Below are 144179 nucleotides of genomic sequence, written 5' to 3' on the forward strand. Positions count from 1 at the left end.
GACTGATGGTAGCGCTCACCTTTTCTTCTCCGGACAAGCCTTTTTCCAGATGCCCCAAACAATCGGAAAGAGGCTTCATCGGAGAATATGACTTTGCCCCAGTCCTCAGCAGTCCATTCACCATACTTTCTGCAGAAGATCAAATCTGTCCCTGATGTTTTTTTTGGAGAGAAGTGGCTTCTTTGCTGGCCTTCTTGACACCAGGTTATCTTCCAAAAGTCTTCGCCTCACTGTGCGTGCAGATGCGCTCACACCTGCCTGCTGCCATTCCTGAGCAAGCTCTGCACTGGTGGCACTCCGATCCCGCAGCTGAATCCTCTTTAGGAGACGATCCTGTCGCTTGCTGGACTTTCTTGGACGCCCGGAAGCCTTCTTAACAAGAATTTAACCTCTTTCCTTGAAGTTCTTGATGATCCTATAAATTGTTGATTGAGGTGCAATCTTAGTAGCCACAATATCCTTGCCTGTGAAGCCATTTTTATGCAACGCAATGATGGCTGCACGCGTTTCTTTGCAGGTCACCATGGTTAACAATGGAAGAACAATGATTTCAAGCATCACCCTCCTTTTTAACATGTCAAGTCTGCCATTTTAACCTAATCAGCCTGACATAATGATCTCCAGCCTTGTGCTCGTCAACATTCTCACCTGAGTTGATTACAAGATGATTACTGAAATGATCTCAGCAGGTCCTTTAATGACAGCAATGAAATGCAGTGGAAAGTTTTTTTTGGGATTAAGTTAATTTTCATGGTAAAGAAGGACTATGCAATTCATCTGATCACTTTTCATAACATTCTGGAGTATATGCAAATTGCTATTATAAAAACTTAAGCAGCAACTTTTCCAATATTTATGTAATTCTCAAAACTTTTGGCCACGACTGTAGTAATCAAATATTCTACCAATTTTAATAGAGTACTCTAATAAGAAAAATCTAATTAAAAACATTTTCTATAAAAACTCATCAGACCTCCATACCATCAGCCCCCCCCTCCCCTGCATGCCATCAGTTCCTCCCCCATTGCCATCAGCTCCCAGCAGTGCCATGAACTCCCTCTCTCTTGTGCCATTAGTTCCTCCACCAGTGCCATCATCTCCCCCTAGTGTCATGAACTCCCCCCACTCCTCCTCCTAGCCATTAGTGCCCAGCCGCAGCACCAGTGAAATCAAATACATACCTTTAGGGTCACCACCGACACTCCACAGCTCTTCCATCCTCTTCTTCCCGCAATGCACTGGGACTAAAAGGGAACCTGTCACCGGGATTTGATGTATACAGCTGAGGACATGGGTTGCTAGATGGTCACTAGCACATCCGCAATACCCAGTCCCCATAGCTCTGTGTGCTTTTATTGTGGAAAAAAAACGATTTTATCCATATGCAAATTACCCTGAGATGTGTCCTGTACGTGAGATGAGTCCAGTGTGAAGGAGCGCAGCACCGCCCCGCATTCTCATAATCTCCTCCTTGCTCCCCAACTTCAGACAGCCAGAGCGCCGTAATCTCGCGATGCGCAGGCTATCGCATGCGCAGTGTCCTCATAGTGTTCCTTCCCTGTGCTGGCATCAGCCTCAGGGAAGGAACAGCGCATGTGCTAGCTCATGCATCGCGAGATTACGGCTGTCTGACGTCGGGGAGCAAGGAGGAGATTCTGAGGAATGCGGGGCGGTGCTGCGCTCCTTCACGCTGGACTCATCTCACGTACAGGACACATCTCGGGGTAATTTGCATATGGATCAAATCGTTTTTTCCCCCACAATAAAAGTACACAGAGCTATGGGGACTGGGTATTGCGGATGATCTAGCAACCCATGTCCTCAGCTCTATACATCAAATCCCGGTGACAGGTTCCCTTTAACATCACACGTCATCAGGTCATAGTGCGCTTTTACGTGCACTACATCCTGACGATGTGTGTATGTCAGGAGGACAGCGTGGTGCCGGCCGGCGGGAGACCACGGAGTGGTGAGTAATAGCAAGCACTTCACTAACGATCCATGGTCACATGGTACAAACAAAAAAATTTAATGGAGGATTTTTTGTGTCGAGTTACTCAACTGATTCAAGTCATTTCAGCCCTACTTTCCGGTATTCAGATCCATTATAGGATCTCCAAACCGGAGGAAAATGCTTCAGTTTTGTCCCCATTTATTGTCGGTGGGGACAAAACTGAACGGAATGGAGTGCACCAGAATGCATTCTGTTCCGTTGCGTTCCTGTGACTAACACAAATGCTCTTCAAGCAGCGTTTTTTAAGTGCGTCATGGGATACGGAGCTCGATGGATCCGGTGCGAAATACATTGTAAGTCAATGGTGCCGAATCTGTTTTCTCGGACACAGAAGAAAACTGATCCAGCTCCCATTGACTTACAATGGTTTTAGTGCAGGATCTGTCTTGGTCATTTTAGAGATAATACAACTGGATCCGTTCATAATGGATGCAGCTGGTTGTATTATCTTAACGGAAGCGTTTTTGCTGGTCCATGACTGATCGAGAAAAAACACAGATGTGAAAGTAGCCTAAGTCGCCACTCTTCGCTGTCTCTCCTACAACTAGTAGCAGAAGCTGCAGCAGGCAGTTGTTTGCTACTTGATGGAACAGTCTTCCACTGCCACGCCCCCTGATGCACATCAGGAAATGCACCGCCTGAACAACTAAGTTCAGTTATACCTCGACTGTGCCTTTTCCCCAGCACATATCCTGTTCCCTGCCCCCACTGACTTCGGGGCAGGCAGATTGGTACAGTGTCTGGAACTGGCCAAGTTTGTTCTCGCTGTACTGTCATCTTAGAAAGAGTTTTCAGCCTGGCAGGTAGCGTCACATAGAAATGGATTGTCCTCCCCAAGTGTTCAAAATATCACTTGTCAAAATGAATGAGGCATGGATCCGTGAGGACTTTTACACACTTCTGGCTTAGGCTGATGAATAGGTCTGCCATTGCTTATGGTGTCTATTTATCACAGCACCATAATGCTATTGTCTATCTACTATCATTTTCCGTACTGTATGGCTGCCATTGCAACTGTTACCCCTCCTACTGCCACTACTATTACACCTACATAGCCACCACAACTAATACCCCTACACAGCCACACAAACATCACTGCCTTGTCCGTTTCATGCTGTGCATCTCCTGCTGCCATATGCCACTGGTACCCTTGCACACCTTACCCGTTCTACATTAACACTATACTGCTGCTGCTCCTAAATAAAAGGAATATTTTCCAGGCTTGTTCAGAACAAGCCACGGTTTCTTCTTACATTAAAGGAAATGTGTCACCAAAATGTTTATCTTTTAGATGTGTCTGGACGGTGGACAAAGAAACCATGAAAGTTGCTCATGCTTGGCGGATCAAACAATCATTTCTACTGGTGGTATGTCTGTGGCCACACAACCACTGCTCCCAATACCGCCTAGCAGCTAACAGATCTGAGAAGCCTAACAGCTAGGTCAGAACGGCCTAGATGGCTGGCAGTTCATTGAAACGACCATTCTGCTCCTCTTAGTATAGTAATGTGCCGTTCTCAAAGTCCATCAGCTAGGCAAAATGTCTTTGCATGCGTCATAGAGGCATGTCTAGCAGTCAAAGATCTCTTACCAAAAGTAGCCTGGGAAGCACTTTTACGCCCTCTTGTGGCAAGACCTAGTGTCTGATCATACCACACCTGTCTGTAGTCATGTCTTCCAGAGGCATAACTACATGCCGAGTTTTGCAGAAATCAATGTTTCTAACTGGGTGTGACTTTTTTATTTATTTTTTGTAAATGAGTGTATATTGCAAAAAGGCTTCATCTGAAGTGCCCTATTTCTTGTATAGTAATACTTTTTGTAGGATAAGCCCTTTAAAGAAACACTCCACGCAAAACTGATGCCTAATGCAGGACCTAAGAGGGCGGTGCATGACACAAGGTTTCAGAGAAGATGAAATCTCTGCATTTTATATACACTGCTCTTTCCAACCCTGCACTGAGCATAACAGGACGCATACATTTTGGCCAGAGTGATCCTTTAATGCTAACTTCAGATTTCTATGTAAAAGACCACCACCGTGGGGATAAAACTATTGTGCTTTATTACAGATTAGAATTTTGTCTTCTGTAAATGTCCATATTTTTTTCTTTAATTCTTCCATTGCAAAAGAAGAAAAGGGAATATTTTTTTTTTTTTAAAACCCATTAAATCATTCACATATTAAATGTTGATATTCGAATCACTGGTCTTCAACAAAAAGCCAGGTTTGTTCCATGCCAATGGAAATTGTTCCTTTCGGCACGCTGCTTGTTTGATGTGTGCATGTACATATGCATAGCTATACGTACACACATAAACAAGCCTACATCCCCCAAAGACAAGTGGAAGTACCCTCCTTTATAAGCAGATTGATTTTCAGATCATATACATAGTCTTAGTGTAATAATCCAATCTAGTTCTAGGAAATAGACATAAACACATCAAGGCACTTCCACCAGGGTAATGCTCGTCTTTGAATATATACTAATTACCGTTGTAAAAATACAACTACTATATATACTATATCGTTTAAAAATGTTTCCATTTTTTTTTTTTCTTATTTGGAAAATATTACTAAAATTGATCACTAGCTGCAACAGGCGTGGCGATGAGCCGTCAGCCGGAGACAATGTAACATAGTCCATATTAAAATATGCCTGAGTAGAATTTTCAGGTGAACATCATGGTAGCTCTAAACTCCCTGCCAGGTGTAGTACCCATTTTTTCTGTTTGCTTTTAAATAAATAAAAATGACAATAAAAATTATAATAATAATAATAATAAAAAAAAACAACACAAAACTAAGACTCGACAGTGTTTTCCGATAAGGTCTGAAGAAGGTTTTTGTAGATTACAGAGTTCATAAAACGTGGGTAGGAGTCTCTGTGCATTAAGGTGTAGATCTGGAGTTGAGCATCATCAAATGTGTGTTGTGAGGGCTCCAACATGTTCCTGTTGATGACTTCTCTCACTCTGGAATCCAGGCTGACCTGAAAAAAAGAAAAAAAGAGAGAGGATTTCTTTAATTCCTTGTTGTTGCAACCTTTGCACAAAGATGGAGACCCCTAACTGATCCCCCCTCGCTGCGAGCTGAGTAGTGGCAGCGCATGCTGTGTTATAATAAGCCACAGTCTCTATATAGAAAAATCATCGCTGGTGATTGACAGCTCTGTCTTCTTACCTCGATGGCTGCTAATCATTCTATCTTATATTGTCTGAGAATATAATACCTGAAAGGTCAGACTGTTTTGAAAATAATTATTCTTTCTCACCAGGCCTTAACAATTGCCCCCTGGGGATCTCACATGGTGATCGTCTTAAATGTCTTGTCATTGTTTATACCCACAGAACGGACTCTCTACACGGCACGTCCTCACAATTTAATAGCATTAAAATCTTTTTTTTGTCTTACTGCTGTAGCTGAAATATTGGAATGCTAATATTAGTGTTCAGCTTGGTCCCAAGAGTTTTGATGAGACTGTTCCATATGTCATGGCCGATGTGATCACATTTTCTGCTATGGCCTGTTTATCCATCAGTATGAGATACATCTGTCTGCATCATCAGAGATTACACCCATATGTTTGGATGTTATAAAATATTCCCCATGATGAAATAGCTCACTGTTTCTAGACCTCAACCTTTCTGTATAAATCCGCTGAGCACTAGGCATCATACACAGGGCACAGAGCCCGCATTGTAGTGCACGGAAGCCGTATGGTTCTGCTGGGCCACATACCGTATGTACGGAGGTATTCTGCCCTCAAAGCAAGAGAACACCTCCATACATACAGCATCTGATGGAGCACGCCAGGGTGTTAGAATACATATGGAAAGACTATGTATGGAGGCATTCTCCTCTCCTTATGAAATCTGAGGCATAAGAGGTACAGTTAGGCCTCGTATGCTCATGTAGACACTGCATTACCAAGGTTGTACGGAGCAGTGATATAGCCACATTAATAAGGTACTGGATGGTGATGTGCTACAATATATTTATGCTGAAAGATCAAATCAAAGAAATAACCATTAGGGCATGTTCACATGGTGGAAATCTGATGTGTATTTTTGCTGCAGTACACCAAACATCCCAATGGATGGTTCATTACTATAACAGTTTGTTATTGGGGGATTATTGGTCTATTATAGACTTAAGATGGCCATACACATTAGGTTAATAGAAGTCAATTTCTGCAACACTGGCAAATGATCTAGTGCAGTGGTGGAAAACCTATGGCACTCAGAGCCCTCACTATGGGCACACACGCCCTGGAAAAAGGCTAAGGCTTACCAATACACCTTAGAATTTTCCTGCCATTAATTGTACGCGCTGTGAACGGCACAGGCAGCGCAGCAATGCTGCTGCCTGATACAACCAATAACAAAGCTCCTTACAGAAAGGAGCTTTGTTATTGGTCACTTTCAGCGGGCTGCTGAAGCATTCGGCACACCGCTTTCAGGATGTGGAGGGGGGAGGCTCCTGCAGGGGTGCCCGATCTTCACCCAGAGGCGCCCGCCAGGGTAAGCAGTCTTACTGGGCAGTGGGGTCCATAGTGTCACAGTGTTGGGCAGTGGGTTTTAGCAGGGGTCCCTGCTCTGAGACCCCCTGATCTATATAACGAGCAGTCTGAAGTGCTCAGCAGAGCTTTGCTTCTCCTCGCGTCTGAGCGCTGTACTGAAGACAGTCTAAGTATAAAGTCTATTGGACGTCTCCACAATCCTGCTCAGCATATCAACTGTGTAAAAAAAAAAAAGTGTAGTAAATGTAAAGTGTTGGACAGGTGGCCTGCCTGTGGGTTCTGAGCCCCTGAGGGTGGTGGTGGTGGTCTGGATTGAATGTAGGCAGGCTATTATAGCTAAATTATAAAGTACATGGAAGATATACTATATTGGACTGTAGTATTCAGGTTATAAGTTGGCACTTTGGGATAAATAAGTGGGTTTTGGGCACTGGTTCTCTAAAAGGTTCGCCCGTTATTGATCTAGTGTATGGGGCCTATGCCCAGAGGGATAGGATCTGGCTATTTGATTTCAACATGCCAGATCCTTTTGATCTCGGGAAGATAAGCCATCACCAGTGGAGTCCGGCAGAGATTTATTCCCCTCTCCACTTTCAGAACTTCTGTGGCCTATTCGAATGTGCATCTGCATGGGGGTGTCAGGACAGGCAGTTGTAAGCTGAAAGGTATCTCATGTGTGTGACCACCTGTAAGGAATTGGGGCAAGTATATAACAATGTCCTTAGAGTGCAGACTATGAGGAATAAAGCAATGAAGACACCTGGAAGCAGAATTTACCTCTTTTGGAGATAAAATGGAGATGTAGTCCTCATATATTAGCCGGGCTTTCTCTTCTATCACATTTTTGTTGGCCTCCTTTTTCAGATCCTCACAAGCCATCCAGAAAAGCATGTTCTCCTCACTAAATTCCGTTCTGAGAAATTCCCGGAAAGCATTTCTTCCCGCAGGAGTAGTCATAAGTTTGTCGAAAGACTGGCCCCAAGAGAAGACATCTTCAAGAGTAGGGGAAGGACTAAAGAGAACATAAAGTCAAGATTTACTGTCAGACCAGCACCTATTATACAAAGTAAGCCAAATACAACCCCAGAAATGTGTGTGGCATTCAAGGGATTGGGTGACATAAAAAATGTGCAGCTGCAATACCACACACAACCCATGGACAAGAGTGCTGCGGGTACTGAAGCCAGACAGTATGGACTGCAGCCTAATGCAAATAGATTAAAGGGTTCGCGCTGTGGCTTATGGCTGTACTGTCTGCCAGATGATCGCTAACAAGCGTTCGTAGTAACGCTTGTTAGCAATGATCTGGCAGTGTTATACTGCTACTAATTACCCGATGACCAGCACGAGCAATCCAAATCTTTCGCCAGGTTTAAAAATCATCGGTTGCAGGCAGCAGATGGTGGTGTCTAATCACAATCTGCTGAGGATGGGTCATTAGGTAAAATATCTTGGAATACCCCTTTAAGGGAAGGTCAACTTACTGATAGCTCATGTGAAGCATTAGTCTGACTGACCCTGGCAGTTCGATTTTTTAGCATAGCAGCTGTCTTGATGGACCAGACTAACTCTAGTAGGGCTGATCAAGTACTTTACTGTTGGCATAAATGTACCAGGACGGCTTAGCTACTGTAGATAGAGGATGGGCCTCCTTGTCCTGTATAGTACAGTTTGGCAACTGTGCGCTAATGAGCCAGGGGCAGGAGAAAAAACGAAAGCCTTTCACTGACTGGTCAAGTAGGGGTGGGTGACAGACGATATGCGATATAAACGATATAAATCTGGCCAACGATAGAGATTTTGTTTATATCGCCATATCGACGATCGCAGTAGAACATGGCATGCAACGCTCTCGGCACTCACCATGTTCTCCAGTCCTGAGCCGGCACAGTGGAGAAGGAGAGAGTCCCTCCCTCCCCACTGTGTGCGGCTGCCGCTGACCACCACTGAGAACAGACTAGGAGGAGGAGGGGAGGGACTGTGGCCACTGCGCCACCAATGAGAACAGAGAGGAGGAGGGGAGGGACTGAATACAAACGTAGCTGCCGGCCATATCCCATACCCAGCCTCTATTACTGCGCACCGTGATCTGCCGCAATTAACCCCTCAGGTCCTGAAGGGTTAATTGCGGAGGAGTAATAAAGGCCAGGTATGGGATATGACCGGCATATGCAGGTAGCTATGTTTGTATTCGGGCATATTAACTATATTCATTGGTGGCGCAGTGGCCACAGCCCCTCCCTTCTACTCCCCCTCTTCGAAGTATTATATTAATTGCGCCCCTCCTCCACACGATTAAATAATTGGTGGCGGTGGCCCCAGGGTGGCAGCTTCTGATCGGAGCCCCAGCAGTGTAATCGCGGGGCTCCGATCCGTTACCATGGCAGCCAGGACGCTACCGAAGCCCTGGCTGCCATAGTCGGCTGCCTGCTGCTGTGTGCACTATGCACAGGGCGGCAGGGAGAGTGTGAAGTCCTATTCACCCTGATAGAGCTCTATTAGGGTGAATAGGACAAGGGTTCTAGCCCCTAAGGAGGCTAATCGTTATTAAATAAAAAGTAAAAAAAAAGAAAAGAAAAGTTTAACCCCCCCAAATATAGAATATATCGCACATGCTTAAAATTATATCGCAATATAGATTTTAGGCCATATCGCCCACCCCTATGGTCAAGGCTTGGCTGACCAGCCCTATGCTGGATTTCTTCATCCTTTCCCTCAGCTCCTCAACACTCAGTGCACTCTCTGAAGTATCTGGCACCAGGACCCATTGGTTGCTCCAAAGTTAAACACACATTATGCGCAAGAATTCTCAGCCGAGGAACAGCTGACATTTGGCGCAGGCAGGCTGCTCCTAGGTGTAGTCCATGGGAGGGGTGAATTGCTCAGTGGGCGACAGCTCATATAAGCACACTCATGCAGAGATAGCTGTCACTCATATACGTTATGGCGAACCTTCTCTCATGTTCAAATGGCAGCCGTCACTGTACTGCTCAACACACACAGCTACTACAGTACTTACCTTTCTTCACAGTTTGGTATGCCGGCACCTCTGATTTCATTAGAAGACCTTGTCCTCTCATCTTCTTGATTTCTGACTGTGAGGCTGTAAAAGAGGATTATTATTCATAAAGCATGAATCACAAACTTTACAGATCAATTACAATCTGATATAAAACCGTTTAGGGGCAATATGCAATAAAATGCTTCATGCAGTCCATCACCTTCAAAGTTCTCAAAGTAAGCATACCACCATCTGGCAGGGGTGGATTGGCCATAGACCTTATAGGGAAATTTCCCGGTGAGCCGATGCCCAGGAGGCCACCTGGGCCCTCCTCACGGCTGGCCGGGCAGTGGGAGTTTTTAGGGATGTTTTTTGTACTGCTGGCAGTATTTTGTGATGGACTGTGGTCAGTGGCAACTCTAGGAACAATATATAGGGGGGCACATACGATACCATGGGGGGGGGGGGGACACATAATTTTAACCACTTAATCATACTACTGAAAAAAACAAAATAAGTATATATAAATAAGATTACAAAATACGAGAGTATTGCGGTATACAGATAATGTAGTAGATGTCACTTGCATTTCTATGTAACACCACAGATAATACACTGATAACTCTCTGAGTACAGATAAAGTAGTAGATGGGTGTGAGGCTCCAGAATTCAGAACACACACAGTATGACCTGAAGTCTGGGGCCAGGCTGAGGCAGAGTGGGCCAAATTCTATATACCCCCTCCCCCCTTCCGTGAAACAGATATTTGGATGGACATTACATACATTGCTACGAAATATACAGGAGAATACAGCAGCACATACCTCCTACATCCAGTGACATCTCCTGTCATGTAGACTTTCCTCTTCATTTGGAGATTAGACCGCCATGACATCTTCTTTCAGCCATGTCTCGTCTCTTCAGAGTTTCACATATTTTTTTTTTTTTTTTTAGATTCCTTCCCTTCCTGGTACCTAAACACTGTCATCCTGCTGCTACCTCCAATACTGAGCTAGTTCCATTCAAATAGTCCCCCATAATAACATGCTTCCAAACTGTCCTTAATGGTAATAGTGTTCCCTACAGCAGGATTCCTCAACTCCAGTCCTCAGGGACCACCTGCCGGTCATGTGCTCAGGATTTCCTTAGTAATGAGCAGATGATACAATTAGTGTCAGTGCATCAGGACTTACCACAGGTATTCATTCTGTGGGATACTCTCAAATCATGACCGGCAGGTGGGCCCTGAGGACTGGAGTTGAGGAACACTGCCCCACAGTACCTCCAATAGTATCCCCATTAATATGTGCTCAATAATAATGCCCCCAGCAGTAACAAGACCCCTGTATATGATACCCCTATAAGAGCATGCAGTAAAAATAAAGTCCCTTATACTGTCTGCAGTAGTTATAATACGTCCTATAGTGGTTCAAGTATTTATAAAGACCCGCTGCAGTGCCCCATGGTAGTTACAATGACCCTCTGTAGTGCCACTAGATAAAAGACCCAACCTCCCGCCGTAGTGCCCATATGTATAATGCCCTCTGTATTATTTTAACATATAATGGCCCCTCTGTATTATTGTAATAAATATGGCCCCGTCTGTATTATTATTGTAATAATGGCCCACATCCTTTCCATATATGATTGCCCCCTTTTATAAAGCCCCCACCCCCATATTGCCCCCAGTCCATGGCCCCCATCCATTCCATATATGATTGCCTCCTTTTATAATGTGCCCCACACCCATAGTACCCCCAGTCCATGGCCGCCCCCATCCTTTCTATATACAGGTGAAACTCGAAAAAATTTGAATATCGTGCAAAGTTAATTTATTTCAGTAATGCAACTTAAAAGGTGAAACTAATATATGAGATAGACTCATTACATGCAAAGTGAGATATTCCAAGCCTTTATTTGTTATAACTTGGATGATTATGGCTTACAGCTTATGAAACCCCAAAGTCCCAATCTCAGGTACCCTTTGCTCAGGGGGTATGGATTAATTAGCTGACTAGAGTGTGATACTTTGAGCCTAGAATATTGAACCTTTTCACAAAATTCTAATTTTAAGCTGCATTAATGCAATTCCTTAATTTGCATTACTGAAATAAATGGACTTTTGCACGATATTCTAATTTTTCGAGTTTCACCTGTATGATTGCCTCCTTTTATAATGTCCCACACCCCCATAGTGCCCCCAGTCCATAGCTCCCATCCTTTCCATATATGATTGCCTCCTTTTATAATGTCCCACACCCCCATAGTGCCCCCAGTCCATAGCTCCCATCCTTTCCATGTATGATTGCCTCCTTTTATAATGTCCCCCACCCCCATAGTGTCCCCAGTCCATGGCCTGCATATTAAAACAAAAAATAAACACTTACCTCTCTTTCTTACTCAGTCACCTCTTTTGGCCTGTCTTCAAGCGTCCCGGCGCAGGCGGTCACGAACACATCACCGTGACCTCCTGCACCGCTCTACTGCCTCATAGGCTTCAGGTTACTAGCCTGAAGCCTATGAGCCTGAACGGAGAGGACGGGAGACATAAGCTCCCATGGCCCACATTGAAATTCCTGCTGCCTTGCCCCCCTGTAGCGACGCCTATGACTGTGTTGGGGTGGTATAATGTGCCACGGTATAGTATTGCTGGCCCTGTCTTCCATCATTTTGGATCCCAACTACAAAACTTAAGTTCCCAATCCGCCCCTGCCATCTAGGGTAGGTGCCCCTGAAACATAACCACACCTTTCTTGTGAGAATACAGTCTTACAATCCTGATGAATACTTTTTTTCTGCAAATAAGGTTTTTGGTAAAGGGTGGGCGGGGCCACTCCATTTGCTGCACCACCACTCTGCCATAATGGCGCCCAGTGCCTCCCCCTCTTGTTTACTTAAATGTCTCGAGATTTCAGAGTCAGTGGGGATGATGCAGGGGACGCTAGGGTGCACCGAATGGAGCAGCCCCAGCCATGGTGCACCATTTGAATAAGGCTACTTTCACACTAGCGTTCTGAGCTAGACGCATCCGCTCCTATAATGCAGACGTTTGTATCCGTTCAGAACGGATCCATCTGCATTATAACTTAGAAAAATTTCTAAGTGTGAAAGTAGCCTGAGCGGATCCGTCCGGACTTTACATTGAAAGTCAATGGGGGACGGATCCGCTTGAAGATTGAGCCATATGGTGTCATCTTCAAGCGGATCCGTCCCCATTGACTTCCATTATAAGTCTGGACGGATCCGCTCGCCTCCGCACGGCCAGGCGGACACCCGAACGCTGCAAGCAGCGTTCAGGTGTCCGCTCACTGAGCGGAGCGGAGGCTGAACACTGGCAGACTGATGCATTCTGAGCGGATCCGCCTCCACTGAGAATGCATTAGGGCCAAACGGATGCGTTCGGGGCCGCTTGTGAGCCCCTTCAAACGGAGCTCACGAGCGGACACCCGAACGCTAGTGTGAAAGTAGCCTAAGAACAGAAAGAAGCATTTCTCAGGATTAGGCTACATGCACACGACAGTTGTGTGTTTTGCGGTCCGCAAATCACGGATGGCGTCCGTGTGCGTTCTGCAATTTGTGGATCGCCACGGACAGCCTTCAATATAACTGCCTATTCTTGTCCGCAAAGCGTGGACAAGAATAGGGACAGGTTATTATTTTTTTTTGCGGGGCCACGGAACGGAGCAACGGATGCAGACCGCACACGGAGCTTATGTCTCCCGCATCTTTTGCGTCCCCATTGAAGTGAATGGGTCCGCATCCGAGCTGCCAAAACGGCGGCTCGGATGTGGACCAAAACAACGGCCGTGTGCATGAGGCCTTAGAGGACCAAATTTTCACAAATTTTACAGTGGTGTCTCGGGGCATTTACCCTACATGACCGTATGCCTACTTTGAAACTGATTTTAGTGCAAATAGTGGTATGTATATAGCAGTAGTATGGCCTGCTTTAGTCTGTCTGCAGATAATTACAATGGTGCATGCCCTCTCCCCCAAAATAAGAGATGGAAATGTGTATGGACAGACGGTACAACTTTCTATTTGCTTCGTACTCTGCAGTCATGGTGGTGAACTTCTCACATTGCCTCATGGATGGAAATGATAGCTAAGTCATAAGGATATGATTTCTGTATTGATATGAAACATATTTCTACACACCAGGCACAGCATCTGCTGAATACAGTGGAGTAACTATACAGCAGATTAAAGTGTGAGGCCTTTGCCATGAAGTCATTTCTTTACAAAGATATTTATATAGCCATAGTGGTGCATGTTCCGCTATACTGCATTGTTTCTTAAATCTCCCCCCCCCCCCCCCCCCCCACCCAATACCTGCTTTCTATGATGTGCCTGCTTGTAGAGCTGCAACTGCAGAGCTCAGTGGGCATTCCCAATGAACTATGCTCTCTCTTTCCCTGCATGCAACGTTTTTTGTCAGTCCGAAACCCGGCATTTATGCTGGAAAGTGCCCGGATCACTGCCGGCGCCCATTACAGTCAATAGGGATCAGGCTGTGAATTGTAGAATCCAGCAAAGTCCGGCAGGCTCCTCACTAGCGGAACAGCCTGCCGGATCTGCTGCCGCGGATGCAAAAGTACCATTCGGATGTTCACACCATGTTTTTAACAATTCTACAATAAAGATACTTTGAGTTTAAATTACCGGATACCACTTCATGGGTTAAGGATGCTCAGAGTCAATAACCTTGTGTAGTCTTTATCTAGAGCTACAGACATCTTCCATTTCCAGTTTCGGGACAGCCACCCCGGAGACAGACTTCTTCCCTCTCGCTGTACATAGGTATGCTGTTCGTATGGACCCATGCCCACCGCCATTTTACTGTTCCATGTTATACAGATTCGTAATATGACATCCAAATAAATCTACAGGTCCATATTGTGCCTCTGTTTTTTGCATAGAATTAGTATGAAACAAAAAAATTCCAGATTGCAACAAATGCTGGCTTTCAGGCCTCATTCACACAAGAGAGTCTGTATTCCACAAACCACGAATCAGCAAAATTCGGATACCTTCTGTGTGCATTCAGAATTTTTCTGACTCCCATTAACAGAAATGGCTATTCTGTGGACAAGAATAGGATATATTCTACAATTTGCAAAATGGTCACATGGATCCGCAAAAGAGGTAGGCAGCACATGGATGAAAAATATAGTTGTGTGCATGCGGCCTTATTGGTCTTGGGGGGAATTTATCAAGGCTTCTAAACTTCTTCTGGTGTAGAACGTTGCATATTTTTTTTGCAAACCCCCTTTTGTGCAAACATTTGGTGGCTTAAGCTGCGGTTGTCAATTTTCTGAGCCTATGTGGCCTGACATTTAAGGACTGGCAGCACCATGTCAAATTACCATTTGGTGGCATGTGGAGTCTATTTGGCTCAGTAATATGGAACTATGGGGGCTTGGTGTGCTACTCATAAATGCTTTGTGCATACAGCCTGCCATGTGCACGAGACTTAAAGGGGTTTTGCCACTTCAGCAAATAGCATTTATTATGCAGAGAAAGTATCCATGGTTATGACCATCCTGCAGTCCAGCAGTGGTGGCTGTGCTTGTACACTATAGAAAAAAGTACCAGCCTATGTGAGCTCCCACGGTCCGCCACGAGAGAGGCTGGAATTTTTTCTTATAGTGTGCAAGCACGACCACCACTGATGGATTGCAGGGTGGTCCAGGGTTGGGGCGATATACCGCAGTATTAAGAAACGGCGATATGGCAGTAACCGCGGTATTTTGTGACATCATAGAAGCGGTCACGTGCGCTGACCACTTCAAAATCTGTGTCCGCGGCTGCCCGCCCCTGAATGTTTGCATACCACCAGTACAATTACTGCCTGCAGCGGCCGCCCCGGCTTCTCCTCGCTCCCATAAATAAGTCTCCGCCCACCAACGTCTGACGTCGGAATCAGAACGAGTGGCAGGAAAGTCTCTCAAGTTACTCCGCACAGAGTTCACAACTTCACCTGCGAGTGGAGAGAGAGACCCTAATGTATACTACAGCCGCCCCGACCCGAGTGAATAAAGGTGTAATGTCTGCCTATAACGGTGACCATGTATGTGCTCTACTGTGGGCTGCGGCCCTGTCTGACTCTGGCCTACTCCTTCCTGCCTGCAAGCTGCACCACACTAGTGCACATTGAAATAGCAGGCATTAGGGAATAAGTCATCATGAGTCCCTCCCCACCCCCCCATACATGACATGACCAACAAGAAGACATTACTGTATGGTGGCCACAAGACATTGTGTTATTGGGGGCCACCATATGTCAGTATTGTGCCTACCCCCATACAGTAATGTTTCCTTGTGGCTGCCCCAGACAGTGCCCACTTACAGTATAATGTCTCCTTGTGGCTCCCATACAGTATAATGTCTCCTTGTGGCTCCCATACAGTATAATGTCTCCTTGTGGCCAAGTGTTTTATTCTTTTAAAATGGGTATTTATCGCAATATATATAGTTATCGCAATACATTTCCTAATATCGTTATTGTGGGAATATTTTTTGATAACGCCCAGTGTATAATGTGATGGAAAAATGGATCAAGACAATAAAAGGAGGCAATATGGAGAATCACAATACATTAGTAAGTGCCTTGTATTAACTTTTTCCCTTACGTCCAAACAGCAGCACAACTGGGGTATTACTGCCCCTGTGGACAATCAAGACAATTAAATAAAAATAAAGTGGTAATTAACCAGATAGGCCCCTATAAAGCCCTTCTCTCTCTCGGTGGCATGGTCGGGGGCAGGACCGGAAGTATTGCTGTAGAATTACAGTTATAGATTTTTCCTGATAGAAAACCCTGTTTTCTGTACTTCCACTCCATTTTGCAACCTGAGAGTCTCATCCCCTCTGGGCTATTTAAGAAGCGCTTTTCCTTCAGCTGTCGCTCTGTTCACTCTGTGTTCTGAGAGTTGCTGATACCTTACTGCTAACACGGTTGTGCGCTCGCAGGATTCTGAGCTGTCGCTACCGGCGGTTTCTTTAGCTGCCGCGGCTACTGCTGCTAACCACTTTAGCCTGAAATGGATTCTCTGGGCTCCGGGGAGGTGCACTCTTCCGCTTCCAAGCGCAGGCACTTGTCATGTTGGGGCCGTGGCACCTTGCTGCCTGACGACTATCTTTATAGTAAATGTCAGAGTTGTCACCCCCCTCCAGATTCTGAGCCCCAGTCTATGGAGATGATAACCTGGGTAAAGGAATTTGTGAGCAAATCCATAGCGGATGCATTAGCCCAGAAAAGGCATACATAAAGTTCTCCTAGGAGATCTTCGTCTTTTGGCCTCATGCACACGGACGTTTTTTGGTCCGCATCTGAGCTGCAGTTCTGGCGGCTCGGATGCGGACCCATTCACTTCAATGGGGCCGCAAAAGATGCGGACAGCACTCCGTGTGCTGTACGCATCCGTTGCTCCGTTCCCTGGTCCGCAAAAAAAATATAACCTGTCCTATTCTTGTCCGCGCTTTGTGGACAAGAATAGGCAGTTATATTAAAGGCTGTCTGTGCCGTTACGCAAATTACGGAACGCACACGGACCCCATCCGTGTTTTGCGGATCCGCGATTTGTAGACCGTAGTGTGCATGTAGCCTTAGGAGAAGATCTGATGATTATTGATGAAGCCCATTCCTCGGCTTCAGATAGTGAAGATGAGAACACTGCCACCCAGATATTCCCGGTGAAAAGGGTTCAGCGACTATTGAGATCCATCAGGTCAAGGGACCAGGATGTTGATCAAGGGGAAGATTCTGTATCCACCTCTAGGGGGCCTAGGGCCTTTAAAGTGGAAGAGTCGCTCAAAAGTTTGATGACAACTGAATGGAAGCATTCAGAAAAGGGACCAGTAATATCTAAGGGTCCATTCACACGTCCGCAATTCTGTTCTGCAAAACTGAATTGCGGACCCATTCATTTCTATGAGGCCGCACAATGTGCTGCCCAGGTCCGCAATTCCGTTTCCGAAAAAAAAAATAGAACATGTTCTATTCTTGTCCGCAATTGCCGAGATTAGCCATTTTTTATTATAGTGCCGGCGATGTGTGGTCCGCAAAATGTGCAGAACGCACATTGTCGATGTCTGTGTTTTGCGGATCCGCAAAACACACAATGATGTGTGAATGGACCCTAACAGGTTCAAAACCTTATACCCCCTAGTCCAAAGCCAACTGGAACAATGGGGTCCTCCTCCCAAGGAGAATTTAGCCATATCCAAGCTGTCAATACGCACTGTGGTTCCCTCTGAGGATGGTTCTAATCTCCAGGATCCACCAGATAAAAGAATTGAATGCACTTTAAGAAGAGGCTATTCTGCCGCAGCCGCGTCCGCCTCAGTTGCAGTGGCGTCCTCGGAGGTTGCTATATTTCTCAGGAAGAAGCTCCTGGAAATCCAGACGGATTTAAACTCTGGCGTAGCTAGAGCAGATATCAATTCCCAATTCAAGTCTGCCCTCTTTGGTGCGGATTTTTTGAGTGAGGCAGCATCTCAACAGCTTAGGTTGGCTTCCAAGTCTATGGCTCTTACTGTGGCCAGTAGGAGGCCCCTCTGGTTCAGACCCTGGAAGGCAGACAATGCCTCTAAGTACAATCTCTGTGGCCTCCCTTGTGAACCAGGGAGACTATTTGGGTCTGAACTAGATAAGATTATGGAGGGACTCTCTGACAAAAAAAGGAATGTGTCTCCCTCAACAATCCTCTAGGGGGAGAGTTAGGCAATTTAGGCGATCCAGATCCCAATCCTACCAGAGATCCCGCAGAGGTCAAGGCTCTCGCGGGAGAGGAAATCCTCGCACCCAGTCGAGCCTTTGACGCCATCTCTACTCCTCTGGCAGATCTTGAGGTAGACCCGCTTATTTCACCCGGCTTGCTCACTCCTGTAGGCGGATGTCTCCGCTATTTCCCCCAAAAATTGGCAACACAGAGTTTTGGACCAGTGGGTCCTTCAAGTAATAAGAGAGGGGTACAGAATACGTTTTTCAGCAACTCCTCCTTCGAGATTCGTGAAGACCTCACTCCTTTCTCCTGTAAAACAGATGTGCTTAGAACAGGCTATCCTTCTTTACCTACAAAAACAGGCGCTGAAAGAAGTACCCTCTGCAGACAAAGGATCCGGAGTGTATTCCCTAGTGTTTCTTGTCCCCAAGCCGGACGGAAGTTGGCGGATGATAATAGATCTCCATTATCTAAACAGTTTTTTAACTCAAAGGCGGTTCAGAATAGACACTATTCACTCGGTCATACAAGTTCTACAACCAGGGGACCTCATGGTCACCATAGACCTCAAAGATGCTTATCTGCATGTACCCGTTCATCCAGATCACAGAAAATACCTAGGGATTGCTGTCTCTCTCAGGGGCACTGTCAGACACTTTCAGTTTGCTGTCCTTCCCTTTGGAATCTCTTCTGCCCCCCACACCTTCACAAAGGTTGCGGTTGCTATAGTGGCAGCCTTGAGGCTAAACGGTTTAGAAATTATTCCTTGCCTAGATGATTGGCTACTAAAAGCCACAACTCTAGAGGGGTGCAGAACCATCTTCATCGGGCTCTTACTTTTCTCCAGCATTTATGCTGGATAATAAATTGGGAGAAATCCGAGATCGTACCGGCAACATCAAGAACATTATTGGGGTTCATAATAGACTTCTCTTGGATGACTCTCTCCCTCACTCCGCAGAGATGCCAGAAGGTAATAAGAGCCGTAGAGTTTCTAATAGTCCCTCGTGTGATTTCCATCAGAACCTTGATGAAGATGTTGGGCCACATGTCAGCAACTGCAAAGGCAGTCCCTTGGGCCCTAGCACACTTGCGCTCTCTTCAGTCAGAAGTGTTGGGAACCGCAACCTAACTGGGATAGACAAGAAATGCTCCCTGTCTCCTCGGGTACGCCGCTCCCTCAGGTGGTGGAGGCAGCTGAAAGATGGGAGGTCCTTGATTCCACCCCATTGGATCATGTTGACCACAGATGCATCCCTTCTAGGTTGGGGAGCCCATCTGGAAGAAGTGCCAGTACGGGGTACTTGGACTCCTCAGGAGAACCAAATGTCGTCAAATGTAAGGGAATTAAGAGCGGTCCAGTTGGCGCTCCTACACTTTTCGCCTCAAGTGCAAGGCAAAGCAGTGAGTTCGCTCGGACAATAGGACGACTGTATTCTACATAAACAGAAAACGAGGAACGAGATCTCAACCTCTCCTCCAGGAAGTGGGATGGATCCTGTCTTGGGCAGAATTGAACCTTACCCACCTGACCGCAGTTCACATCAGAGGATCTCTCAATGTGGTGGCAGATCGCCTAAATCGAGATCTTCCGGTGCCAGGCGAGTGGTCCCTAAGCCAGTAAGTCTTCCATCAGATTACCCAACAGTGGGGAACGCCAGGCGACAAGTTCAACGCCAAGGTGGAAAAGTTCTGCTCCCTATACAGGGAGGACAATCCTTGGGCGGTGGATGCTCTGTCCATTCCGTGGAGGTTCAGGCTGGCCTACATATTCCCTCCAATTTCCATGATGCCAACAGTATTGATGTAACTCAGGCAAGACCAGACCTCAGTGATCGCCATAATACCTTTCTGGCCGAAGAGGTCTTGGTTCACCCAGCTGATGCAGATGAGCCAGGGACAATATTGGAAGCTTCCCCTGAGGCAGAACCTAGTACATCTGGCAGGGTCCTGCCTAGACTTGAAGAGTCTCAACTGGACAGCCTGGAGGTTGATCGCCCCCTTCTAGAATCTAGAGGGTTTTCTGCGAGGGCCCTGAAGACTTTATCCCATTCCAGATCGATATCTACCAACAAAGCTTACTCCAGGATCGGAAAGACTTTTCGGCAGTGGTGTGCCCTAAATGTGGTGTCCTTGTGGATCCTCCTATTTCTTCCATTCTTGCCCTATACCTCAGTGGGATCTCTCAGTCGTGCTCAAGGGATTATGAGACCCTCTTTGAGCCTCTTCAGAGTGTGGATTTAAAGTTCTTGTCTTGGAAGACCTGTTTTTTCCTGGCCATTACTTCAGCAAAGAGAATCGAAGAATTGCAGGCCTTGGCAGATGTGGAGTCTTACACTCTATTTTTACTGGATAGAGTCCTTCTGCGGGTTTCTCCCTACCTTCGTGCCTAAGGTACCTTCTTTCCACAAAATTTAAACCAGGTCATTTCTTTACCTGTTTTTTATCCATCTCCACTGTCGGAAGAAGAGCAGGTCCTTCAGACCCTAGATGTTGCCAGAAGTAGGAAAATCTACCTAGAAACAACTAAGGACTTTTGAAGGTCTGAGAATGTTTTCATTCTTTTTGCTGGAAGAAACAAGGGTCTTAAAGCTTCTAAACCAACATTAAGCCGTATGATCAAAGAGGCCATCAGAGTAGCTTTTGACTCCCAGGGTTTGGTGCCCCCTGCTTTTGTTCACGCTCATTCAACCGGAGCGGTAGCTGAGAGGAGCCTAGTGCCTTTGGAGCACATTTGTGCTGCTGCTTAATGGAATTCCCACTCTACATTTGTAATGCTACTTTCACACCCGAACGTGAGCTCCGTTTGAAGGGGCTCACAAGCGGCCCCGAACGCATCCGTCCAGCCCTTATGCATTCTAAGTGGATGCGGATCCGCTCAGAATGCATCAGTCTGGCGGCGTTCAGCCTCCGCTCCGCTCAGCAAGCGGACACCTGAACGCTGCTTGCAGCGTTCAGGTGTCCGCCTGGCCGTGCGGAGGCAAGCGGATCCGTCCAGACTTACAATGTAAGTCAATGGGGACGGATCCGTTCGAAGATGACACTATATGGCTCAATCTTCAAACGGATCCGTCCCCCATTGACTTTCAATGTAAAGTCTGGACGGATCCGTTCAGGCTACTTTCACACTTAGAAATTTTTCTAAGTTATAATGCAGACGGATCCGTTCTGAACGGATACAAACGTCTGCATTATAGGAGCGGATCCGTCTGAGGAAACATCAGACGGACCCGCTCTTAACGGCAGTGTGAAAGTAGCCTAAGCCATTATAGGCTTGACTTAAGGAATTTAGAACACACCGCCTTTGGCAGGTCTGTCTTGAATTCAGTTCAGCTGGGAGACCCTCCCTCATAGGTTATCTTCTTGCTAAGTCCCCAGTTGTGCTGCTGTTTGGACGTAATGGAATCGTTAATTTCTAACAATAATTTGTTTTCCCTTAGTCCTAACAGCAGCACACGTATTTCCCTCCATCCAGTGTTTTGTTGTGTAGTACTTTATAGTTCGCATGGGATGTGTGTTGGAGGAGGGCTTTATAGGGGCCTATCTAGGTAATTAGTACTTTATTTGATTTAATTAAAAAAAATTCCACCTGTCCCGATTGTCCACAGGGGCAGTAATACCCCAGTTGTGCTGCTGTTAGGACTAAGGGAAAACAAATTATCGTTAGAAATTAACGAATCTACATGATAGATGCCACTTGCTGAAGTGAGACAAGCCCTTTAATTCCGTCCCCGGTCAACTATCAGTTATGTACATATGTATACACACTTAGGCCTCATGCACACAAATGTATTTTCGGTTTGCATTTTGTACAGATCAAATGCAGACCCTCTCATTTCTATGGGGCCGCAAAAAAAATTGGACAGCATCCATTTATCATGTAGAGAAAGTTAATACAAGGCACTTAATAATACATTGTTATTATCCATATTGTTTCCTTTGCTGGCTTGGCATTTTCCCATCACATTATACACTGACACGTGACATTCTTATTTAGTCACTATTAGATTATTTATAAAGTAACCACTACGTTTATGAAATATCAGTTCAGCAAATATGTTTTGTGTCATCTTAAAAAAGAGCAAATAATCTTCATCAAGAATCTATATTAACACCCATTGACCGCTGCTTTCTACGTGTGCACAGGTTGCTTCATATGTATTGTACAAGAGTGTGTGGGACAGGGGGGGGTTGCCACCATTTTTTGCACACAGAATACCACTAGTGTTTTCTTCATGGCATTTTTCCTCCATCGTGAAGGTGTTGTGAAAAACGCCCGGAAAAACTGCAAGAGTTACAGCAAGCTGCCCCTAGAAACGCAAAATGCAGAAAAACACCACAAAAAATAAATAAATATATGTCTCAGGGTCCACTTTGTATATATAAAATAAAATAAAATAAAATAAAAATCTTTGCCAGCTGTTTATGTGGCATGGTTGATATTAAATAAATGGATGATCAACATGTACAGGAAAAAGGAGAGTGCATTGTCATATACATGAAATCACATACATTAAATACAGCCGTCTCGCGCTAAGGGACACATTATCAGTAATACAAAGGACATTAAAAGGAACATGCTGACGTATGTAGGAAAATTGCCTACAGCAACGTGATGTCACTCCGCGCTATGTACTTAATTTGTGACAGACCATGTGATGAGCGCAGTAACGCCACCAAAGGTCCTTTTCCTCCCAGGTCATCAAAGAAGAAGAAAGAAGAGAAGCCGGGCTGCGCAAACAAGTGGATGAGGGGAGTTAAATTATTATAATTTTTTTTTTTAACCGCTCCATCGCTATTTTACTAAGCATTCTGTATTAAGAATGCCATTATTTTCCCTTATAACCATGGTATAAGGGAAAATAAAGATCGGGTCCCCATCCCGATCGTCACCTAGCAACCATGCTTGCGATTTTCACGCAGCCCCATTCACTTCTATGGGGCCTGCGTTGCGTGAAAAAAAACGCACAATATAGAGCATGCTGCGATTTTCACGCAACGCACAAGTGATGCGTGAAAATCACCGCTCATGTGCACAGCCCCATAGAAATGAATGGGTCCGAATTCAGTGCAATGCATTCACCTCACGCATTGCATCCGCGCGGAAAACTCGCCCGTGTGAAAGAGGCCTAAGAGTCAGGTAAGCTATTGTGACATCACAGCTGTATTTCCATCATCTAATTCTCTGTGCTATCAAAAGTGATGTGTAGTCAGGTAAGCTATGACATCACATAAGGATTTTACGTGATCTGCTGTAACATCACATTTGTGCTAACAGTCAGAAGAGCTACTGTGACATCACAACTTTATTTCCATCAGCTAAACTGCTGTGTCATCACAAGTGAGTTCCAGCCAAGTAAGCTGCTGTGACATCACAACTAGAGGCAGACATATCATACGTACCAATTAATTGGCGAGTTAAACAGTGCTGTATAGTTGCACCATTTCTTATGCCCATGAGCTTTTAGCATGTTTTGTGTACCAGTAATGAATCCCATGTAATCAGTGAGGGGTTGGCCCATAGCTGGCTGAGCAGTGTAATAAGGCCTCCTGCACACGAATGTGTGCGCCCCGTGGCTGTGTGCAATGCACGAACACCAACCGTGGGTCAGCCGCAGCAGATTGCGGTCCCATTCACTTTAATGGGTACGCAATCCGCCAGTTACGCAAAAAGATAGGACATGTTCTATCTTTTTGCGGAACGGAAGTAAGGGACGAAACCCCTCGGAAGCACTCCGTAGTGCTTCCGTTCCGCATCTCCGGATTTGCGGACCCATTGAAGTGACTGGGTCCGTATCCGTGATGCGGAATGAACACAAAACGTTGCCCATGTATTGCGGATCCGCAAATGCGGTCCGCAATATGGCAACGGGACACCTACGGTAGTGTGCAGGAGGCCTAAGAGTAACATCAATACTAATAAAAGCCCTATGTGAGTGCTCAGGGCTGGTGTCCGTGTGTGTGTGTGCCGATTATTGAAGTGCGCATGCACGGTGCACCAGCCAATCAACACACGGCGCACCACACACAGCCCGCAGCGGGAAGTTGGGTGCAGGGAGCTGATGTCCCGTCACTCACCGATCAGCTCCCCGAGCTCCTCCCGTTCTTTAAGCCTGTGGCGCTCTGAATGGTGAAGCAGGAAGACTTCTCCCCAATCCACCATTTAGCCTGCAGGCACGGATCGCGCTGCCAGCAAGTGTCTGCGTCTGCAGGGAAGAGTAATCTGTGTCTGCAGGGAAGAAAGGTATGTGAGCTACAGGAACGGGACAAGGTGAGTTAGTGTGTGTTTTTTTTTTTTTTATACAGAAGGGGCACAGAGGACTTTATCAGTGTGGAGGGGGCAACAGAGGACTTTATAACTATGGAGAGGGCACAGAGGCAGAGGGCATTACTACAATGAAGTGGGCATTATTACTGTGAAGGGGCACTATGGAGATTTCTACTATGGAGGGGGCACAGAGGGCATTACTACTATTAAGGGGGCACAAAGAGGGCATTACAACTGTGAAAGGGGCACAGAGAGGGCATAACTACTGTGAGGGGGCACACATCTGTACAAAACTACTGTGAGGGGGTACAATTTTTTTAAAGTAGGGGGGTGCCAGAGAAAGGACCCGCCCCGGGTGCCAGACACCCTAGGCACGCCACTGGCGCTACAGCCCGACGAAAATAACCTGACAAAGTATTCATAAAGGGTGCAAACAAGACAGTAAAACATGATAATATACCACTAGATGTCAGTATCCTTTGTAATTAAAGCCCTGTGTGCGTGCTCAGGGCTGCGTGTGTGCCGATAATTGAACTGCGCATGCGCGGCGCGTTTATCAATCATCACACGACGTTCCACTTGCAACCGTGCTGCCCACAACAGTACCTGCAGTCTCAGCCATCAGTCAGTGCCACCAGCCACAGTGCCAGCAGTATCAGCGACCAGTCAGTGCCAGCCGTCTCAGCCATGAGTCGCAGCCAGCAGTCTCAGCCACAGTCAACGCTCAGTGCCAGCAGTCTCAGCCACCAGTCAGTGCCAGCAGTCTCAGCTACAGCAAGCACTCAGTGCCAGCAGTCTCCGCTGCAGTCAGCACTCTTAGCCACCAGTCACAGCCACAAGTCAGTGCCAGCAGTCTCAGCCACAGCCACCAGTCAGTGCCAGCAGTCTCAGCTACAGCAAGCGCACTCAGTGCCAGCAGTCTCCGCTGCAGTCAGCACTCTTAGCCACCAGTCACAGCCACAAGTCAGTGCCAGCAGTCTCAGCCACAGCCACCAGTCAGTGCCAGCAGTCTCAGCTACAGCAAGCACTCAGTGCCAGCAGTCTCAGCCACAGCCACCAGTCAGTTCCCTTGCCATTTAATATAGACTGTTCCTACTAATGTTTATGCACTACTGTTCTAGCGCCCGTTATTGTAATGGGCTTAATGTCTAGTTATTATATAAAGGGTACATTAGACTTACCAAGAGCAGCTGCAGCAACAGCACCAACAGAAGCAACAGGCATTTGATCCCCTATTCCCAACTCCCTGCTGCGCTTGAGAGGAGCTCACTGTCTCCTGGTGCACTGACATCTGCCGCTTGCGCATCTCCATCCGCTCTGATCCCATGGGCTGCAACCAAAACAAACAACCGTGTCAGATCAATGCAGAAAAGAGACATGAGTGTTGTTGTGTAGGCAACTTCTACGCTTTCTTTTATTTAGATTGGTGAAAACGACAAAATGTACGTGATCTGTCCATAGACACTTTTGTAAAGGTGGAGGTGGCCGCCATATTGCAGGAGGATCATAGACCCCCTTCTTGCACTGTCAATGTATTTATTGTGAGCAACTCAATTCCCTACAAGACTAAATCAGGAATGCCCTAGAGATATCAACCAAACCTCCTCATTCCTTCCAGTAATGGCTTACCTGTGGTCTGGTGGACCATCTGCCTTCATGATGTGTGAATGTATCTAAGTACAGATACTTACAGTACAGTTGCCTTTGTGCATGTAAGGTCTCATGCACACGACTGTGTCCGTTTTGAGGTTCTCAAATTGCATATCGGCAAAATACGGATGCGGTCGGTGTTCCGTCCGCATTTTATTTTGCGGACCCACTGACTTTAATGGGTCCGTGGTCCACATTTTGCAGACACATTCTATCTTTTTGCGGAGTGGACATACGGATGCGGAAAGCACATCGCTGATCCAGGTGTTCTCCACATCCGCATGTCTGTTCCACAAAAGGATAGAACATGTCTTATACTTGTCTTCAAAATGCAGACCACGGACCCACTGAAGTCAATGGGTCCGCAAAAAATGCAGATGCAACATGGACAGTATCTGTATTTTGAGGATTGCAAAATACATATGGTTGTGTCCATGGGGCCTAATTGTACTAGTTTCCATTGACAATAGCCTGAAATCTCCTAAACTTTACTTGTTTAGTGTGTTTGCTTAGAAGAAAACCCTTGTCTATATGCCCTATGAGGAAAGGAGAGGTGCTTCGTACAAGAGGCTCCCAAGTTCTGGGGGACTTCAGACTTCCATGTAAAGGATATGTAACTTTGGTGAATGGCCAGTAATTTGTGCTGCTCCCAAAGACCAGAGGTTTTAAAGGAGTTGGCCAATACATCTGGCAACCAGAAATTCACAGTTAAATCAGGCACAATGACTTGTAGGTCTAGCTCAGATGAAAATAATGATACCTTTCACATTGCAATTCGTTGTTTTATTCTGGAGAAAAAAATCCTTATAAGGCTCCATTCACACGTCTGCAATTCTGTTCCGCATTTTGCGGAAAGGAATTGCGGACCCATTCATTTCTATGGGGCCGCACGATGTGCTGCCCGGATCAGGAAATGCGAACCCGCACTTCCGGGTCCGCAATTCCAATCCCGAAAAAAATAGAACACGTCCTATTCTTGTCCGCAATTGCGGACAAGATTAGGCATTTTCTATTAAGTGCCGGCGATGTGCGGTCCGCAAAATGCGGAACGCACATTGCCAGTGTCAGTGTTTTGCGGATCCGCAAAACATACACGGATGTGTGAATGGACTCTAATCCATATACAAATCAGTAGTAAAGTGCTCCGAGGGTGGGCCCAAGCCATTGTGTGCACCCTTACTCCTCCTGCTTCCTCTGTCAGACCCTGCCTCTCCTCCAGATTGACAGAGACAGGTTTCTGCATATTCATCCCATCTGAAATGCAGATATGGCCAATAGTGAACCCACTCCTCTGGACTTCAGGGGAGGAACATCACTATTGACCATACAGGTTTGGACATTTTAACTGAGATAATTAGTCTAATGACCCTTACACACGCTGATGATCAGGAATGAATATTCCTACAAATGTTAATTCACCTGATCATTGCCCCAAAAAATATGCCGCCAATCACCCGACAAATGAGTAAGCACTAGTTTGTCAGGTGATTGCACCCTTTATGCAGCATTAAAAATGCTCTCCGATGGCAGCACACACTGTAGACAAATCAGAACAACATGTTCATTAGCCCCTGTTACTTGCATTCCTAGTCAGATAATATCTTTTGTATGGGGACAAACTATTGGTAACATGATAGCTTGTCCGCATACAATTTTCATTTGTCAGCAGCAAATCCATTGATTACATGGGGGGGATGTGATGCCAACACACAGGTCTGACATACGAGTGCCCATGGCAGCTGGAGTGAACCACGTTTTATATGAATGTTTGTTGCGATCATTGTGTAATGCAGGCCTAAGAGTGCGCACAAAGTCGAGATGATAATCAATTTCTATTACCTCTAGAGAAGATCTTAGATATCACTGCAGGGTCCTTAGACTGATAGAAAAATGTAACATATGATAAAAATGTCTAAACTTTCCTAAGTTCCTGTGCATATAATAAATGAATTATAATAGCATTGAAAGGGTTGTACCAAGTATGAAAGTTATCCCCTATCCACAGGATAGGGACAAATAGAAGGGGTTGGAAACTTTCTGGCTACTGTTGACCAATTTGTAGGTAATTTGACTATAGGTCACTTACCAATATAGCCTTTGGTGATATTCTGCCGTTTTCTATACTTCAAAAGTTTTGTCCCCTTGTTCGGCAAATCTACTCTGTTGTCTACATAGAGGTCCTGTCCATAAGATGGCCGCTGATAGAGGGTCATGTGACCAGAAACATCACTGAGCCTCCTCCATTCAATGACACTGCACGGTATTTGAAAGGAGAAGACCCTCCATCAGAAGCCATTTTATGGACAAGACCTGTGTGTGGCCAGAACAAATAAATTTGCAAACGAGGGGGCATACCTTATGAAATACGGAAAATGGCAAAGAATTGCAACAAAGGCTATATTTGTAGGTGCTATATAGTCATCTTACAAAACAAATTGGTCAAAAGTAAGCAGAAAGTGGCCAACTGATGGCTGGGAACTCCATCAATCCCAAGTACAGGGGTCGCATGTTCCTGATCTGATGCCGTTGCCCCTCCATTCATACTCTATGCGATTGCCACAAATAGACAGGTGACTCCTACCCCACAGTCCGATATGTTCACATCGGTGTTGTGGATTCCTTTCAGAATGGAAGGCACAGCAGTATGGTGTATCTGCCGTACAATGAAAGACAACAGCTCCAATGGCTCATAATGCGGCTTCCATTTTGATGACATGAATGGGGCTACACGACGCACCTTTTTGGCCATCAAATGTGATGGATCTGCCGATGGATCCTTATATGGCCATGTGGACAGAACCTAAGGTTTTAAGACAATAAAAAGTCTTGAAAATTACTGGCAGAGTCACCTCAATATTGCAGCACATGTGAAACAACCGATCCTATGAAGGTGATTTTACTTTGGTTAAAGAACACAGAACATCTATGCAAATATGTGGTCTTTCCATATACTTGTCACACAAAAATGAGCATAAAGCAAACAGGCATTGGAAGACTCCAGAATGGAGGATGAGTCTCCCCATCAATGAGAAGATGCAGGGGTATTTAGAGTGCAAATAAAAAGACAGAGAGTAATGAAGATGAACGACAGCCAATGGTGTCAGGAAAATGAAGCATTGTTCACATGGTGCATTAGACAAATGTTGATCCGTAAGATAAAACAATTTGCATGCTGCTGCCAGGTGCAGAGGCTGGAAATAGCTAAAGGCGAGTTCAGTCCTCCGGGGAGCAAAGTCCTGTAAGTGCAATCATTTCTAATACAATCACCTTCTGCAAGCCTGGTAAAAAATAACAAGATACCATGGCATGATACAGTCAGCTGTCATAGCATCCATCCCTGCGTGTGACTACTGACGGCTCCGTCTCCGGTACGTTATATTAGAGCTCAGCACAGGAGGACCCATTTTCACAGGCAGCACAAACAAGCACCGATTCGTGAAATAGCATACCGATCGCTGCTCATTTACTACACTTAAAGGAGTTGTTTCACTTCAGCCAATGGCATTTAGCATGTATGCCACTAATGTATTGTGAATGTCCGTATTGCCTCTGTTGCTGGCTTGATTCATTTTTCCATCACATTATACACTGCTCATTTCCAGGGATTAAGACCACCTCTCTAACATCACTTGGTCTAGGGAAAGCTGAGAGAAAGCTGCGGCGCTACTGCGATTGCTGGCGCCTTCTCAAACAGCCGATCGGCGGGAGTCCAGGGTGTCGGACCTCCACCGATCAGATACTGATGATCTATCCACAGGACAGGTCATCAGTATATAAAAGTCTTGGAAAACAAAAGGCACCTGATAAAAAAAGAATACCTTACTACGTTCTATTATTTCTGTTTTTGGAATTAAAGGGAATGTGTCATCAGAAAATGACCTATTGTTTAAATTACGTTTTCATGTTAAACATATTTTTGTTAGAATTTTTGCAGATTTTTTAAATTTTCCATGTTACTATTTATAGTTAAAGAAAATATATAAAACTGCAACTTTCACACTGGTTACTAGGCCTAATAATAGGTCTTCCTGTTTTGTATAGGTTACTTCTATCTTGTTATCATCACATGCACAATGACAAGTAACACCTCTATATAGATAACACAGAATCCAATAGATGATATCAAAGCTTATATACTCCCTCCCTCCTGACCCCTGCACAGGTCACAGAGCAAGCCTAAAGAACTCAGCTCCTGTCCATTGTGTCTATGGCTTATGTAGATGCTCCCAAATGACAAGAAGTCTTAGCATATTTTTGGCTTAGTATGCAGTGTGAAATTTGCAGGATTACATTTTTTTACTATAGTGACATTAAAAAAAATTTAAAAGCAGCTCACCAAAAATTCTAAAAAAAAATGTTTAAAAGCAGGATTTAAACAATAGATTTTTTTTCTGATTACATATTCCCTTTAGGGCTCATGCACACGAACGTATTTTCTTTCCGTGTCCGTTTCATTTCTTTTGCAGACCGTATGCGGAACTATTCATTTCAATGGGTCCGCAAAAAAAACGGAAGGTACTCTGTGTGCATTCCGTTTCCGTATTTCCGTTCTGCAAAAAAATAGAACATGTCCTATTATTGTCCGCATTACGGACAAGGATAGGACTGTTCTATTAGGGGCCAGCTGTTCCGTTCTGCAAAATACAGAATGCACACTGACTTTTTTGCATACGGTCGTGTGCATGAGGCCTTAAGTGAGCCCACACTGGGTTTGGCATGGATGCAATTTGACTTTTGAAGGGCTACACTGTTATAATTAGTCATTGGTATGATGCTTTTATTACAGATTCTGTGAAGTTCAAAAACACCACTAAATTTTATTTACAAATTAGACCCCCCCCCCCAACATATTTATGAATGGACAGGAAAATATGGTGGCCCTCTTTTTTTTGTAGACAATTCACTTAAATGTGGTGGGAAGAAATAAAAAAAAATAAAAACAGCATTTTTTCCAAATATATGAATTGAGGTGACTTCTGGCGCATGCCACTGGGGAAATCCACTGAACATATATTCGGCAACTTATACCATCTTCAGGGATAGCAAATATTACGTGGATGTCTTACATCTTGGGCCTAAGGGAAAGCTTGTAATGAATGTGCAAACTGGCTTTTGGAGAACAAATTTTCCATAGCAGGTTTGCTGACACCATGGTATGGTTACAGGTGTTGTGCCAAAACAGCAGGAACATCCTCAAAATGACTTTATTTATCAAATTAGGCCCTCTATCCTCACCCTTTTTCATTTTGTGTTAAAAGTTATAATTCTGTGGAACGATTAAAATTAAGTCACAATCAAAATACTTCTATATTTATATATGTAAAAGATACAGGTTCAACATGAAATATACTTTCTTTAACCCCTTAGTGACCACCCATATGCCTTCTTACAGCAGTCACTGAGGGGCCTTATGCTAGGGCACCACCTTTTTATGGTGGCACTTTAGCCAAAGTTAGCGCTAAAAGAAAGCGATAAAGCTCCACGCAAGTGGCTGAGGACTCAGAACAACGATCAGAGACTCTAACGAGGGATCTCTGATCGCGTGACTGCCGTAATACACTGTAAAAAAAAAAAAAAGGCAGACATAGGAGCATCTGGTGCCCCGGATAGGTCACCCAGTATTCCAATCGGGAATAGCTGGGTACTGACCCCCCACCCCCCCTGTTGTGGCCCCCCTCCTGAAGAACAAAATGGCCCATGTATTCACAGTAAGTTACTGTGCTCAGGCTCTGCCTGCAGCATAGTAATGATCAGGGACCATTACTATTGGTCCCTGATTATGTGATCTCCATGATAACCCTATCACGGAGATCACATCTAATATATAAAGCTAAGTGTGTGTGTGTGTGCGTATGTATGTATGTCCGCTAAAGGAATATGCATTTACAATCACAAAAATTGGCACACAGGTACATAAGGTGTCCGGGAAGGTTTTAGACCAGGTCTCAGCTCTCTAGGATGTACCATTCCTGAGATATTTCTAAAAAATGCGTTAGCCAATAGAAGCTTGGTCACATGACCCTTATCAGCCAATAGAAGCTCGCAGGTCCTCCAGTCTCCACATACACAGTTTTACTCCAGGTTTCCATAACAACCCAGCCATTTTTCTTCACTGCTGTAGGAGAGCTTTAACCCCTTAAGGACATAGGACGTACCGGTACGCCCTATTTCCCGAGTCCTTAAGGACACAGGACGTACCGGTACGTCCTGACTTAAAATCTGTATTCCGGCGCCCGAGGGGTTAAACGGAACGGGATTTCGGCTGAAATCCTTCAGCCGGCATCCTGTGACAACGCCAGGGGGGGTCATGTGACCCCCCCGTGTCGGCGATCGCAGCAAACCGCAGGTCAATTCAGACCTGCGGTTTGCTGCGCTTTTTGCAGTTTCTGATCCCCGCGGTCCCTGACCGCGGCGATCAGAAACTTTAGAGTGGCTAAAATCAATATTTTTCACCCCCCCCTGCACCCCTGCATGATTTGATGCCGGCGGGTGGTGCGGGGGGGGGTGTCGCATGCAGTGGGGGCGTTGCGGGAGGCGGGCGGTGCGGCAGGCGGGATCGCGATCCCCCGCCCGCCTCCCCATGAATGATCGTTGGCTTCTAGTGGGTATACCAGGGTGCCAGCACATTGCTGGCACCCTGGTATAAACGGCTGACATCTGTGCAGATGTCAGCCGTTTAACCCTTTCCATACCGCGGTCCGTACGGACCGCTGTATGGAAAAAGTTAACTGTCATCGGTCAGGGAGCTCCCTCCCTCTCCATCGGGGGGCTGCTGTGCCTTTGCAGCCCCCCGATGGAGAGGGAGAGAGCCCCCAGAGAGCCCCCCTCAGCCCTGTGCTTACCCTTCCCCGTATGCGAAGTTCTGAGCAGACGGGGAGGGTTCCCATGGCAACAGGACGCCTGCTCAGGCGTCCTGCTGTCCATGGTGCTGAACAGATCTATGCTGAAAGCATAGATCTGTTCAGTGTAAGTAAAATACAGTACAGAACAATATATATTGTACTGTACTGTATTATACAGACATCAGACCCACTGGATCTTCAAGAACCAAGCGGGTCTGGGTCAAAAAAATGTAAAAAAAAGTGAAAAAAGTTAAGATAAAAAAAAATAACATTTATCACTGAATAAAAATTAAAAAAATAAAATAAACTACACATATTAGGTATCGCCGCGTCCGTAACGACCTGATCTATAAAATGGTCATGTTACTTTCCCCGCACGGTGAACGCCATAAAAATAAAAAAATAAAAACTATGAGAAAATTGAAATTTTGCCCACCTTACTTCCCAAAAAAGGTAATAAAAGTGATCAAAAAAGTCGCATGTACGCCAAAATAGTACCAATCAAACCGTCATCTCATCCCGCAAAAAATGAGACCCTACTCAAGATAATCGCCCAAAAGCTGAAAAAACTATGGCTCTTAGACTATGGAAACACTAAAACATGATTTTTTTGTTTCAAAAATGAAATCATTGTGTAAAACTTACATAAATAAAAAAAAAGTATACATATTAGATATCGCCGCGTCCGTATCGACCGGCTCTATAAAAATATCACATGACCTAACCCCTCAGATGACCACCGTAAAAAAATAAAAATAAAAACAGTGTAAAAAAAAGCCATTTTTTGCCATCTTATGTCACAAAAAGTGTAATAGCAAGCGATCAAAAAGTCATATGCACCCCAAAATAGTGCCAATCAAACCGTCATCTCATCCCGCAAAAAATGAGACCCTACTCAAGATAATCGCCCAAAAACTGAAAAAACTATGGCTCTTAGACTATGGAGACACTAAAACATTTTTTTGGTTTTAAAAATGAAGTTATTGTATAAAACTTACATAAATAAAAAAAATGTATACATATTAGGTACCGCCGCATCCGTGACAACCTGCTCTATAAAATTACCACATGATCTAACCTGTCAGATGAATGTTGTAAATAACAAAAAAAAAAAAACGTGCCAAAAAAGCTATTTCTTGTTACCTTGCTGCACAAAAAGTGTAATATAGAGCAACCAAAAATCATATGTACCCTAAACTAGTACCAACAAAACTGCCACCCTATCCCGTAGTTTCTAAAATGGAGTCACTTTTTTGGAGTTTCCACTCTAGGGGTGCATCAGGGGGGCTTCAAATGGGACATGGTGTCAAAAAAACAGTCCAGCAAAACCTGCCTTCCAAAAACCGTATGGCATTCCTTTCCTTCTGCGCCCTGCCGTGTGCCCGTACAGCGGTTTACGAACACATATGGGGTGTTTCTGTAAACTACAGAATCAGGGCCATAAATAATGAGTTTTGTTTGGCTGTTAACCCTTGCTTTGTAACTGGAAAAAAAATATTAAAATGGAAAATCTGCCAAAAATTTGAAATTTTTAAATTGTGTCTCTATTTTCCATTAAATCTTGTGCAACACCTAAAGGGTTAACAACGTTTGTAAAATCAGTTTTGAATACCTTGAAGGGTGTAGTTTCTTAGATGGGGTCACTTTTATGGAGTTTCTACTCTAGGGGTGCATCAGGGGGGCTTCAAATGGGACATGGTGTCAAAAAAACAGTCCAGCAAAATCAGCCTTCCAAAAACCAAACGGCGCACCTTTCACTCTGCGCCCCGCTGTGTGGCCGTACAGTAGTTTACGGCCACATATGGGGTGTTTATGTAAACAGCAGAGTCAGGGCAATAAAGATACAGTCTTGTTTGGCTGTTAACCCTTGCTTTGTTAGTGGAAAAAATGGGTTAAAATTGAAAATTAGGCAAAAAAATGAAATTCTCAAATTTCATCCCCATTTGCCAATAACTCTTGTGCAACACCTAAAGGGTTAACGACGTATGTAAAATCAGTTTTGAATACCTTGAGGGGTGTAGTTTCTTAGATGGGGTCACTTTTAGGGAGTTTCTCCTCTAGGGGTGCATCAGGGGGCTTCAAATGGGACATGGTGTCAAAAAACCAGTCCATAAAAATCAGCCCTCCAAAAACAAAACGGCGCACCTTTCACTCTACGCCCCGCTGTGTGCCCGTACAGTAGTTTACGGCCACATATGGGGTGTTTCTGTAAATGGCAGAGTCAGGGCAATAAAGATACAATCTTGTTTGGCTGTTAACCCTTGCTTTGTTAGTGGAAAAAATGTGTTAAAATGAAAAATTTGACAAAAAAATTAAATTCTCAAATTTCCTCCCCATTTGCCAATAACTCTTGTGCAACACCTAAAGGGTTAATAATGTATGCAAAATCAGTTTTGAATACCTTGAGGGGTGTAGTTTCTTAGATGGGGTCATTTTTGGGTGGTTTCTATTATGTAAGCCTCGCAAATCGACTTCAGACCTGAACTGGTCCCTAAAAATTGAGTTTTTGTAAATTTCTGAAAAATTTCAAGATTTGCTTCTAAACTTCTAAGCCTTATAACATCCCCAAAAAATAAAATATCATTCCCAAAACAATTCAAACATGAAGTAGACATATGGGGAATGTAAAGTCATCACAATTTTTTGGGGTATTACTATGTATTACAGAAGTAGAGAAACTGAAACTTTGAAATTTGCAAATTTTTCCAAATTTTTGGTAAATTAGGTATTTTTTTGTGCAAAAAAAAATAATTTTTTTGACTTCATTTTACCAGTGTCATGAAGTACAATATGTGACGAAAAAACAATCTCAGAACGGCCTGGATAAGTCAAAGCGTTTTAAAGTTATTAGCACTTAAAGTGACAATGGTCAGATTTCCAAAAAATGGCCTGGTCCTTAAGGTGAAAATGAGCCCGGTCCTTAAGGGGTTAAAGGAAATCTGTCACCAGAATAATCACTATTGAAGTAAAGCCATAGCCTAATAGCACTTAGTACCTAATTTAAAGCTGTGCCTTTGTTCCAGCAATAGATGTTTTTATCCTCTGAAAATCCAGTTTATTTGGTATGCAAATGAGCCAGTAAGGTGCCCAGAGGGTCGTCACTCTTGCAGGAAGGAGCCCAGACACGCCCCCTGCCACAATGTGTCCACCCTCAAAAGATGAACTTAAAACCCCAAAAATCAGTTCATAAACTGTCCGCCCATAACTGTCAGTGGGCGTCCATTACTAGGCTTCCATTAGTGTCTGTCCGTTACTTCTGGTCAATGGGCACCCCATTCTAGGCGTACATTCTAGGTGTCTGTTAGTGTCCAACTGTTACTGTAGATCAGTGGGGTCCGTTACTAGGGGTCCATCACTGGGCGATGGTACATTGTACACCCCTTTGCTAAAAAAAATGAAAACATTTATTACTTAGGCCTCTTTTACATAAACGTAAGGGCTCCGTGCCCATGCTGTGGGCCACATACGGCGGTTCCGCAATACACGGATCACCAGCCACGTGCATTCACAGATGCGGACCCATTCACTTGAATGTGTCCGCAAATGCGGAGATGCGACGCGGAATGGAACCCCACGGAAGCACTACAGAGTGCTTTTGTGGTGTTCCGTTCTGCAAAAAGATAGAACTTGTTCTATCTTTTTGCGGAACGGACGGATCGCGGACCCCATTCGAGTGAATGGGTCTGCGATCCGCATGCAGCTGCCCCACGGTCAGTGCCCGTGCATTGTGGACCGCAATTTGCGGTCCGCAGCGCGGGCACGGAGCCCTTATGTTCGTGTGAAAGACGCCTTAGGGTGGGATAATTCTTTTTTTTTTTTACCTGCTGGGCTTGGTAACAAAAAATGGCTCAAAGGGTGTGTAGAGCAGAGAGGGGATATGTATTTTTAAAGGGGTTCTCTAGTCTTTTAATATTGATGACCTATCCTCAGGATAGGTCATCAATATCAGATCGGTGGAGGTCCGACACTCGGCACCCCTGCCGATCAGCTGTGTGCATGTGCTGTCTCCCTTCTGTTCACTGCTGTTTTGCAATAGACATAGCAGCAGGAAGAGAGACGGCACATGCACACTGCACACGCCTTCTTTTCATACAACGGATTGGCGGGGGTGCCGGGTGTGAAACCCCTGCCAATCTTACAGTCAGGTCCATAAATATTGGGACATCGACACAATTCTAAAATGTTTGGCTCTATACACCACCACAATGGATTTGAAATGAAACAAACAAGATGTGCTTTAACTGCAGACTGTCAGCTTTAATTTGAGGTATTTACATCCAAATCAGGTGAACGGTGTAGGACTTACAACAGTTTGCATATGTGCCTTCCCACTTGTTAAGGGACCAAAAGTAATGGGACAGAATAATAATCATAAATGAAAATTTCACTTTTTAATACTTGGTTGAAAATCCTATGCAGTCAATTACAGCCTGAAGTCTGGAACGCATAGACATCACCAGACGCTGGGTTTCATCCTTTCCTTCTCCATACTCTTCTCTTCCCATCACTCTGGTACAAGTTGATCTTGGTCTCATCTGTCCTTAGGATGTTGTTCCAGAATTGTGAAGGCTTTTTTAGATGACGTTTGGCAAACTCTAATCAGGCCTTCCTGTTTTTCAGGCTGACCAATGGTTTACATCTTGCGGTGAACCCTCTGTATTCACTCTGATGAAGTTTTCTATTGATTGTTGACTTTGACACACATACACCTACCTCCTGGAGAGTGTTCTTGGTCTGGCCAACTGTTGCGAAGGGTGTTTTCTTCACCAGGGAAAGAATTCTTTGGTCATACACCACAGTTGGTTTCCGTGGTCTTCTGGGTCTTTTGGTGTTGCTGAGCTCACAGGTGCGTTCCTTCTTTTTTAAGAATGTTCCAAACAGTTGTTTTGGCCACGCCTAATGTTTTTGCTATCTCTCTAATGGGTTTGTTGTGTTTTTTCAGCCTAATGATGGCTTGCTTCACTGATAGTGACAGCTCTTTGGATATCATCTTGAGAGTTGACAGCAACAGATTTCAAATGCAAAAAGCACACTCGAAATGAACTCTGGACCTTTTATCTGCTCAGTGTAATTGGGATAATGAGGGAATAACACACCCACCTGGCCATGGAACAGCTGAGAAGCCAATTGTCCCATTACTTTTGGTCCCTTAACAAGTGGGAGGCACATATGCAAACTGTTGTAATTTCTACACCGTTCACCTGATTTGGATGTAAATACCCTCAAATTAAAGCTTACAGTCTGCAGTTAAAGCACATCTTGTTTGTTTCCTTTCAAATCCATTGTGGTGGTGTATAGAGCCAACATTTTTAGAATTGTGTAGATGTCCCAATATTTATGGACCTGGCTGTATATTGATGACCTATCCTGAGGATAGGTCATCAATATTAAAAGCCCAGAGAACTCCTTTAAGCTTAAACAGTTCTCATAGTGAAACAGACACCTTGCCAGAGGTAGAAACATATTCAAGCTCTGCTTCTATGGTGGTAGAAGACATTGCCACTAAGTCATCACATACACGGTGCAGTGTTGATGTCCCTTTCACAGCGTGGGATCCTGCAACTTTATTCCCCCCAAAATACCCCAATTCTACAAATAAATGTGGAAGTCACAAATTTGACCCTGTATGATTTTTTTTTTACATCTGTTTGTGGACGATAACGTCCTGGAATTAATTGTGCAGCAGACTAATCTGTAAGCCACAGTAAGTTTTGCTGTACAAAAGCCCACATCTGTATCACATCTTTTTAGGAAGTAAATATATTCTTTTCTCTTTAGTCTGTGGACTTTCTGATGTGAAAAAATGTTTACCACTTACGATTTCAATTAATTCCAGGACCTAATCACTTACAAACTAATTTTATTAAGGCAGTTTCTTGTGCAGAAGCCCATATCAGTCTGTTCCAGAATGTGGACCCCCCACAAATGTTCCTTGGTCACAAAAAAATATCAGCCCACTCTTGCTGGACAACCATTGCTGCCTATGCCACCCCTGTAGTCATGAGGTTCATGCATTTTAGTAACAATTTTCAGGTCCCACTAAAAAAACTAAACTGGTTTTATTGCCCAAATAAACTGAGGACTCTGGTTACCCTCCTGATGGAATAATTCCAAAATCCCTACATCCAATATATGGACTCATTAGTGGATGCATTTTAAAAGGGAACCTGTCATCTTTAATTTAGATATTAAACTTATCCTTTCTAAATCTTTATTGTGTTTCCCCAGTCATATAAATCACAATTAGAATTAAATCTGGTGCCGATTTAACTAACAATCTTTTCTTAACTTCCCGCCATCTATGCAAATGTGCATAAAAGAAGTCATATCTTACATCTCTCAGCTGAGAAAAGTCATATCTTCCCGGAGTCAAGCTCCTCAGCTCCACCTCAGAAACACCCCATATCTATGTAATCTCGCACATGCGCATTATTCCTAACATTGAAAACGAGGTTGCTTCGGGATTTGAACGCAACCACGTGAGCTATGTAGTGCCCTGCATAATGCTCAGTCCCTTATTCCTTCTGTAGATAAGATAAGAATAAGGAGCCACTTCCTCAACCAATAAGTAAGTTTGCTCTATCGCATAGAGATTTTCCCGTGGTCCTGATACCCAGTAATGTGTCCGCATGACTTTCCTTTATTTCCTATATTTCACTCAATCTGCTGGGCAAGGGTAATTGCGCACGCATGCAATTTCGAGCAAAGATGCAGAATATTGGCTGTCAATCAAAGTCTAGGGGGGAGGGAAATAGGCGCTGATGGTGTGAGGGGAAAGAATTCATTATGCCAATGAGCATAACAGCAGGAAAGCTTTAGGGGGCGATATATTAGGATATAGGAGTCCAGAGAAGGTTATAGATGGATTGCTTGAAACTCTCATGGTAGACAAGATTTAAGGTACCTTTAGTTTAATATGTAAAAACATGGTGACAGGTTGCCTCTAAAAGGTCCTAATTTTCATCATTTCATTTTTTATGATTATGTCCTGCTACACAAAGCTGTAAATTCCATTCACATTACTGTATCGTGATATGGGTATGATATTTTTTTATTTGGAGGATCTTTAATGATTGAGTTGTTCCTCACCAGTACACAAAGGGCTTTATTAAGATTTTGGTGGACGTCTTACACCGGACAACACGTCTAGTAATCCTGACATCATTTTGGGAATTAGTGATCCATTACTGTTCCTACAGACGGTTCTGGGCACTGTCCTTTTACACATTCTGTAGGTGACTGGTTTATTGTGTGCATAGCGGTTTCTACCTTGCCGGGCAGGGGCCTGTTATGGTGCACCACGTCACTTAGCACGTTCGTCTCTCAGATAGGGATTGATGGGACTAAAGAGACGTTGTACGACTAGTCACTGTTCTTGAATGCCAGCTTGTCATTATAGCCCTAAAGTTCTTTCATCTTGTGAACAAACTGGAATTTGCATCATATTTGGATACAAATTTCCTCTTTTGTCTTGGACATGATGCCTTTCACTACAGTCGTTTTTTCCTGCAATAATGCCTCGTAAGTGGGACATAGTCATATGTACAGGCAAGTGCCATTTTGGAAATTTGCCTCCCTTATATGTGCACAGCTTCACTTCCCATCTGTACGCGCCACAAAAATAAGAATGTGGCAGATTTCTAAGACGGTAACAGTTACCCATCTAAAAATATTCTTTCTCATTGTTTCATCCTATAAAAATGTTGCACTCAGCAAGCACACTACACCACTAGATGCATGCTTTAATCCCTTAATGCATAATGCCGTACATGTACGGCATTATGCACCCAGAATTGTATGGAGTTGGCTGCTGCGCTGAGCCCGCTCCATACACGGCGGGTGCAGGCTGTATAATACAGCCAGCACCCAGCTGCAAAAACGGGGAGCGCCGATCATGCCGAACCCCATCATTTAACCCCTCTGATGCCATGTTCAACAGCGTTTGCGGCATATGTGAGGTAAGGCAGAGGGATGAGGCTCCCTCTGCTTTCCGATCGGAGCCCCCACTGTGAGATTGCGGGGCTCCGATCAGCTACCATGACAGCTTGTGGCCTGCTGAGGCTTCCTAGGGCTGTCATAGTAACCTCCCTGCTAAGGCTACTTTCACACTTGCGGCAGAGTGATCCGGCAAGCAGTTCCGTCGCTGGAACTGCCTGCTGGATCCGGCAAAACATATGCCAACTGATGGCATTAGTAAGACTGATCAGGATCCTGATCAGTCTTAACCCCTTAAGGACTCAGCCCTATTTCACCTTAAGGACTTGCCCATTTTTTGCAAATCTGACCAGTGTCACTTTAGGTGCTGATAACTTTAAAACGCTTTGACTTATCCAGGCCATTCTGAGATTGTTTTTTCGTCACATATTGTACTTCATGACACTGGTAAAAGGAAGTAAAAAAAAATCATTTTAATTTATAAAAAAAAAAAATAATTTACAAAAAATTTGTAAAAAATTGCACAGTTCCAAGTTTCAATTTCTCTACTTTTATAATACATAGTAATACCTCCAAAAATAGTTATTACTTTACATTCCCCATATGTCTACTTCATGTTTGGATCATTTTGGGAATGATATTTTATTTTTTGGGGATGTTACAAGGCTTAGAAGTTTAGAAGCAAATCTGAAGTCACTTTGCGAGGCTTACATAATAGAAACCACCCATAAATGACCCCATTCTAGAAACTACACCCCTCAAGGTATTCAAAACTGATTTTACAAACGTTGTTAACCCTTTAGGTGTTCCACAAGAATTAATGGAAAATAGAGATACAATTTCAAAATTTCTAATTTTCCATTTTAATCATTTTTTCCAGTTACAAAGCAAGGGTTAACAGCCAAACCAAACTCAATATTTATGGCCCTGATTCTGAAGTTTACAGAAACACCCCATATGTGGTCGTAAACCGCTGTACGGGCACACGGCAGGGCGCAGAAAAAAAGGAATGCCATACAGTTTTTGGAAGGCAGATTTTGCTGGACTGTTTTTTTTTGACACCATGTCCCATTTGAAGCCCCCCTGATGCACCCCTAGAGTAGAAACTCCAAAAAAGTGACCCCATTTTAGAAACTACGAGATAGGGTGGCAGTTTTGTTGGTACTAGTTTAGGGTACATATGATTTTTGGTTGCTCTATATTACACTTTTTGTGAGGCAAGGTAACAAGAAATAGCTGTTTTGGCACAGTTTTTATTTTTTGTTATTTACAACATTCATCCGACAGGTTAGATCATGTGATATTTTTATAGACCAGGTTGTCACGGGTGCGGTGATACCTAATATGTATACTTTTTTTTTATTTATATAAGTTTTACACAATGATTTCTTTTTTGAAGCAAAAGAAAATCATGTTTTAGTGTTTCCATAGTCTGAGAGCCATAATTTTTTCAGTTTTTGGGCGATTATCTTAGGTAGGGTCTCATTTTTTGCAGGATGAGATGACGGTTTTATTGGCACTATTTTGGGGTGCATATTACTTTTTGATCGCTTGCTATTACACTTTTTGTGATGTAAGGTGACAAAAAATTGTTTATTTAGCACAGTTTTAATTTTTTACGGTGTTTATCTGAGGGGTTAGGTCATGTGATATTTTTATAGAGCCGGTCGATACGGACGCGGCGATACCTAATATGTATACTTTTTTTTTTATTTATGTAAGTTTTACACAATAATATCATTTTTGAAACAAAAAAAATGATGTTTAAGTGTCTCCATAGTTTTTTTATTTTTTGGGCGATTGTCTCAGGTAGGGGCTCATTTTTTGCGGGATGAGGTGCCGGTTAGATTGATACTATTTTGGTGGGCAAACGCCTTTTTGATCGCTTGCTGTTGTACTTTTTGTGATGTAAGGTGACAAAAAAATGGTTTATTTAGCACAGTTTTTATTTTTTATTTTTTACAGTGTTCATCTGAGGGGTTAGGTCATGTGATATGTTTATAGAGCCGGTCGATACGGACTCGGCGATACCTATTATGTATACTTTTTTTAACCAATTTTTTTTTACTTTATTTGGGGAAAATGGAGTTTTTGTTTATTTTTACTTGAAACTTAATTTTTTGGGGGGAAAACTTTATTTTTTCAACTTTTACTTTATTTTTTGTCCCACTTTGGGACTTCAACTTTTGGGGGTCTAATCCCTTTTACAATGCATTCCAATACTTCTGTATTGGAATGCATTGGCTGTATGAGTAATACTGTGTGTATTACTCATACAGCTTCCGGCCTGTGAGATCCAGGGGGCTGGATCTCCCAGGCTCGTCACAGGAAGGCATCGTGCTGTCTTCCATGCCATCGGGTCCCCCCTACAGCCGCATGCGGACCCGATGGCACCGCCGCCCGCCGGATAAGGTAAAAGCCACAAACCGCAGGTCTGAATTGACCTGGGGTTTGCGGCGATCGCCGACACGGTGGGGGGGGAGGGGGGTGGGGGGGCGTTGTGACAGGATGCCCGCTGAATGATTTCAGCGGACATCCTGTTGCAATTAACCCGCGCCGCAATCGCGATTTAAAGTTAGGACGTACCGGTACGCCCTGAGTCCTTAAGGACTCGGGAAACAGCGCGTACCGGTACGTCCTAAGTTCCTAAGGGGTTAAATATATTGAAATCCTCGATCTGTCATTCCAGTGTCATCCGGCAAAACTGATCCGGCATTTACTTTTTTCACCTTTTCCGGTGTTCCGTTTTTTTGTTTCCGCCGTGTTTGTGTTTCTGTTCCGTTTTTCCGTATGGCATATACAGTATACAGTAATTAAATAGAAAAAAATTGGGCTGGGCATAACATTTTCAATAGATGGTTCCGCAAAAAGGGAACGGATACGGAGGACATCTGGATGCATTTCCGTATGTGTTCTGTTTTTTTTGTGGACCCATTGACCTGAATGGAGCCACGGAACGAGATTTGCGGGCAATAATAGGACATGTTCTATTTTTCAACGGAACGGAAAAACGGAATGCATATGGAGTACATTCCGTTTTTTTTTTGCGGAACCATTAAAATGAATGGTTCCGTATACGGAAGAGATCTGGCAAAAAGCCGACAACTGGGCAGACAGAAACCACTGCACGCTGCGGTTCATGTCCGTCCGATTCCCGGCATTTTCTGCCAGAACTGGCGTTCAGATCACCTTGCTGCAGATGTGAAAGTAACCTAAATAAAGTACAATATGTGATGTAAAAAAACTAAGAATTACTTGGATTCATAACACCTTTACATAGTTATTTTCTGCTAAAGTGACACAAGTCAGTTTTCCAAAATCTGGCTTGGTAATTAAAAGGCCCAAACACGCTTGGTCACTAAGGGGTTAAAATGTGACACTTGTGTGGTATGCATGGAAAAAAAAAATGTATACAGAGTCCGGGCTTTGCTGGGCATTCTGGACAATAGTATCTAGAACAGGGATCGATAACCTTTAGCACTCCAACTACTGTAAAACTAGAGCTCCCAACATGCACAACCACTCGGCTGTTACTCCCACATAAGTAAAAGGAGTTGTATTTGCAGAACAGCTGGAGTGCCGGAGGTCGCTGATCCCTGATCTAGAATCTCTCCTGATGCCATGTTTGACTCCAACTCTGCAGTTTTTCTGAGGATTCTGATCATTTTATTTCGGAGGGAGGGTGTCAGCAAAGTGTCTGCCATGCAACCTGCTGACTGTTTCTGACTGGATGCTCACAGGGATAGTACTGAATGGATAAAGTACAGACAGAATCATTTCTTCCTGGAATTTTAGAATGGGAGCCTGGTTTACAAATTTATTTTATAAATTGCAAAGGCTTTGTTCACTGCTAATTGTAACAAGTACAGGGACACTTTATACCAGTGCTTTGATTTACACAACTGAATGATGCCTGAGCATCTGGCTGTGAAAGTCAATTCCCCCCATATATTTGTTAGAATCCTTTACACACTCAGGTTTCTCTGCCGCTAGGACTGTTGTATCAGTGTGAATGGTGCTGAGGAGAAAGACATTTCTCTTGTCTCTGTATTTTACTGCCAGCAGTTATGAACTCCGAAAACATTGGATCTCACAACATACTGTGTCCCCCACATACAGAGGTTTGGAAAGTGGGATACTTTCTTTCCGTGTCCGTTCCGGTTTTTTTTTGCGGCCCGTATGCGGAACCATTTTACTTCAATGGGTCTGCAAAAAAATCGGAAGTTACTCCGTGTGCATTCAGTTTCCGTATTTCCATTCCGCAAAAAAATAGCACATGTCCTATTATTGTCCGCATTACGTACAAGGATAGTAGTGTTCTATTAGGGGCCAGCTGTTTCCGCAAAATACATATGGTCGTGTGCAAGAGCCCTAAAGGGTAGCCTTCAGATCCCACACAATCTTCTCATTGACACCCATGTAGGTTTGGGCAACCAGGGGGACCCAGCTGACAGGCTTTTCCCTCAAATTCTGAAGGCATACGTGTATGCAATGCCACTCTCACATAGTTTATAGACAGGGCCGGCCTTTGGGGTGTGCGAGCTGTGCGGCCGCACAGGGCGCCATGGCAACAGGGGCGCACGGCGGCCGACACAGCTCGCAGTCGGTCACTCTCTACTCTCTCTTACACAGGCTACAGCAGCCAGCCAGCCCGACCCGAGATTATGTTAGCGGTGAGGCGACTAGGTGAGCCTGGGCCTGGTGAGTGGCGAGCTGAGGCTGAGCCGCTGGTTCTGGAGCGTGGATGAGTAGCTTAGGGGCGCAGGCGCAGCGTCCAAGTGCTGCAGCCTGCGCCTTCACAGAGACTAGCCGCGGAATGATCCGCCGCTCAATGTGTGACTGCGGCCGGACCGGCGGTGCGCCTCTGCAGACAGGTGGGAGGGAGCAGTCGCAGAAGACAGACAGTGTCAGTGAGTACCTACCTGGCTGTTCTTATTGTGTTTTTTTTTAAAACCAAATATCTTTAAGACTTACATTAAATGGGGGCAGGGTCTAATTAAGAGGGGCAGCCGGGCAGGACTACTGGATAAGGGTGACAGTCACTGGGCATGATTAAGGGGGCAGGGGACTGGATAAGGCCTAAGGGTGACACTGGGTATGATTAAGGGGCAGGGGAGTGGCTTTGGTTGACACTGGGTATGATTAAGGAGGGTAGGGGACTTGGTAAAGGTGACAGGGTATGATTAAGGCTCTTAATCATACCCAGTGTCACCCAGAGCCAGTCCCCTGCCCCCCTTAACCACCTCAGCCCCCAGTGCTTAAACACCCTGAAAGACCAGGCCACTTTTTACACTTCTGACCTACACTACTTTCACCATTTATTGCTCGGTCATGCAACTTACCACCCAAATGAATTTTACCTCCTTTTCTTCTCACTAATAGAGCTTTCATTTGGTGGTATTTCATTGCTGCTGACATTTTTACTTTTTTTGTTATTAATCGAAATTTAACGATTTTTTTGCAAAAAAATGACATTTTTCACTTTCAGTTGTAAAATTTTGCAAAAAAAAACGACATCCATATAGAAATTTTGCTCTAAATTTATAGTTCTACATGTCTTTGATAAAAAAAAAAATGTTTGGGTAGAAAAAAAATGGTTTGGGTAAAAGTTATAGCGTTTACAAACTATGGTACAAAAATGTGAATTTCCGCTTTTTGCAGCAGCTCTGACTTTCTGAGCACCTGTCATGTTTCCTGAGGTTCTACAATGCCCAGACAGTACAAACACCCCACAAATGACCCCATTTCTGAAAGTACACACCCTAAGGTATTCGCTGATGGGCATAGTGAGTTCATAGAACTTTTTATTTTTTGTCACAAGTTAGCGGAAAATGATGATTTTTTTTTTTTTTTTTTTTTTTTCTTACAAAGTCTCATATTCCACTAACTTGTGACAAAAAATAAAAAGTTCTATGAACTCACTATGCCCATCAGCGAATACCTTGGGGTCTCTTCTTTCCAAAATGGGGTCACTTGTGGGGTAGTTATACTGCCCTGGCATTCTAGGGGCCCAAATGTGTGGTAAGGAGTTTGAAATCAAATTCAGTAAAAAATGACAAGTGAAATCCGAAAGGTGCTCTTTGGAATATGGGCCCCTTTGCCCACCTAGGCTGCAAAAAAGTGTCACACATCTGGTATCCCCGTACTCAGGAGAAGTTGAGGAATGTGTTTTGGGGTGTCTTTTTACATATACCCATGCTGGGTGAGATAAATATCTTGGTCAAATGACAACTTTGTATAAAAAAATGGGAAAAGTTGTCTTTTGCCAAGATATTTCTCTCACCCAGCATGGGTATATATAAAATGACACCCCAGAACACATTCCCCACCTTCTCCTGAGTACGGAGATACCAGATGTGTGACACTTTTTTGCAGCCTAGGTGGGCAAAGGGGCCCACATTCCAAAGAGCACCTTTCGGATTTCACAGGTCATTTTTTACTGAATTTGATTTCAAACTCCTTACCACACATTTGGGCCCCTAGAATGCCAGGGCAGTATAACTACCCCACAAGTGACCCCATTTTGGAAAGAAGACACCCCAAGGTATTCCGTGAGGGGCATGGCGAGTTCCTAGAATTTTTTATTTTTTGTCACAAGTTAGTGGAAAATGATTATTTTTTTTTTTTTTTTTTTTTTCATACAAAGTCTCATATTCCACTAACTTGTGACAAAAAATAAAAACTTCCATGAACTCACTATGCCCATCAGCGAATACCTTGGGGTCTCTTCTTTCCAAAATGGGGTCACTTGTGGGGTAGTTATACTGCCCTGGCATTCTAGGGGCCCAAATGTGTGGTAAGGAGTTTGAAATCAAATTCTGTAAAAATTGACCTGTGAAATCCGAAAGGTGCTCTTTGGCATATGGGCCCCTTTGCCCACCTAGGCTGCAAAAAAGTGTCACACATCTGGTATCTCTGTATTCAGGAGAAGTTGAGGAATGTGTTTTGGGGTGTCTTTTTACATATACCCATGCTGGGTGAGATAAATATCTTGGTCAAATGCCAACTTTGTATAAAAAAATGGGAAAAGTTGTCGTTTGCCAAGATATTTCTCTCACCCAGCATGGGTATATATAAAATGACACCCCAAAACACATTCCCCACCTTCTCCTGAGTACGGAGATACCAGATGTGTGACACTTTTTTGCAGCCTAGGTGGGCAAAGGGGCCCATATTCCAAAGAGCACCTTTCGGATTTCACTTGTCATTTTTTACAGAATTTGATTTCAAACTCCTTACCACACATTTGGGCCCCTAGAATGCCAGGGCAGTATAACTACCCCACAAGTGACCCCATTTTGGAAAGAAGAGACCCCAAGGTATTCGCTGATGGGCATAGTGAGTTCATGGAAGTTTTTATTTTTTGTCACAAGTTAGTGGAATATGAGACTTTGTATAAAAAAAAAAAAAAAAAAAAAAAATCAGCATTTTCCACTAACTTGTGACAAAAAATAAAAAATTCTAGGAACTCGCCATGCCCCTCACGGAATACCTTGGGGTGTCTTCTTTCCAAAATGGGGTCACTTGTGTGGTAGTTATACTGCCCTGGCATTTTCCAGGGGCCCTAATGTGTGTTAGGTAGGTAAATGACCTGTGAAATCCTAAAGGTGCTCTTTGGAATATGGGCCCCTTTGCCCACCTAGGCTGCAAAAAAGTGTCACACATGTGGTATCGCCGTATTCAGGAGAAGTTGGGGAATGTGTTTTGGGGTGTCATTTTACATATACCCTTGCTGGGTGAGAGAAATATCTTGGCAAAAGACAACTTTTCCCATTTTTTTATACAAAGTTGGCATTTGACCAAGATATTTCTCTCACCCAGCATGGGTATATGTAAAATGACACCCCAAAACACATTCCCCAACTTCTCCTGAGTACGGCGATACCACATGTGTGACACTTTTTTGCAGCCTAGATGCGCAAAGGGGCCCACATTCATTTTATGAGGGCATTTTTAGACATTTGGATACCAGACTTCTTCTCACGCTTTGGGGCCCCTAGAATGCCAGGGCAGTATAAATACCCCACATGTGACCCCATTTTGGAAAGAAGACACCCCAAGGTATTCAATGAGGGGCATGGCGAGTTCATAGAAATTTTTTTTTTTTGGCACAAGTTAGCGGAAATTGATATTTTTTATTTTTTTCTCACAAAGTCTCCCGTTCCGCTAACTTGGGACAAAAATTTCAATCTTTCATGGACTCAATATGCCCCTCACGGAATACCTGGGGGTGTCTTCTTTCCGAAATGGGGTCACATGTGGCGTATTTATACTGCCCTGGCATTCTAGGGGCCCTAAAGCGTGAGAAGAAGTCTGGAATATACATGTCTAAAAAATTTTACGCATTTGGATTCCGTGAGGGGTATGGTGAGTTCATGTGAGATTTTATTTTTTGACACAAGTTAGTGGAATATGAGACTTTGTAAGAAAAATAAATAAAAATTCCGCTAACTTGGGCCAAAAAAATGTCTGAATGGAGCCTTACAGAGGGGTGATCAATGACAGGGGGGTGATCAATGACAGGGGGGGGTGATCAATGACAGGGGGTTGATCAATGACAGGGGGGTGATCAATGACAGGGGGGGGTGATCAATGACAGGGGGTTGATCAATGACAGGGGGGTGATCAGGGAGTCTATATGGGGTGATAACCACAGTCATTGATCATGCCCCTGTAAGGCTTCATTCAGACGTCCGTATGCGTTTTGCGGATCCGATCCATCTATCAGTGCATCCGTAAAAATCATGCGGACATCTGAATGGAGCTTTACAGGGGGGTAATCAATGACAGGGGGGTGATCAGGGAGTCTATATGGGGTGATCACCACAGTCATTGATCATGCCCCTGTAAGGCTTCATTCAGACGTCCGGATGCGTTTTGCGGATCCGATCCATCTATCAGTGGATCCGTAAAAATCATGCGGACGTCTGAATGGAGCTTTACAGGGGGGTGATCAATGACAGGGGTGTAATCAATGACAGGGGGGTGATCAGGGAGTCTATATGGGGTGATCACCACAGTCATTGATCACGCCCCTGTAAGGCTTCATTCAGACGTCCGGATGCGTTTTGCGGATCCGATCCATCTATCAGTGCATCCGTAAAAATCATGCGGACATCTGAATGGAGCTTTACAGGGGGGTGATCAATGACAGGGGGGTGATCAGGGAGTCTATATGGGGTGATCACCACAGTCATTGATCACGCCCCTGTAAGGCTTCATTCAGACGTCCGGATGCGTTTTGCGGATCCGATCCATCTATCAGTGCATCCGTAAAAATCATGCGGACATCTGAATGGAGCTTTACAGGGGGGTGATCAATGACAGGGGTGTAATCAATGACAGGGGGGTGATCAGGGAGTCTATATGGGGTGATCACCACAGTCATTGATCACGCCCCTGTAAGGCTTCATTCAGACGTCCGGATGCGTTTTGCGGATCCGATCCATCTATCAGTGCATCCGTAAAAATCATGCGGACATCTGAATGGAGCTTTACAGGGGGGTGATCAATGACAGGGGGGTGATCAGGGAGTCTATATGGGGTGATCACCACAGTCATTGATCACGCCCCTGTAAGGCTTCATTCAGACGTCCGGATGCGTTTTGCGGATCCGATCCATCTATCAGTGCATCCGTAAAAATCATGCGGACATCTGAATGGAGCTTTACAGGGGGGTGATCAATGACAGGGGTGTAATCAATGACAGGGGGGTGATCAGGGAGTCTATATGGGGTGATCACCACAGTCATTGATCACGCCCCTGTAAGGCTTCATTCAGACGTCCGGATGCGTTTTGCGGATCCGATCCATCTATCAGTGCATCCGTAAAAATCATGCGGACATCTGAATGGAGCTTTACAGGGGGGTGATCAGGGAGTCTATATGGGGTGATAACCACAGTCATTGATCATGCCCCTGTAAGGCTTCATTCAGACGTCCGGATGCATTTTGCGGATCCGATCCATCTATCAGTGCATCCGTAAAAATCATGCGGACATCTGAATGGAGCTTTACAGGGGGGTAATCAATGACAGGGGGGTGATCAGGGAGTCTATATGGGGTGATCACCACAGTCATTGATCACGCCCCTGTAAGGCTTCATTCAGACGTCCGGATGCGTTTTGCGGATCCGATCCATCTATCAGTGCATCCGTAAAAATCATGCGGACATCTGAATGGAGCTTTACAGGGGGGTGATCAATGACAGGGGTGTAATCAATGACAGGGGGGTGATCAGGGAGTCTATATGGGGTGATCACCACAGTCATTGATCACGCCCCTGTAAGGCTTCATTCAGACGTCCGGATGCGTTTTGCGGATCCGATCCATCTATCAGTGCATCCGTAAAAATCATGCGGACATCTGAATGGAGCTTTACAGGGGGGTGATCAATGACAGGGGGGTGATCAGGGAGTCTATATGGGGTGATAACCACAGTCATTGATCATGCCCCTGTAAGGCTTCATTCAGACGTCCGGATGCATTTTGCGGATCCGATCCATCTATCAGTGCATCCGTAAAAATCATGCGGACATCTGAATGGAGCTTTACAGGGGGGTAATCAATGACAGGGGGGTAATCAATGACAGGGGGGTGATCAGGGAGTCTATATGGGGTGATCACCACAGTCATTGATCACGCCCCTGTAAGGCTTCATTCAGACGCCCGTATGCGTTTTGCAGATCCGATCCATCCATCAGTGGATCCGTAAAAATCATGCGGACATCTGAATGGAGCTTTACAGGGGGTTGATCAATGACAGGGGTGTAATCAATGACAGGGGGGTGATCAGGGAGTCTATATGGGGTGATCAGGGGCTAATAAGGGGTTAATAAGTGACGGGGGGGGGGTGTAGTGTAGTGTAGTGGTGCTTGGTGGGACTTTACTGAGCTACCTGTGTCCTCTGGTGGTCGATCCAAACAAAGGGGACCACCAGAGGACCAGGTAGCAGGTATATTAGACGCTGTTATCAAAACAGCGTCTAATATACCTGTTAGGGGTTAAAAAAAACACATCTCCAGCCTGCCAGCGAACGATCGCCGCTGGCAGGCTGGAGATCAACTCTCTTACCTTCCGTTCCTGTGAGCGCGCGCGCCTGTGTGCGCGCGTTCACAGGAAATCTCGCGTCTCGCGAGAGGACGCACCGGCGCGTCCACCCAGAAGAGCAGGGCCGCCGCAAAGACGCAATCCTGCGTACGGCGGTCCTGAGGTGGTTAATAATAACCTGTCACCTTTACCCAGTCCCCTGCCATTCTTAATCATACCCAGTGTCAACCAAAACCAGTCCCCTGCCCCTTAATCATACCCAATGTCTGTCACCCCCCTTATCCAGTCCCCTGCCCCCTCAATTAGACCCTTCACCCCCTAATCATACCCAGTGTCACCCATATAGCCAGTCCCCTGCGGCTTAATCATACCCAGTGTCACCCTTAGGCCTTTTCCAGTCCCCTGCCCCCTTAATCATACCCAGTGACTGTCACCCACCTTATCCAGATCCAGTCCCCTGCCCCCTTAATCATACTGCAGTGTCTGTCACCCTTATCCAGTAGTCCCCTGCCCGGCTGCCCCCCTTAATTAGACCCTGCGGCAGGGGACTGGCTATGTGGGTGACACTGAGTATGATTAGGGGGTGAAGGGTCTAATTGAGGGGGCAGGGGACTGGATAAGGTGGGTGACAGACACTGGGTATGATTAAGGGGGGCAGGGGACTGGGCAAAGGTGACAGGGTATGATTAAGGGGGGCAGGGGACTGGCTATGGATGACACTGGGTATGATTAAGAAAGGCAGGGGACTGAGTAAGGGTGACAGGGTATGATTAAGGGGGCAGGGGACTGGCTCTGGTTGACACTGGGTATGATTAAGGGGGGCAGGGGACTGATTAAGGAGTGCAAATGGTTGATGAAGGGGTGCAGCCTGGGGATTGATGAAGGGGACAGGGTCTGATGAATAGAGGCAGTATATGTTGAAGGGGGGCCAGTGTCTGATGAAGGGGGCAGGGGTTTTATTGAAGGAGTGGCCAAGGGTTTTGGTGAAGGGGGTGAAGGCGGCATATGGTGTGCCTGAAATTGTCTAGAGGGGGCCAAACAAAGACTTGGGTTGAAGAAATGAGGGAGAGGCTATACATGCTTAGTGTTGAAAAATGGTTAAATATAGTGTACTGACAACATTGCTCTTGTTTCTACAATACATAAACTGACCTTGTGGATTATACTATTAAAGTGGCACTGTCACTGTCTGGGAAACTGTTTGTTACAAAGATTGTTTTCCTCTTTGTGTATGTTTAGGTGAAACGGTGGGGGGGGGGTGGGGTGGGCGCCACAAGATTATCTCGCACAGGGCGCCTGAACACCTAAGGCCGGCCCTGTTTATAGAGCATGACTCTGTGTCTCGCTTGGAATATACTGCTTAAACGCAAGGTGGCCTGTGAAACAGATGAGGGATTCCTCAACAGCAGGGCCGGATTAAGTGCATGATAGGCCCGGGGCTGTCTACCCAACTTGGGACCCTCCCCCCATTTTAGTTTTAATTTTTTTCTGTATGAAGAGGCTGCAGTGCTTCATGAGCGCCACAGTCTCTTCCTGGGCCATATGACATCTTTAGACAAAAAAAATACCCCAAATTGGCTCCTAAACGGAAAAATTTGGTCGCCAAATTTAAAATACATATAATTATAATAAAAAAGACATGGAGAATACAGCACCACATACCTCTTACTTCCAGTGACATCTCATGTCATGTAGACCTTCTCTTTCTTTCTTCTTCTCCTCCATTTGACCCAGACCGCCATGGCAAATTCTTTCAGCTGCATCTCGTCTCTACAGAGTTTGTAACACAGACACGTTCGATTTCTAGATTTTTCCATCAACCTCCCCATCCTGGTGTCCCCACAGTGTCATCCTGCTGCCACTCCCAATACTGTGCCCGTTGTGCCCCAGGTACTATACTGCTGAAAAAATAGGGACCCTAATAGACATAATTGGAGTCATTTATCAAACTGGTGTAAAGTAGAACTGGATTTCCAAAAGAGCTGTCAAAAATGAAAGGTGGAATCTGATTGGCTGCTATGGGCAACTAAGCCAGTTCTACTTTACACCAGTTTGATAAATTACCCCAAATGTTCCTATAGTGTCCACAGCAGCTATACTGTCCCCTAGAGTGCCCCGAGTAATAATAACACCCTCTATTGTGCTCCAGGCAATAATCCCTGTATAGTGTCCCCAAAAATAATAGAATTGCCCCTACAGTGCCTCCCAAATAGCAACACCCCCATATAGTAATTTCCACCACACTGCCCCCACATAGTAATCCCCCCAAAGTAATTTGCCCCCACACAGTAATTTGCCCAAATTGCCCCCATATAGTAGTTTGCCCCCACACAGTAATTTCCCCTACATAGTAATTTGCTCCACACTGCCCCACATAGCAATTTCCCCCACACAGCAATTTCTCCACACTGCCCCCACACAATAGTTTTCCCCACATAGCAATTTCCCCCACACTGCCCCATATAGTAATTTGCCCCAACATAGTAGTCCCTCCCATAATAATTTGCCCCCACACTGCCCCATATCACACAGCCCCCACATTCCCCCCCCCCCGATGTACTCGATGTCTCTTCACTAATATGTCCTCCTGTGTGTCCCCCCCCCACATGTCCTCCAAAGTAGGCACATGAAATAAAAAAATAAAAAATGAAAAAAAAAAATTAAAAGCCAAATACTCACCTATGTCCAGGGCCAGGCGCTTGCTCGCAGAGGAAGGCGGTGTGGCAGGCATGCACATGTCACAGTGCTGCGTCCCGGCACAGGCACGAGATGACGTCATCACGCCCGCCTGCGTCAGGATTTCACCACCTACTAGGCCTGAAGCCTATGGCGGTGATCGGCGACGGGACAGGGAGCTATGCGCTCCCGTGCCCCGCCACAGTATGTGGGCGTTCGGGTCGGCGTTAGGGCCCCCCAGCAGTGCTGGGCCCGGGGCTGCCGACCCGACCATCCCTATTGTAATCCGCCAGTGCTCAACAGCTATGTTTTTAGCAGAAACCATTGACAAGGTACATTGGATTGGTGGACCAGTATGAAGTAAATTTTCGTAGTGAGTCCCATGTTAAATGTCAGGGCTAGGAACTGTTTTATTTGAGGCTCCATAGTGGGTTTCCAGTATGGGGGTTTGGCATTGAGATAGAAGGATTTCTTGTCAGAAACTGCTGGTCATATAGGTTAGTTTGCAGTACTAGTTCCTGTAAATGTTGTTCTGTAGGCACATTTACACCAGCTTGTGCCATGAATAGAGCAATAGCAGGTCTGTAAATGTCTAATTGTGACCACATTAAATATGGATAGATAATTTCTGAAGAGGAACTTTGCCTAGGAGTCCAGGGTGTATGGTCCAGCTGTCGATGCAGACTCTTACTAGTGATTATAGTTCGGTCATCTGTGTATGTGCTCTACTGATGCTTGTCTCACACTGGTTACCTGGCAAGTCTGTGCTGCTGCTAGTTTTGCAATGCTCACTGCTGCCAGCTGATCTCTGATACCATCTCTGTATTTTTGTTGGACTTTTGTACGGGGAAGTCATCATCGGAATCACAGTCTGAACTGGCACTTAAGGTATCACTGCCTTCAATAGGCTCATACTCAGAGGAACAAGGCACGACATATGCCCCCTTAGCACTGTACTTCTACGTGACATGTCTGATGCAGAGTACCTGACGAATAAAAAGAATATCCTATAAATGTACTTAAAGGGACTCTGTCACCACTTTCTAACCCCCCCTTTTAAAAGTATTGTTCTCTCCATGGCGCCCTTGTGATTACAAAGGTGTTGTTATAACATAAATTCGCCGTCTCGTTTTGATAAAAATACCTTTTATCTAACCTGTCAATCTTGTGGATAAGGTGCCCAGGGCGTTTCTGAAGCTCTGAAGCTGCCGCCCGCCGCCGCCGCTGTTGGTGCCCAGCTCCTCCCCTGATCCTTTCAGCGCCGCCTGAATGTAAAGAAATCCGCCTCCGGCTCTCGCTCAGTGCCCCCTCCTCCTTTTCAAAGATCCCGCGCGTGCGCACAGGCCTGTGCCTGATGCGCCCGTGCGGACATTTAGAATCAGCCTCATTGAGCGAAGTGCGCATGCGCGCACTTCGCTCAACCTCCTCATAAGACGAGCACAGGCCTGTGCGCACGCGCGGGATCTTTGAAAAGGAGGAGGGGGCACTGAGCGAGAGCCGGAGGCGGATTTCTTTACATTCAGGCGGCGCTGAAAGGATCAGGGGAGGAGCTGGGCACCAACGGCGGCGGCAGCTTCAGAAACGCCCTGGGCACCTTATCCACAAGATTGACAGGTTAGATAAAAGGTATTTTTATCAAAACGAGACGGCGAATTTATGTTATAACAACACCTTTGTAATCACAAGGGCGCCATGGAGAGAACAATACTTTTAAAAGGGGGGGTTAGAAAGTGGTGACAGAGTCCCTTTAATAGCAGCTAATTAATATTACCTGATAAAAAAATGATACACTTTGGTTGCAATTTCTTATGACCACTAGTCTTGAGTGAATCGAGCGTTGGATCATAGATCCAAAGTCGATTCGGTCAAACACTTCGATTTTTATGCTGTCTCCATACAGCATTAAAATGTATTAGCTCAATGTAGGCAATCCATTTTAATGCTGTACGGAGACAGCATTAAAATCAAAGTGTTTGCCTGAATCGACTTCAGCTGTTGCAAAACAACTCCCAACATGCCCTGATAGCTGTAGGCTGTCTAGGCATGCTGGGAGTTGCAGTTTTGCAACAGCTGGAGGGCCGCAGGTTAGGCATTCCTGTTCCAGTGGATTCTTTCATTTTAGCCAACTGTATAAGTGCTGTCAGGTACCTTAGGGTGTTTCATTTTGTAATGGAAAAAAAAAAAAATTTAAAATTTTTGCAGACTTAGCTTATGCCCTGAGTCTCAGTGATGTAAAAGATATACCGGTATATGCCAAATTTCAAGAAGATTGGATAATATTTAGAGGTTGCACACTTTGATCAGTTTTGTAAAAGTAGGCAAAAATTAAGATTTTTCAATGTTAATTACTTTTATTGGGAAAACTAGAAAACACAAACTTAAAATAATATTAAAACTAGACACTAAGATTAATAGCTAGTATGATAGGCAAAACATGTGTTATATTAATTAACTTTGAACGATGCAATCCCTTCTTTTGTTAGCTTGGCGACGACTTTTCTGTGATGCTCGACTATCCTCAACAAGAATTGTTTTTGTTTTTCGTCCCTGACCGATTCGTTAAACTTTTTTATCAGAGCAATTCCTCTTCCTGCGGTATCATTGACCACCTTAAGAGCGTTCACGTGGCTTCTTAGAGAATCACTGCAGTATTCTGTCACGTGGTGGATCCCAAACAATTCAAAGAACGTCTTTGTTTTATTAGTAACTAAATGGCTCAGGTCTTTTCCTTCAAAAACTAATCGTTTCATTTCCTTTTTCTTTGCAGGTTTGGTTTCTAAATTTTTAGTCATATTTTCCTTAACAGCCTGAGTAATACGTTCGTCCAAAAAAGCCAATCCTACATTTGTTTCTGACATATACCAAAGGTATCTCTTAGCAACTGTGAGAGCACTTTTTTTTACGTCTGTATCTGGGTAAGTGCTCAAAAGCTGAAGCATATCCAAATCATTCTTTGGAGACCATCGACTTACAATTGCCTCGTGCAAAAAGCAAACATATATGAGGCTGACAAAATGTGCAACCCGTTTCATTCCTTTCAATTCTCGTTGAGGAATATTCAACTGTTTAGTGAAGAGGACAATTTTAAGTGCATATATTGCCTTTGCCTTGATGCAGAGCCCCTGGGATCCTGAAACTGAAGTCGTTTTTAGACCAACCTCCTAGGTACAGGAGTGAGAGTAGTAATAAAAGTGATCAATGTGTGCAACCCCAAAATATTATCCAATCTTCTTGGCATATATATCTTTTACATCACTGAGACTTGGGGCATAAGCAAAGTCATATGAAAATAACATCTTTGGAAAAATGAAACACCCTAAGGTACCTATACAAACGGAAAATGCAAATGTGATCGCACACTACATCCAGCACTCTGCCCTCCATGCTGGATGAGACATTGGTTTATATTTTGGCCAAAGCATAGTAAGCCACTCACCGCGTCAAGGTTGTCTCATGAGTGGTCCCTAACTCTTGTTCCTACCTGTTCATGGGCCATGACAGCCACATAAAATCCAGGGAATGCAGGTCAGCATGTGAATGCAGATTTTATGTGGCTGTCATGGCCCATGAACAGGTAGGAACAAGAGTTAGGGACCACTCATGAGACAACCTTGACGCGGTGAGTGGCTTACTATGCTTTGGCCAAAATATAAACCAATGTCTCATCCAGCATGGAGGGCAGAGTGCTGGATGTAGTGTGCGATCACATTTGCATTTTCCGTTTGTATATGTATTTCGCCATAGTGATCTGCACCTACAGGCAGGTTGTGCTGACCCAACCCCTTATTTTTTACCCTAAGGTACCTGTATCTATAAAGTCATGTTCTGCACTGAACATCTGCAGCACATTTGCAGTGTGGTGCTAGTGAATAGGATTCTAGAAATGAAAAAATCAACACAGATTTTAAGACGTGCTGCAGCTTTTCTTATCCATATGTTGTTGATTTGACGCAGATGTTTCACCTGTAAAAACTACACAGACATCATTACCATACTGTTGTGATTTCTGGTAAAAATGTATATTGCACAATATTCACCCACATGACATTGGCACTTTGCTACATGTGGCTTTTCCCAGGGTACGACCACCAAGAGGGGTCATGTTTTACTTGTGATGTGGCTGTGCTGCATTTCAGTACAGTAAACTAATAAAGACTGCACGGTTTAGTGGGTCTGTACTGTTTATAGCCACACAGTACTGAAGGTGCTGCACGGCCATTACCTACTAAATTAACCTACTAAACAGTGCAGTCTTTTTTAGTTTAATTAAAGCCCGCTGCAGCTCTTTCAGCTGCATGGTATTCGACCGCAATGCAGCCACATCACAACCGCGAGGCTGCTGAGCGTCAGATCTCCATGCAGTTTGCAAGCCATGTAGGGGACACAGCAAAAGTGGAAGAAGGTGCTATGGTCAGATGAGATTAAAGTAGAACTTTCTGGCCTAAATGCAAAACAATATGGGGCATATTTATTAAGACTGGCGTTTTAGACGCGGGTTTTAATAAGCCCTATACATGGAGGTGGATCCGCCAAAGTTATGAAGAGGCACCAGCCTCTACATAACTTTGGCGGATCCACCACCGCTTCTAAATGTAAGACAGCTTCCTAGTCGTCTTACAATTAGACTATTTTCTACGGCTAAACCAGGCGTAGAAAATGGTGAATGAGCCGGTTCTGCCGGCCTGTCCCCTTCTCCAACCACGGGCACTTTTTTTTTTTAGATCTGATGTAAGCATGGCATATTTCTGTTTCATAAATGACCCCCTATGTGTGGAGGAAAACGAACACTGCACACCACCCTGAACACACCATGGCCACCATTAAACATGGTGGTGGCAGCATCATGCTGTGGGATGCTTTTCTTCAGCAGGGACAGTGAAGCTGGTCAGAGTTGATGGGAAAATGGATGGCGCTAAATACCTGGAGAAAAACCTGGTAAAGGCTGCAAAAGACTGGGTCAGAGGTTCACCTTCCCGAAGGACAACAACCCTAAACATACAGCCAGATCTACAATGGAATGGTTTAGATCAAAGCATAATCATCAACTATTCAAAGTCCAGACCTAATCTGGAGTCCAGACAATTTGTGGCAAGACTTGAAAATTGCTGTTCACAGATACTCTCCATCCAATCTGACTGAGCTTGAGCTGTTTTGCAAAGAAGAACGGGCAAACATTTCAGCCTCTAGATGTGCAAAGCTGGTAGAGACATAGCCCGAAACACTTGCAGCACTGATTGCAGCGTATTGTGGTCCTACAAAGTATTGACTCAGGGGGGCCGAATACAAATTCACGCCAAACTTTTCAGATTTTTATTTATTAAAAAATTTGAAAACCTTGTATCATTTTCTTTTCACTTCACAAATACTAGGTACTATGTGTTGGTTTATCACATAAAATCCCAATAAAACACATTAGGTTTGTGGGTGTAACGTGAAAAAAATGTGGAAAAGTTCAAGGGGGTATGAATACTTTTTCAATGCACTGTATATAAGGGCCTGATTCACATGTCAATGTTTTGGCAAATTATTTCTATCAGTGATTTTGAGTTTAAACAGAGATCAGGTATAATGGAAAGATTTGCACCTGTTTCTGGGCAGTGCGAGGGTGCTTTTACACCAAGATAATATCTGATAGATTTTCTGACCAATCATTGGTCAGATGCTCGTTTACACACCAACTATAGGTCTGATTGGACAGAAATATTCTGGTCAGATAATCAGTTGGTGCAAATGCACCCTAAAGCTTCAAACTCATCTATCTAGCAGCAGTGGCGAGAGACAGAGCAACAATACACCCATATTTTTCTTTGCATACCATGTCATTTATTGTGCCAATTCCATTTTCTAGACTAAAGAGACAACCGGCACTCTTCTCCCTCCTAAACCAGTAGACAGAATAAGAGTAGGTCAGAAATGGGCAAACTTACACCTCCAATAATTTACTGTGTGCAATAAACCACTTCATAGTTAGCACACTGTGTAAGTACTCAGCACCATTTATTAACAGCAAAAGCCCACTGGAAAATTGCACCCTTAGAGAGCAACCAGTTCCTGTCATGTTTTGCACTTATTCCCCAGGGGACAATGTTTTTCTTTTCCACTGCTCGCACCGGGGCTGTGACTCTGCCAACGAACAATCAGCCTTTGTTATCAAATTTAACGTATTAATGACACACAAAACCACTGCTGCCCAACTAGCAAATCCAGGGTGAGGCGCTCCCCTTGCCAAAGATCACCCAGATAGCTCTATTATAGCATAAAATAAAATAACAATTTTACTGTAATCTAACTTAACAACTTATAAATAATATATATTTTTGTCATTCTGTTCAACTGCATTAGGATACATCTAAACAGTGACCATGGCACCCTTGGCTTATGGAAGAATTAATGGGGTAATTTATCAAACTGGTGTAAAGTAGAACTGGATAAGTTGCCCATAGCAACCAATCAGATTCCACCTTTCATTTGCCAAAGGAGCTGTAAAAAAGGAAAGGTGGAATCTGAATGGTTGCTATGGGCAACTAAGTCAGTTCTACTTTACACCAGCTTGATAAATGACCCAATAAGTTTTTAAAGGAGTTGACACAGGATAGGGAATAAGTTTCTGATTGGTGGGGTCAAACTCTTGGGGACCAGGTGGTCACAAGATAGAGGTCCCCACTGCCTGACCTGGGTTTAAAGACCCAGCAGGATGGCGTCACTGCTACACGGTGGAGAAGGAGAGCGAGATAGTGTGTGGCGCTGGAACAAGTAACATTGTCCCTCCCTTAGGGCACCTCGCAGCAGAGTCCGACAAAGAAGAGAAAGGATACTGGACATGGAACTTCTTAAGACGAATATAGGCATTTACACTAGGTCCTTTTTAGGAATCCAACTTCACCCTTCTGGACCATATCCTTTCCAGTCAATCAAGTAAACCAATCTCCACAAACCTTTTTCCAATCCAGCAAATGGTTGATTTCATATTCCGTGATGGAATCCTGAATCGAGACAGGTCATATCTTGACTTTGGTGATAAATTTGTTGAGGACCAAAGGGCAGAGAAGAGAAACAAGAAAACTGTTAGGGATCTTGAGAGACGAATATTAACTTCAAACTGAAGGTGGCTTTGGTAATTTGTTCAAGCACTTAGAATGGTGTGATAAATCTTGGAGCAAGTTTTCAGCAGGAGGCTTTAAAAGGGTTATCCAATCCCTAAAATGCCTACCCATACGCCCGGGGCCCTCACACAGACAGTACTTAACTGACTCCCCGGCATCCACGTTGCTCCTGATGCCCGCATGGCTGCCACCCCTGCATCTTCACGCCGCACGGATGAAAACATCCGGCGACAGGAGGCAGTCAATAGCAGGTCGCGACGGGAACCAGCCTCCCTAGTATCACCCACGATCAATTTTGAGTATTTTCTCCTTTTTCAGGTAAGAGCATTTAGAAGAGCAACCACTTGAGTATAACTTTTGATAACTGCCGCTAGTAATTTGAGAAGCCAATATATTTCTGAAGAGCTTTAAGGCCCACTTGTCGTCAGTTCAAGATCCATCTGCATTCCTCCATAGGAAGTAATAAATTCTAAAATGAAAACTCCTGGCATTTGAATAAACATTTATCCAGTTTAGTGTAAAAGCAATACAGAGTAGAACTGAATGGACATGAAGGTGGCGAGTGTTTAAATCTTGAGAGAAAATCATGTTATCTTTGAAATATAGGAGTTAAGTATACCCCAGAAAATTTATTTTACAAAATATTGGATTACTATGTCCCTTTTAAGAACTTCACTTTTTAGAAGGAGGGCACTGGCCACAAAGGCCCTGATCAGGCTCTTCAAAGACTTTGCCAAAGGCAGAGAGCAAGGAATACAGTGAGAACATAATAGAATCATCCCACCTCACCGGACTGATGCCCAGGCCAATGTTTTTCTCAAGAGCAGAAAAAATATGTATGCCACTTTCGCTTGATCATAGTGGAACTTATGCGGACATAGTTCAGAGTGTACCATGCATTTATTATTAAAAGACCCTGCAAGCCTTAGGGTTCCCATCGAATTAGGCAGGTGTAGGCAAATATCAGCAAGGGATGGATCCAAGCAGAGGAGCAGACTATGACAAATGTTGGAGACAGGAGGAGATGCTTCTGGAGCAGATCTCTGGGCGTCCATCTGTGCCAAGAGGTCACAAACAGCCTAGACCAGGGGTAGGCAACCTCCGGCACTCCAGTTGTTGTGGAAACTGCAACTCCCAGCACGCATAATTGCTCTGCTCTTCTCAGAACTCCCATGAAATGAATGGAGCATGCTGAGAATTGTAGTTCACCAACAGCTGGAGTGCCGGAGGTTGCTGACCCCTGGACTACACTATCTCTCCTTGAACAGAAGCAAGCTGAGCCACCAATTCAGCCAATCTGTTGAGGTAAAGTGGTAATGGCATAGATGCCTCAGCACTTTTGGGATCCATGGCCTGGCTATTCTGTTCTGTTTATACCTAGTGAATTGGATCCATTAAGCCACTGGTTCAAAAGAGCAGGTCTTGCTGCATAGATAAGAGGCCCTGATGCAGCAGAAGAAAATAAGCAACAGAGGTGGGAAGCTGGCAATGTAGAAGAATGATGTAGCTGAGTTTTTGATGTAGCAGAACTGAAGAAGTAGCAGAGCTGGTGGTGTAGCAGAACTGTATGCAACGCAAATGGTAGTGTAGCATAGCCAATAATTTTGTAGAGGCAATGGTGTGGCAGAGCGGAGGTTGCTTTGTGGTGTTGGTGGTAAAGATAATGCAGAGTTGGTGGTGTAGGAAAGCTGAGGATGCTGGCTGGACAATAGTTGTAAGAGAGCTGAAAGTGGCAATGCAATAGATGTAGCAGGGTTGATGAAGAGACTTGCCAAGGATATGGCAGTAAACTACATGAACCAGTGGGAAGGATGTATACCTCCTGAATGGTCAGTGGGCCCACCACTGCCTGCTGAGCTTGGTTTAAATTACCTGGTTGCATGACGTCACTGCTACGTGCCGAGCTGCAGTGGCAACTCAAGGTGCAGAAGTGGGACAGTGTGCTGCGCTGGAGTGGAGTCAGGTGAGTAACACTGGCTCTGAGTGCTGGGGGGGGGCTGTCAATTACAACTGTCCTACAGTAGCTGACTGCACAGTCAAAGCTTTCTGTGCCGCATGTAATGTATGATGGATGTGTAACACCCCAGAGTTGTGTTACTACACGCCTCCACCCCGCTACTATCTCTTAAGAGCCTGTATATTGTCATCTGATATAATTTATATTATGTCTTCACAAATGTGCATCTAAAACCGTGTTAAAAACAATTGTTCTTGTAATTCTCCTGGTTACCAGCAGGTGGCAGCATCATTGGTTTTAATGTTATGGCAGTTCAGAGTGGAACAATCCTGTTCTATTCTGCCCCCCTGCTGAAGAGAGGTGGACTATTCAGTCTTCCTGCAGCAAGGGAGGGAAAAAACTGTTAGATCCAGTTTCCCCCTGTATAGGGAAGACAGCAAGGACCAAGTCTCGGTCTGAGACTTTGTCATATTCCCATTCTGAGCTACTTCAGTCTCAGCTGGATGAAGAAGCAGAACATTATAGACAACCTCCAGAGTTCCAGGAAGCAAGCATCCCCTAAGAATCCATCTGTTAGTTAAGTCCAGAGACCTAGGAAGAGCCATTTCTCCTCAGCTAGTCTGTCCCCTTAAAGCAGAAGTTATAGAAAAGTGCAGAAGATTAATTCCTGTCACAATTACAGAGCTACCAAGCAGACGACTTATCCTGCAAGCTCTAAGTTTAAAGCAGAAGCCATCATTTCCTGCCAATCATTGCTAAAACCTGCTGGGACCAGAGACCAAAGCTGTATACTGCTTGGATACAAGTTATCTTCATTAAAGAAACGTTTGAACTTCATCTAACGGTCTGGACATCATTTTTGCTGCAAAATTCCTCTATTAATCCTACTATCACTACACTCAAGCGAGACAGGAGTCCGGCCGTACCCAGGAAGGAGACACCGTTGACACAACTACCACTATCCTACAGAGACATTATAGGCCATTACACCACTCTGGAATTCCTAATCTGGGACATGCGTTATAACACCTTGGAAGGCCCTGGGGTAGTACCCTGCACACGCTGCAATTGGCAACACGACTTTAAATACCCATATCCTGGCCATTGCAGATGCAAGAATGGAACCATTCCCATGACGTATATATAATGCAGAAAAAGGGTAAAATCTGTATTGTTTGTTAGCAGAGATATTTTACCATCAAAAGAAAGACGGTCCAGCTTCACTGAAAAATACTTGAGGCTTTATTTAATCCCGTGCAGATAAAAACCAACATACAGCAATGCAGAAAATCGACCGGTTTCGGATCACTGTAGATGTGGATCCTTAGTCATGATGTGCCAGGACTAAGGATCCACATCTACAGTGATCCGAAACCGGTCGATTTTCTGCATTGCTGTATGTTGGTTTTTATCTGCACGGGATTAAATAAAGCCTCAAGTATTTTTCAGTGAAGCTGGACCGTCTTTCTTTTTATTGGGATCCGTTGTGCGCCTAAGGTTCAGGGCGAGGTCCGGGCTCCTGGCTTCCTGTGGATGAGCGCGACATCTCCTAGTGTTGCTCCACAGATATTTTACCATCATCCAACAAAAATTTACCGGGATTGCTGAAGGCATATTATACAACCTCATTCCAGGGACCCTAGACAATCATCTGGGATCACCAAAAGAAGTTGTCACAATCAATTACTCTGCTGCAAAAGTAAAGGGAAAATTAAGCAATACATGATGCCTTCTGAAATTAACAGGTCATCTGTCTAATGACAAGACAAGCTGAATCCTCCAGGAAGAAAGCAGCCTCTCCTCGCTCAGAGAGGACACCTGAAGTAGAGGACTCCCCAATATTACTTCCATAGGGATGGTCTAAAGTAGACAAGCTCTTTTTTCCATTGTGTTCATCATTTTACCTGAAAAAAAAAGTGCTGAATGCTGCTCTATTTTATCTTGACAAATTTGACAGAATCTGTGACTTGTCTTTGTAAGATTTTATTTAAAACTGCATTTGAGGCTCTGTCAGGAGCCAATGAAATTTGCTGAAAAAAGCACAGCATGCAGCATTATTTAATGGTACAATGACGAACATCTTAATGGAAACCAAATAGAATCCATTAAAGTCCATTGTGTGCTGTTTGTGTCCGTCATGTGATGGATCTGGCATTTTTGTTTTTCCTGTTCCTATGAAAGAAAAACAGAAATGCGAACTCAAAAGGTGACCCAAACCAAATGAAGACAAGCCCTTTAAATCTACTCTCAATCATTTGAAGGACTATTTCTTGCTTATGTTTAGCAATCCCCCTCTATGAGCCATAAACAGAGAGCTGTTCTGCACACGTGGCTGCCATTCTGGTGGACCCAAGCTGTCCTTGTATTACATGGACAGCTAATCATTTGGATGGCCAATATGTAATAATAATTTTTTACCACAGTGGAAATTGCAGGGAAATGCCTGGCTGTCCATGGATTTTTGAATTTCTAAATCAGCTGATAGTAGGGAGCAGGACCTGCAGCAATCATCTGATCCCTGCATGACCTTCATTTTAAAAAGGGTCGTCTCTTATGAGATAAGCTCTTTAATTTGTTTAAGGGGTGGTCTATGAGCCAGAAAAACTCTGCAAGGGTACTTCCTGTTGAGGTTACCTCGAGCTGTGTATTATGTGAATAGGCATTTATTTCAATGGTTACCATGTAATAACACATTTCACCTGTAAAGAAAATACGGCACTGAAGAATAGTGGCTGATTAAGGATCAGTCGCCATTTCTTCCTTCCCGATCCCTGTATAAACAATTACCATTATGTATACAATAGATGCAGCACCACTGTCCAGTACAATACTCCGCCAGTGACGGCAATGTGCTTGGCTTCTGTGGAGGCCACGTCACTCCTCTCAGCCCCTTTAAACTGCTAATCACGGGGTTGTTTTGAGTTGGACCCACTGATAAAATATTGAAGGGGTTGGTCCCTTTATAGCTGAACTTGTGTGTTAAAGAAGGATTTATGTGACTTACTTATCCTTTATTGAAGCTCTACGCCATTTTCTTTACCAATGAAACTCTTATTTTGGTCAACCTTCAGTCCCATCCAGACAGCACTCCTGTTCATAAGCCGGCTGCAGATAGAGGCCAATGACTAGACACATCACTTAACCATCTTCTATTGACACACAATGACCGACATCTAGGGCTTGCCTGGACAGAAGGCTGGCCGAGCTAAGCACAGAGATTCGATAAAAGCTTGTATAGGTGAGCTGCATAAATGCATCTTCAGCTTCAAACTGCTTTTTCAACCCCAGATGGGTTCATGTGCACCGCCGCAGCTATTGACTGGCCTCAGTGGTGAAATGTTTCCAAGAGCATATCACTGCTGGGTCACATGCCACTTTGGGACACTGCTGAGGCCTGTAAATGGCTACAGTGGTACATGTGACCCCTTCCAGAAATTTACATGCCACAGACATCAGGCCCTGCGCTGGAAGTGGGTAGCAGGTGAGTGGATTTGTCTATGGTACACTTTGTGGGGTATATTAAAAAAAATAAAGTTAGAAGAGGGAAAACCCTTCAACACACTTTGGTAAAATTAGCTATAAAGTGGCCAACACCTTTAAGGAGTTAACTATTTAGGTGCATCTGTAAAGCTTTGACAGGTGAAAATCGAGTTATCAGAGTAATAAAAAATATAAAAGGTCACTAACTTTTCAACAATATTTCCATTAATTAATAGCACAGGAGAATATAAGAAACTTTGCAATATATCTTAGAGACAAACGTTTACACTAATCATTTATTTCTCCAATTATCAGCTCTTCTACAACTCCCCCCCCCCCCCCCCCAATTACCTAAACTAACATTCTAGCTTAAATGTCTCCTAAACGGTCCAGCTCACAGAAGTACCAGATTGTGTATGTCAACAGAACTCTATGGAAAAAGTAGGGGATGAGTAAACAGGAGCTGAGTGTGAAATAAAAGACACACACAGCCAGAGTGACTGCAGCAACTAAATAGTTTCTATCTATGCCCAAGTGATTTATTCATATCTTTACAGGTCAGTACCTTTGTATAACGTCCTCCGTGATACCAGGGCTACTTCTGAGTGAGACAGAGAAAATTAGGAGGTAGATTCTCCTCTACTTTCTGTGTGCAGTGGATGGGAGCTATTCTCCACCCAACATCTCTGGGACGCCTTCAAACTAGAGATAGAGCCTGCAGAGGAGAAAACTGCTAAAAATGTCAAATGTAATGTGATCTACAGTAATGGTCAAAAATAATGTTATTCCTCATGTACACACACACTGTACTATTGATGCACGCAAAGCATGTTGAAAGTTATGGCACGCTTTAAATATTAGCCTTTTATAAGGCTGTCTATATTTCCCTCAGTTATACCTAGGTACAGTACTTTGCCAATTAAATAAAAAAATTTGCCTAGCAGTAGGAGTCAAAGAAAGTGACATGTCAGGACACCATATTTTTATGCATAAGGGGCCTTGAAATTACAAAAAAAAAAAAATATTACAAAACCCTACATACTGAACGCTAGATCCCGAACACTTAGTATGGCAGTCCTTGTATCGCAATGCCCTACACATATAATTACACTTTCCAAACATTGCAGCTGGCAGGAAATTATACAGAGTTACACCAAGGACAATGATGAAGTGGCCTTGGGTAATGACATGTCATTACATCATCAATGACATCTGTCTCTGCTTGTTTTATTCATCTTTCCTGTAAATGACACAAAGAAACGGTAAATGTGTACACTACGGTTCCGGGGTTTATAGAGTTTATGCTCATGGCCTTTTAATTTTACCTATGCTTGCACTAGAAGATGCACTACATTTCTTAACAGACAATGATTGGCTGCAGTGGTCAAAGGGCAGGCCACTTCCGATCCAGCAGAGACCGGAAGTGGCCAGGAATGGTGGGACTGTGGAAAGTTGAGTAGGGTTTTTTTTTGTTTAATTGGGCACAGGTTCCCATCATTGGGGTTGTTAGCTGATAGGCCGGACAACGTCAATGTTAGGTCAGTTGATGTCTGACTTGCTGTTCGAAGGAGGAGTCGTGGGGTAGTGTCCACAAAGGATCACGCCATTTACATTAGATGATGCAGACAGTTCAGCTCCTCTTCTTGCCCCCAGCACAATGGCTACTGCACTTGTCACTGAGCACCCCCACAATACTCTCCCAAAGAAGTCAATGGGTCATCTTCTAACTCTGTTCATGTCACAAATACAGTAATTACCACATACTAGTACAAAAAGTAAACTTGTGTTGATGACCTGTATTTTTACACAAGGTGAAGAAAAACCTATCCGGATATAAAACAGCTATTAGAACAAGAGTTTTAGATACTGAAGGGTGACTAGCTTACTAATATAAATAGGCTGAAATAATGTGCTAAATTGACCTCATTACAATTTGTGGCAATTTACTAATTCTTATGATGTCGAAGAATGGACGCACCAAGTGGATACACAATATATTTCCGTATATCCAAATGAAAAATAATACAGATTGATATTCTGTATTAAATGTGGAAGAATTAAACGGATTCCAGTGTCCCCATTACATGCAGATTATAGAAGACTGTCTTTAAACTTTTATATACAGCTGCATGCAAAGATCGGGGATAAAAGTTATTTTCATGGACAAAAGCAGCTTACGGCTGTTTGATTTAATCAGTTATAACATTTATTAATTCTACGCTGTACCATTCATTGCAGGATAAAAAGACAGAAAGGACAAATACTCCCCATCTCCACACTTTACCAGGGTTCATATAACTAGAGATGAGCGAATTTCCGGTTATGAAATTCGTTCACGCTTCGTTTACTGGTAAAAGGTGAATTGCGCTATGGATTCCGTTCCCAAGGACTATAACGCAATTCTATGACGGAATGCAAAGCTGAATGCGTCTATGGGCTGCAAAACGGATCCGTCCCATTTCCGTTATGCAGGGGAGTCCTCTCCTGAATAACGGAAATGGCCTTCAGTTATGCATTCCGTCATAGAATTGCATTATGGTCCGTGGTAACGGAATCCATAACGCAATTAAACTTTTACCAGTAAACGAAGCGTGAACGAATTTCAAAAATATGAAATTTGCTCATCTCTAATAACAACAGATATTAGATTTTCTACTGAAACTAGTATTAGTAAAAAAAATAATATCAAAGATTTTTAGGTTATGTTCATACAAACACTAGTCGTGTGGTGGACATCTACATTACAAAAACTATACAAAATCCCAGTTTTCAGGCAAGTTAATGTAAGTCTATGGAGCTATGCACCTGGGCAAATAAAATAGGCACGTGGCTGTGCCACTTTATCCGATTTGTAAATGCAAAATGCCCATTAAACCAATAGAAGACTGGAAATTTGTACTCATCTATAAGTCAACAGCATGTCCCCAGTATTGCATCCATATTTTAAAGGAGCCTTCTGTTCCTCACTAGAAGATAGTATCTGTAATACAGCTGCATTGATGCTATATAATCCATAAATGCGCCCTATTGCAGATCCGTATTCTACATGCTGACTCGTGTGATGCAGGCCAACTGTTCCTTAAGATGTAGTCTCAGGCAATGACAGTATAGCGTTTTACACCTCCCCCAAATAACCACGGGGAAGAATAGCCACGCAAAAGGCACAACAATTCGAATGCCTCTTTTAGGCTACTTTCACACCTGCGTTTAGGTCGGATCCGTCTGGTATCTGCCCAGACGGATCCGCACCTATAATGCAAACGCTTAGATCCGTTCAGAACGGATCCGTTTGCATTACCATGAACAAAAAAAAAAAAAAACATATTTTTTTTTTTTTCATGATAATGCAAACGGATCCGTTTTGACTTTACATTGAAAGTCAATGGGGGACGGATCCGTTTGAAAATTGAGCCATAGTGTGTCAACTTCAAACGGATCCGTCCCCATTGACTTACATTGTAAGTCTGGACGGATCCGTTTGCCTCCGCACGGCCAGGCGGACACCCGAACGCTGCAAGCTGCGTTCAGGGGTCCGCCTGCTGAGCGGAGCGGAGGACAAAACGGAGCCAGACTGATGCATTCTGAGCGGATCCGCATCCGCTCAGAATGCATTAGGGCTGGACGGATCCGTTCGGGGCCGCTTGTGAGAGCCTTCAAACGGAACTCACAAGCGGAGCCCCGAACGCTAGTGTGAAAGTAGCCTTACACTGGCCAATTGCCAGGAACGGAACAATTTGTCTAAACGTTCATTCCCAATAATCTGCCTGCTGATGGACGAGCAAAAAGCTTTGATCCTTGGTGCGGACTCCTTAATCATCGTTTCTGGGCAGCAGATTGTGCACTAGCCATTGCTCGTCCCCATACAGTGGAGGTGATCGCTCCATGGAGATGCAGCTCTTCTCCTCCACTGACGAGCAGGCAATTTTAAAAACGGTGTGCTTGTCAGCGCGGTGAAAATGCGTCTTAAGGGACAGGACACAATTTTGTTTATTCCCTGACTCACACAAGCAATTGTAGTCTTTAAATCTCATCCATTACTACCACAATTACCCGGCTTCATGTTTTCCTACATGAGACTGTGGTGACGTGAACATAGTCAGGAATGAAAATCTATACATTATTGCTTTTTTTCTGTATACACGGCCTTGTAAAATTAAATTAAGCTGACGGTAAATGTAATGATGTGTTACATGATACAACTGATAACGAGTTCTCAGGACAATCATCCATATGACTGGATACAATTAACTGAAATCATTTGAAAGATCAGGAATATGTACTGTCATGATGCTTCAAAGGGGTTGTGCACCTTGGGGGGGGGGGAGGTAGCATACTTATCTGCTTCCCCACTTCTTCTCTCCCTGGCCTCGGCTTCTACTTTCATATTCCAGGATGTGTTTCATTTTGACACCGCTGCAGCTAATGGCTGGCCACCGCGGTGACCTGCTCCCCTTGCGTCATGTCAAATGGTCACGTGGACACAAGTTTGCATCCTGGGGGAAGAGCGGAGAAGCTGAGGCCAGGAAGAAAGGAGCTGGGAGCCAGCACCGGGAATCAGAGGTGCCCAATCCTTTTAAGATTTTGATGAATCAGTAAAGGCTGTGAGGACACTTGCAACCATTGCTCCAGTGCCTCCTAAAGTAAAATGAAGCCAGATTGTGGGTACGCTGGATTAAAAATCTCTTACAGGTGTTGAGTCTTTGTGAGGCTTATAGAGACAAGTCCGATCTTTTGTGTCATTTATTATGGGAAAGATTATCATTTTTTATTCAGCTCATTCCACATTGATATTTTTTCTACTTTTCTAGGTTGACCATGTATCTGTACGTTTTCCCAACATGTCTGTTTTAGCAGATACTTGCAGCTCTAAGAGTTCCCAACACAATGGAACCATTTTGACCAAAATATCCCTCCACTTATCAGTGAGAGAAGTCTCTTCACACTTCAACTAATCAGTGCTGAGAGGGTCAGATTGCGCGGGGACACACTTGATTGACAAAAGGCAGTGTATACACCCAGGTGCCAATTTATTTATATATTTCCAAGAGGAATAACAGCGGAGCGGCACATTGCAGTGTTATGAGGAGAAATGCTCCATAATTTAGTATTTACTAAAACAGAGGTGTCCGGAGAGGAGTCACACCCTCTTTAAGGGTGCATTCACATAACCTTATTTTTGCTGGGATCGGATGCGGACCCGATCAGGTCAATGGGGCCGCAAAAAATGCGGACGCGCACATTTAGCATCTGTTTAAGCCATTTCTGCCCAAGATCTGCATGAAAAACTTTTTTTCCGTTTAAAACAAAGAATCTCTGACAGAAAAGGCTCAAAAGGATGCCAAATGTGCATAACTGATGCACAGGATTGTTTTTCTTTTTATAGGATCCTGTTTATTTTGTTTCTTCTGATGGATTAGAAGAACAGAAAATGAAAGAGAGATGTGGACTCCCCCTAAGCAGAGATTTTTTTAATGATTTTTTTATGATTCCTGCCTCTTACAGTAACGCGACTTGTATTCACTTGGTAAAGAAGAAAACTTTTCTTACAGTGGATTCGGAAAGTTCTGACACCCTATAACTTTTTTTTTTTCACATTCTGTTATATTGCAGGATTGGGCTAAAAAATAAAAATAAAAAAATTTCATAGTAACCTATGATTCTGCACTCATTCCCCCATAATGAGAAAGTGGAAACAGAATGTTAGAAATCTTTATTAACCCCATAAGGACCCTTTCCTTACATGTACGTCACAGCTGGACGCGACTTAATCCCTTAGGCCCTTAGGGACACAGCCTTATTTCACCTTAAGGACAGGCCATTTTTTGCAAATCTGACCAGTGTCACTTTAAGTGGTGATAACTTTAAAACGCCTTGACTTATCCAGGCCATTCTGAGATAGTTTTTTCGTCACATATTGTACTTCATGACACTGGTAAAATGAAGTCCAAATTTTTTTTATTTTTGCATAAAAAATACCTAATTTACCAAAAATTTTGAAAAATTAGCAAATTTCTAAAGTTTCAGTTTCTCTACTTCTGTAATACATAGTAATACCCCTAAAAATTGTGATGACTTTACATTCCCCATATGTCTACTTCATGTTTGAATTATTTTGGGAATGATATTTTATTTTTTGGGGATGTTACAAGGCTTAGAAGTTTAGAAGCAAATCTTGAAATTTTTCAGAAATTTACAAAAACCCAATTTTTAGGGACCACTACAGCTCTGAAGTCACTTTGCGAGGCTTACATAATAGAAACCACCCAAAAATGACCCCATTCTATAAACTACACCCCTCAAGGTATTCAAAACTGATTTTACAAACTTTGTTAACCCTTTAGGTGTTGCACAAGATTTAATGGAAAATAGAGATACAATTTCAAAATTTCACTTTTTTGGCAGATTTTCCATTTTAATATTTTTTTTCCAGTTACAAAGCAAGGGTTAACAGCCAAACAAAACTCATTATTTATGGCCCTGACTCTGTAGTTTACAGAAACACCCCATATGTGGTCGTAAACTGCTGTACGGGCACACGGCAGGGCGCAGAAAGAAAGGAATGCCATATGGTTTTTGGAAGGCAGATTTTGCTGGACTGTTTTTTTGACACCATGTCCCATTTGAAGCCCCCCTGATGCACCCCTAGAGTAGAAACTCCAAAAAAGTGACCCCATTTTAGAAACTACGGGATAGGGTGGCAGTTTTTTTTTTTGTTATTTACAACATTCATCTGACAGGTTAGATCATGTGGTAATTTTATAGAGCAGGTTGTTACGGACGCGGCGATACCTAATATGTATACAATTTTTTTTATTTATGTAAGTTTTACACAATGATTTCATTTTTAAAACAAAAAAAAGTTTTAGTGTCTCCAAAGTCTAAGAGCCATAGTTTTTTCAGTTTTTGGGCGATTATCTTGGGTAGGGTATGATTTTTGCGGGATGAGATGACGGTTTGATTGTTACAATTTTGGCGTAAATGCGACTTTTTTATCACTTTTATTACCTTTTTTGGGAAGTAAGGTGGGCAAAATTTCAATTTCATCATAGTTTTTTTATTTTTTATTTTTATGGCGTTCACCGTTCAGGTAAAGTAACATGACCGTTTCATAGATCAGGTCGTTATGGACGCGGCGATACCAAACATGTGTAGGGAATTTTATTTTTTGTTTCATTTTTAATCAGTGATAAATGTGTTTTTTGATTTTTACTTTTTTTTGACCCAGACCCACTTGGTTCTTGAAGATCCAGTGGGTCTGATGTCTGTATAATACAGTACAGTACACTATATAGTGTTTTGTACTGTATTTTACTTACACTTTGTCTGAACAGATCTATGCCTTTAGCACAGATCTGTTCAGCACCATGAACAGCAGGATGCCTGAGAAGGCGTCCTGTTGTCATGGGAACCTTCCCCGTCTGCTCAGTAGTGGCCAGAACTGCGCAGACGGGGAAGGGTAAGGAGAGGGGCTGTCTGGGGGCTCTCTCCCTCTCCATCGGGGGGGCTGCAAAGGCACAGCAGCCCCCCGATGGGAGAGGGAGGGAGCTCCCTGAGCTGTTAACCTTTTCCATACAGCGGTCCGTACGGACCGCGGTATGGAAAGGGTTAAACGGCTGACATCGCATCACAGATGTCAGCCGTTTATACCAGGGTGTCAGCAATGTGCTGACACCCTGGTATACCCACTGGCCACCAACGATTATTCAAGAGGAGGCGGGCGGAGGATCGCGATCCCGCCTGCCGCCCGCACCGCCTTCAACCCCCCCCTGCACCGCCTGCCGCCATAAAATCATTCAGGGGTGCAGGGGGGGGGGGGGGGTGAAACATATATATTTTAGGAATATTAAAGTTTCTGATCCCCGCGGTCAGAAACTGCAGAAAACCGCAGGTCTGAATTGACCTGCGGTTTGTTGCGATCGCTGACATGGGGGGGTCACGAGACCCCCCCGCGCATTTAGCCGAGGTGCCTGCTCAATGATTTGAGCAGGCACCGGCTTCCGATCACCGCCCACTGCGCCCTGTGTCCTTAAGTACCAGGTCATAAGGGCGTACCTGTACGCCCTATGTCCTGAAGAGGTTAAGGACCAGTGACGTACATGTACGGCACAAGGTCCGCCGGGTCCTGGGAGGGAATCGCGGAGGAATCAGGGCACTCATTAGTCCCGGAGGACCAGGAAGCAGTGAAGGCTCTGTACTCACCGCTTCCTGGTCCTCGGCTGTGCAGAGGCTGCGCACAGCATGAGGGCGCTCTGTGAACTCACGCTGTGCGCCTCAGTTCACAGCATAGCCGGCGGCAGGAAGAGCGCCGAAGGTGAGAAGGTGTCCGGAGCAGGAGAGGTAAGTGGATTTTTTATTTTATCCGATATGAGGCTGTGGGCTACAGGCTGCAGACATGAGGCTGTGGGCTACAGGCTGCAGACATGAGGCTGGGGGCTACAGGCTGCAGACATGAGGCTGGGGGCTACAGGCTGCAGACATGAGGCTGGGGGCTACAGGCTGCAGACATGAGGCTGGGGGCTACAGGCTGCAGACATGAGGCTAGGGGCTACAGGCTGCAGACATGAGGCTGTGGGGTTTATCTGAGGCATGGGGGTCTAATCTGAGGTCTGATTGAGGGTCATTACCATTGGGGGTCTGATTAGGGCTGTCAGCTGAGGTCTGATTGGTGGTCTGATCTGAGGTCTAATGAAAAAAAAAATTTCTCCTATATTCCTCCTCTAAAACCTAGTTGCGTCTTATAGGGCAAAAAATACGGTAAGCTGCGGGGCGGGGAGGTGACCGGTGCTGAACCTCCGAGGTGAGGCAGGGGACACCAATGTTTGGCGTCCCCTGCCAGCGCTGCGATTGGCTGTAACAACGCTCCAGCCAATGGCAGCGCTATAGCTGCACAGGAAAGGGATGAACCTCCCTGCATGCAGACATTCTAGCTGGTGACTGCATGCAGAGAGGTTCTGTGCTGCTTGTTGGCTTGCTGGGACTTATGGTGCACCACCACTGTGATTTCAACTTTTCCTGCTGGAAGAAGAAAAGAAGATCTGGAATTGTTCTTTTTTTGTTTTCATTTGCAGCTGTTCCAGATCCCTAAACCACCCTCCGTTCCTGTCTGTTCAAGGTTAGGCCTGTCATTGACCACTTTGACACCAGGTTTTCTGAGGTGTACAACCCAGATAAAAACGTGAGTGTAGATGAGTCCCTCTTACTTTTAAAAGGGAGGATTAGATTCCGCCAGTACCTGCCTAGCAAACGGGCAAGGTATGGCATAAAAATATACAAACTTTGAGAGAGTAGCTCCGGGTACACCCACAAGTTCAGCACTTATGAAAGGCACGATTCCCAGATAGAAACCCCAGAATGCCCCCCCCCATCCTAGGAGTTAGTGGGAAGATCGTGTGGGACTTACTGCACCCACTGCTGGATAAGGATTACCACCTCTATGTGGATAACTATTATACCAGCATACCCCTATTCATGTCCCTGACTGCCAGAGGTACTGTGGCTTGCAGCACAATGCGCAAAAATCAGTGAGGCCTCCCTAGATCCCTGGTAGGGCAACCACTGAGAATGAGTGAAAGTAGGGCTCTCCTCCATGAGAACATGCTGGTGGTTAAGTACAAGGACAAGAGGGACGTCCTTGTACTGACCACCGTTCACACTAACACCAGCTCCCCTGCTCCTGTACGAGGTACCACTACCACCAAACTAGTTTGTATCCTAGACTACAACAGGCACATGGGAGGGGTGGATCTTTCAGATCAACTTATGAAGCCCTACAGTGCCACACGAAAAACAAAAGAGTGGTACAAAATGCTGGCCGTACACATTGTCAAGATGGCAATGTGCAATACGTACGTGCTATTTCAATCTGCAGGCCACTTTTCCACCACTTAAAATGTTAGTACGGGGGTGCTCTTTCCAAAATAGGGTCACTTTATGGGAACCTCAGGAATCTTTTAAATGCGACATGGCACCTAAAATCAATGTCTGCCAATTCAGGTCAGCAAAATCCATATTTTTCTGTTTCACTCTAGAGCCCTGCTGTGCACCAATACATAATTTTTGAGCACACATTGGGTGTTGGCGTATTCGGGGGGAAATGGGGAACAAAATGTGGGGTGCATTTTGTCCTGTTACCCTTTGGGAAAGTGAAAAATGTGGGTGTAAAGCAACTTTTTTTTGTGAAAAAAATGCAATTTTTCATTGCCAAGTTTTCCCAATTCTAGGAAAGACCTTTGAGGTCCATCCAAGTGCTCACTACACACCTTGAAAGATTCCTTGAGGGGTGTAGTTTCCAAAATGGGGTCACTTTTTGGGGGTTCCCACTGTAGGGCCACCTCAGGGTTTCTTCATATGCGACATAGCTCCCAATTACCATTCCAGCTAAATCCGCTCTCCAAAAGCCATATGGTGCTCCTTCCACTCTGAAGCCTGCTCTGCGCCCATACATCACTTTTTGAGCACATATGGGGTGTTTCTGTAAACTCCAGATTCAGGGTAATAGATTTCGAGTTCTGTTTGACTGTTAACTCTTGATGTGTTGCAGAAAAAATAGATTAAAATTTAAAATCTGCTAAAAGAAGTGAAATTTAGAAATTTAATTCCCATTTTCCTTTAATTCTCATGGGGCACCTAAAGAGTTAACAAAGTTTTTAAAATCAGTTTTGAATAGCTTGAGGGGTGTAGTTTCTAAAATGGGGTGATTTATGGGTGGTTTCGAATATGTAAGCCCCACAAAGTGACTTCATAACTGAACTGGTCCTTAACCCCTTAAGGACGCAGGGCGTACCGGTACGCCCTATTTCCCGAGTCCTTAAGGACCAAGGGCGTACAGGTACGTCCTGACTTAAATTCGGAATTCCGGCGCCGCAGGGGTTAATCGGAACGGGACGCCGGCTGAAATCATTCAGCCGGCATCCCGTAACAACGCAGGGGGGGGTCATTTGACCCCCCCGTATCGGCGATCGCAGCAAACCGCAGGTCAATTCAGACCTGCGGTTTGCTGCGCTTTTTGCAGTTTCTGATCGCCGCGGTCCCTGACCGCGGGGATCAGAAACTTTAGAGTGGCTAAAATCATTATTTTTCACCCCCCCCTGCACCCCTGCACGATTTTATGCCGGAGGGTGGTGCGGGGGGGGTGTCGCAGGCGGTGGGGGCGTTGCGGGAGGCGGGCGGTGCGGCAGGCGGGATCGCGATCCCCCGCCCGCCTCCCCATGAACGATCGTTGGCTTCTAGTGGGTATACCAGGGTGCCAGCACATTGCTGGCACCCTGGTATAAACGGCTGACATCTGTGAAGATGTCAGCCGTTTAACCCTTTCCATACCGCGGTCCGTACGGACCGCTGTATGGAAAAAGTTAACTGTCATTGGTCAGGGAGCTCCCTCCCTCTCCATCGGGGGGCTGCTGTGCCTTTGCAGCCCCCCGATGGAGAGGGAGAGAGCCCCCAGAGAGCCCCCCTCAGCCCCGTCCTTACCCTTCCCCGTCTGCGAAGTTCTGAGCAGACGGGGAGGGTTCCCATGGCAACAGGACGCCTGCTCAGGCGTCCTGCTGTCCATGGTGCTGAACAGATCTGTGCTAAAAGCACAGATCTGTTCAGTGTAAGTAAAATACAGTACAGAACAATATATATTGTTCTGTACTGTATTATACAGACACCAGACCCACTGGATCTTCAAGAACCAAGTGGGTCTGGGTCACAAAAATGTAAAAAAAAGTGAAAAAAGTTAAGATAAAAAAAAAAACATTTATCACTGAATAAAAATTAAAAAAATAAAATAAACTACACATATTAGGTATCGCCGCGTCCGTAACGACCTGATCTATAAAATGGTCATGTTACTTTCCCCGCACGGTGAACGCCATAAAAATAAAAAAATAAAAACTATGAGAAAATTGAAATTTTGCCCACCTTACTTCCCAAAAAAGGTAATAAAAGTGATCAAAAAAGTCGCATGTACGCCAAAATAGTACCAATCAAACCGTCATCTCATCCCGCAAAAAATGAGACCCTACTCAAGATAATCGCCCAAAAGCTGAAAAAACTATGGCTCTTAGACTATGGAGACACTAAAACATGATTTTTTTTTTTTCAAAAATGAACTCATTCTGTAAAACTTACATAAATAAAAAAAAAGTATACATATTAGGTATCGCCGCGTCCGTATCGACCGGCTCTATAAAAATATCACATGACCTAACCCCTCAGATGACCACCGTAAAAAAATAAAAATAAAAACAGTGTAAAAAAAGCCATTTTTTGCCATCTTACGTCACAAAAAGTGTAATAGCAAGCGATCAAAAAATCATATGCACCCCAAAATAGTGCCAATCAAACCGTCATCTCATCCCGCAAAAAATGAGACCCTACTCAAGATAATCGCCCAAAAACTGAAAAAACTATGGCTCTTAGAATATGGAGACACTAAAACATTTTTTTGGTTTTAAAAATGAAGTTATTGTATAAAACTTACATAAATAAAAAAAAATGTATACATATTAGGTATCGCCGCGTCCGCGACAACCTGCTCTATAAAATGACCACATGATCTAACCTGTCAGATGAATGTTGTAAATAACAAAAAAAAAAAACGTGCCAAAAAAGCTATTTCTTGTTACCTTGCTGCACAAAAAGTGTAATATAGAGCAACCAAAAATCATATGTACCCTAAACTAGTACCAACAAAACTGCCACCCTATCCCGTAGTTTCTAAAATGGGGTCACTTTTTTGGAGTTTCTACTCTAGGGGTGCATCAGGGGGGCTTCAAATGGGACATGGTGTCAAAAAAAACAGTCCAGCAAAACCTGCCTTCCAAAAACCGTATGGAATTCCTTTCCTTCTGCGCCCTGCCGTGTGCCCGTACAGCGGTTTACGACCACATATGGGGTGTTTCTGTAAACTACAGAATTAGGGCCATAAATAATGAGTTGTGTTTGGCTGTTAACCCTTGCTTTGTAACTGGAAAAAAAATATTAAAATGGAAAATCTGCCAAAAATGTGAAATTTTGAAATTGTGTCTCTATTTTCCATTAAATCTTGTGCAACACCTAAAGGGTTAACAAAGTTTGTAAAATCAGTTTTGAATAGCTTGAGGGGTGTAGTTTCTTAGATGGGGTCACTTTTATGGAGTTTCTACTCTAGGGGTGCATCAGGGGGGCTTCAAATGGGACATGGTGTCAAAAAACCAGTCCAGCAAAATCTGGCTTCCAAAAACCAAACCGCGCACCTTTCACTCTACGCCCTACTGTGTGCCCGTACAGTAGTTTACGGCCACATATGGGGTGTTTCTGTAAACGGCAGAGTCAGGGCAATAAAGATACAATCTTGTTTGGCTGTTAACCCTTGCTTTGTTAGTGGAAAAAATGGGTTAAAATTGAAAATTAGGCAAAAAAATGAAATTCTCAAATTTCATCCCCATTTGCCAATAACTCTTGTGCAACACCTAAAGGGTTAACGACGTATGTAAAATCAGTTTTGAATACCTTGAGGGGTGTAGTTTCTTAGATGGGGTCACTTTTAGGGAGTTTCTCCTCTTGGGGTGCATCAGGGGGCTTCAAATGGGACATGGTGTCAAAAAACCAGTCCATAAAAATCAGCCTTCCAAAAACCATATGGTGCACCTTTCACTCTACGCCCCGCTGTGTGGCCGTACAGTAGTTTACGGCCACATATTGGGTGTTTCTGTAAACGGCAGAGTCAGGGCAATAAAGATACAATCTTGTTTGGCTGTTAACCCTTGCTTTGTTAGTGGAAAAAATGGGTTAAAATGAAAAATTTGACAAAAATATGAAATTCTCAAATTTCCTCCCCATTTGCCAATAACTCTTGTGCAACACCTAAAGGGTTAACAATGTATGCAAAATCAGTTTTGAATACCTTGAGGGGTGTAGTTTCTTAGATGGGGTCATTTTTGGGTGGTTTCTATTATGTAAGCCTCGCAAAGTGACTTCAGACCTGAACTGGTCGCTAAAAATTGAGTTTTTGTAAATTTCTGAAAAATTTCAAGATTTGCTTCTAAACTTCTAAGCCTTATAACATCCCCAAAAAATAAAATATCATTCCCAAAACAATTCAAACATGAAGTAGACATATGGGGAATGTAAAGTCATCACAATTTTTTGGGGTATTACTATGTATTACAGAAGTAGAGAAACTGAAACTTTGAAATTTGCTAATTTTTTTCAAATTTTTGGTAAATTAGGTATTTTTTTGTGCAAAAAAAATAATTTTTTTGACTTCATTTTACCAGTGTCATGAAGTACAATATGTGACGAAAAAACAATCTCAGAATGGCCTGGATAAGTCAAAGCGTTTTAAAGTTATGAGCACTTAAAGTGACACTGGTCAGATTTGCAAAAAATGGCCTGGTCCTTAAGGTGAAAATGAGCCCGGTCCTTAAGGGGTTAAAAAATTGAGTTTGGAAATTTTCTTACAAATTTTAAGATTTGCTTCTAAACTTCTAAACCTTCTAACGTACAAAAAAAATATATATATATATTATTTTCAAAATAATCCAAACATGAAGTAGACATATGGGGAATGTAAAGTAATAACTATTTTTTGAGGTATTACTATTGTGGGGTTTCACTCTGGTAGACAGGATTAGCAGACACAGTATAGAGGCAACAACAAGTTCTTTAGATCAAACAGTTCAGTGTTTTATTCACACTTTAGGCAAGTGATAAAACAAGCAGTCATAAACAAAAAGTCACCTTGTGGTGTTGGTGGTAATTTACACCATGCAGCAATTCCCCCTCAAAGAGTCCTTGACCATAGCAGCACCAACCTGTTTTCACACCAAACAAGTAGCAAGCCTTCATCTAGACATAAGGCTCCCAGATCCCAACACAGAGACGCGGCTTCTGAGCCCAGCTGCCTATTTAAGGACAGCCAGATTCTGCCAAAACCCGGACTGGCACTTAAAATCCGGTCCGGTATTTGACCTCACCTGGCTGTAAATCAGCCCAGCAGCACATGCTGGGAGGAAAATGCCTGTTTTCCCAGACAAAACCTCACACTATCTATTATAAAAGTAGAGAAATTGAAATTTGCAAATTTTTGGTAAATTTGGTATTTTTTTATAAATAAAAATGAAATATTTTGACTCAAATTTGCCACTGTCATGAAGTCCAATATGTGACGAGAAAACAATCTCAGAATGGCCTGGATAAGTAAAAACGTTTTAAAGTTACCACCACAGATTTGCTAAAAATGGCAGGGTCCTGAAGGGGGTTAATTTATTATAAAGGAAAAACTAAAATATTTCCTTTACTCAGGACTTAGTTGAAGCACCTTTGGCAGTGATTACAGCCTCCAGTCTTCGCGGGTATGATGCCACAAGGTTTGCACACCTGGATTTGGGGATTCTTCTCTGCAGATCCTCTCAAGCTCTCTCAGGTTGGATGAGGACCATCGGTGAAAAGCCATTTTCAGGTCTCTTCAGATACATTTGATTGGGTTCAAGTCAGGGCTCTGGCTGGGCCACTCAAGGACATTCAGAGTTTTACACTAATGACTTATACTCTGAATAGGTAATTTGTATCTGATCGGTGGGGGTCCGACTCCCGGGATCCAGCAGCGCTTGCAGTAGCACAGTGGACTTCTCACAGCTTACTCTAGGCCAGTGAAGAATCATTTATCCGTCACATGGCCTAAGAGCAGCTCAGCCCCATAAGAAGTCAATGGGGCTGAGTGCAATACCAAGCACAACCGCTATACAATGTATGGCGCTGTGCTTGCTAAGATGTGAAAAGGCTCACAGGAACGCCACTGCCTTCTCAAACAGCTGGTCGGCGGGGGTCCCGGGCCCCAACCAATCAGGTACTAATGACCTACCTCTGTCCTCCTCATGGCTTGGTTTTTGCTCTGATATGCATTGTCAGCTGTAAGACCTTATATAGACAGTGGGGTGTCTTTCTAAATCATGTCTAATCAATTGAATTTACCACAGGTGGGCTACAATCAAGGTGTAGAAACATCTTAAAGATGATCAAGAGAAATGGGAGGCCCCAAAGCTAAGTGTCAATAATTCTAAAATTCTGTTTTCACTTTCTCATTATGAGGTATTGAGTGCAGACTGATGGGGGAAACTCAGTTTTATTTTACCACAAGTCAGCAAGATAAATAAAAAAATAAAAGGGTCTGAAGACTTTCCAAACGCATTGTACTTCATTCTATGGTAGTTATTTATTTACAGCTATACATGGTCACTAAGAGGCCAGAAATGTCCTACTGTCACCATGCACAAAATGGCCACTTTCGGTTTTTTACTTCCCTCACAGTCTAAGTGATCCTTTTCAGACTGATCTGACTGTATCCCCATGCATGTATGGATGCAAACATATTGCAACCTAATGGAATTAATTACATTTTTTCAAAAATTAAACCATAAAGGCTATGTACACCTTTGGGGGCATTTTTTTTATCATTGCATTGTACTTTGAGCTAAAAATCACTTTTTCAATTGGTCTTTATTAACAATATGGAATCCTTTTTTTGTGTACAGACTGATATGCTGTACTAGCTGCCTGTGGATTTTCTGTCTTTTCCGTCATTTAGGGAGCTGACGGGCTCCTTATCTCTGCTCTCTATCATTAAAAACACATCATAGCTCAGTTCTTATCTTACTCATAAGAATGTGACTTAAATAAGTGTTTATGACCTCTTAGTAGATTAGAAATAAGGGTTTTAGGATGACTGCCAAAAAGTAAAAAGTGAAAATACCCGTCACACAGTTAGAAAAACAGTTAATCCTTTGTAACAGAACAGCTCAATATTTTTAATAAAGGCCAAATAAAAATATGATTTTTAGTCAAAAGTAAGTTAAGTGCAATAATAATAAAAAATTGCCTCCAATGGTGAACATAGCCTTTAAAAAAAACACAAATATATATATATATATGGAAACTACAATTGGTCCTATGCAACATTGTTAGAGGTTTCTTTCAAATACCAATATTTTACAGTGTTGGGTTCTGTGCACATGATCATAATACGGTTCTATGCTATATATTTGAAGGTTATGTCCCACAAAAAATATATTAAATTTTTCAAAGCTGCCCCAGGATCCGAATACTTTTTTTAATTGCATGTTATTAAAAAAGTAGTATAGCCACTGAGTTATTAAATAAAATGTATCTGTATAGCACCACCTGCTTTTCCTTATTTCTCTGTCCACCTCAGTAACATCTCTAGTGGACGGACATGCTCAGTTTCAGCCTCAAACTAGCACCAACCGGATCTAATGATGAAGAGAGCTGCAACAGAAAAGACATTCCACCTGAGAAAGGGCACACACCTAGAGCTGAAAAGTTTAAATAAATCTGGCATAACTATTACAGCAATAAATGTAGACATCTCTGGATCCATGTGAAGTACAGGGCTGGTTCTATCTTTTTAAAAAGAGATTGTCATGCACTATATCAGGGCTGGCCAACCTGCGGCTCTCCAGTTGTTGCAAAACTACAACTCCCAGCATGCCCAGTCTGCCTACAGCTATCAGCCTACAGCAGGGAATGGTGGGAGTTGTAGTTTTACAACAGCTGGAGAGCCGCAGGTTGGCCAGCCCTGCACTATATGATGTTGGATTTTCATTTTTTAGATTAATCTTGGGATAACCCCTTTATGGATGAGACTAAATACAGTCCTGTGAAATGTGTAATGTACATAAAACACTTTCCTGTTCCTCAATACTCAAATTGTATTTAACTAATAATCTGCATATAAAAAAAACTATGCATCTACAGCTGACAAAACCCCTCAGAATTACTGTAAGCATTTCTTATAAAAAGGTCAACCTTCTTATTGATAGAAAAGTGCCTAGATATTGGCTTTTCTTAAAAAGGGATCAATGGAGCTGCAAAATGTGCAGCATTTGACATTTACAATAACTTGCACTTACCCAAGCTTTTGCATGTAGGTGGCATGTGGGATTTCAACTAAGCACATTTCTAACTTGCCCTCAAGATCCATGTATTTGCCCATGAAACTGGCCAGCACATGTACATATATATGATCTCAAAAAGTTTTATCTGGTAACTGCTATCTGTACGACATAGAAGGTTCATCAGATTTCTTCTGTAGGGGCTTTTGGCCTACATGGCATCTAATAGAAAAAAAAAAAAACTATGGCATTTCTTTCGATATTTCTATCCGCATTCACAGTCACCACAACACATTTTGGGCACGTTTGCATAAGCAATGTCCCTTCTGGGGTCCATAATGCAGGACAGGATGTTAGCAGATATGACCTAAGGTAGAGACGCTGCCTAGCTGTTCCAGGTACCCAGGGTACATGGCCAAGATGTTCCCATTGGCATGGTGTTCCTGTGCAGACTTTTAATAAGTCATACTTATATAATTAATACAGTCCTGATCAAAAGTTTAAGACCACTTGAAAAATGGCAAAAAATCATATTTAGCATGGCTGGATCTTAACAAGGTTCCAGGTAGAGCTTCAACGTGCAACAACAAGAAATGGGAGTGAGACAAAACATTTTTTGAGCATTCAATTTAATGAAAACAACGAATCAAAAAAAAAACGATCCATGAGGCGAGTGGGAACATTTCTCCAAGTGGTGAAGACGGCCGCACGAAGGCCATCTACTGTCTGGAACTGTTGTCCATTTTTGTAAACTTCCCTTGTCATCCATCCCCAAAGGTTCTCAATTGGATTTAGATCAGGGGAACACGCAGGATGGGCCAAAAGAGTGATGTTATTCTCATGGAAGAAGTCCCTTGTCCTGCGGGCATTGTGTACTGTAGCGTTGTCCTGTTGAAAAATCCAGTCGTTACCACACAGACGAGGGCCCTCAGTCATGAGGAATGCTCTCTGATACATCTGGACATAGCCAGCGGCCGTTTGACGCCCCTGCACTTCCTGAAGCTCCATTGTTCCACTGAAGGAAAAAGCACCCCAGACCATTATGGCGCCCCCTCCACTGTGGCGTGTAGAAAACATCTCAGGTGGGATCTGCTTGTCATGCCAGTAACGTTGGAAACCATCAGGAGCATCAAGGTTACATCTTTTCTCATCAGAGAATAAAACTTTCTTCCACCTTTGAATGTCCCATGTTTGGTGCTCTCTTGCAAAGTCCAAACAAGCAGTTCTGTGGCGTTCAAGGAGACGAGGTCTTTGAAGACGTTTTTTGTTTTTGAAGGCCTTCAGTCTCAGATGCCGTCTGATGGTTATGGGGCTGCAGTCAGCACCAGTAAGGACCTTAATTTGGGTCGAGGATCGTCCAGTGTCTTGACGGACAGCCAATTGGATCCTCCGGCTCAGTGCTGATGACATTTTTTGGGGTCTTCCACTTGACTTTTTTGTTCCATAACCCTCAGGATCATTTAAGAAATTCCAAATGACTGTCTTACTGCATCCCACCTCAGCAGCAATGGCGCGCTGTGAGAGACCCTGCTTATGCAGTTCAACAACCCAACCACGTTCAAAAAGGCAGGGCTGTGGAGTCGGTAGATAAATGCTCCAACTCCGACTCCTCTGTATTTAATATGCGAATGTATTTTATACATTCCTTGAAGGAAAGAAAGGCAACATACATGTCATTACCACAGAACTACTGGCTAGGAAGCTGCTGCCTTCTCCTTTGTGTGCTGATCTTCTGCTGAAGATAGGGCCGTGGGATGATCCAGGATGGGGCAGGGGAAGGGGCATTTATTGTAAAACATGATTTCCCTAGTAGAATCCCATAGTCATGTTTAAAGTTTAAGCTAACAATCTGAGTTTACAAGTTTTTATAGCCTTAGCTGAATGACAGCAGTTTTTCAAATGGTTTACAGCTTCAGTCTTGAACTATTGACTATCCATTCCCTTCACTTATACAAGTGTCTAGTCCTGCAAAAAACATATTTACTTGATCAGTTATCAGTGAGAGGCTAGGTTAACCATGGGCGTTGCGTTCCCTGTAACAGCGGAACACAACACAATGGAAAGTATTGCCGCTCCTTAACTGTGCGTTGCGTGCCATATAGTGAAGCATATGAAAAGCATGCTTCTTCATGGTCACTTAACGTGTTCGTTTTGCGGTAACGTGACGCACTGCATGCATTGGCCTTTATTCTTACAGTAGAGAAGTACCGTATTTTTCGCAAAAGTGGGGGAAAAATAGCAGTGCGTCTTATGGGGCGAATGCTGCGACCATCCGGTGAATAGGCTGAGAGGGAGGAGGGGCTGGGGGCCGGCATCTGTTTTTTGTAATGGCAGCGGGGCCCGGTGCAGTCACTGTATTCTACTACACCGGGCCCCGCTCACTGTAGTATACGGTAATCATATCTAACTTGTGGGTATTGTTAAAGTATTCCAATCATCTTAAATCTAGCGCTGTACTACTTACTACTAACTTCTTGGCAGTCAGGAGGCTGGGTGGGCGCTCTTAGCGTAGCTCACTACGTCACGCGCCTGCTCCGCCCACTTTATGAATGAAGCAGGCATCGGGCCCCGCTGCCATTACAGAAACAGATGCCGACCCCCATTCACTACACAGGGACACTGTTATGCGGGAGGATCTGTGGATGACACATAAGATAGCTGCAATCCACAGATGCCCCCACAATGATCCCCCATAACAGTGCCATCCACAGATGCCCCCATAACAGTGCCATCCACAGATGCCCCCATAACAGTGCCATCCACAGATGCCCCCATAACAGTACCATCCACAGATGCCCCCATAACAGTGCCATCCACAGATGCCCCCATAACAGTGCCATCCACAGACCCCCCATAATAGTGTCATCCACAGACCACCATTAGTTCAAAACCCACCAAAAGCACACCTTTTGGTTAAAAATATTTTTTTTCTTATTTTCCTCCTCAAAAACCTAGGTGCGTCTTATGGGCAGATGCGTCTTATAGGGCGAAAAATACGGTAATTAATTATAACTTTTTGTGAATTGGGACATTTAAACTTGCTTTTTTTTTTTTATTCCAATTTAAATCTAGTAGGAGATGGAGGTTCATTTTTTGCCGACTCCGACTCCAGGTACCCAAAATTGCCTCCGACTCCTCGACTCCGACTCCACAGCCCTGCAAAAAGGGAGAGTTTTTTTGCCTTTGCCATCACAACGTGTGACTACGTGACAGAAAATGACAATGAATCCACATCTTTGCACAGATTTGGCCTTTTAAAGGCATGTGGTCCTAAACTTTGGATCAGCTGAAAAACAGCCTGTTTCAGTTTAATCGTTATTTTCAATTAATTGAATGCTTAAAAAATGTTTTGTCTCACTCTCGTTTCTTCTTGTTGCATGTTGAAGCACTACTTGGAACCTTGTTAAGATCCAACAATGTAAAATATGATTTTTTGCCATTTTTCAAGTGGTCTTAAACTTTTGATCAGGACTGTACATACATATATGAAGTTTAAGCTTGTTAAGGCTACTTTCACACCTGCGTTAGGTGCGGGTCCGTCTGGTATCTGCACAGACGGATCCGCACCTATAATGCAAACGCTTGTATCCGTTCCGAACGGATCCGTTTGCATTACCATGAACCAAAAAAATGATAATGCAAAGGGATCCGTTTTGACTTACACTGAAAGTCAATGGGAGGCGGATCCGTTTTCAATTGCACCATATTGTGTCAGTGAAAACGGATCTGTCCCCATTGACTTACATTGTAAGTCAGGACTGATCTGTTTGGCTCCGCATCGTCAGGCGGACATCAAAACGCTGCAAGCAGCGTTTTGGTGTCCGTCTCCAGAGCGGAATGGAGGCGGAATGGAGGCGAACTGATGCATTCTGAACGGATCCTTATCCATTCAGAATGCATTGGGGCTAAACTGATCCGTTTTGGGCCGCTTGTGAGAGCCTTGAAACGGATCTCACAAGCGGACCCAGAAACGCCAGTGTGAAAGTAGCCTAAGCAGAATAGATAAGCAGATAATTGCCCTGAGAGTAGGATTCTGCTTTTGTTTCACTATTTGTCTGCTTACCTTAATTACACAGATTACTCACTGGAAGCTTCACTGACTAAGTAAGCAAGCATCACATCAGTTAACCTAGATATTCAGAAGAGAATGATCTACGTGTCCACAAATACATCACCGCTGATATTTTGTTACAGTATAAACCATACTTTGGTAACCCACAGGAGGGGTGATAAATGTATGATCGCTGGGGTGACCACTCAGACCCCCAGCGACCCCGAGAATGGTGATCCCAGAGTCCCGCATTTGAATGGAGAAGGAGTAGTGTGCATGTTGGTCCACTTGAGGTTAATGGAGCAGTAGACAGACATGTGCACTACTGCTCATCCACAAAGGGCACTCAGGGACCCCCTGTGTTCAGGATCGTTAGGGATCTCAGTGGTCAGACCCCTAAAGATTATACATTTATCCTATGGATAGGTGATAAATGCTGTCCGCGGGATAAGGCATTTCCAATTTAGACATTCATGGCTTGTAAATAGTTACAGCCTAAATGACTGATAGGTGGAGTCCCTCCTAACAGAAAAATGGGAGTTCCCTCTTCAGCAAGCCCTAGCAGCTGAATATAGGAAAAGACTTAGTGGAGAGAATAAAGAATAAGAATAATGATGATGATGATGGTAAAACAGAGTGGAACAAGCGGAGACAGGGACTCACCCAATAAAGAGCCGTGTGCTAGGAAAAACCAGGGTAGCGCTACCCTGGTTTTTCCTAGCACACGGCTCTTTATTGGGTGAGTCCCTGTCTCCGCTTGTTCCCCTCTGTTTTACCATCATCATCATTATTCTTATTCTTTATTGCTCATTGGTCTACAGCATTACTTTATGTGTTACTTTCTGCTTGCATACCAATGACTTATATACAGAGGTGTTCATGTGGTTGACATGTGTCTCACCTGGTACTTTATTCTAGTAATATTCAGTACATGGTTCAGAGCATTGTCTCTGCATTGTTTTCCATGTCTCTTCTCTACACACTGTACCATGCTTTTTTTGATCCGTGTGCTTGTTCTTCCGGGGTGGCGTTTCTTTTTCTGTCCTCCGCTCCGACTTTTTATCATGTTTATGGCACCATTTATCTATTGGCTTTACTTATGTCATTTTTAATCATGCTTTAATAAACAATATATTTTTTGGTATCATGAGCTCCTTTTTCCTTTTTTTCTGCTAGTTTACTCGGGAGCTTCTTACCGAGTCTTATCTCTGTGTGTCCCTCCCCCGGGGTTTACTATTTTAGTAAAAGGGTGGATATCATCCCCCCGCCCCTCTTTTGGGACACCTTGGGTTATTTTTTGTTTCGTTGCCCATGCACACTTAGCTGAGAGTGTATGTGTTATAAATGGGAGAGTGGATGTAAGGGTCCTCTAGCGGTGGAGAGCACAAGGATTGGGCATGATGGGAGTGTCAGGAGGTCGCTATACACATTAGTGTATTGTGTATGGCCTGCTTAAATGAAGTCCATCAGCAGTTCTCACACAGTGTCACCTGTATATGTAATTTAGCGGGTGCCCTGGCTTGATGTAGACATAAGAGAACCACCATTCTCTTGATAGGTGGGGATCACAAAGCTGGAGACCCCACTTATCAGTTAATTACACAGAGATTGGCTGCAGTGGTCACATGTCCATGTTAGGACAGCACTGCTGCAGCAGGAAGTGGAGAACGGTGGAAGACCAGGCATCCTGGGAATAGGAGCGGCAGCGGATCGTTGTCCGTTTTTACTCACTCTGAAGAGATGTTTTACATTTTTTCTGGTGACTTTAGGATACGCTGTCGTGTGCGCCTACAATTATGGTTCTATGGTCTATGATTATGTAACAGACCACAGTTCATTTAATTTAATTTTATTTTTATAGTATTTATTTATAGAAAATATTTTAAATACAGATAAACAATTAAAGTCCCACAAGGGACATAACAAGAACAAAACACAGACAAATGTACAACATGTCCATGTTCCAGTACCCATACATAAGATCCCTGAGCGGGAAAAAGCATCATAGGAAATTAATAACAATGTGTCGCTAGACCAATGAGCAGTCCCATAGTATAGTATGGTTTGTTGACAAGTACAGGATTAGGCTACTTTCACACTAGCGTTTTTCTTTTCCGGCACAGAGTTCCGTCCTAGGGGCTCTATACCTGAAAAGAACTGATCAGGCATATCCCCATGCATTCTGAATAGAGAGTAATCCGTTCAGGATGCATCAGGATGTCTTCAGTTCAGTCATTTTGACTGATCAGGCAAAAAGAGAAAACCGTAGCATGTTTTATCTCCGGCGAAAAAAACTGAAGACTTGCCTGAATGCCGGATCCCCAGCTTTGTGGAGATAAAGACACAAATCTCACTCCAGTACTGCTGCATAACCGGACAAGACCAAATCATATGATATAAGGATCCTCTCGGTTCACCACACCTGGTACATGACGGGTCTGGGAGCCTACGCATATGATGCAGACGGACTGGAGTGAGATACACCCTATGTAACCACTTAAGTTGGATTAGCTGATCGCGAGCACTAATTACCGTGCCTTTCCACACCGAGCTCAGCTCCTCCAGGTGAGACGCCTCCAGATCTGGGAAGTCAGCCCTCCATCTCTCAAAGGAGCGACAAAGTGGCGAATCCTGCATTCTCAATATTTCCACATAAAACAATGAAATGGGTTTATATGGTTGCTTCCGCCGAGCCACTGATTCAATGGGGCCGCATTTCAGGCACAAGGATAAGGATTTAAATTGTGTCTCACAGGCGTGTCTCAGCTGGAGGTACCGATAGAAACTTGTATGAGGCTAATTATTTTCCTTGCGGAGGCTCTCAAATGAGCAGAAGGCCCTATCCATATATATCTGAGTGAGGTAATTCACATCCCTCTGAGGCCAAAATTCATAGATAAGTGGAGCATTTCCTGCAACTGGCTGTTGTGCCACAATGGAGTATATGGGGACCAGGTATCTCCTCCCTCACCCTCGTTGTGTGTTACCACAAATTGCTTCCAGGCCATCACCACCACGACTATAGCTTCAGTGTAGTGCAGGACCGAGTTTCCCCCCCCCCCCCCCTCGGTATACCAATTTGGCCAAAGCCTCATAAGAGCCCACGAGAGCCGCTTCTAGTACCACTGCAGGGTTATTTGCATCTGCCCTAATCCACCAGGAGGCGTATACCAATTGAGCCGCCATGTAATACACATACATATCTGGTAGTCTCAACCCCCCCTGATTATAAAGGGCTTTCAAAGATTTTCTGGCTATGCGAGGAGACTGATGATTCCACAAAAAGGGGGAGAAGATCTTGTCTAAGGAAGCAAAGTGGACTTGGGGGATTTTTATGGGAGCCGCTCTGTATAGATAAAGGAGCTTTGGCAATATAGCCATTTTTATCATATTTGTCCTACCTATTAGTGTCAGTGGCAAATTCTCCCAAGCTTCCAGTTTGCGGGTGATGTGCTGCATGGTGGGGACTACATTGAGCTGGTAGAACTGCCTAGGATCCCTTTGTACCTCAATCTCCAGATAGACAAATGACTCCACTACTTTTAGACACGACAGATGTGATATATCTGTTGAATCCATCTCATCTATTACGCAGAGACTGGATTTACTCCAGTTAACCCTAAGGCCCGAGAATTTCCCAAAGCCATCTATGGTATCTAAGAGTGCTTCCAAGGATGGACCCGCGTCGGCCAGATACACCAGTAGGTCATCAGCATAAAGTGAAATCTTCTCCTGAATTCCCGCTATAGACAATCCCTCGATCAGACCCGATCTGTTGACCAATTGAGTCAGGGGTTCCATCACCAGGGCAAATAACATAGGCGATAGGGGACATCCCTGTCTAGTCCCTATATGAAGATCAAAAGGGGGGGACAAGTACCCGTTCACCTTAACCCTTGCCGTGGGGGCCTGGTACAGTAATTACACCCACTTTATAAAGGACTGAGGGAAGCCCAGACCACGCAACGTCTCCCACATGAAAGTCCATTCGACCGAGTCGAATGCCTTTTCATTATCAAGGGAAGCGATCACTCGGGATCCAGCATTATCATGTGAGACCTGCAGATTAGTAAACAGTCTTCTAAGATTAATATGTGGTCTTACCAGGCATGAAACCAGATTGGTCGGGATCGATCACGAATAAGATCACATCTCTGAGTCGTCTAGCGAGAAGCTTAGCTAGGATTTTCGCATCCACATTCAGCAGGGAGATTGGCCTATATGAGCTGCACTGGTCCGGAGGTTTCCCAGGTTTGTGGATTACTACAATGGTTGCCTCCATGAAAGACGGGGGCAGTCTGTTACACTCAAAGGCATAATTGAAGAGTTTCAACAAACGCTTGCTTTGCCTGTCAACGTCTGCTTTGTACCACTCTAGCGGGAACCCCTCCGGGCCAGGAGACTTCCCCACCGTCATACTTTCTATGGCAGACCTAACCTCCCCAACCTCAATGGGAGCTCCCAGAAAATAACTATCAGGTCTGGAAAGGGGCGTTAGGGGGACAGTTCCCCAAAAATCCCGAATATCACTGACTGCGTACGGTATTTTAGAGGTATATAGGTCCGAGTAATAGGAGGCAAATTGCGTACATATATCCCTCGGTTGGGAAAAGTGAACACCCTCCACGTTGGTAATCAGGGGGACCACTGTCTGGGGATTCTCTGTTTTTCCCAGATAAGTTTCTTCTGGGTATATTCCAATAGATAAAGGTGATATCTCCTCTGTATCTCCTCCCACGCCTCCCGGGATTCTGGGGTAGGGGTCTGAGTATATACACTCTCCTTATCGGCTAATTCTTCCTCTAGTTTAGTTCTAGTGATCGCTAGTTCTTTCCTATGCGAGGCAATGGTGTGTATAAGAGTGCCGCGTTGCACCGCTTTAAAGGCTTCCCATTCAACGGTAGGATTGGCTGATCCCTCATTAGTGTCCCAATATTCCGCTGCCCCTTCCAAGGCTGCACAGGCCACTGGTAAGACCTCCAGCCATCTAGTATTGAGACGCCACTGCCTATCCGGGGGTGTCAACGGCATTGTCAATATTACCAGTAGCGGGGCGTGATCAGAGATGCCCCTCGGAAGGTACTCCACCCTAGACAGCCACGGCAGAAGCTCCTTGTTAACAAACACCAGATCTATACGGGACAAGGTATCATAAGATGCCGAGTGACAGGAATATTGACGGTCCCTTGGGTGAAGAAATCTCCATCCCTCAGTCAGAGCATGCGCCTCAGCCCAATTGACAAGTGACCTGTTATGTGAGGCCTTGGGACGAAGTCTATCAGCAATCGGGTCCAACACTGCATTATAGTCCCCCATCATAATTAGAGGGTCAGTCGGCAAAGTTGAAACCTTCCCCATTATATCGTCAAGTACACTTCTCTGAAAAGGGGGTGGAATGTATACATCCACCACTATGTAGCCCCTTCCACGAATAGCGGCATGCGCAATTACATAACGCCCAGACAAATCAGTCTGTACAGAATGCAATTGAAAAGGGATAGATTTAGATATCAGGACAGAGACCCTCCTAGCATAGTTACTATACACAGAATGATATGATGCACCTACCCATGGACGCTTCAACGCCAGCAGCTTCTGGCCTCTCAGGTGGGTCTCCTGTAATAGAACCACATCTGGGGAGAATTTCTTCAGGTAGTTAAACACAAGAGATCTTTTTACTTTATCATTAAGTCCCCTGACGTTCCAGGAAATAAAGTTACAGGTTGCCATCATGTAATAAAGCCGACCACATAAGTCGCAAGAACCCCAGAATCTCCAGGCCAGAAAACAGACAAATATCACATTTAATAACTTTAAACCATATTTGCAGAAACCCCCCCCCCCCCCTGCCCAGACCCCCCCAACCTATCTGAGCCTATCCTCCCAAACATAAAGCTAGCAAAGACTTGCTAAATCGGAGAGACCTGTCCGAAGTGAACTAAACAGTCCCCAATCCGAACTCTGGGAACATAAAGTCCACGGTAAGGCCCCTTTCACACGGGCGAGTATTCCGCGCGGGTGCAATGCGGGAGGTGAACCCGCACTGAATCCTGACCCATTCATTTCTATGGGGCTGTGCACATGAGCGGTGATTTTAACGCATCACTTATGCGTCGCGTGAAAATCTCAACATGCTCTATATTGTGCGTTTTCCACGCAACGCAGGCCCCATGGAAGTGAATGGGGCTGCGTGAAAATCGCAAGCATCCGCAAGCAAGTGCGGATGCGGTGCAATTTTCACGCACGGTTGCTAGGAGACGATCGGGATGGAGACCCGATCATTATTATTTTCCCTTATATAGAACAGCGGCCCACATTTACTAATGTGAGTGCACCTACAGCTTGACACATGTAGGTTTAAAGAGATTATATGCCTAGCCCTAAAAGTGGGTGTGGTATAATGGGCAATAGGTGAGACTCTGTGGGAAAGGGGTAGGGCCTAATATGTGCTAAATTGTGCCACAATTCTGCTTTAAAGTAAGCCAACCAATAGTTGGTATAAAGTTAGGCCCTTAATGCACACAAGCCTTGTTTTGGTCCGCATCCGAGCCATTCACTTCAATGGGGCCGCAAAAGATGCGAACAGCACTCCGTGTGCTGCCCCCATCCGTTGATCCGTTCCGTGGTCCCGCAAAAAAAACAAAGAACATGTCCTATTCTTGTACATTTTGCGGACAAGAATAGGCATTTCTATTATGGACGCCTATTCCATTCCGCAAATTACGGAACGCACACAGGCGGTATCCGTGTTTTGCGGACCGCAAAACACAGCACGGTTGTGTGCATGAGGCCTTAGACAGAAGTGTCTAGCCATTCTCTAACTTTATCATCCAGCCTAAGTCACTGTGATAAATCTGGTGCAGGTCTAGAAACCTGTCTAAGTTTACACCATCTACAGGATTTAGTAATTTAATTACTAAACCAATGTGTTTTTGGATAGAAGATGACCCAAAAGCAATCACTGCAATAATCTGGCAACATCACTGCCACTGACACAGGTACAAAATCATCCATGTAGTTGCCAATTTATCCCTACTTTACTAAAGATGAACAACTGCTCACTTTTGCTTCATAATCCCTCTTTTTCTACAGATTAAATTAAATGGTCACAAACTTTTCACACAATTTTGCACAAATAGTACAAGCGACTGTAAGGAACTTTCTAATATATCTTATCAGAGAAAAATGGCTTGCTCCAGGGTTATTAGCTGTTTCTTCCCCTCCCAACATCTTTTCTAAAATGACTGTCTCCAAAATTTAAGAGAAATATGTCTTGGTGAGACCAGGACTGCTGCCTTCTCGCTGAAGGATGGGAATGACATAATCCCATACAAGCCTATGAAAAGAGAAGGGGGGAGGAATGAACAAGAGCTGAATGAGACAGTACTCCAAGAAAGTCACCAAAGAGAACACTGCAGCTATACAGACAGTTTTTGTCTCAACCTAAGTGATTTATTCACATCAATGCAGGTCAGTAAATCTATGTAATGTCCTCCATGATCCTGGGGCTGCTTCTGAGTGTGAGAGAGTTAGGAAGCAGACTCTCCTCTACTTTATGTGTGCAGTGGATATCAACTGGTCTCCACTCACCAGATCTGGGAGAACTGAGAACTAAAGATCTAGCATACAGAAAAGAAAACTGCTAAAAATGGCAGATACAAGTTATATAATGATCAGAATTAATATTATGCCTCACGTACACACACACACACACACTGTACTATGGTTTAATACAAAGTTTGTTAAAAGGTTTGTTAAACCGAGATTTTAACACTGATGGCCTATCCTCAGGATAGGTCATCAGTATCTGATCGAAGGGGTCCGACACCCGGGACCCCTGCCGATCAGCTGTTTGAGAAGGCATCGGAGCGCCTCTGAGTGCCATGGCCTTCTCACAGCTTACCAAGCACAGCGTATACAACATAGTATAACGGCTGTGCTTGGTATCGCACCTCAACCCCATTCACTTCCATGGAGATGAGCTGCGTCTAGGCCACGTGACGGATGAACATGTCATCACTGGCCTAGGAAAAGCTGAGAGAAGACCAGGGTGCTCACAGGAGCACCGATGCCTTCTCAAACAGCTGATCGGTGGGGCTCCCCGGTGTCAGACCCCCACTGATCAGATACTGATGATCTATCCTGAGAATAGGTCATCAGGATTAAAATCTCGTCCACAACGATCTGCAATAAATACAGATATGTGCATGGCCCTACAGAAATGTTTGGGTCAGTGTGCTAGCTGCAAAAATGGGAATAGCACACGGATGAAAAATATGGTTGCGTGCATGAGTCCTAGTTTATACAATGTTGGATGATTTCCGCCAGTAATCCTGGCATCACACACTATGAATGAATTTGACAACTGTGTACTGTATGAGAACCCAACTCGCGCTCTTTACTGCAGTCTATTGCACACTGACTCACAAAATGAATTATACTTGTAATGACTAATGCTATACTCTCCATGGACAGATGCTTCCTAAAATTTACCTCTGACTCACACTACAGTTCTTTAGGTTTTGATAACGATGTGGAAAAGTTACAATAGCATCAAGTGCAATCACCTGACTCACATTCCAGTGCACCTGCCCGATTATACTCCTGTGATGCATGATCATACCAAATCTTTCATGATGTCACTGCAGGGAAACATTAGACGGAATTGACTAGTATAGAAAGACAATACAGGATGCAAAGAGTTACATCAATTTCTCAGATGGATGACGGTGGATCTACAAAAAACGATAGCTATTGATATCTATCGGACTGTTAATACCTAACAATTTACTAATGTGTCAGCGCCTAGAATCTGTCTTAACCTAGGGTTTCTCCAATTTTGTCAACTCGATCGAAAAAGGTAGCGGGCCTAGAGGGGAGGTTGTGAGGCTTTAGAGGAAAGGAGCTTGACCTAAGATCTGATGGACCAAGTGAACAACACTGTGTAGGTCAGGTGCCATATTTATTAGGGAACAGTTGATGGGCAAGGGATCAGGGTTTCCCGCCAATCAGATATTGATAGTCTCCCCCTGAGGATAGGCCATCAATATAAAAATCCTGGAAGCCCCCACTTAAAAGGGGTTATCCAAGATCTATAATGACCGCCATATGCCTGGGCCCCTCACAGAGGTTGTACTTACCTCACACCTCGCCACCCACACGGCCATCACGCGCATGAAAACATCCGGCGGTGAGGTGGGGGTTGGTTCGGAGAGCCAATAGCAGGCAGCGACACGAACGAGCCTCCTTAGCATCCCCCGCGATGCTAGGGAGGCTCATTCACGTCATGGCCTGCTATTGGCTGTCAACCCCATAACCCCCCAAATGCCGGATGTTTTCATTCTCGCGACGGGGAGATACAGTGGTGGCCGTGCAGGCATTAGAAGCGACACAGCTGCTGGGGAGCGAGGTAAGTACAACCTCTGTGAGGGTCCCGGGCATATGGGGGAATTATAGATCTTGGATAACCTCTTTAAGAAAAAATGCAGCACTATTTTCATTTCATGAAGAGAGGAAATGTTTACTATAATAGACAGGCGAGCTGACTGCTCCAACATAATGATGAGAGTTCTGGTCCCATCCAGGAGAAGTCTTTCCATCTATGACCAGCTTAATACATGATAAAGGAGCGCAGTCAAGAGCCGGTTAAATTACGTCTGCTTAATAAATACACCTTTGATCAATTAACTGAGGCCGTCTCCAGTATTGCACTGACATACCAGTCCTGACACATGAACGATGGTTATGAGCCGCCTTACTCTACACCACTGTTAAGAACAATACATTTCCTCTAAAGTCAGTGTTAACCACGGAGATCGATTCCTGCTAAGGAATTACCGCTTTGCATCTATGACCAGATTACCCAACAGTAGGGAGGCTACTGTCTAGGTCAGTGATGGCAAACCTTTTAAAGACCGAGTGCCCAAACTGCAACCCAAAACCCACTTATTTATCACAAGGTGTCAATCGGCAATTTACCCTGAATACTACAGTCCAATATAGTATATCTTCCATGTACTTTATCACTTAGCTATAATAGCTACATTCAGTGCGCTACCTGTGCTGTTCATAGTGCGCCCTGCGCTGATGAATGGCAGGAAAAGTCTAAGGCATATTAGACTTTTCCAGGGCGTGGGTGCCCACATAGGTTCGCCACCACTGGTCTAGGTGGACGACGTGCCAAGCTTGGCACATTTACAATCTGCTGCTTTGCCCAGATCCAGACAAATAGGATTTGGGTAGAAATACTCTTTAATACGATCAGATGGTACATACAGTGCTGTGCAAAGGTTTTAGACCCTCACCAGATTTCTTTTTTTATAATTTGTAGGTATTTCAAATCATCCAACTAATTTTAATATAAGATAAAGACAAAACGAGTAATCACAAAACAGGTATTCCCACCTCAACATTTATGGCATATCAACAGGTTATACAGTAAATATCCAATAGGTGAGGATCCGACCTCCGATATTTATCAAGAACCAGGCCCCATCTCAAGGCTGCAGTAAATGGAGAGGTAGCTGAACATGCATGGCGCTCTCCATTCACACATATTTTCAGAACTCATTGCAGTGAATGGAAAGACCCTCCATACACTGTAGTCATGAGACGGGGTCCTGTTCCCAACATAGGGGTGAGTCCCAGGGGTGAGATCTGCACTTATTTTCCATTTATGGCATATCCTGTGGATCTGCTCTATAATAAGATAGGGGGGGGGGGGGGGGGGGGGGGAATACAGTGCTGTGAATAAATGTGGAACATCTGGACCATAATAGAACAGTCCAAACCTAATTTTTGTCGGGACAAGGTGACAAAAAAAATGGCAAATTGCAAGTTTTTATTTCTCTGTTACGCCGTTCAGCGCATAGGAGATATGTTCGATAGTTCACACTTTTTCGGGCGTGGCGATATAAAATATATAAACAATAAAATAAATTACATATGTAAAATTGGGCAAGGGGTGATTTAAACTTAATATTTTGGTGTTTGATTTTTTTTATTTATTTTTTTACTTTTTATTTATTAACTATTTTCCCCCTTAGGGGCTAGAACCTGGGATCTTTCATCCCTTGTCCTATTTACCCTGATAGAGCTCTATCAGGGTGAATAGGACTTCATGCTCTCCCTGCTGCTCTGTGCACACAACAGCACGGAGCCGACTATGGCAGCCAGGGCTTCAGTAGCATCCTGGCTGCCATGGTAACCGATCGGAGCCCCAGGATTACACTGCTGGGGCTCAGATCGGAACTGCCACTGCCACCAATGATTAGAATACTTGGGGGTGGGGGCGCACTGCGCCACCAATGATTCTACTTTATAATACTCCGGTGGGGGGGGGGGTTCGGTGCACTGTGCCACCAATGAATATAGTTTTATGCTTAATACAAACGCAGACTGCGCTGCGGGTGTCATCCACAGATCCCCCTCCCCACATAACAGCGCCATCGACAGATCCCCATAACAGTGAGTCATCCAAAGATCCCCCATAACAGTGAGTCATCCACAGATCCTCCATAACAGTGAGTCATCCACAGATCCCCCATAACAGTGAGTCATCCACAGATCCCCCATAACAGTGAGTCATCCACAGATCCCCCATAACAGTGAGTCATCCACAGATCCCCCATAACAGTGAGTCATCCACAGATCCCCCATAACAGTGAGTCATCCACAGATCCCCCATAACAGTGAGTCATCCACAGATCCCCCATAACAGTGAGTCATCCACAGATCCCCCATAACAGTGAGTCATCCACAGATCCCCCATAACAGTGTGTCTTCCACAGATCCCCCATAACAGTGTGTCATCCACAGATCCCCCATAACAGTGTGTCATCCACAGATCCCCCATAACAGTGTGTCATCCACAGATCCCCCATAACAGTGTGTCATCCACAGATCCCCCATAACAGTGTGTCATCCACAGATCCCCCATAACAGTGTGTCATCCACACATCCCCCATAACAGTGTGTCATCCACAGATCCCCCATAACAGTGTGTCATCCACACATCCCCCATAAAAGTTAAACTTGCAAGATCATACTTGTCTCATCCACACCATCGGAATGCCTCTTTACATTGTAATGCAAAATTTTTATAATTATGTAACTCCTAAATTTGTTTTAATATGGCCTTTGAACATAATTTTTCAAGTAAAATCACATAAACCCCTTTTTTTGTCATTTTGGTGTTTTTTCCCTGATTAATCGATGAAATTATCGACAACTAATTGATTATTCAAATAATAGTTAGCTGCAGCCCTATTGGCATTACTAATGTTGTCTTTATCTTATATTAACCGCTTTACTGCCAGCGCCGTAAATGTATGGTGGAAGTACATGATGTAAAGATGGCGTCTGCCCATAGCCACCAGGTGCCTGCAGTGCCGGCAATAACACTGATTGCAGCCATTTAACCCCTCAGATGCCGTAGTCAAATGACCACGGCATCTGAGTGCGCTAAAACCGGACGTGCGTGCTTCCCAGCCTGGGACGTCCTCCCCTGGCTGAAGTCGTGAAAGGCGTTCCATGGTAGTAATAGGCCTGAGCCTCTAACAAGACTTCAATGCCGATTACTGGTATATTTCAATGATGTGTAACTAGAACAAAGTCCAGCTCTGAAGTCAGTAAAGGTGCTCTGACCTGGTCTGCACGGATCCGGGCTGTGTTCACACCCAACGTAGATGCAGCAAAAAATTCCAAATGGATTCAGCAAGTAAAATCAATGATTCTTTATTTCTTCATTTAAAAAAAAAATTAGAAACAAATAATCCTGCATAAAATCAGGAGGATTTTTTGTCTATACATTTTTTTTTAATGAAGAAATAAAGAATCATTGATTTTACTCACTGAATCCATTTGGACTTTTTTTGCTATATTCCAATGCTGGCCTGCAGGTGGCAGCACTGCATTGGAATATACTGAATCCTGCTTTATGTAACAGATAGATATCCATTACAGGATACAATGGCAATCTAATGATTGCTTGTTATAGTCGTGCAGGGTGACAAAAAAAAAAAAAAGTAAAATAAATAAATAAAATTTATAATATATATGTATAGTCCGAATCAACCCCCTTTCCCTAGAATAAAAAAAAAAAAAAAAACACAATAAAACATGATGGGCATTGCTGCATCCGAAAACACCCGTACTAAATAAAAATATTATTCCCATACGGCGCAACAGAAAAAAGAAATCAAAATTGCCGATTCACATTTTTCTCGTTGCTTCACCTGACCAAAAGTCATACACACTCCAAAATATCCATGAAAAGTACAGATCCCCCTGCAAAAAACGAGCTCTTACACAGCTCCATAGACGTAAAAATAAAATAAAAAATGTGTTTATTCCAAAGTTTATTTTTTTCAGTTATTAAAACACAAGAAAAACTGTACAAATATGGTGTCACCGTAATTGTACAGACCCAGAGAATGAAGGGCGCGGGTCAGTTTTAAAGAACAGGGAATGCCGTAAAAACAAAACCTGGCAGAGTTGCATTTTTTTCCAATTCCACCCCAGCTTCCCACTACATTGTATGCAAATGTAAATGGTGCCATTAAAAAGTATAACTTATCCTTCAAAAGACAAGCTCTCAAAACAGAACAGGAAAAAAAAAGTCATGGCTTCCAGGGGGCCTAGAGAGAAAAAAAGAAAAATCCTCCAGGATTGGAGGAGTTCAAAAATTAGAATTAGGCCTCTTTCACACGTATTGGTTCCGTTCATTGGGGCAACGTCAATGCGGCAGCCGGAACGGATCCAGACCCATTCAACTTGAATAGGTCTGTGATCCGTCCGTTCCTCAAAAAGATAGAGCAAGTTCTATTTTTTTGCGGAATAGAAGCACAGATCAGAACCCCATGGGGTTCCGTTCCACACCGCATCTCCGGATTTGCGGACCCATTCAAGTTAATGAAACCACAATGCGGTCACGGGAGCACTTCGGCCGTGTGAAAGAGGCCTTAGGCCTCTTTCACACTTGCGTTGTCCGGATCAGTCGTGCAGTCCATTTGCCGGAGGTGCCAGCCGGATCCATAACAACGCAAGTGAACTGAAAGCATTTGAAGACGGATCCGTCTTCAAAATGCGTTCAGTGTTACTATGGCACCCAGGACGCTATTAAAGTCCTGGCTGCCATAGTAGTAGTGGGGAGCGGGGGAGCAGTATACTTACAGTCCGTGCGGCTCCAGAATGAAGTCAGAGCGCCCCATGCGCATGGATGACGTGATCCATGCGACATGTCATCCATGCGCGTGGGGCTCCCCGACGTCACTCTGAAGCGCCCCGGGAGCCGCACGGACGGTAAGTATACTGCTCCCCCGCTCCCCACTACACTTTACCATGGCAAACAGGACTTTAGCGTCCTGGCAGCCATGGTAACCATTCAGAAAAAGCTAAACGTCGGATCCGGTAATGCGCCAAAACGACGTTTAGCTTAAGGCCGGATCCGGATTAATGCCTTTCAATGGGCATTAATTCCGGATCCGGCCTTGCGGCAAGTGTTCAGGATTTTTGGCCGGAGCAAAAAGCACAGCATGCTGCGGTATTATCTCCGTCCAGAAAAGTCAAAAAGACTAAACTGAAGACATCCTGATGCATCCTGAACGGATTTCTCTACATTCAGAATGCATGGGGATAATCCTGATCATGATTCTTCCGGCATAGAGCCCCGACGACGGAACTCTATGCCGGAACACAACAACGCAAGTGTGAAAGAGCCCTAAGTTGGATGATCTGAAATATTTACATGTGACAAATTAGCAAAAAAATAAATAAATAAATAAATAAATCCGGTGAGGGGCAAATACTTTTTATGTAGAGAAAGTTAATACAAGCCACTTACTAATATATTGTTATTATCCATATTGCTTCCTTTGCTGGTTTCCATGGTTACGACCATGCTGCAATCCAGTAGTGGTGGTCGTGTTTGTACACTATAGGAAAAAGCACTGGGTTCTCTGGTGGCCAGGACCGCGGGAGTGCGCATAGGCTTACGCTTTTTCCTATAGTGTGCAAGCGTGGCCATTGAAGGTGGTCATAACCATGGAAACAAGCAGTGTATAATGTGATGGAAAAATGAATCCAGCCAGCAAAGGAAGCAATATGGACAATCACAATACATTAGGAAGTGCCTTGTATTAACTTTCCATTCATTCTCAGATGGGATGCCACAGGAAGCAGATGAATCAGATGGGGATTTAGGGAGGAGAGGAGGCTGGGCGGTCCCGGTCTGGAGATAGACGCTGATCCCAGAGAGGGAACCCACATCTGTGGAGGTCCTGTACCATAAATGTCTAATATTGGAATGCCCCTTTAAGGCTGAGTTCACACGGGCATTGCGGGAAAATGTGCGGGTGCGTTACGGGAACACCCGCGATTTTTCCGCCCGAGTGCAAAACATTGTAATGCGTTTTGCACTCGCGTGAGTAAAACCGTGCATGTTTGGTACCCAAACCCGAACTTCTTCACAGAAGTTCGGGCTTGGGATCGGTGTTCTGTAGATTGTATTATTTTCCCTTATAACATGGCTATAAGGGAAAATAATAGCATTCTGAATACAGAATGCATAGTAAAATAGCGCTGGAGGGGTTAAAAATTTTTTTTTTAACTCACCTTAGTCCAGTTGATCGCGCAGTCCGGCTTCTCGTCTGTCTCCTTTGTTGAACAGGACCTGTGGTGAGCATTCATTACAGGAACAGGACCTGTGGTGACGTCACTCCCGTCATCACATGATCCATCACCATGGTAAAAGATCATGTGATGGATCATGTGATGATCGGAGTGACGTCACCACCGGTCCTTTACCTGTAATGAATGCTCACCACAGGTCCTGTTCAGCAAAGGAGATGCCGGCATCGCGATCAAGTGGATTAAGGCGAGTTAAATTATTATTATTATTTTTTTAACCCCTCCAGCGCTATTTTACTATGCATTCTGTATCCAGAATGCTATTATTTTCCCTTATAACCATGTTATAAGGGAAAATAATAATGATCGAGTCTCCATCCCGATCGTCTCCTAGCAACCGTGCGTGAAATTCGCACCGCATCCGCGGATGCTTGCGATTTTCACGCAACCCCATTCACTTCTATGGGGCCTGCGTTGCGTGAAAAACGCAGAATATAGAGCATCCTGCGATTTTCACGCAACGCACAAGTGATGCGTGAAATTCACCGCTCATGTGAACAGGCCCATAGAAATGAATGGGTCGGGATTCAGTGCGGGTGCAATACGTTCACCTACCGCATTGCACCCGCGCGGAAATCTCGCCCGTGTGAACGCAGCCTAACTTGCGTGCCATCCTCCATATCATCCTATACAGTGGGACCAAAAAGTATTTAGTCAGCCACCAATTGTGCAAGTTCTCCCACTTAAACAGATGAGAGAGGCCTGTCATTTTCATCATAGGTGTACCTCAACTATGAGAGACAGAATGGGGGGAAAGAATACAGGAAATCACATTGTAGGATTTCTAAAGAATTGGTAAATTCCTCGGTAAAATAAGCACACAGCAGTCTCTCGAACCCTTCAGTTTGTGAGGTCTCTTGACGATGCAGTACAGGCAGATCTCCTTTTCTATACCCACATTCACACTGCATGATTTCTATACATTTTTCCTTCTAACTTTGAGGTAAATAAACATGCACCCCCCATATAGTATGAACTAGACTTACACAATGGGGCACATATATGCTTTCCACCTGTATGCTCATTTCACAATAAGATAGAATATGTCTGCAAAATGCTTACCAGGGACCCACTGAAGTCAACAGGTTTGCAAAAACTGCAGATGGCACATGGACCGCATCCATATTTTGCGGACTGCAAAATGGATACGAGGCTTAAAGAGGACCTTTCACTACTGTACAAACTAAAAACGAACTATATCAGTGGGCAGAGCGGCGCCCAGGGGTCCCCCTGCACTTACTAGTATGTCTGGGCGCCGCTCCGTTCGCCCGGTATAGGCTCCGGTGTCTGCGCTCCCTCTGCTGTACTGGAGTGATTTCTTGTATGAGGCTATGAGCTGTGCGCTGCGATTGGCCAGCGCTGCAGCAAGGGACACGCCTCAAACAAGACATCACTCCAGTACAGCAGAGGGAGCGCAGACACCGGAGCCTATACCGGGCGAACGGAGCGGCGCCCAGACATACTAGTAAGTGCAGGGGGACCCCTGGGCGCCGCTCTGCCCACTGATATAGTTCGTTTTTAGTTTGTACAGTAGTGAAAGGTCCTCTTTAATACGTAGTGCTGCCTCCTTTGCAGGAGTAACTAAGCAGACAGATATATAGTTTTGTGTAACTTGCATTTTATTCATTTAAACCTCTGTTCTTACTATGCTGAGGAGTCCAGTCTGTATGACCGTGTATACAGAGATAGCTGTCAATCACAAGATGCAATCCTTCAAAAACTATCAAATTCATGCGCTTGCTGAGCACTTCCTGCAGCATTATAGACATCAGGGGCAGTTAAAGAGGACCTTTCATCAGTTTAGCCCTAGTCTAATTATGGTCTTACCTTATAGGGCGGCCCCCACTGATGCCATGGCACATTTTTTTTCCGAAGACCCCCCGTTCGTCCGCTGTTGGCCACGTTGATTTCGGCGCCTTATATTATAATGAGCCGACTCGGTTATACTAGGCGGAGACTCGCAGTTTCGCTGGGGGCGGTTCTCTTCTCCCTGGCTGTAAGCGCATCCAATCAGAGCGCACCGCTCTTAGCCAGGGAGGAGCTCATTCTCAGAGCAGTGCGCTCTGATTGGATGCGCTCACAGCCAGGGAGAAGAGAACCGCCCGAAGCGAAACTGTGAGTCTCCGCCTAGTATAACCGAGTCGGCTCATTATAATATAAGGCGCCGAAATCAACTCGGCCAACAGCGGACGAAGGGGTGGGGGGGGTCCTTTGGGAAAAAAAAGTGCCATGGCATCAGTGGGGGCCGCCCTATAAGGTAAGACCATAATTAGACTAGGGCTAAACTGATGAAAGGTCCTCTTTAAGTCCGTTTTCTGCGCTAAAAAAATAGCAAACCTTTGTGAAATGGGCATTTTGCCTAAAAAAAAAAGTTTAGCAACTTATATTTCTCTCTGCTCTCAGAATTTAAAAAAACAACTGTGTAGCACTTGGTGGAGAGGTGGGGCCAGCGCAGCCTGACGGATTTGGAATACTATATGAAAGAAGACTGGTGCAAAGTATAATCTGAATCTACGCCAGATCCTTCCACAACACATTTATTAAGAGGCCTGAACCTCGTAATAAGGGCTCAGACGACAGTTAGGTGTTTTGAGGAACAGCCGGCCCCTAATAGAACAGTCCTATCCTTGTCCGTAATGAGGACAAGAATAGGACATGTTCTCTTTTTCTGCGGAATGGCCATGCAGACACAAAATGCACACAGAGTAATTTCCGTATTTTTTGCAGCCCCATTGAAATTAATAGTTCTGCAAAATAAACGAAATGGACACACCAAAAAACAAAGTTTGTGTGCACGGGCCCTAAGTGTGCATATACAGGACTATACGTATTTTGCGGTCTGCAAAATGAAGATCCACAAAAAACTGGGTGACATCTGTGTAACGCGCATCCGTTTTTTTGTGAACCCATTGTAACAATGCCTATTCTTGTCCGCAAAACGGACAACAATAGGACATGTTCTATCTTTTTGGCGGGCTACGGAACAGAACAGCCCATGGTGTGCTGTCCATGGTGGGTGTTAGTTTACAGTTTAGCTCCGTCCAATGAGCCGGTCTGAGGTACTAAAAAAAAACATGTCGGTTTCTGCCACAGAATATGCAGCAGATTTTGACAACATAGCCTTAGGGTCAAAGCCACAAGCAGAATATAGTATAACCTATAGGGAGCGCTGTTGTATACAGTAGTACATTTATACAATAATACATTGGAGGGAGTTATTAAAGCAGATAGTTTGCCCGGCCTGATAATATTTTTTTTATCTAAGAGGCAGAACAAGTAAAAAAAAAAACAGGGTGGATAAAAATCAATGATTTTAACCCCTTAAGGACCTAGGACGTACCGGTACGCCCTATTTCCCGAGTCCTTAAGGACCCAGGACGTACCGGTACGTCCTGACTTAAAATCTGTATTCCGGCGCCCCAGGGGTTAATTGGAACGGGATTTCGGCTGAAATCATTCAGCCGGCATCCCGTAACAATGCAGGGGGGGGTCATTTGACCCCCCCGTATCGGCGATCGCAGCAAACCGCAGGTCAATTCAGACCTGCGGTTTGCTGCGCTTTTTGCAGTTTCTGATCGCCGCGGTCCCTGACCGCGGGGATCAGAAACTTTAGAGTGGCTAAAATCATTATTTTTCACCCCCCCCTGCACCCCTGCACGATTTTATGCCGGAGGGTGGTGCGGGGGGGGGTGTCGCAGGCGGTGGGGGCGTTGCGGGAGGCGGGCGGTGCGGCAGGCGGGATCGCGATCCCCCGCCCGCCTCCCCATGAACGATCGTTGGCTTCTAGTGGGTATACCAGGGTGCCAGCACATTGCTGGCACCCTGGTATAAACGGCTGACATCTGTGAAGATGTCAGCCGTTTAACCCTTTCCATACCGCGGTCCGTACGGACCGCTGTATGGAAAAAGTTAACTGTCATCGGTCAGGGAGCTCCCTCCCTCTCCATCGGGGGGCTGCTGTGGCTTTGCAGCCCCCCGATGGAGAGGGAGAGAGCCCCCAGAGAGCCCCCCTCAGCCCCGTGCTTACCCTTCCCCGTCTGCGAAGTTCTGAGCAGACGGGGATGGTTCCCATGGCAACAGGACGCCTCTCAGGCGTCCTGCTGTCCATGGTACTGAACAGATCTATGCTAAAAGCACAGATCTGTTCAGTGTAAGTAAAATACAGTACAGAACAATATATATTGTTCTGTACTGTATTATACAGACACCAGACCCACTGGATCTTCAAGAACCAAGTGGGTCTGGGTCACAAAAATGTAAAAAAAAGTGAAAAAAGTTAAGATAAAAAAAAAAACATTTATCACTGAATAAAAATTAAAAAAATAAAATAAACTACACAAATTAGGTATCGCCGCGTCCGTAACGACCTGATCTATAAAATGGTCATGTTACTTTCCCCGCACGGTGAACGCCATAAAAATAAAAAAATAAAAACTATGAGAAAATTGAAATTTTGCCCACCTTACTTCCCAAAAAAAGTAATAAAAGTGATCAAAAAAGTCGCATGTACGCCAAAATAGTACCAATCAAACCGTCATCTCATCCCGCAAAAAATGAGACCCTACTCAAGATAATCGCCCAAAAGCTGAAAAAACTATGGCTCTTAGACTATGGAGACACTAAAACATGATTTTTTTTTTTTCAAAAATGAACTCATTCTGTAAAACTTACATAAATAAAAAAAAAGTATACATATTAGGTATCGCCGCGTCCGTATCGACCGGCTCTATAAAAATATCACATGACCTAACCCCTCAGATGACCACCTTAAAAAAATAAAAATAAAAACAGTGTAAAAAAAGCCATTTTTTGCCATCTTACGTCACAAAAAGTGTAATAGCAAGCGATCAAAAAATCATATGCACCCCAAAATAGTGCCAATCAAACCGTCATCTCATCCCGCAAAAAATGAGACCCTACTCAAGATAATCGCCCAAAAACTGAAAAAACTATGGCTCTTAGAATATGGAGACACTAAAACATTTTTTTGGTTTTAAAAATGAAGTTATTGTATAAAACTTACATAAATAAAAAAAAATGTATACATATTAGGTATCCCCGCGTCCGCGACAACCTGCTCTATAAAAATACCACATAATCTAACCTGTCAGATGAATGTTGTAAATAACAAAAAAAAAAAACGTGCCAAAAAAGCTATTTCTTGTTACCTTGCTGCACAAAAAGTGTAATATAGAGCAACCAAAAATCATATGTACCCTAAACTAGTACCAACAAAACTGCCACCCTATCCCGTAGTTTCTAAAATGGGGTCACTTTTCTGGAGTTTCTACTCTAGGGGTGCATCAGGGGGGCTTCAAATGGGACATGGTGTCAAAAAAAACAGTCCAGCAAAACCTGCCTTCCAAAAACCGTATGGAATTCCTTTCCTTCTGCACCCTGCCGTGTGCCCGTACAGCGGTTTACGACCACATATGGGGTGTTTCTGTAAACTACAGAATCAGGGCCATAAATAATGAGTTTTGTTTGGCTGTTAACCCTTGCTTTGTAACTGGAAAAAAAATATTAAAATGGAAAATCTGCCAAAAATGTGAAATTTTGAAATTGTGTCTCTATTTTCCATTAAATCTTGTGCAACACCTAAAGGGTTAACAAAGTTTGTAAAATCAGTTTTGAATAGCTTGAGGGGTGTAGTTTCTTAGATGGGGTCACTTTTATGGAGTTTCTACTCTAGGGGTGCATCAGGGGGGCTTCAAATGGGACATGGTGTCAAAAAACCAGTCCAGCAAAATCTGGCTTCCAAAAACCAAACCGCGCACCTTTCACTCTACGCCCTACTGTGTGGCCGTACAGTAGTTTACGGCCACATATGGGGTGTTTCTGTAAACAGCAGAGTCAGGGCAATAAAGATACAATCTTGTTTGGCTGTTAACCCTTGCTTTGTTAGTGGAAAAAATGGGTTAAAATTGAAAATTAGGCAAAAAAATGAAATTCTCAAATTTCATCCCCATTTGCCAATAACTCTTGTGCAACACCTAAAGGGTTAACGACGTATGTAAAATCAGTTTTGAATACCTTGAGGGGTGTAGTTTCTTAGATGGGGTCACTTTTAGGGAGTTTCTCCTCTTGGGGTGCATCAGGGGGCTTCAAATGGGACATGGTGTCAAAAAACCAGTCCATAAAAATCAGCCTTCCAAAAACCATACGGCGCACCTTTCACTCTACGCCCCGCTGTGTGGCCGTACAGTAGTTTACGGCCACATATTGGGTGTTTCTGTAAACGGCAGAGTCAGGGCAATAAAGATACAGTCTTGTTTGGCTGTTAACCCTTGGTTTGTTAGTGGAAAAAATGGGTTAAAATGAAAAATTTGACAAAAATATGAAATTCTCAAATTTCCTCCCCATTTGCCAATAACTCTTGTGCAACACCTAAAGGGTTAACAATGTATGCAAAATCAGTTTTGAATACCTTGAGGGGTGTAGTTTCTTAGATGGGGTCATTTTTGGGTGGTTTCTATTATGTAAGCCTCGCAAAGTGACTTCAGACCTGAACTGGTCGCTAAAAATTGAGTTTTTGTAAATTTCTGAAAAATTTCAAGATTTGCTTCTAAACTTCTAAGCCTTATAACATCCCCAAAAAATAAAATATCATTCCCAAAACAATTCAAACATGAAGTAGACATATGGGGAATGTAAAGTCATCACAATTTTTTGGGGTATTACTATGTATTACAGAAGTAGAGAAACTGAAACTTTGAAATTTGCTAATTTTTTTCAAATTTTTGGTAAATTAGGTATTTTTTTGTGCAAAAAAAATATTTTTTTTGACTTCATTTTACCAGTGTCATGAAGTACAATATGTGACGAAAAAACAATCTCAGAATGGCCTGGATAAGTCAAAGCGTTTTAAAGTTATGAGCACTTAAAGTGACACTGGTCAGATTTGCAAAAAATGGCCTGGTCCTTAAGGTGAAAATGAGCCCGGTCCTTAAGGGGTTAAAAAATAAATAATAAAAAAAAAAAAAAATCTACAAAATCTGATTTTTTTGATTTCAATCTGATTTTTTTTTATATAAAATGCTTTTTAAGGAAAATCTATTACCATCCAAAGGTTATTCCATCATGAAATAAAGATTTGTTTTTTAATTATGTAGAATAAGGCTGTACGTGGACTCCCATATTGTTGAATGGATTAGGCAGTGGCTGAGGGACAGACAACAGAGGGTTGTAGTCAATGGAGTATATTCAGACTAGGTCTTGTTACCAGTGGGGTACCTCAGGGATCTGTTCTGGGACCCATATTGTTTAATATCTTTATCAGCGAAATTGCAGAAGGCCTCGATGGTAAGGTGTGTCTTTTTGCTGATGACACAAAGATTTGTAACAGGGTTGATGTTGCTGGAGGGATACACCAAATGGAAAAGGATTTAGGAAAACTATAGGAATGGTCAAAAATCTGGCAACTAAAATTGAATGTTGATAAGTGCAAGATAATGCACCTGGGGCGTAAAAACCCAAGAGCAGAATATAAAATCAGTGATACAGTCCTAACCTCAGTATCTGAGGAAAGGGATTTAGGGGTCGTTATTTCAGAAGACTTAAAGGTAGGCAGACAATGTCATAGAGCAGCAGGAAATGCTAGCAGAATGCTTGGGTGTATAGGGAGAGGCATTACCAGTAGAAAGAGGGGGGCGCTCATGCCGCTCTACAGAGCACTAGGGAGACCTCATTTGGAGTATTGTGCTCAGTACTGGAGACCATATCTCCAGAAGGATATTGATACTTTGGAGAGAGTTCAGAGAAGAGCTACTAAACTGGTACATGGATTGCAGGATAAAACTTACCAGGAAAGATTAAAGGACCTTAACATGTATAGCTTGGAAGAAAGACGAGACAGAGGGGATATGATAGAAACTTTTAAACACATAAAGGGAATCAACAAGGTAAAAGAGGAGAGAATATTTAAAAGAAGAAAAACTGCTACAAGAGGACATAGTTTTAAATTAGAGGGGCAAAGGTTTAAAAGTAATATCAGGAAGTATTACTTTACTGAGAGAGTAGTGGATGCATGGAATAGCCTTCCTGCAGAAGTGGTAGCTGCAAATACAGTGAAGGAGTTTAAGCATGCATGGGATAGGCATAAGGCCATCCTTCATATAAGATAGGGCCAGGGGCTATTCATAGTATTCAGTATATTGGGCAGACTAGATGGGCCAAATGGTTCTCATCTGCCGACATATTCTATGTTTCTATATGTGTAATTTTTTGGGTAAATAAATTCCATTAATCCAGTCACAATGTCATGCTCTTCCAGAGGTTTTTCTAAGATTATTGGGCAGTTTCTCTGCCTACAAGATATTATCACAGATGCTTGGTTTACTTTTGCAGTTCTCAAAACTGAATTGGACTCAGCAGAGATCACATGCCTCTTCTTCACAGCAAAAATGTTATAACATGAATAGAGTTGAGAAAAAGACCTTATTCCTAACTTTTACAAACCTATGAATACAGAATCAACCTAATCAAACTAATATGAAAAGTTGTTATTCTAAAAATCTTCATCTACTTGCATATTATAAATTATACCAGCAAGAATTAGTCTTTATGTAGAAAACTATGATTTAAATCAAGCCTTACTGACTAGTGATTTAAAGAGGACCTTTCACCGATTCTTACCCTATGAACTAACTATACAGATATGTAGAGCGGCACCCGGGGATCTCACTGCACTTACTATTATCCCCGGGCGCCGCTCCGTTCTCCCGTTATGCCCTCCGGTATCTCCGCTCACTAAGTTATAGTAGGCGGAGATACCAGTCCCTAAGTTATGGTAGGCGGAGTCTGCCCTAGCGATGGCCAATCGCAGCGCAGAGCTCACAGCCTGGGAGGTTATTTTCTCCCAGGCTGTGAGCTCTGCAATGCGATTGGCCAGCGCTAGGGCAGACTCCGCCTACCATAACTTAGGGAACGGAGATACCGGAGGACATAGCAGGAGAACGGAGCGGCGCCCGGGGATAATAGTAAGTGCAGAGAGATCCCCGGGCGCCGCTCCACATGTATGTATACTTAGTTCATAGGGTAAGAATCGGTGAAAGGTCCTCTTTAAATCAAATCCACCCTGAAAAAAACAAAAAGGTTAGCTCTCCTCATTGTCCCCTCATAGCTGCCATTCCAACTCTTACTGGGTTCCTCCTGGTGTCTGCTCCCCGATCCTGGCCTTAAACACAGGAAATGCCTGCTTAGCCAATTACAGGCTGAGGCGGATCACCACTGCAGTCAGTGATTGGCTGCGCAGGCATCTCCTGCCATTTCCTGTGTGTCGAGCTGGAACCGGGAAGAAGAACCTGGAAGTGTTGGAATGGTAGTGAAGGACGATCAATGAAGTGATTTATGCTACCATCCATTCTGCCCCTTAAATAAAATATCTCCCGCCTGACAAACCTTTTAGGGTCCATTCACACGTCCGTTGTGATGGCCGAACGGGTGCGGACCCATTCATTTCAATGGGGCCGCAAAAGATGCAGACAGTACACCATGTGCTGCTTGCATCTATTGTTCCGTTCCAAAAATTATAGAGCTTGTCCTATTCTTGTCTGCAATCGTGGAAAAGAATAGGCATTTCTATCATAGGGCCGGCCATGTGCGATCCACAAAATGCGGAGCGCACGCGGCTGGTATCTGTGTTTTGCGGGTCCGCAATTTGTGGACCACAAAACACTTACGGACATGTGAATGTAGCCTTAAACTGGTTTTTATTTTCATTATTTCCCAATGGTTTACATTTCAGTTAGGCCCCAGTCACATGTCCGCAATTTCGTTCCGCATTTTGTGGAACGGAATTGCGGACCCATTCATTTCCATGGGGCCGCATGATGTGCGGACCCGCCCTTCCGGGTCCGCATTTCCGTTCCCGAAAAAAATAGAACATGTCCTATTCTTGTCCGCAATTGAGGACAAGAATAGGAATATTCTATTAGTGCCGACGATGTGCGGTCCACAAAATGTGGAACGCACATTGCCGTGTCCGTGTTTTGCGAATCCGCAAAACAAGTTACGGACTTGTGAATGGACCCTTATGCTAAGTGCATTAAAGTGGTTGTCCCAGTTATGAAAACTCGGGCAACCCCTGTAAATGGCCTAAAATAACAAATGAATGGATATTCACCCATTTTCTCCCGTTTCTTTGAGCGCTGGACTCCGGTCCTCCCGCTGTTGACATCATCTTCTTGGCTGCAGCAGTGACGTTCTGTGCACAAGTCACTGCCACAGCCAATTGCTGGCCTCAGCCTTGCACGGGAGCTTTCTGCTGAGGTCAAAGATTGGCTGCAGTAGTGACCTGTATGCACAGAACGTGACTGCTGCGGCAAAAAAACTGTGAGGACCGGAGCGCAGCGCAGGGAGAAGCAGAGACGGAAACAGGCGAGTATCCATTTATTTACGTTAGATCATTTACAGGGGCTGCCCAAGTTTTTATATAACTCAGAAAAATATTGTCTGACAACACTGGCATGTACAACCTGGCGTTCACCAGTAGCATGCCACGTACTGCTCAACAGGCGGGCACTGAATTGAGGAAAAGACCTGTAGGGCCAATATTCTTACCTCTAGGCCTGCAGTGAAAAACACATTTGAATCGCATTTTTCCAAATATATTTCCATTCGTTCTCGGCTAACATTTGGCCTCTGTCACTTTTAACATAAAAGTCAAAATCAACCAAAACAATCCCCTGCGGTGTAAGGGCTTCTGTCAGTATTACACCAGAGAAGAAGGTTCATGTGTGGAGCTCAGGGAGCAGGTCCGTATTACAGCCATGTGTTCATGTCTCAGAAATACAACCCTGGATTTCCCCAACTCAATGAGTACAGATCTAGTGCGGATCCGACACCCATCCTTATAATGTACAACGGGTGCCATTAGTTTCCCCATTGACTACTGTGGAGAAGTCTCAGCACCGGGTGATGCACACTGCGCAGAAAAAAGTGTGTCTGACCAGAACAAGGTATTCTAGAATCGGCGTACAGGCGGCATTGTGGTCAGATTAGGGGAGGACACGTTTGTGTGAATTGGCCCTTAGAGGTTCAGACAAAGAGAAGAGATTCATGTATCGAACTCCATCATAGTCAGAGAAGTTGTGATAGACAGATCTGTGATAGACAGATAGATATGTGATTGATAGATAGATAGATAGATAGATAGATAGAAATAAATCGAGATGATGTGATAGACAGACGGACGGATAGATATGAGTTAGAGATATAGTATAAATAGATAGATATTAAATATATAACTGTAGATCTGGGATCAGCAACCTCCGGCAGTCCAGCTGTTCTGAAACTACAACTCCCAGAATCCTCCTTTTCACTTCTATTGGAATTACAAGAGCAGCCAAGTGTGCATGCTGGGAGTTGTAGTTTCCCAGCAGCTGAATTGCCGACCCCTGCTGCAGATGATAGATAATAGACATTGAACACAACCCACTAAATAAACAACCATTTGATGTTGGATTCCTTTAAATGAAGGCAGGAGATGTCCCTACAATGGAGTGTACGGGGAAGGGGGTATTATGTCATAATAACTGCATTTAATAACCCCCATCCTCCAGCTCCATAGAGAACAGGATGAACCGCAGCACACAGGGTTAACTGATCGCTACAATGGACTCACACATCATACCACAAACCTCAGCACTGCCAGTCTGTAACCTAGGCAAGGTGAACTACAAGTGCCAGGTGATGTTCTATACGACTCCATGTCATTCTGCCATGCTATGTAAAGACAGTAGGGCTCGGCTCTGCTACATCCCCGGGGTGTAGTGTGCCTGCACTGGATGCCTGCACAAAGCACATACCTGAGGAAGGAGCAGCCTCAGCACCAGGCACCATGTCTGCAGGGAGCACTGCCTTCTACCATGACACCAGCAAACACCGCTCATCTACACAACTATCCAGTGAATGCAGTGCCTCCCCCTCACTGCACCATGCCCTGCTGATGTGACGATGGGGCAGAGCAGTGGGCACATACTTACAATGTCACCATCAATGCTGGGGCAGCGCTGCGGGTCTTTGCCTTGATCACATCCGTTGAAGCCGGGCTGCTCACCCGGGGCTGGCTGCTCATCCCCCATGCGCATGCGTCTCAGGCTCCTGCTGCTGGTGCACCGGTGGTTATTATTAATAATATTATTATTATTATTATTAGGGTAATTCCTATTAATTCCGCTGCAAATGAGGAAAACTATGCAGGAAATAAAATAAAATGCGAGCGGTCGGAGGCGCCCGGCACAGGGATGGCAGTGATTCTTATCCTGGAGAGAACGAGAAGTGAACCGTGAATGGCAGGCAGGGAGATTACAAGGCTGCTGCTGCTCTGTGAGAACTGCCTGCCTTCCCCATGGAGTCCCCAGACATTACAGTCAGCGCACAGCAGTGCGTGCACCCAGGGAAGGTGTACCTACATAGCGCCGAGCGGGTGTCAGCCTGCCTCATGCATACATAATGGCGCGGAGGACACCCCGTGTGACTGGGCATTGCGGGCTGCGGGTCACAGGTGGCTGCGGGCGCTGCGCGATGCCCAATGGAATGAGCGCGCTGCCGGCGGCGCACGGGTTAATCTCCTTATATGGTCATTCCCCCGAGGGGCTTGCTGTGGCGGGAGCTGCTCCTGGGATGTGAGGAGAACATGGAGACTTTCCCTCACACAGCGCTGTGCACACACGCAGTCTTTTCCTGCAGCAAAAAAAATAAATAAAAAAAATGCGTTGCTATATAAATAACATTCACGTCACTTCCTCTGGTGTCACCAGAGCAAAAATCAGGGTTCCCTGGTTACTGAGGGGAAAAGCAAAGCAAAGCAAGGGTTTGGGAGCTGGATGGAGGGAAGCCCTGGGGGGTGCGCTCACAATGTCTAATCCGTCTAATATTAAATGTCAGTGTCAAGGATGTTAATATTTTTTTAAATATTTTTTTTAAGCCTATGACGGACCCCTTACAGATTAGATCCTATAATAGGTCAGCTCTCCATTTTGTTTGCAGCATGCTACACTTAGGGGCGAGCTTAAAGGGGTTCCCCCGGGAATTAAGAAAATGAAAATACTTAAATATTGCTTTATTATAAATATATTCCCAAATACCTTTCATTAGTTATAATTGCTTGTTTTGTCTGGGGAGCAATCATAAGGGGAAATAAAATGGCCGCTGTCCTATTCGTACACACAGAACCTGTCCTATCACACAGGAGGACAAGTTACTTCAGAGCAGTGAGCTAAAGAGCTGCTTCATCTGGAACAATCATCAGGAGAAATAAAATGGCCGCTGTCTATACACACAAAACCTCTGAGGGAATGGAGCTCATGAGGAGACATGAAGCACAGAGAGGACGGACAGGACAGACTAATGGTGGTGGTAATGGAGACTACATACAAGAGCTGCTGCTCAGCCGACCCTTCTCTGTACTTCATGTCTCCTCATGAACTCCATTCCCACAGATATTCAGCTGAAGGTCTTATCATCTGTATTCAGGATCATAATCCCTGACAAGTAGAGCAGAGAGGAGGCTGAGGCAGCTCTTTAGCGCCTGTGTGATTAGGACAGATTTTGTGTGTTACTAATAGGATGGCGGCCATTTTATTTCTCATAATGATTGTTCCCGAGACAAAATAAATCATTATAACTAATGAAAGATATTTGGGAATATACTTATAATAAAGTAATATTTAAGTATTCTCATTTTCTTAATTCCCAGGGAACCCCTTTAAAGTGGCAGAGGAAAAAATCTAAAAGTGGCTCCATGTTGTAGGCAGGTCTAAATTGACAGAAGGCAGGGCCTACACAAGTAGGCGAGACTAGTAATACCACATTAGGGCAGAAAATAACGCCCCAGTAGAACCAAATACCACAGTGCAGCACAATATACTGCTATAGCAGAACCAAATACCACAGTGCAGCACAATATACTGCTATAGCAGAACCAAATACCACAGTGCAGCACAATATACTGCTCCAGCAAAGCCAAATACCACTATGCAGCAAAATATTCCAGAGCCAAATACCACATTAAAGCACAATATACTGCCCCAGCAGAACCAAATGCTACAGTGCAGCACAATATACTGACCCAGCAGAGCCAAAGACCACAGTGCAGCACAATATACTGCTATAGCAGAACCAAATACCACAGTGCAGCACAATATACTGCCACAACAGAACCAAATGCTACAGTGCAGCACAATATACGTCCCCAGCAGAGCCAAAGACCACAGTGCAGCACAATATACTGCTATAGCAGAACCAAATACCACAGTGCAGCACAATATACTGCTATAGCAGAACCAAATACCACAGTGCAGCACAATATACTGCCACAGCAGAACCAAATACCACAGTGCAGCACAATATACTGCTCCAGCAAAGCCAAATACCACAGTGTAGCACAATATACTGCCCCAGCAGAGCCAAATACCACAGTGCAGCACAATATACTGCCCCCACAGAGCCAAATACCACAATGCAGCACAATGTACTGCCCCCACAGAGCTAAATACCACATTACAGCACAATATACTACATAAGTGCTTGACACCCCCAGCACTAATTAATTGTGGGAGCGACAGATCATTATGTATCTGGCTGGCGGCCGTGAGGAGGCCCACCGGGAAGTTATCCTGTAGCGTCTATGGCCAGTCCGCCCCTGGCTACACTATTCTGGTCACCAAACAGAGCTGAGAAAGTTGGGTGCTAACCAATTTGGCTGCTCTAACAGTTCACCCAGGGGTTGTCATCATGCTTTCCCAGAATCCTGCATGGCTATTACGCTGCATTGGAGGTGCCGTTCTCGGCCTCCATCACAGATTCCATCCAAAACCGGGCGGAAAAAGTCTGACATGCTGTACTTTTTTTTGTTCTGGAAAAAGAGCAGACTCCCAGATGGATGTTGAATGGACACCATTATAGTCAGTGGGGGTCTGCTCAGTTATGTCCGGCACGTCCAGGATTTCAGAGATTGATAGCGCAAGGGTGAAAGAAGCGTTAGGTAAAAGCTGGAGATGGAAATGAGCAGGTTCTCCACAATGGAGGCCAGTACATATCCACAGTGTGGCTCTTACACCTTCATTCACTCTGCCAGCACTGAACATGCCAATGTCTGCAACAAAGTTGTCACAATTTCCCTAACATTTTTTGCACCCCTCAGTGGTGATTTATTTAGGTTATCAATATCTGATCAGTGGGGGTCTGACGAGTGCCGCAATCTCTTTCTAGGCAGATGACATAACGTTCATTGGTCACATGGCTCAGTCTGCAGCCTCTTCAAACAGCTGATCAGCGGGGGTGCGGGGAGTCAGACCCTCACCAATCAGATATTAAAGGGGTCCTGCAGTTTTTTTAAACTGATGATCTATCCTCTGGATAGATCATCAGCATCTGATCGACGGGGGTCCAACACCCGGGACCCCGCCGATCAGTTGTTTGAGAAGGCAGCGGCGCTGGCAGGAGCGCCGTGGCCTTCTCACTGTTTACCGCGGGCCCAGTGACGTCACAACCAGTAACAATGGCCTGGGCGGAGCTAAGCTCCATTCAAGTGAACAGAGCTTAGCCCCGCCCAGGCCAGTGATACTAGTCGTGACGTCACTGGGCCTGCGGTAAACAGCGAGAAGGCCACGGCGATACTGCCAGCGCCGCTGCCTTCTCAAACAGCTGATTGGCGGGGGTCCCCGATGTTGGACCCCCGCCGATCAGATGCTGATATCTATCCAGAGGATAGATCATCAGTTTAAAAAAACTGCAGAACCCCTTTAAGGATAGGCCATAAGCACTGCACTCCTAGAAAACTCCTTTAACATACTCAAATCTGACACATAATTGGGCACTATTTTATATTTTCAGATCAGATCTCCACGTACTATTAAAATTTTGTTTTCTTGTACATCAAAATAGCATTATTAAATATTTACTGACCTTTCCATAAATTGGCATATTTACAGACAAAAACGAAGCATTTCTGGATAAGGCTGCTGCGTCTAAAGACAGGCGAAACAGCCTAGAGCTGTAACTATACCGCACAGCTACGTAGTACTGCTATATTCTACACACACTACATACACATGTATACACAGTGCAAACATATGTACACAACATGCACACACAGCCTCTGGGCAGACACCTCTCCAATGTCCCAACAGAGCTGCTGACTCGATCAAGTGACAGTAGTCAAGAAGACTCTCTCTGGTTACTGTACTGTAAATAAGGACCATGAGAGACCCATATCCTGGGCCCTGACCCCCCTCCCAAATTAAAGTATACGCCACCTGGTGCAACCAAAATATGCTAGACTATACTGCCCTGATTCCAGAGTCACAGAGACCCTTCATTCCAGCATTGGGTCATTTCCTTTTTTCTTACCATACTTTTGATAAAATCATCGTTTACCTCCTGCAGTCGGAGCTGATGCTGGAGTCCGCTCAATGATGAGCTTGCGCTGTGGAGTCCTGATGCCGATTGACAGCTTTCTCCTTCAGTACAGTATAGGAGGAAAGCTGTCAATCAGCAGTAGAGGAGCCCGCCAGTTATGAATACCAGGACTCGTCTCTCACCACAGCAGATATTCAGTGACTTGTCCTCAGACAGGGCAAACCTGGTGATAGATTTCCTTCGGGGTGCCATAGATGTGCAGCAAATTGTGATTTGCAGAGCTATGACAAATAGTGTTGATTGCGAATATCGGCACTTCGAGAATTCGTGAAGACCTAGAATATAGTGCTATATCTTCGAAATCGCGACTATTCTAGATTTTTTTTTTTCATCAGTCCCCTCACTGCTTCTTGCTTGTTAGCCAATGAGAAGTCTGCGATATCTTTGTCTGAGCTTAGCAACACCCCTAGCAACCAATAGGAAAGTTGCCTACCCCTTACTATATAAGAATCTCCCCAGCAGCCATTCTCTGCTGTTTTTTGCAGTTCTGAGAGGGAGAGCAGTGACATTGCTGTGCTTTCATCTGGATCCCTATTCAATTACATTAGATAGTTACAGTGTTGTAATGTAAAATTACTTACAGTGATCAGGAGTTCTTCCTCACAGTCACGAAAGTTGCTGCCAACCAGCTTGAAAAATTTAGCAAAAGTGAGCCACGCCTGTATTGCGCGCGCAATACGCGCTTATTACATTGCCGATTTTCGCAATCAAGAAAATAATGACTGGAGATCACGAATTCTAGAATTTGCGAATTTATGGTGAATATTAGGCCAAAAATTTGTGAAATATTGCGAAAAACGAATATTGCCTATGCTGCTCATCACTAATGACCACCATCAAAGCCTTGAAGGAGTATATGTACTAAAAACTTTGATGGTATATCAACGCAATATCCCATAATAGTCTCAACATTCAGATCCTTGAATTCCTGAGAATAACGATCTTGAAGCACACGTCTTAGCACTCTCTATTATAGACAATGAGATGAGCGAATTTCTTAAAAGTTTAATTTGGCTGATTCGCCGAATTTTGCAAAAAAATTTGCTTTATGACGAATTACTTTGTCACGAAGCACATTTTTTTGTAAGCAGCGGGTGCAATGACAGGGAGCTGCAATAGCGCTGCTCCCCATCATTTAACCCATCAGATGTGCGGCGCTAGATTACGTCATCACGCCCGTTGGCGTGGTGACGTATGACGTCATCATGCCGGCCAGCGTAATTATGTAATCTCGCGCCGCACGGGATTTCGGCCGAGATCTTCAAGCACAATGGAGGCTGGCGGCCTGTCGCAAGCAAATGGAGGAGGTAAGTTTGAATTTTTTTGTTTTTTATACTATTTCAGGTTAAATCGATTCGCTGTCACGAAGCACGAGGAAGTTCGGCTTCTAGGCAAATCGAATTTATCCTGAAATTCGGATCGCTCATCTCTAATAATAACCACTGAGTGACTCTGCTTGACTTTTTCCATGCCTCCAATTGACTAATGGAAAGTGACTGTGCATGTGTGCAATAAAAAAAAACTAGAAATAGTAGTAGTATAAGTAGCAATGTAATTCTAGACTTTGTGGTTAGCACTGATGCTTTGCAGAACGGTGACCCTCTGCTTGAATGTTTTCCCTGGGCTTTTGTGGGTTTCCACAGGGTATTCCAGTTCCCTTTATACACTCCAAAAGCATACTGGGTAATTCACAAATATGGAATTGGCCTTTGTGTGTCTGTGCATGTGCCCAAGACTGAGGGGTTACATTGTGAATCCCAGTGGGCCCAGGGACTTGGGTGAGTGAATGTGAATCCTAATGGGCACAGAGACTGGGGCAAGTGAATCCCAGTGGACATAGGGACTTAAGCGAGTGAATTTGAATCCCAGTGGGCACAGGGACAAAGGTAAATAAATGTTAATCCCAGAGGGCACAGGGACTGAAATGAGCAAATAAAAGTCCCAGTGTGCACAGACACTAAGGTGAGCGAATGTAAATCCTAGTGGGCACAGGGACTGAAATGGGTGAATGTGAGTCCTAGTGGGCACATGGACTGAGGTGAGTAAATGTGAATCCCAGTGGGCACAAGGAATGGGGTCATGAATGTGAATCCCAGTGGGCATAGGGACTGAGGTGAGTGAATGTGAATCCCAGTGGGCATAGGGACTAAGGTGAGTGAATGTGAATCCCAGTTGGCACAGGGACTGAGAATGCAGTACGCAGCCCTGCGGGGTATTGCGATAGTGAGGTCACGTTTACTTAGGCAAACGAGGGTTGCTATGGGTTACTCACAGTTTGTAGGGAGACCCTGGGCAGGCGTACAGCAGTGATGGAGAGGCTGGCACAGAAGTCCTCTGGGGCACTCTCTGTATATAGGGACCAGGCATGATGGTAGATGAGGTGCCCTGGGTGTTGCAGGTTTTAATGTGCCTGTGGCAAGGTCCCTTTAAGGTTCGTGACGCCAGTGCCTGTAACGGTGGCACACAGATTGATAGTGGTAATAGTGAGGAACACGTTGTTGTGGTGAACCAAACTTTCTTTACTGGAGAACGGTTAACTTTATACAGTCTTTTATAGGTTCAGTTCCACATAGCAGTGTCACATCACAAGCAGGCTTTTACATCAATGGCAGGCAACAATGTTCTTTGCAAGATACTCAGAGGGTTAAACAACACTCACAGATCAGGCTGTACCTTCTCCTCAGAAATACTGTACACTGTTCCTCAGAACTCCTGTCTGTCTTTATCCCAAGGCCCGGATGCCCTAATGCTGGCTTTATCCTTGGTAGAAAACTTCCTCTCGTATATATCCTTGCTTTAAAGTATAAATCCTTCTGCCCTTCAGCTTACTTGTCTAGCTGGAATACTGGCTCTGCTTTGCTTGTGGGAACTTGGTTTTCTCAGGAGGCAACTCTTCCCCTGGTGTCAAATCTTCTGAGCTAACTCTGGCTCAATATCCTCAGGCAGGCTGATCCACACTCACTAGCCTCCTGGTGTCAACTAGAAACCTAGCTGCATGTCAGGATGTGGCCCTCAGCTTCTCTCTGGCTAAGGTGCACACTCCCTTCTGTCTCTACACAGACTCCTGCCTACACAGACTGACCCCTCCCTGTCTGGGTCTGAATATATATACTAGGGGTTCCCTAGCTCCCTCTAGTGCCTAGGATGCTGAACTATACCCTAATAGGCCTGCTACACATATCACAGAAAAAATACACATAAATACATATTAAAATGCATTAAAAATGTACTGTAAAATACACTGCCACTGTCCCACAGGAGGTGGAGAACAACGTGGCCCAATTGACCCTTGTGTAGTGCCCACATTTACCTAGTGGGACACTACAAGGTGAGTGAATGTGAATCCCAGTGGGCATGGGGACTGAGGTGAGTGAAGATATCCTCTCTGTAGCAGTTCTATCTAACAGGGACAAAGGTAAATAAATGTTAATCCCAGAGGGCACAGGGACCGAAATGAGCGAATAAAAGTCCCAGTGTGCACAGACACTAAGGTGAGCGAATGTAAATCCTAGTGGGCACAGGGACTGAAATGGGGGAATGTGAGTCCTAGTGGGCACATGGACTGAGGTGAGTAAATGTGAATCCCAGTGGGCACAAGGAATGGGGTCATGAATGTGAATCCCAGTGGGCATAGGGACTGAGGTAAGTGAATGTGGATCCCAGTGGGCATAGGGACTGAGGTGAGTGAATGTGGATCCCAGTTGGCACGGGGACTGAGGTTAGTAAATGTGAATCCCAGTGGGCACAAGGAATGGGGTCATGAATGTGAATCCCAGTGGGCATAGGGACTGAGATGAGTGAATGTGAATCCCAGTGGGCATAGGGACTGAGGTGAGTGAATGTGAATCCCAGTGGGCATAGGGACTAAGGTGAGTGAATGTGAATCCCAGTTGGCATGGGGACTGAGGTGAGTGAATGTGGATCCCAGTTGGCATAGGGACTGAGGTGAGTGAATGTGGATCCCAGTTGGCATAGGGACTGAGGTGAGTGAATGTGGATCCCAGTGGGCATAGGGACTAAGGTGAGTGAATGTGAATCCCAGCGGGCACAGGGACCGTGGTGAGTGAATGTGAATCCCAGTGGGCACAGGGACTGAGGTGAGTGAATGTGAATCCCAGTGGGCACAGGGACTGAGGTGAGTGAATGTGAATCCCAGCGGGCATAGGGACTGAGGTGAGTGAATGTGGATCCCAGTGGGCACAGGGACTGAGGTGAGTGAATGTGAATCCCAGCGGGCATAGGGACTGAGGTGAGTGAATGTGGATCCCAGTGGACATAGGGACTAAGGTGAGTGAATGTGAATCCCAGTGGGCACAGGGACTGAGGTGAGTGAATGTGAATCCCGGTGGGCATGGGGACTGAGGTGAGTGAATGTGAATCCCAGCGGGCATAGGGACTGAGGTGAGTGAATGTGGATCCCAGTGGGCATAGGGACTAAGGTGAGTGAATGTGAATCCCAGTGGGCACAGGGACTGAGGTGAGTGAATGTGAATCCCGGTGGGCATGGGGACTGAGGTGAGTGAAGATGTCCTCTCTGTAGCAGTTCTATCTATATAAATAATGAAATAATAGATAAATAGGTAATAATAGTATCATATCTGAAGGAGGCTTTGCTAAATATACCAGGTCAGTGATCTATATTTTTTTATTACTGACATTAAGAAATGATGATGCATCAGGATGATTAGACTGAACACTTATAAATAAGTATACAGCCAGGCAGCAGCACTAGTGCATACAGGATATTATTCCTTTCTTCAGCGATGTATATGTCAGTACATTGGACAGAGCCATGATCAGGACCTTGGACAGCAGAGCCTTCCAGCTGCTGGTGCACAGTGGTGTTCATTTGTCACCGGTTATCTTTGTCACAGCCGTCTATGACATGGACGCAGACTGCTTTTATCAAGCACTTTGCACATAATAATGGTTAACTCGCTCTCATTACTTCCTTATTTGTGGCACACTCCACCATGGCAACATATTTCATCAGACTGTATGAGGTTCGTCAGGACATTCAACTGCTCGCCTGTATAGAACCTGTTAGACAGTGAATGTATTAGTTACTTACTGCTTGTGTGTTTTTTTTTTTAGCAGGACATTATAAATATAATTTCTCAGAAAGAAAACTATTAGGCTCAGATCACACTGCTGTCAGGAGCTTCGGAGTCGCTACCTGAAGATTTAAGAGAAAGGAGAGCAACGCGTGCATTCTTCTCATCACAACGACAGAAACCACAGAGTCCAACGGACCCTTTTGTAAGTCAACAAGGACCATCAGGCACAGATGGTACCAGAGATTCAGCAACGCATCTTGTGTTCTGACACAAGTGTGAACAGAGTGTAACTCAGCACTTGAAGGGGGGTTCCAGGAAGTACATATTGATGATCTAGCCTCAGAATAGGTCATCAATATCAGATCAGTGGGGGTCCGACTCCTGGCATCCCCGCTGTTCAGCTGCTTGAAGAGGTCGTGGAGCTCTGGTGAGGTCTATGTAACAATATAGTTATTGAGGGTAAGAAATACAATATTGATGTCACATAATAATGTGTTCTCTTGTTCCAGGATAGAGAAATATACAACTGTACTTCCTCTTTACATCCTGTAGCATCATCAAACGTGCGAGAAGTTAGGAGCACCAAGGTTTTGTTCTGTTTCCTGCCTTTTTTAGTCTAGGGAGAGATGATAAATGAGCAACATCTGAGGTAACTGATGAGAAAGTTGCATCAGTTTTTCCATCCTTCATCCAACTAAACTTCACTGTAAAATACAACGTGCATCCAGGCCGTGTTGTCTCCTTCCACCATAAACACAGATCCTTTAACTTCAATGTAAAAATAAAATCTGGATGGGACACCAAATGAGACAACCACCATTATTATTAGAGCCAGACAGGAAAATGTTGCAGGCAATGTTTCCTGCCCATTCCTCATGATGTTCGTAAGAATAATGGTTGGATATGGACACCATTTTGGAAACCAAACATTTTTACGTCCATCTTTTGGCCACAAAGATAATGAAAATGGACAATTGTGAACAGACCCTAATAGATACATTGGGCCGTATTTATTAATTAAATTAAAGACGACCTGTCACCACAAAATTCAATGCAATCTGAAAGCACCAAGTTATAGAGCAGGAGGAGCTGAGCAGATTGTTATACAGTATATACAGTACAGACCAAAAGTTTGGACACACCTTCTCATTCAAAGAGTTTTCTTTATTTTCATGACTATGAAGGCATCAAAACTATGAATTAACACATGTTGAATTATATACATAACAAACAAGTGTGAAACAAATGAAAATATGTCATATTCTAGGTTCTTCAAAGTAGCCACCTTTTGCTTTGATTACTGCTTTGCACACTCTTGGCATTCTCTTGATGAGCTTCAAGAGGTAGTCCCCTGAAATGGTCTTCCAACAGTCTTGAAGGAGTTCCCAGAGATGCTTAGCACTTGTTGGCCCTTTTGCCTTCACTCTGCGGTCCAGCTCACCCCAAACCATCTCGATTGGGTTCAGGTCCGGTGACTGTGGTGGCCAGGTCATCTGGCGCAGCACCCCATCACTCTCCTTCATGGTCAAATAGCCCTTACTTTCAAAGTTTTCCCAATTTTTTGGCTGACTGATTGACCTTCATTTCTTAAAGTAATGATGGCCACTCGTTTTTCTTTACTTAGCTGCTTTTTTCTTGCCATAATACAAATTCTAACAGTCTATTCAGTAGGACTATCAGCTGTGTATCCACCTGACTTCTCCTCAACCCCATTTATAAGGCAAGAAATCCCACTGATTAAACCTGACAGGGCACACCTGTGAAGTGAAAACCATTTCAGGTGACTACCTCTTGAAGCTCATCAAGAGAATGCCAAGAGTGTGCAAAGCAGTAATCAAAGCAAAAGGTGGCTACTTTGAAGAACCTAAAATATGACATATTTTCAGTTGTTTCACACTTGTTTGTTATGTATATAATTCCACATGTGTTAATTCATAGTTTTGATGCCTTCAGTGTGAATCTACAATTTTCATAGTCATGAAAATAAAGAAAACTCTTTGAATGAGAAGGTGTGTCCAAACTTTTGGTCTGTACTATATATATATATATATATATATATATATATATATTTATGGGAAACAATTCAGTAAAACCTGTAATTTATATACTTATATTATTGCTTTTTTCCACTTCCTGAACAGCTATCGGTACAGGAGGGAGGTGTTTTCAGTGAAAGCTATCTCTCTATGCACACATATACAGAATGCTATCAATCACTGATAACACCTCCCTCCTGTACCTTCTCCTGCTCTATAACATGTTGCTTTCAGATTGCATTGCATTTTGTGGTGACAGGTCCTCTTTAAAGGAGTTTTACAGGATTCTGGACCTTTTTAAGCGTGGTACCTAATTAAAAAATGATACTCACCTGCTCCATGCTGCTCTGTTTAGATAGGGTCCCCCGGCTGGAGTACAGATGGGGTCATGTGTGCCGCTGCTGCCAATGACTGGCCTCAGTGTGACGTGTCCCTAAGAAGCAAGTCACTGTTAGGTCACAATCTGCATGGGGACAGTGTTTGATTTTTTCATTATGTACTGTACCACATCCTACAAGGGCTAGTTAAAAGGGGCCAGAATCCCTGGAAACCCCTTTAAGCCACTTTTCAGGCTGCCCCTTTAACTTGATTTGACACTTAGGCTAGGTTCACACGGGCAAAATTTTTGCGCGGGTGCAATGCCTGAGGCTAGGTTCACACGGGCAAAATTTTTGCGCGGGTGCAATGCCCGCACTGAATCCGGACCTATTCACTTCTATGGGGCTGTGCACATGAGCAGTGATTTTCACACATCACTTGTGCGTTGCGTGAAAATCGCAGCATGCTCTATATTGTGCGTTTATCACGAAACGAAGGCCCCATAGAAGTGATTGGGGCTGCGTGAAAATCGCAAGCATCCGCAAACAAGTGCGGATGCGGTGTGATTTTCACGCATGGTTGCTAAGATGACAGTCTATTCACTGTATTATTTTCCCTTATAACATGGTTATAAGGGAAAATAATAGCATTCTTTAATACAGAATGCTTAGTAGAAGGTCAATTGAGGGTTAAAAAAGATTTTTTTTTTAACTCACCTCTTCCTCTTGATCGCGTAGTTGCCGATCTCTTCTTACTTCTTTAATCATGAGCTGCCGGCTAAAGGACCTGTGGTGACGTCAAATCACATGGTCCATCGCCGTGGTGATGGACCATGTGATTGGACCATGTGATGAGCTCAGTGATGTCACCACAGGTCCTTTGACAGGTCCTGAAGAATGAACAGGAGACCGGCAGCTATGCAATGAATTGGAGGAGGTGAGTTAATTTTTATTTTTTTTTTTTAACCCTCACTTGACCTTTTACTAAGCATTCTGTATTAAAGAATGCTATTATTTTCCCTTATAACCATGTTATAAGGGAAAATAATTACATCTACACAACACTGAACCCAAACTTGAACTTCAGTGAAGAAGTCCGGGTCTGGGTACCACATTCAGTTTTTTATCATGCGCGTGCAAAACGCATTGCACCCGCGCGATAAAAACGGAACGCAAAGCTGACTGCAATTGGGTACCTACTCGCGCGGGTTTGCCGCAATGCACCCAGGACGCATCCTGAGCCAAAACGTGACGCCCGTGTGAACCCAGCCTTACAATTATTTAGTAATTCCCAGAAAGAAGGGGCATGGCTTGCAAGTCAACCAGATTAATCCTGGCATAGGTGCACCATATTCCTCAGTCAATATGCTGGTAAATTCGGTGCACACTTCACAATTTCTACTAAATATTTTTTACCATAATCATAACATTGTTACATTGTAGTTCATCTTTTTGGTCATATTTCGGTAAACATCAGGGGTTCCATGCCCCAGTAACCAGTGCTGAACATGCTATGTTTTCTGCAGACAGCATATTATAGAGCAGGAGGAGCTGAGCAGATTTGTGAATCTGTAACTTATTGCTTTAAATCTCTGCAAACTCAGGGCTTAGGAGTCCAGTGGGCAGCCCCACACATATCGGAAGCTATTTCTGTATTCATAATCATGTATAGAAGATTGGTCAGCCAATGGTATAGACAGACCACAAAACTCATTAGCCCAGAATAAGCAGGGATTCCAATGAACCAGTCACAGGTTATCCTAAATAATTTTTCAGACAACTATATATGAATAGTCTCAGCTGCTTCTGTTGCCTGTAGAAAGAACTGCACGTTCTGCATGACAAGTTCCCTAGAGTTGTCAGATAAGCACCCATAATTAATCCACCTACCTAGTAGACATCCATCAGCGGTGGCCATGCTTTCATACTATAGAAAAAAGCGCCAGTCTCTCTAGTAGCCATGACCATGGGAGCACACATAGGCACACATGCGCAGCAGCTCCTATCCCGGCGACCTCATATCTGCATTGCAGGGTGGTCGTAAAAACTGTCTAAAGAGAAACCTGTTTGTTGACCATAGCAACTGGTTAGAGCTCGGCTTTGACTTCTTCTGCTCTGATGAATGAAAACAGTTTTTTTTTAGACAGTTTGGATAAATCTGCTCCACTAAATACAGTCTACATGTATAACAGCACATTTATAAATATAGTCCATGTAGGGAGATAAGAGGCAAGCTGATAAGTCCTGCCTCAGCAGCTGCAGTTGGCAATATGCATGTCTGCTTCAACCAGCCACCTGTGAGTCACTGACTTTTATATACTAGTGCCATGTTTGTGTAAGGCTTAGGTATAGACTTACATCCTTCATGCCACGAAACCTGTGTGTATGTTATTAGCCCAAACACCAGGCTGGGGCTAGACCTAGTCATTTTGTTGTGCAATTCTATTGATCTCTTGGATCACGTGACAATTGCTATACCTAGGGATGAACTACATCACCTTTGACTCACTACTCACTTTTGAATCACTTTGGGGGACATTTATCATCTCCTGCGTGCCAGGAAATTAGCATTAGTGCCAGGAAATTAGCATTAGTGCCAGGAAATTAGTTTGGCACTTGCCATGGGGGGTGGGGGTTTATAGAATCCAGGATGGTCCTAGGCTCTTACTACACAATGCACAGGTACTCCTGCGCTGTATCAAGCTCCTCTTGTGTCAAGAGTAATTTCACAATGATATATCTCTAGCGATAAATCACCCCAGCAAAGTCTAGGTGTAGGCCTAGTCTTAAGAGAATGTAAACTTGGATAAGGGGACTATGTGTCATTTCAGCTATCATTTGCAGAATCACTCATATTTTTCAAAAATGGTACACATCTTCCAGCGTCTGTCTCATGTACGTATAACATTATTAGTACTGCCAGGTAAAGTGAACAACACCGATGGTCTTGTTGCAGTGGCTCGTTTCAAGGTGTGGGATATATTAGACAGCAAGTGAAAAGTCAGTTGTTTAAGTTATGTGTTGAAAGCAGGAAAAATGGGAAACCTGTCAGGATCTAAGCAACTTTACACAAGGGCCAAATTCTGCTGGTTAGAGGAATGGTTCATGTCCAAAAGAACAGGTCTTGTGGGTTGTTATCAGGTGCGAGCAACTACCAAGAGTGGTCCAAGAAAGGACAAGTAAACAAGCCCCGTGTGATATTGTAGGTGCCAGTGCCTATGGATGCAAGTGGGGGCACCTCATATAGGTTATACTTACCCCGCTACCCGGCACCCATGTCGCTTCTGATCCCCGCATGGCCGCTGCTGCATCTCCCTGTCGCGTGAATTAAAACATCCGGCGACGGGGGTTTGTGAGCCAATACCAGGCAAGTAAATAAAAAGTATTCTATTCATCCAAATACATTTTCTTTTTTTACAAAGGCAAAAAAATCTCTCCCATTTCCACAACCACCAATCTATCAAAACTTAACTTTTACAGTGTCATTAAAAACATCAATACCTTCACCACAATTAATAATGGCGGAGATTTATCAAAACTGGTGTAAAGGAAAACAGGCATAGTTGAACAAAGCAACTGTGGTTTGATTGATCCTCTCAAAGAAGCTGTGAAACATGGAATCTGATAGGTTGCTTTGGGCCTCAAGCCAATTTTGCCCTACATCAGTTTTGATAAATCTCCCTGAATATGTTATTTGTCCCTGAGAACGATCTAAATGATATACATATATAAGAGGCAATGTATTTGTGCTTGGATCCTAATACAGTGAGAGCCTTTAGTATGCTCCACAGGAAAATGCCAAAATTACTACTAAATTATTTGTTTAATTTGGTTATCTTTATCTACTTCTATGAAAATAAATTGTTTTAATTTATGCAGAAATATAGAAAATTCTGGAGGGTTCACAAACTTTCAAGCGCCACTGTAGTAACGTTTTAGACTGATGAGTCTCGAGTAATTTACACTAATTACAGCAAAAAGAGCAATCAACATTGGAGCCACTGTATTATGTTATGATGATAATTATAACTATTTGCTTAACCCCTTAAGGACTCAGCCCTATTTCACCTTAAGGACTTGGCCATTTTTTGCAAATCTGACCAGTGTCACTTTAAGTGCTGATAACTTTAAAACGCTTTGACTTACCCAGGCCGTTCAGAGATTGTTTTTTCGGCACATATTGTACTTCATGACACTGCTAAAATTGGGTCAAAAAAGTTAATTTTTTTACATAAAAAAATACCATATTTACCAAAAACTTTAAAAAATTGGCAAATTTCAAAGTTTCAGTTTCTCTACTTCTGTAATACATAGTAATACCCCCAAAAATTGTGATGACTTTACATTCCTCATATGTCTACTTCATGTTTGTAGCATTTTGGGAATGATATTTTATTTTTTGGGGATGTTACAAGGCCTAGAAGTTTAGAAGCAAATCTTGAAATTTTTTCAGAAATTTACAAAAACCTAATTTTTAGGGACCACTACAGGTCTGAAGTCACTTTGCGAGGCTTACATAATAGAAACCGCCCAAAAATGACCCCATTCTATAAACTACACCCCTCAAGGTATTCAAAACTGATTTTACAAACTTCGTTAACCCTTTAGGTGTAGCACAAGAGTTATTGGCAAATGGGGATGAAATTTGAGAATTTCATTTTCTTGCCTAATTTTCCATTTTAACCCATTTTTTCCACAAACAAAGCAAGGGTTAACAGCCAAACAAGACTGTATCTTTATTGCCCTGACTGCTGTTTACAGAAACACCCCATATGTGGCCATAAACTACTGTACGGGCACACAGTAGGGCGTAGAGAGAAAGGTGCGCCGTATGGTTTTTGGAAGCCAGATTTTGCTGGACTGGTTTTTTGACACCATGTCCCATTTGAAGCCCCCCTGATGCACCCCTAGAGTAGAAACTCCATAAAAGTGACCCCATCTAAGAAACTACACCCCTCAAGGTATTCAAAACAGATTTTACAAACTTTGTTAACCCTTGCACAAGATTGGTGTTGCACAAGATTTAATGGAAAATAGAGATACAATTTCAAAATTTCACTTTTTTGGCAGATTTTCCATTTTAATATTTTTTTTTCCAATTACAAAGCAAGGGTTAACAGCCAAACAAAACTCATTATTTATGGCCCTGATTCTGTAGTTTACAGAAACACCCCATATGTGGTCGTAAACCGCTGTACGGGCACGCGGCAGGGTGCAGAAGGAAAGGAATGCCATACGGTTTTTGGAAAGCAGATTTTGCTGGACTGTTTTTTTTGACACCATGTCCCATTTGAAGCCCCCCTGATGCACCCCCAGAGTAGAAACTCCAAAAAAGTGACCCCATTTTAGAAACTACGGGATAGGGTGGCAGTTTTGTTGGTACTAGTTTAGGGTACATATGATTTTTGGTTGCTCTATATTACACTTTTTTGTGCGGCAAGGTAACCAGAAATAGATTTTTTGGCACGTTTTTTTTTTGTTATTTACAACATTCATCTGACAGGTTAGATCATGTGGTAATTTTATAGAGCAGGTTGTCACGGACGCGGCGATACCTAATATGTATACACTTTTTTATTTATGTAAGTTTTACACAATGATTTCATTTTTAAAACAAAAAAAATGTTTTAGTATCTCCATAGTCTAAGAGCCATAGTTTTTTCAGTTTTTGGGAGATTATCTTAAGTAGGGTCTCATTTTTTGCGGGATGAGATGACGGTTTTATTGGCACTATTTTGGGGTGCATATGACTTTTTGATCGCTTGCTATTACACTTTTTGTGACGTAAGATGACAGAAAATGGCTTTTTTTACACCGTTTTTATTTTTATTTTTTTACGGTGGTCACCTGAGGGGTTAGGTCATGTGATATTTTTATAGAGCCGGTCGATACGGACGCGGTGATACCTAATATGTATACTTTTTTTAATTTATTTAAGTTTTACACAATGATTTCATTTTTGAAACAAAAAAAATCATGTTTTAGTGTCTCCATAGTCTGAGAGCCATAGTTTTTTCAGTTTTTGGGCGATTATCTTGGGTAGGGTATGATTTTTGCGGGATGAGATGACGGTTTGATTGGTACTATTTTGGCGTACATGCAACTTTTTTGATTACTTTTATTACCTATTTTGGGAAGTAAGGTGGGCAAAATTTCAATTTCCTAATAGTTTTTATTTTTTTATTTTTATGGCGTTCACCGTGCGGGGAAAGTAACATGGCCGTTTTATAGATCAGGTCGTTACGGACGCGGCGATACCAAACATGTGTAGGGAATTTTATTTTTTTCATTTTTAATCAGTGATAAATGTGTTTTTTCATTTTTAATTTTTAACTTTTTTTTTGACCCAGACCCACTTGGTTCTTGAAGATCCAGTGGGTCTGATGTCTGTATAATACAGTACAGTACACTATATAGTGTTTTGTACTGTATTTTACTTACACTTTGTATGAACAGATCTCTGCCTTTAGCACAGATCTGTTCAGCACCATGGACAGCAGGATGCCTGAGACGGCGTCCTGTTGCCATGGGAACCTTCCTCGTCTGCTCAGTACTGGTCAGAACTTCGCAGACGGGGAAGGGTAAGGACGGGGCTCTCTGGGGGCTCTCTGGGGGCTCTCTCCCTCTCCATCGGGGGGCTGCAAAGGCACAGCAGCCCCCCGATGGGGGAGGGAGGGAGCTCCCTCTTAGGGTCCATTCACACGTCCGTTTTTTCTTTCCTGATCTGTTCCGTTTTTTGCGGAACAGATCTGGACCAGATCTGGACCCATTCATTTTCAATGGGTCCTGGAAAAAATCGGACAGCACAATGTGTGCTGTCCGTTTCCGTTGTTCCGTTCCGCATGTCCGAAAAAATATAAAACATGTCCTATTCTTTTCCGCAAAAATCGGATCCTGGACCAATACAAAGTCAATGGATCCACAAAAAACGGAAGACATTCGTATGTCATTACGTATGTCATCCATTTTATGCGGATTCCGTTCCTGGAAATTAGGCTTCCTCCCAGTATTAAATGTGACCAGTGCGGCCCCCCTCCCTCTATATTCATTGGTGGCCAGTGCGGCAGTGCGGATTCCCAGTAAGTTTTCTACAGATCTGATTTTTCACTTCGTGAAAAACTCAGATCCGACAGTATATTCTAACACAGAGGCGTTCCCATGGTGATGGGGACGCTTCTAGTTAGAATATACTGAGAACTGTGTACATGACTGCCCCCTGCTGCCTGGCAGCACCCGATCTCTTACAGGGGGCTGTGATCTGCACAATTAACCCCTCAGGTGCTGCACCTGAGGGGTTAATTGTGCATATCATAGCCCCCTATAAGAGATCAGGGGCTGCCAGGCAGCAGGGGGCAGACCCCCTCCCTCCCCAGTATTAAATGTGACCAGTGCGGCCTCACCTCTTCCCCCCCCCCATCATTGGTGGCCAGTGCGGATTCCCAGTATTAATACATGTGACCAGTGCGGCCTCACCTCTTCCCCCCCCCCCCATCATTGGTGGCCAGTGCGGATTCCCAGTATTAATAAATGTGACCAGTGCGGCCTCACCTCTTCCCCCCCCCCCCATCATTGGTGGCCAGTGCGGATATCCAGTATTAATAAATGTGACCAGTGCGGCCTCACCTCTCCCCCCCCCCCATCATTGGTGGCCAGTGCGGATATCCAGTATTAATAAATGTGACCAGTGCGGCCTCACCTCTTCCCCCCCCCCCCATCATTGGTGGCAGCGGAGAGCAATGCGCCGCACAGACCTTTCACTTACCAGTAGGAGGAGCTCCCGGCCGGTCACAGACATCGCAGCTCTTCAGGTAAGTATAATGCTTGTATTTATTGCTAAGTAACCATGGCAGCCAAGACTGCAATAGCGTCTTGGCTGCCATGGTAACCGATCGGAGCCCCAGCGATTAAACTGGGACTCCGATCGGAACTCTCCGCTGCCACCAATGATGGGGGGGGGGGGAAGAGGTGAGGCCGCACTGGTCACATTTATTAATACTGGGAATCCGCACTAGCCACCAATGATGGGGGGGGGGGGGAAGAGGTGAGGCCGCACTGGTCACATTTATTAATACTGGGAATCCGCACTGGCCACCAATGATGGGGAGGGGGGGAAGAGGTGAGGCCGCACTGGTCACATTTAATACTGGGAATCCGCACTGGCCACCAATGAATATAGAGGGGGGGGGGGCCGCACTGGTCACATTTAATACAGGGGAGGGAGGGGGTCACAGCCCCCTGTAAGAGATCGGGTGCTGCCAGGCAGCAGGGGGCAGTCATGTACACAGTTCTCAGTATATTCTAACTAGAAGCGTCCCCATCACCATGGGAACGCCTCTGTGTTAGAATATACTGTCGGATTTGAGTTTTCACATGTTTCCGTTTTTTGCGGATCCGCAAAAAACGGATGACATACGGAAACATTTTCAGGAACAACGGATCCGCAAAAAACGGACAGAAAATCGGGATGTAGAAAAATACTGACGTGTGAATGTAGCCTAACCCTTTCCATACAGCGGTCCGTACGGACCGCTGTATGGAAAAAGTTAACAGTATAAGGCTCCATTCACACGTCCGCAAAATGTGTCCGCATCCTTTCCGCAATTTTGCGGAAAGGGTGCGGACCCATTCATTCTCTATGGGGACGGAATGTGCTGTCCGCATCCACATTTGCGGATCCGCACTTCCGCATCCGTGCTTCCGTTTCCGCAAAAAAAAGAACATGTCCTATTCTTGTCCGCAATTGCGCACAAGAACAGGCATACTCTATTATGTCGGCAATGTGCGGTTCGCAAAATGCGGAACGCACATTGCCGCTTTCCGTGTTTTGCAAAACACATTGCGGACGTGTGAATGTAGCCTAAGGCTCCATTCACACGTCCGCAATGTGTTTTGCGGATACACGGATCCGCAAAACACGGAAAGCGGCAATGTGTGTTTCGCATTTTGCGGACTGCACATTGCCGACATAATAGAATATGCCTGTTCTTGTCCGCAATTGCGGACAAGAATAGGACATGTTCTATTTTTTTGCGGAAACGGAAGCACGGATGCGGAAGTGCGGATCCGCAAATGTGGATGCGGACAGCACATTCCGTCCCCATAGAGAATGAATGGGTCCGTACCCTCTCCGCAAAATTGCGGAAAGGATGCGGACACATTTTGCGGACGTGTGAATGGAGCCTTAAACGGCTGACATCGCATCACCGATGTCAGCCGTTTATACCAGGGTGTCAGCAATGTGCTGGCACCCTGGTGTACCCACTCTACACCAACGAATTTTTAAGGGGAGGCGGGCAGGCCTCCCGCACCGCCCATAACTCCCCCCCCCTGCACCACCCGCCGGCAAAAAATCATGCAGGGGTACAGGGGAGGTGGAAAATCAATATTTGAGGGACACTAACGTTTCTGATCCCCGCGGTCCCTGATCAGAAACTGCAAAAAGCGCAGCAAACCGCAGGTCTGAATTGACCTGCGGTTTGCGGCGATCGCCGATACGGGGGGGTCACATGACCTCCCCTGGCGTTGTGACAGGATGCTGGCTGAATGATTTCAGCCGGCATCCCGTTCCTATTAACCCCCGCGGCGCCGGAATCTGCATTTAAAGTTAGGACGTACCGGTACGCCCTGAGTCCTTAAGGACTCGGGAAATAGGGCGTACCGGTACGCCCTGCGTCCTTAAGGGGTTAAAGGATTCTTTGCTGTAATCACGATGGCTCACCTTTGCTAATGTGAGTGTACCTAGATTTTGGTGTAAATTGCATCAAAATTAGGTTTAGTTTGGTGCCATCTAGGTTTAGAGAAATTATCTGCACCCAGCTTCACAAGGGGTGTGGTTTGTCCGAAAAAGCGGTGTGTCCTCATGGGGAGAGGCCTAATACAGTACATGACATTTTGCACCTAAATTACACCACACTTCATGTGATATATACTGCTCAAAAAAATAAAGGGAACACTTAAACAACACAATGTAACTCCAAGTCAATCACACTTCTGTGAAATCAAATTGTCCACTTAGAAAGCAACACTGAGTGACAATCAATTTCACATGCTGTTGTGCAAATGGGATAGACAACAGGTGGAAATTATAGGCAATTAGCAAGACACCCCCAATAAAGGAGTAGTTCTGCAGGTGGTGATCACAGACCACTTCTCCGTTCCTATGCTTCCTGGCTGATGTTTTGGTCACTTTTGAATGCTGGCGGTGCTTTCACTCTAGTGGTAGCATGAGACGGAGTCTACAACCCACACAAGTGGCTCAGGTAGTGCAGCTTATCCAGGATGGGACATCAATGCGAGCTGTGGCAAGAAGGTTTGCTGTGTCTGTCAGCGTAGTGTCCAGAGCATGGAGGCGCTACCAGGAGACAGGCCAGTACATCAGGAGACGTGGAGGAGGCCGTAGGAGGGCAACAACCCAGCAGCAGGACCGCTACCTCAGCCTTTGTGCAAGGAGGAACAGGAGGAGCACTGCCAGAGCCCTGCAAAATGACCTCCAGTAGGCCACAGATGTGCATGTGTCTGCTCAAACGGTCAGAAACAGACTCCATGAGGGTGATATGAGGGCCCGACATCCACAGGTGGGGGTTGTGCTTACAGCCCAACACCGTGAAGGACGTTTGGCATTTGCCAGAGAACACCAACATTGGCAAATTCGCCACTGGCGCCCTGTGCTCTTCACAGATGAAAGCAGGTTCACACTGAGCACATGTGACAGACGTGACAGAGTCTGGAGACGCCGTGGAGAACGTTCTGCTGCCTGCAGAACGTTCTCCACCATGACTGGTTTGGCATTGCGTCAGTAATGGTGTGGGGTGGCATTTCTTGCGTCACGTTGCACCACAGACTGTCCAGGAGTTGGCAGATGCTTTAGTCCAGGTCTGGGAGGAGATCCCTCAGGAGACCGTCCGCCACCTTATCAGGAACATGCACAGGCGTTGTAGGGAGGTCATACAGGCACGAGGAGGCCACACACACTACTGAGCCTCATTTTGACTTGTTTTAAGGACATTACATCAAAGTTGGATCAGCCTGTAGTGTGTTTTTCTACTTTAATTTTGAGTGTGACTTCAAATCCAGACCCCCATGGGTTGAAAAATTTGATTTCCATTTTTTTATTTTTGTGTGATTTTGTTGTCAGCACATTCAACTATGTAAAGAACAAAGTATTTCAGAAGAATATTTAATTAACTCAGATCTAGGATGTGTTATTTTTGTGTTCCCTTTATGTTTTTGAGCAGTGTACAGGTCCTTTTCAAAAAATTATCATATTGTGATAAAGTTCATTATTTTCTGTAATGTACTGATAAACATTAGACTTTCATATTTTTTAGATTCATTACACACAACTGAAGTAGTTCAAGCCTTTTCTTGTTTTAATATTGATGATTTTGGCATACAGCTAATGAAAACCCAAAATTCCTATCTAAAAAAATTAGCATATTTCATCCGACCAATAAAAGAAAAGTGTTTTTAATACAAAAAAAGTCAACCTTCAAATAATTAAGTTCAGTTATGCACTCAATACTTGGTCGGGAATCCTTTTGCAGAAATGACTGCTTCAATGCGGCGTGGCATGGAGGCAATCACCCTGTGGCACTGCTGAGGTGTTATGGAGGCCCAGGATGCTTCGATAGCGGCCTTAAGCTCATCCAGAGTGTTGGGTCTTGCGTCTCTCAACTTTCTCTTCCCAATATCCCACAGATTCTCTATGGGGTTCAGGTCAGGAGAGTTGGCAGGCCAATTGAGCACAGTAATACCATGGTCAGTAAACCATTTACCAGTGGTTTTGGCACTGTGAGCAGGTGCCAGGTCGTGCTGAAAAATGAAATCTTCATCTCCATAAAGCTTTTCAGCAGATGGAAGCATGAAGTGCTCCAAAATCTCCTGATAGCTAGCTGCATTGACCCTGCCCTTGATAAAACACAGTGGACCAACACCAGCAGCTGACATGGCACCCCAGACCATCACTGACTGTGGGTACTTGACACTGGACTTCAGGCATTTTGGGATTTCCCTCTCCCAGTCTTCCTCCAGACTCTGGCACCTTGATTTCCGAATGACGAGCAACAGTCCAGTGCTGCTTCTCTGTAGCCTAGGTCAGGTGCTTCTGCCGCTGTTTCTGGTTCAAAAGTGACTTGACCTGGGGAATGCGGCACCTGTAGCCCATTTCCTGCACACGCCTGTACACGGTGGCTCTGGATGTTTCTACTCCAGACTCAGTCCACTGCTTCCGCAAGTCCCCCAAGGTCTGGAATCGGTCCTTCTCCACAATCTTCCTCAGGGTCCGGTCACCTCTTCTCGTTGTGCAGCGTTTTCTGCCACACTTTTTCCTTCCCACAGACTTCCCACTGAGGTGCCTTGATACAGCACTCTGGGAACAGCCTATTCGTTCAGAAATTTCTTTCTGTGTCTTACCCTCTTGCTTGAGGGTGTCAATGATGGCCTTCTGGACAGCAGTCAGGTCGGCAGTCGTACCCATGATTGTGGTTTTGAGTAATGAACCAGGCTGGGAGTTTTTAAAAGCCTCAGGAATCTTTTGCAGGTGTTTAGAGTTAATTAGTTGATTCAGATGATTAGGTTAATAGCTCGTTTAGAGAACCTTTTCATGATATGCTAATTTTTTGAGATAGGAATTTGGGGTTTTTATGAGCTGTATGCCAAAATCATCAATATTAAAACAAGAAAAGGCTTGAACTACTTCAGTTGTGTGTAATGAATCTAAAATATATGAAAGTCTAATGTTTATCAGTACATTACAGAAAATAATGAACTTTATCACAATATGCTAATTTTTTGAAAAGGACCTGTATATATATATATACTGTATACAGTCAGGTCCATAAATATTGGGACATCAACACAATTCTAACATTTTTGGCTCTATACACCACCACAATGGATTTGAAATGAAATGAACAAGATGTGCTTTAACTGCAGACTGTCAGCTTTAATTTGAGGGTATTTACATCCAAATCAGGTTAACGGTGTAGGAATTACAACAGTTTGCATATGTGCCTCCCACTTGTTAAGGGGCCAAAAGTAATGGGACATAATAATAATCATAAATCAAACTTTCACTTTTTAATACTTGGTTGCAAATCCTTTGCAGTCAATTACAGCCTGAAGTCTGGAACGCATAGACATCACCAGATTCTGGGTTTCATCCCTGGTGATGCACTGCCAGGCCTCTACTGCAACTGTCTTCAGTTCCTGCTTGTTCTTGGGGCATTTTCCCTTAAATTTTGTCTTCAGCAAGTGAAATGCATGCTCAATCGGATTCAGGTCAGGTGATTGACTTGGCCATTGCATAACATTCCACTTCTTTCCCTTAAAAAACTCTTTGGTTGCTTTTGCAGTATGCTTTGGGTCATTGTCCATCTGCACTGTGAAGCGCCGTCCAATGAGTTCTGAAGCATTTGGCTGAATAGGAGCAGATAATATTGCCCGAAACACTTCAGAATTCATCCTGCTGCTTTTGTCAGCAGTCACATCATCAATAAATACAAGAGAACCAGTTCCATTGGCAGCCATACATGCCCACGCCATGACACTACCACCACCATGCTTCACTGATGAGGTGGTATGCTTAGGATCATGAGCAGTTCCTTTCCTTCTCCATACTTTTCTCTTCCCATCACTCTGGTACAAGTTGATCTTGGTCTCATCTGTCTATAGGATGTTGTTCCAGAAGTGTGAAGGCTTTTTTAGATGTCGTTTGGCAAACTCTAATCTAGCCTTCCTGTTTTTGAGGCTCACCAATGGTTTACATCTTGTGGTGAACCCTATGTATTCACTCTGGTGAAATCTTCTCTTGATTGTTGACTTTTACACACATACACCTACCTCCTGGAGAGTGTTCTTGATCTGGCCAACTGTTGTGAAGGGTGTTTTCTTCACCAGGGAAAGAATTATTCACTCATCCACCACAGTTGTTTTCCGTGGTCTTCCGGGTCTTTTGGTGTTACTGAGCTCACTGGTGTGTTCCTTCTTTTTAGGAATGTTCAAAACAGTTGTTTTGTCCACTCCTAATGTTTTGCTATCTCTCTGATGGGTTTGTTTTGTTTTTTCAGCCTAATGATGGCTTACTTCACTGATAGTGACAGCTCTTTAAATCTCATCTTGAGAGTTGACAGCAACAGATTCTAAATGCAAATACCACATTTGAAATGAACTCTGGACCTTTTATCTGCTCATTGTAATTGGGATAAAGAGGTAATAACACACACCTGGCCATGGAACAGCTGAGAAGCCAATTGTCCCATTACTTTTGGTCCCTCAACAAGTGGGAGGCACATATGCAACCTGTTGTAATTACTACACCGTTCACCTGATTTGGATGTAAATACCCTCAAATTAAAGCTGACAGTCTGCAGTTAAAGCACATCTTGTTCGTTTCATTCCAAATCCATTGTGGTGGTGTATAGAGCCAAAAATGTTAGAATTGTGTCGATGTCCCAATATTTATGGACCTGACTGTATATAGATACCTGGTGTGTATCCCCTACATATCTCATATTGAGAACCTGAGCTCTAAACAGTCTATAGACAATTAACTCTTGGCAACTGCAGCAAATTTAAATTACCCTTTGCTTCAAACGACAGATAACTTGGTACGCCTTTTGTCTTTAGTATTATATAGTCTTACCATTGTTTTACAGGAGTTGGCCACTTGCTGGTTACTGTTGACCAATGTGTTTGTAAGATGACTACATGACACCTACTTTTATAGCCTTCGTAGAAATCCTGTGCCATTTCCTATATCTCATAAGGTATGCCCCTTGTGTTTGCCGAGTCCTTTGTGCTGACCATAAAATGGCCGCTGATGGAGGGTCATGTGACCAGAGAAATTATCTCCTTGTGATGCCTCCTCCATTCAATTACACTTGCCATCTGTACTTTTATGCAGTGATTGAATAGAGGAGACTGAATGATGTCTCTGGTCATATGACCCTCCATCGGCAGCCATCTTATAGGCAGGACCTCTGTGTGGACAGCACAGAACTTTTGCATGTCAAGGGGACACGGCTTCTAAAATATATCAAACGGCACAGAATTTCTACAAAGACTATATTAGGCTACTTTCACACTTGCGTTTTTGCCTGATTTGGAAGGAATCAGCAAAAACGCTTCAGTTACTGATAATACAACCATGTGCATCCATTATGAACGGATATGGTTGTATTATCTTTAACATAGCCAAGACGGATCCGTCATGAACTCCACTGAAAGTCAATGGAGGACGGATCCGTTTTTGATTGTGGCAGAGAAAACAGATCCGTCCCCATTGACTTGCATTGTGGTTCATGCCGGATCCGTTTTGCTCCGCATCCCAGGATGGAAAGAAAACTGCAGCTTGCTATGGTTTGCCCTCCGGTATTGAAACGCAACCAAACAGAATGGAATGCATTTTGGAGCATTCCGTTCTGTTCAGTTACGTTTTGTCCCCATTGACAATAAATGGGGACAAAACTAAAGCGTTTTTCTCCGGTATTGAGATCCTATGACGGATCTCA

General features: G+C 44.2%; 1 protein-coding gene and 1 long non-coding RNA gene across 2 annotated transcripts; both read right to left on the reverse strand.

The window, feature by feature from the left end:
• Positions 1–4818: 4818 nt before the first annotated feature.
• On the reverse strand, positions 4819–116909 carry RGS20 (regulator of G protein signaling 20). The gene is made up of 5 exons (XM_040432414.1): positions 116823–116909; positions 25714–25862; positions 9557–9640; positions 7315–7549; positions 4819–5007 (listed from the first exon to the last, which is right to left on the reverse strand). The coding sequence occupies exons 2-5, from the start codon at positions 25857–25859 to the stop codon at positions 4819–4821; spliced, it is 654 nt and encodes a 217-aa protein (XP_040288348.1). The 5' UTR covers positions 25860–25862; positions 116823–116909.
• Positions 116910–124247: 7338 nt separating this feature from the next.
• LOC121001822 lies at positions 124248–128458 on the reverse strand. Its single transcript, XR_005779150.1, has 3 exons — positions 128448–128458; positions 127456–127462; positions 124248–124337 (listed from the first exon to the last, which is right to left on the reverse strand). It is a non-coding gene; the product is annotated as an uncharacterized LOC121001822 (long non-coding RNA).
• Between the last annotated feature and the right edge of the window lie 15721 nt (positions 128459–144179).

The sequence above is a fragment of the Bufo bufo genome, chromosome 5 (genome assembly GCF_905171765.1).
Source record: "Bufo bufo chromosome 5, aBufBuf1.1, whole genome shotgun sequence".
Classification (NCBI taxonomy): domain Eukaryota; kingdom Metazoa; phylum Chordata; class Amphibia; order Anura; family Bufonidae; genus Bufo; species Bufo bufo.

Bases quoted from the DNA above. Each gene is read 5' to 3' on its own strand.
- RGS20 (XM_040432414.1), bottom strand. From the start codon at position 25,859: ATGGGATCAGAGCGGATGGAGATGCGCAAGCGGCAGATGTCAGTGCAC. The intron at 9,641-25,713 runs GTAAGTCTAATG...CCTCTTTTACAG, and splicing joins TGTTGCTGCAGCTGCTCTTG to CCTCACAGTCAGAAATCAAG. The intron at 5,008-7,314 runs GTAAATTCTGCT...TCTTTTTTTCAG, and splicing joins CCATTTTATCTCCAAAAGAG to GTCAGCCTGGATTCCAGAGT.